We start from the raw sequence: 144,179 nt of genomic DNA on the forward strand, positions 1-144,179 counted from the left end.
TATATGTTCTGAATGCCCGAATTGGGAATCTGTGTCAAAACTTTGTTCGGAATTATGTGATCCTTACTAGCTGGAAGTAAGGTAGATGGTGCATGAAGTTATTTCTAGGAGGTGGACACATACATACCAAGTTTATCTAAGTTCTGGGCATCTTTGAAATACCTATACAAACTTGTTCCTACATAGTAACTTGCAACTTTGAATGAGAATGTGCTTGCTTACAGCAACGTGCTATATGTTCTGAATGCCCGAATTGGGAATCTGTGTCAAAACTTTGTTAGGAATTATGTGATCCTTACTAGCTGGAAGTAAGGGAGATGGGGCATGAAGTTATTTCCAGGAGTTGGAGAAATACCAAGTTTAGCTCTGTTCTGGGCATCATTAAAATGCCTATACAAACTTGTTCCTACATAGTAACTTGCAACTTTGAATGAGAATGTGCTTGCTTACAGCAACGTGCTATATGTTCTGAATGCCCGAATTGGGAATCTGTGTCAAAACTTTGTTAGGAATTATGTGATCCTTACTAGCTGGAAGTAAGGGAGATGGGGCATGAAGTTATTTCTAGAGGCTGGACACATACCAAGTTTAGCTCAGTTTTGGGCATCTTTGAAATACCTATACAAACTTGTTCCTACATAGTAACTTGCAACTTTGAATGAGAATGTGCTTGCTTACAGCAACGTGCTATATGTTCTGAATGCCCGAATTGGGAATCTGTGTCAAATCTTTGTTAGGAGTTATGTGATCCTTACTAGCTGGAAGTAAGGGAGATGGGGCATGAAGTTATTTCTAGGAGTTGGAGACATACAACGTTTAGCTCAGTTCTGGGCATCTTTGAAATATCTATACAAACTTGTTCCTACATTGTAACTTGCCACTTTGAATGAGAATGTGCTTGCTTACAGCAACGTGCTATATGTTCTGAATGCCCGAATTGGGAATCTGTGTGAAAACTTTGTTCGGAATTATGTGATCCTTACTAGCTGGAAGTAAGGGAGATGGGGCATGAAGTTATTTCTAGGAGTTGGAGACATACAACGTTTAGCTCAGTTCTGGGCATCTTTGAAATACCTATACAAACTTGTTCCTACATAGTAACTTGCCACTTTCAATGAGAATGTGCTTGCTTACAGCAACGTGCTATATGTTCTGAATGCCTGAATTGGGAATCTGTGTCAAAACTTTGTTAGAAATTATGGGATCCTTACTAGCTGGAAGTAAGGGAGATGGGGCATGAAGTTATTTCTAGGAGTTGGAGACATACCAAGTTTAGGTCAGTTCTGGGGATCTTTGAAATACCTATACAAACTTGCTCCTACATAGTAACTTGCAACTTTGAATGAGAATGTGCTTGCTTACAGCAACGTGCTACATGTTCTGAATGCCCGAATTGGGAATCTGTGTCAAAACTTTGTTAGGAATTATGTGATCCTTACTAGCTGGAAGTAAGGGAGATGGGGCATGAAGTTATTTCTAGGAGTTGGAGAAATACCAAGTTTAGCTCAGTTCTGGGCATCTTTAAAATCCCTTACAAACATGTTCCTACATAGTAACTTGCAACTTTGAATGAGAATGTGCTTGCTTACAGCAACGTGCTATATGTTTTGAATGCCCGAATTGGGAATCTGTGTCAAAACTTTGTTAGGAATTATGTGATCCTTACTAGCTGGAAGTAAGGGAGATGGAGCATGAAGTTATTTCTAGAGGTTGGACACATACCAAGTTTAGCTCAGTCTGGGCATCTTTGAAATACCTATACAAACTTGTTCCCACATAGTAACTTGCAACTTTGAATGAGAATGTGCTTGCTTACAGCAACGTGCTATATGTTCTGAATGCCCGAATTGGGAATCTGTGTCAAAACTTTGTTAGGAATTATGTGATCCTTACTAGCTGGAAGTAAGGGAGATGGGGCATGAAGTGATTTCTAGAGGCTGGACACATACCAAGTTTAGCTCAGTTCTGGGCATCTTTGATATACCTATACAAACTTGTTCCTACATGGTAACTTGCCACTTTGAATGAGAATGTGCTTGCTTACAGCAACGTGCTATATGTTCTGAATGCCCGAATTGGGAATCTGTGTCAAAACTTTGATAGGAATTATGTGATCCTTACTAGCTGAAAGTAAGGGAAATGGAGCATGAAGTTATTTCTAGGAGTTGGAGACATACCAAGTTTATCTCAGTTCTGAGCATCTTTGAAATACCTATACAAACTTGTTCCTACATAGTAACTTGCAACTTTGAATGAGAATGTGCTTGCTTACAGCAACGTGTTATATGTTCTGAATGCCCGAATTGGGAATCTGTGTCAAAACTTTGTTAGAAATTATGTAATCCTTACTAGATGGAAGTAAGTGAGATGGGGCATGAAGTTATTTCTAGGAGTTGGAGAAATACAACGTTTAGCTCAGTTCTGGGCATCTTTGAAATACCTATACAAACTTGTTCCTACATAGTAACTTGCAACTTTGAATGAGAATGTGCTTGCTTACAGCAACGTGCTACATGTTCTGAATGCCCGAATTGGGAATCTGTGTCAAAACTTTGTTCGGAATTATGTGATCCTTACTAGCTGGAAGTAAGGGAGATGGGGCATGAAGTTATTTCTAGGAGTTGGACACATACAACGTTTAGCTCAGTTCCGGGCTTCTTTGAAATACCTATACAAACTTGTTCCTACATAGTAACTTGCAACTTTGAATGAGAATGTGCTTGCTTGCAGCAACGTGCTATATGTTCTGAATGCCCGAATTGGGAATCTGTGTCAAAACTTTGTTCGGAATTATGTGATAATTATTAGCTGCAAGTAAGGGAGATGGGGCATGAAGATGTTTCTAGGAGTTGGAGACATACCAAGTTTAGCTTAGTTCTGGGCATCTTTGAAATACCTATACAAACTTGTTCCTACATAGTAACTTGCCACTTTGAATGAGAATGTGCTTGCTTGCGGCCACGTGCTATATGTTCTGAATGCCCGAATTTGGAATCTGTGTCAAAATTTTCTTAGGAATTATGTGATCCTTACTAGATGGAAGTAAGTGAGATGGGGCATGAAGTTATTTGTAGGAGTTGGACACATATAACGTTTAGCTCAGTTCCGGGCATTTTTGAAATACCTATACAAACTTATTCCTACATAGTAACTTGCAACTTTGAATGAGAATGTGCTTGCTTACAGCAACGTGCTACATGTTCTGAATGCCCGAATTGGGAATCTCTGTCAAAACTTTGTTAGGAATTATGTGATCCTTACTAGCTGGAAGTAAGGGTGATGGGGCATGAAGTTATTTCTAGGAGTTGGACACATACCAAGTTTAGCTCAGTTCTGGGCATCTTTGAAATACCTATACAAACTTGTTCCTACATAGTAACTTGCCACTTTGAATGAGAATGTGCTTGCCTACAGCAACGTGCTATATGTTCTGAATGCCCGAATTGGGAATCTGTGTCAAATCATTGTTAGAAATTATGTGATCCTTACTAGACTGAAGTAAGGGTGATGGGGCATGAAGTTATTTCTAGGAGTTGGAGACATACAACGTTTAGCTCAGTTCTGGGCATCTTTGAAATACCTATACAAACTTGTTCCTACATAGTAACTTGCAACTTTGAATGAGAATGTGCTTGCTTACAGCAACGTGCTATATGTTCTGAATGCCCGAATTGGGAATCTGTGTCAAAACTTTGTTAGGAATTATGTGATCCTTACTAGCTGGAAGTAAGGGAGATGGGGCATGAAGTTATTTCTAGAGGCTGGACACATACCAAGTTTAGCTCAGTTCTGGGCATCTTTGATATACCTATACAAACTTGTTCCTACATGGTAACTTGCCACTTTGAATGAGAATGTGCTTGCTTACAGCAACGTGCTATATGTTCTGAATGCCCGAATTGGGAATCTGTGTCAAAACTTTGATAGGAATTATGTGATCCTTACTAGCTGAAAGTAAGGGAGATGGAGCATGAAGTTATTTCTAGGAGTTGGAGACATACCAAGTTTATCTCAGTTCTGAGCATCTTTGAAATACCTATACAAACTTGTTCCTACATAGTAACTTGCAACTTTGAATGAGAATGTGCTTGCTTACAGCAACGTGCTATATGTTCTGAATGCCCGAATTGGGAATCTGTGTCAAAACTTTGTTAGGAATTATGTGATCCTTACTAGCTGGAAGTAAGGGAGATGGGGCATGAAGTTATTTCTAGGAGTTGGACACATACCAAGTTTAGCTCAGTTCTGGGCATCTATGAAATACCTATACAAACTTGTTCCTACATGGTAACTTGCAACTTTGAATGAGAATGTGCTTGCCTACAGCAACGTGCTATATGTTCTGAATGCCCGAATTGGGAATCTGTGTCAAAACATTGTTAGAAATTATGTGATCCTTACTAGCCTGAAGCAAGGGAGATGGGGCATGAAGATATTTCTAGGAGTTGGAGACATACAACGTTTAGCTGAGTTCTGGGCATCTTTGAAATACCTGTACTAACTTGTTCCTACATAGTAACTTGCAAATTTGAATGAGAATGTGCTTGCTTACAGCAACGTGCTATATGTTCTGAATGCCCAAATTGGGAATCTGTGTCAAAACTTTGTTAGAAATTATGTGATCCTTAGTAGCTGGAAGTAAGGGAGATGGGGCATGAAGTTATTTCTAGGAGTTGGAGACATACAACGTTTAGCTCAGTTCTGGGCATCTTTGAAATACCTATACAAACTTGTTCCTACATAGTAACTTGCCACTTTGAATGAGAATGTGCTTGCTTACAGCAACGTGCTATATGTTCTGAATGCCCGAATTGGGAATCTCTGTCAAAGCTTTGTTAGGAATTATGTGATCCTTACTAGCTGGAAGTAAGGGAGATGGGGCATGATGTTATTTCTAGGAGTTGGAGACATACAACGTTTAGCTCAGTTCTGGGCATCTTTGAAATACCTATACAAACTTGTTCCTACATAGTAACTTGCCACTTTGAATGAGAATGTGCTTGCTTACAGCAACGTGCTATATGTTCTGAATGCCCGAATTGGGAATCTGTGTGAAAACTTTGTTCGGAATTATGTGATCCTTACTAGCTGGAAGTAAGGGAGATGGGGCATGAAGTTATTTCTAGGAGTTTACACATACCAAGTTTAGCTCAGTTCTGGGCATCTTTGAAATACCTATACAAACTTGTTCCTACATAGTAACTTGCAACTTTGAATGAGAATGTGCTTGCTTACAGCAACGTGCTATATGTTCTGAATGCCTGAATTGGGAATCTGTGTCAAAACTTTGTTAGAAATTATGTGATCCTTACTAGCTGGAAGTAAGGGAGATGGGGCATGAAGTTATTTCTAGGAGTTGGAGACAAACCAAGTTTAGCTCAGTTCTGGGCATCTTTGAAATACCTATACAAACTTGTTCCTACATAGTAACTTGCAAATTTGAATGAGAATGTGCTTGCTTACAGCAACGTGCTACATGTTCTGAATGCCCGAATTGGGAATCTGTGTCAAAACTTTGTTAGGAATTATGTGATCCTTACTAGCTGGAAGTAAGGGAGATGGGGCATGAAGTTATTTCCAGGAGTTGGAGAAATACCAAGTTTAGCTCTGTTCTGGGCATCATTAAAATGCCTATACAAACTTGTTCCTACATAGTAACTTGCAACTTTGAATGAGAATGTGCTTGCTTACAGCAACGTGCTATATGTTCTGAATGCCCGAATTGGGAATCTGTGTCAAAACTTTGTTAGGAATTATGTGATCCTTACTAGCTGGAAGTAAGGGAGATGGGGCATGAAGTTATTTCTAGAGGCTGGACACATACCAAGTTTAGCTCAGTTTTGGGCATCTTTGAAATACCTATACAAACTTGTTCCTACATAGTAACTTGCAACTTTGAATGAGAATGTGCTTGCTTACAGCAACGTGCTATATGTTCTGAATGCCCGAATTGGGAATCTGTGTCAAATCTTTGTTAGGAGTTATGTGATCCTTACTAGCTGGAAGTAAGGGAGATGGGGCATGAAGTTATTTCTAGGAGTTGGAGACATACAACGTTTAGCTCAGTTCTGGGCATCTTTGAAATATCTATACAAACTTGTTCCTACATTGTAACTTGCCACTTTGAATGAGAATGTGCTTGCTTACAGCAACGTGCTATATGTTCTGAATGCCCGAATTGGGAATCTGTGTGAAAACTTTGTTCGGAATTATGTGATCCTTACTAGCTGGAAGTAAGGGAGATGGGGCATGAAGTTATTTCTAGGAGTTGGAGACATACAACGTTTAGCTCAGTTCTGGGCATCTTTGAAATACCTATACAAACTTGTTCCTACATAGTAACTTGCCACTTTGAATGAGAATGTGCTTGCTTACAGCAACGTGCTATATGTTCTGAATGCCTGAATTGGGAATCTGTGTCAAAACTTTGTTAGAAATTATGGGATCCTTACTAGCTGGAAGTAAGGGAGATGGGGCATGAAGTTATTTCTAGGAGTTGGAGACATACCAAGTTTAGGTCAGTTCTGGGGATCTTTGAAATACCTATACAAACTTGCTCCTACATAGTAACTTGCAACTTTGAATGAGAATGTGCTTGCTTACAGCAACGTGCTACATGTTCTGAATGCCCGAATTGGGAATCTGTGTCAAAACTTTGTTAGGAATTATGTGATCCTTACTAGCTGGAAGTAAGGGAGATGGGGCATGAAGTTATTTCTAGGAGTTGGAGAAATACCAAGTTTAGCTCAGTTCTGGGCATCTTTAAAATCCCTTACAAACATGTTCCTACATAGTAACTTGCAACTTTGAATGAGAATGTGCTTGCTTACAGCAACGTGCTATATGTTTTGAATGCCCGAATTGGGAATCTGTGTCAAAACTTTGTTAGGAATTATGTGATCCTTACTAGCTGGAAGTAAGGGAGATGGAGCATGAAGTTATTTCTAGAGGTTGGACACATACCAAGTTTAGCTCAGTCTGGGCATCTTTGAAATACCTATACAAACTTGTTCCCACATAGTAACTTGCAACTTTGAATGAGAATGTGCTTGCTTACAGCAACGTGCTATATGTTCTGAATGCCCGAATTGGGAATCTGTGTCAAAACTTTGTTAGGAATTATGTGATCCTTACTAGCTGGAAGTAAGGGAGATGGGGCATGAAGTGATTTCTAGAGGCTGGACACATACCAAGTTTAGCTCAGTTCTGGGCATCTTTGATATACCTATACAAACTTGTTCCTACATGGTAACTTGCCACTTTGAATGAGAATGTGCTTGCTTACAGCAACGTGCTATATGTTCTGAATGCCCGAATTGGGAATCTGTGTCAAAACTTTGATAGGAATTATGTGATCCTTACTAGCTGAAAGTAAGGGAAATGGAGCATGAAGTTATTTCTAGGAGTTGGAGACATACCAAGTTTATCTCAGTTCTGAGCATCTTTGAAATACCTATACAAACTTGTTCCTACATAGTAACTTGCAACTTTGAATGAGAATGTGCTTGCTTACAGCAACGTGTTATATGTTCTGAATGCCCGAATTGGGAATCTGTGTCAAAACTTTGTTAGAAATTATGTAATCCTTACTAGATGGAAGTAAGTGAGATGGGGCATGAAGTTATTTCTAGGAGTTGGAGAAATACAACGTTTAGCTCAGTTCTGGGCATCTTTGAAATACCTATACAAACTTGTTCCTACATAGTAACTTGCAACTTTGAATGAGAATGTGCTTGCTTACAGCAACGTGCTACATGTTCTGAATGCCCGAATTGGGAATCTGTGTCAAAACTTTGTTCGGAATTATGTGATCCTTACTAGCTGGAAGTAAGGGAGATGGGGCATGAAGTTATTTCTAGGAGTTGGACACATACAACGTTTAGCTCAGTTCCGGGCTTCTTTGAAATACCTATACAAACTTGTTCCTACATAGTAACTTGCAACTTTGAATGAGAATGTGCTTGCTTGCAGCAACGTGCTATATGTTCTGAATGCCCGAATTGGGAATCTGTGTCAAAACTTTGTTCGGAATTATGTGATAATTATTAGCTGCAAGTAAGGGAGATGGGGCATGAAGATGTTTCTAGGAGTTGGAGACATACCAAGTTTAGCTTAGTTCTGGGCATCTTTGAAATACCTATACAAACTTGTTCCTACATAGTAACTTGCCACTTTGAATGAGAATGTGCTTGCTTGCGGCCACGTGCTATATGTTCTGAATGCCCGAATTTGGAATCTGTGTCAAAATTTTCTTAGGAATTATGTGATCCTTACTAGATGGAAGTAAGTGAGATGGGGCATGAAGTTATTTGTAGGAGTTGGACACATATAACGTTTAGCTCAGTTCCGGGCATTTTTGAAATACCTATACAAACTTATTCCTACATAGTAACTTGCAACTTTGAATGAGAATGTGCTTGCTTACAGCAACGTGCTACATGTTCTGAATGCCCGAATTGGGAATCTCTGTCAAAACTTTGTTAGGAATTATGTGATCCTTACTAGCTGGAAGTAAGGGAGATGGGGCAAGAAGTTATTTCTAGGAGTTGGAGAAATACCAAGCTTAGCTCAGTTCTGGGCATCTTTAAAATCCCTTACAAACTTGTTTCTACATAGTAACTTGCAACTTTGAATGAGAATGTGCTTGCTTACAGCAACGTGTTATATGTTCTGAATGCCCGAATTGGGAATCTGTGTCAAAACTTTGTTAGAAATTATGTAATCCTTACTAGATGGAAGTAAGGGAGATGGGGCATGAAGTTATTTCTAGGAGTTGGAGACATAAAACGTTTAGCTCAGTTCTGGGCATCTTTGAAATACCTATACAAACTTGTTCCTACATAGTAACTTGCAACTTTGAATGAGAATGTGCTTGCTTACAGCAACGTGCTACATGTTCTGAATGCCCGAATTGGGAATCTGTGTCAAAACTTTGTTAGGAATTATGTGATCCTTACTAGTTGGAAGTAAGGGAGATGGGGCATGAAGTTATTTCTAGGAGTTTGACACATACCAAGTTTAGCTCAGTTCTGGGCATCTTTGAAATACCTATACAAACTTGTTCCTACATAGTAACTTGCAACTTTGAATGAGAATGTGCTTGCTTACAGCAACGTGCTATATGTTCTGAATGCCCGAATTGGGAATCTGTGTCAAAACTTTGTTAGGAATTATGTGATCCTTACTAGCCTGAAGTAAGGGAGATGGGGCATGAAGATTTTTCTAGGAGTTGGAGACATACAACGTTTAGCTCAGTTCTGGGCATCTTGGAAATACCTATACAAACTTGTTCCTACATAGTAACTTGCAACTTTGAATGAGAATGTGCTTACTTACAGCAACGTGCTATATGTTCTGAATGCCCGAATTGGGAATCTGTGTCAAAACTTTGTTCGGAATTATGTGATCCTTACTAGCTGGAAGTAAGGTAGATGGTGCATGAAGTTATTTCTAGGAGGTGGACACATACATACCAAGTTTATCTAAGTTCTGGGCATCTTTGAAATACCTATACAAACTTGTTCCTACATAGTAACTTGCAACTTTGAATGAGAATGTGCTTGCTTACAGCAACGTGCTATATGTTCTGAATGCCCGAATTGGGAATCTGTGTCAAAACTTTGTTAGGAATTATGTGATCCTTACTAGCTGGAAGTAAGGGAGATGGGGCATGAAGTTATTTCTAGGAGTTGGACACATACCAAGTTTAGCTCAGTTCGGGGCATCTTTGAAATACCTATACAAACTTGTTCCTACATAGTAACTTGCCACTTTGAATGAGAATGTGCTTGCCTACAGCAACGTGCTATATGTTCTGAATGCCCGAAATGGGAATCTGTGTCAAAACATTGTTAGGAATTATGTGATCCTTACTAGCTGGAAGTAAGGGAGATGGGGCATGAAGTTATTTCTAGAGGCTGGACACATACCAAGTTTAGCTCTGTTCTGGGCATCTTTGATATACCTATACAAACTTGTTCCTACATGGTAACTTGCCACTTTGAATGAGAATGTGCTTGCTTACAGCAACGTGCTATATGTTCTGAATGCCCGAATTGGGAATCTGTGTCAAAACTTTGATAGGAATTATGTGATCCTTACTAGATGAAAGTAAGTGAGATGGAGCATGAAGTTATTTCTAGGAGTTGGAGACATACCAAGTTTATCTCAGTTCTGAGAATCTTTGAAATACCTATACAAACATGTTCCTACATAGTAACTTGCAACATTGAATGAGAATGTGCTTGCTTACAGCAACGTGCTACATGTTCTGAATGCCCGAATTGGGAATCTGTGTCAAAACTTTGTTAGGAATTATGTGATCCTTACTAGCTGGAAGTAAGGGAGATGGGGCATGAAGTTATTTCTAGGAGTTGGAGAAATACCAAGTTTAGCTCAGTTCTGGGCATCTTTAAAATCCCTTGCAAACTTGTTCCTAAATAGTAACTTGCAACTTTGAATGAGAATGTGCTTGCTTACAGCAACGTGCTATATGTTCTGAATGCCCGAATTGGGAATCTGTGTCAAAACTTTGTTAGGAATTATGTGATCCTTACTAGCCTGAAGTAAAGGAGATGGGGCATGAAGTTATTTCTAGGAGTTGGAGACATACAACGTTTAACTCAGTTCTGGGAATCTTTGAAATACCTATACAAACTTGTTCCTACATAGTAACTTGCAACTTTGAATGAGAATGTGCTTACTTACAGCAACGTGCTATATGTTCTGAATGCCCGAATTGGGAATCTGTGTCAAAACTTTGTTCGGAATTATGTGATCCTTACTAGCTGGAAGTAAGGGAGATGGGGCATGAAGTTATTTCTAGGAGGTGGACACATACATACCAAGTTTATCTAAGTTCTGGGCATCTTTGAAATACCTATACAAACTTGTTCCTACATAGTAACTTGCAACTTTGAATGAGAATGTGCTTGCTTACAACAACGTGCTATATGTTCTGAATGCCCGAATTAGGAATCTGTGTCAAAACTTTGTTAGGAATTATGTGATCCTTACTAGCTGGAAGTAAGGGAGATGGGGCATGAAGTTATTTCTAGGAGTTGGACACATACCAAGTTTAGCTCAGTTCTGGGCATCTTTGAAATATCTATACAAACTTGTTCATACATAGTAACTTGCCACTTTGAATGAGAATGTGCTTGCCTACAGCAACGTGCTATATGTTCTGAATGCCCGAATTGGGAATCTGTGTCAAAACTTTGTTAGGAATTATGTGATCCTTACTAGCTGGAAGTAAGGGAGATGGGGCATGAAGTTATTTCTAGGAGTTGGAGAAATACCAAGTTTAGCTCTGTTCTGGGCATCATTAAAATAACTATACAAACTTGTTCCTACATAGTAACTTGCAACTTTGAATGAGAACGTGCTTGCTTACAGCAACGTGCTATATGTTCTGAATGCCCGAATTGGGAATCTGTGTCAAAACTTTGTTAGGAATTATGTGATCCTTACTAGCTGGAAGTAAGGGAGATGGGGCATGAAGTTATTTCTAGAGGCTGGACACATACCAAGTTCAGCTCAGTTTTGGGCATCTTTGAAATACCTATACAAACTTGTTCCTACATAGTAACTTGCAACTTTGAATGAGAATGTGCTTGCTTACAGCAACGTGCTATATGTTCTGAATGCCCGAATTGGGAATCTGTGTCAAATCTTTGTTAGGAGTTATGTGATCCTTACTAGCTGGAAGTAAGTGAGATGGGGCATGAAGTTATTTCTAGGAGTTGGAGACATACAACATTTAGCTCAGTTCTGGGCATCTTTGAAATATCTATACAAACTTGTTCCTACATTGTAACTTGCCACTTTGAATGAGAATGTGCTTGCTTACAGCAACGTGCTATATGTTCTGAATGCCCGAATTGGGAATCTGTGTGAAAACTTTGTTCGGAATTATGTGATCCTTACTAGCTGGAAGTAAGGGAGATGGGGCATGAAGTTATTTCTAGGAGTTGGAGACATACAACGTTTAGCTCAGTTCTGGGCATCTTTGAAATACCTATACAAACTTGTTCCTACATAGTAACTTGCCACTTTGAATGAGAATGTGCTTGCTTACAGCAACGTGCTATATGTTCTGAATGCCTGAATTGGGAATCTGTGTCAAAACTTTGTTAGAAATTATGGGATCCTTACTAGCTGGAAGTAAGGGAGATGGGGCATGAAGTTATTTCTAGGAGTTGGAGACATACCAAGTTTAGGTCAGTTCTGGGGATCTTTGAAATACCTATACAAACTTGCTCCTACATAGTAACTTGCAACTTTGAATGAGAATGTGCTTGCTTACAGCAACGTGCTACATGTTCTGAATGCCCGAATTGGGAATCTGTGTCAAAACTTTGTTAGGAATTATGTGATCCTTACTAGCTAGAAGTAAGGGAGATGGGGCATGAAGTTATTTCTAGGAGTTGGACACATACCAAGTTTAGCTCAGTTCTGGGCGTCTTTAAAATACCTATACAAACTTGTTCCTACATAGTAAGTTGCAACTTTGAATGAGAATGTGCTTGCTTACAACAACGTGCTATATGTTCTGAATGCACGAAATGGGAATCTGTGTCAAACTTTGTTAGGAATTATGTAATCCTTACTAGCTGGAAGTAAGGGAGATGGGGCATGAAGTTATTTCTAGAGGTTGGACACATACCAAGTTTAGCTCAGTTCTGGGCATCTTTGAAATACCTATACAAACTTGTTCCTACATAGTAACTTGCAACTTTGAATGAGAATGTGCTTGCTTACAGCAACGTGCTATATGTTCTGAATGCCCGAATTGGGAATCTGTGTCAAAACTTTGTTAGGAATTATGTGATCCTTACTAGCTGGAAGTAAGGGAGATGGGGCAGGAAGTTATTTCTAGGAGTTGGAGACATACAACGTTTAGCTAAGTTCTGGGCATCTTTGAAATACCTATACAAACTTGTTCCTACATAGTAACTTGCCACTTTGAATGAGAATGTGCTTGCTTACAGCAACGTGCTATATGTTCTGAATGCCCGAATTGGGAATCTGTGTCAAAGCTTTGTTAGGAATTATGTGATCCTTACTAGCTGGAAGTAAGGGAGATGGGGCATGAAGTTATTTCTAGGAGTTGGAGACATACAACGTTTAGCTCAGTTCTGGGCATCTTTGAAATACCTATACAAACTTGTTCCTACATAGTAACTTGCCACTTTGAATGAGAATGTGCTTGCTTACAGCAACGTGCTATATGTTCTGAATGCCCGAATTTGGAATCTGTGTGAAAACTTTGTTCGGAATTATGTGATCCTTACTAGCTGCATGTAAGGGAGATGGGGCATGAAGTTATTTCTAGGAGTTTACACATACCAAGTTTAGCTCACTTCTGGCATCTTTGAAATACCTATACAAACTTGTTCCTACATAGTAACTTGCCACTTTGAATGAGAATGTGCTTGCTGACAGAAACGTGCTATATGTTCTGAATGCCCGAATTGGGAATCTGTGTCAAAACTTTGTTAGAAATTATGTGATCCTTACTAGCTGGAAGTAAGGGAGATGGGGCATGAAGTTATTTCTAGGAGTTGGAGACATACCAAGTTTAGCTCAGTTCTGGGCATCTTTGAAATACCTATACAAACTTGTTCCTACATAGTAAATTGCAACTTTGAATGAGAATGTGCTTGCTTACAGCAACGTGCTATATGTTCTGAATGCCCAAATTGGGAATCTGTGTCAAAACTTTGTTAGAAATTATGTGATCCTTAATAGATGGAAGTAAGGGAGATGGGGCATGAAGTTATTTCTAGGAGTTGGACACATACCAAGTTTAGCTCAGTTCTGGGAATCTTTGAAATACCTATACAAACTTGTTCCTACATAGTAACTTGCCACTTTGAATGAGACTGTGCTTGCTTACAGCAACGTGCTATATGTTCTGAATGCCCGAATTGGGAATCTGTGTCAAAACTTTGTTAGGAATTATGTGATCCTTACTAGCTGGAAGTAAGGGAGATGGGGCATGAAGTTATTTCTAGGAGTTGGACATATACCAAGTTTATCTCAGTTCTGGGCATCTTTGAAATACCTATACAAACTTGTTCCTACATAGTAACTTGCCACTTTGAATGAGAATGTGCTTGCTTACAGCAACGTGCTATATGTTCTGAATGCCCGAATTGGGAATCTGTGTGAAAACTTTGTTAGGAATTATGTGATCCTTACTAGCTGGAAGTAAGGGAGATGGGGCATGAAGTTATTTCTAGCAGTTGGAGACATACAACGTTTAGCCTAGTTCTGGGCATCTTTGAAATATCTATACAAACTTGTTCCTACATAGTAACTTGCCACTTTGAATGAGAATGTGCTTGCTTACAGCAACGTGCTATATGTTCTGAATGCCCGAATTGGGAATCTGTGTGAAAACTTTGTTCGGAATTATGTGATCCTTACTAGCTGGAAGTAAGGGAGATGGGGCATGAAGTTGTTTCTAGGAGTTGGACACATACCAAGTTTAGCTAAGTTCTGGGCATCTTTGAAATACCTATACAAACTTGTTCCTACATAGTAACTTGCAACTTTGAATGAGAATGTGCTTGCTTACAGCAACGTGCTACATGTTCTGAATGTCCGAATTGGGAATCTGTGTCAAAAATTTGTTAGGAATTATGTGATCCTTACTAGCTGGAAGTAAGGGAGATGGGGCATGAAGTTATTTCTAGGAGTTGGAGAAATACCAAGTTTAGCTCAGTTCTGGGCATCTTTAAAATCCCTTGCAAACTTGTTCCTACATAGTAACTTGCAACTTTGAATGAGAATGTGCTTGCTTACAGCAACGTGCTATATGTTCTGAATGCCCGAATTGGGAATCTGTGTCAAAACTTTGTTAGGAATTATGTGATCCTTACTAGCCTGAAGTAAAGGAGATGGGGCATGAAGTTATTTCTAGGAGTTGGAGACATACAACGTTTAACTCAGTTCTGGGCATCTTTGAAATACCTATACAAACTTGTTCCTACATAGTAACTTGCAACTTTGAATGAGAATGTGCTTACTTACAGCAACGTGCTATATGTTCTGAATGCCCGAATTGGGAATCTGTGTCAAAACTTTGTTCGGAATTATGTGATCCTTACTAGCTGGAAGTAAGGGAGATGGGGCATGAAGTTATTTCTAGGAGGTGGACACATACATACCAAGTTTATCTAAGTTCTGGGCATCTTTGAAATACCTATACAAACTTGTTCCTACATAGTAACTTGCAACTTTGAATGAGAATGTGCTTGCTTACAGCAACGTGCTATATGTTCTGAATGCCCGAATTAGGAATCTGTGTCAAAACTTTGTTAGGAATTATGTGATCCTTACTAGCTGGAAGTAAGGGAGATGGGGCATGAAGTTATTTCTAGGAGTTGGACACATACCAAGTTTAGCTCAGTTCTGGGCATCTTTGAAATACCTATACAAACTTGTTCATACATAGTAACTTGCCACTTTGAATGAGAATGTGCTTGCCTACAGCAACGTGCTATATGTTCTGAATGCCCGAATTGGGAATCTGTGTCAAATCATTGTTAGAAATTATGTGATCCTTACTAGACTGAAGTAAGGGAGATGGGGCATGAAGTTATTTCTAGGAGTTGGAGACATACAACGTTTAGCTCAGTTCTGGGCATCTTTGAAATACCTATACAAACTTGTTCCTACATAGTAACTTGCAACTTTGAATGAGAATGTGCTTGCTTACAGCAACGTGCTATATGTTCTGAATGCCCGAATTGGGAATCTGTGTCAAATCTTTGTTAGGAATTATGTGATCCTTACTAGCTGGAAGTAAGGGAGATGGGGCATGAAGTTATTTCTAGAGGCTGGACACATACCAAGTTTAGCTCGGTTCTGGGCATCTTTGATATACCTATACAAACTTGTTCCAACATGGTAACTTGCCACTTTGAATGAGAATGTGCTTGCTTACAGCAACGTGCTATATGTTCTGAATGCCCGAATTGGGAATCTGTGTCAAAACTTTGATAGGAATTATGTGATCCTTACTAGCTGCAAGTAAGGGAGATGGAGCATGAAGTTATTTCTAGGAGTTGGAGACATACCAAGTTTATCTCAGTTCTGAGCATCTTTGAAATACCTATACAAACTTGTTCCTACATAGTAACTTGCAACTTTGAATGAGAATGTGCTTGCTTACAGCAACGTGCTATATGTTCTGAATGCCCGAATTGGGAATCTGTGTCAAAACTTTGTTAGGAATTATGTGATCCTTACTAGCTGGAAGTAAGGGAGATGGGGCATGAAGTTATTTCTAGGAGTTGGACACATACCAAGTTTAGCTCAGTTCTGGGCATCTTTGAAATACCTATACAAACTTGTTCCTACATGGTAACTTGCAACTTTGAATGAGAATGTGCTTGCCTACAGCAACGTGCTATATGTTCTGAATGCCCGAATTGGGAATCTGTGTCAAAACATTGTTAGAAATTATGTGATCCTTACTAGCCTGAAGCAAGGGAGATGGGGCATGAAGATATTTCTAGGAGTTGGAGACATACAACGTTTAGCTCAGTTCTGGGCATCTTTGAAATACCTATACAAACTTGTTCCTTCATAGTAACTTGCCACTTTGAATGAGAATGTGCTTGCTTACAGCAACGTGCTACATGTTCTGAATGCCCGAATTGGGAATCTGTGTCAAAACTTTGTTAGGAATTATGTGATCCTTACTAGCTGGAAGTAAGGGAGATGGGGCATGAAGTTATTTCTAGGAGTTGGAGAAATACCAAGTTTAGCTCTGTTCTGGGCATCATTAAAATAACTATACAAACTTGTTCCTACATAGTAACTTGCAACTTTGAATGAGTACGTGCTTGCTTACAGCAACGTGCTATATGTTCTGAATGCCCGAATTGGGAATCTGTGTCAAAACTTTGTTAGGAATTATGTGATCCTTACTAGCTGGAAGTAAGGGAGATGGGGCATGAAGTTATTTCTAGAGGCTGGACACATACCAAGTTCAGCTCAGTTTTGGGCATCTTTGAAATACCTATACAAACTTGTTCCTACATAGTAACTTGCAACTTTGAATGAGAATGTGCTTGCTTACAGCAACGTGCTATATGTTCTGAATGCCCGAATTGGGAATCTGTGTCAAATCTTTGTTAGGAGTTATGTGATCCTTACTAGCTGGAAGTAAGTGAGATGGGGCATGAAGTTATTTCTAGGAGTTGGAGACATACAACGTTTAGCTCAGTTCTGGGCATCTTTGAAATATCTATACAAACTTGTTCCTACATTGTAACTTGCCACTTTGAATGAGAATGTGCTTGCTTACAGCAACGTGCTATATGTTCTGAATGCCCGAATTGGGAATCTGTGTCAAAACTTTGTTAGGAATTATGTGATCCTTACTAGCTGGAAGTAAGGGAGTTGGGGCATGAAGTTATTTCTAGGAGTTGGAGACATACCAAGTTTAGCTCAGTTGTGGGCATCTTTGAAATACCTATACAAACTTGTTCCTACATAGTAACTTGCAACTTTGAATGAGAATGTGTTTGCTTACAGCAACGTGCTATATGTTCTGAATGCCCGAATTGGGAATCTGTGTCAAAACATTGTTAGGAATTATGTGATCCTTACTAGCTGGAAGTAAGGGAGATGTGGCATGAAGTTATTTCTAGAGGTTGGACACATACCAAGTTTAGCTCAGTTCTGGGCATCTTTGAAATACCTATACAAACTTGTTCCTACATAGTAACTTGCAACTTTGAATGAGAATGTTCTTGCTTACAGCAACGTGATATATGTTCTGAATGCCCGAATTGGGAATCTGTGTCAAAACTTTGTTAGGAATTATGTGATCCTTACTAGCTGGAAGTAAGGGAGATGGGTCATGAAGTTATTTCTAGTAGTTGGAGACATACCAAGTTTAGCTCAGTTCTGGGCATCTTTGAAATACCTATACAAACTTGTTCCTACATAGTAACTTGCAACTTTGAATGAGAATGTGCTTGCTTACAGCAACGTGCTATATGTTCTGAATGACCGAATTGGGAATCTGTGTCAAAACTTTGTTAGGAATTATGTGATCCTTACTAGCTGGAAGTAAGGGAGATGGGGCATGAAGTTATTTCTAGGAGTTGGAGACATACCAAGTTTAGCTCAGTTCTGGGCATCTTTGAAATACCTATACAAACTTGTTCCTACTTAGTAACTTGCAACTTTGAATGAGAATGTGCTTGCTTACAGCAACGTGCTACATGTTCTGAATGCCCGAATTCGGAATCTGTGTCAAAAATTTCTTAGGAATTATGTGATCCTTACTAGCTGGAAGTAAGGGAGATGGGGCATGAAGTTATTTTTAGGTGTTGAGGACACACCAAGTTTAGCTCAGTTCTGGGCATCTTTGAAATACCTATACAAACTTGTTCCTGCACGGTAACATGCAACTCTGAATGAGAATGTGCTTGCTTACAGAAACGTGCTACATGTTCTGAATCCCCGAATTGGGAATCTGTGTCAAAACTTTCTTAGGAATTATGTGATCCTTACTAGCTGGAAGTAAGGGAGATGGGGCATGAAGTTATTTCTAGAGGTTGGACACATACCAAGTTTAGCTCAGTTCTGGGCATCTTTGAAATACCTATACAAACTTGTTCCTACGTAGTAACTCGAGCATTCAGAACATATACCACGTTGCTGTAAGCAAGCACATTCTCAAATTATGTGATCCTTACTAGCTGAAAGTAAGGGAGATGGGGCCTGAAGTTATTTCTAGGAGTTGGACACATACGAAGTTTAGCTCAGTTCTGGGCATCTTTGAAATACCTATACAAACTTGTTCCTACATAGTAACTTGCCACTTTGAATGAGAATGTGCTTGCTTACAGCAACGTGCTATATGTTCTGAATGCCCGAATTGGGAATCTGTGTCAAAACTTTCTTAGGAATTATGTGATCCTTACTAGATGGAAGTAAGTGAGATGGGGCATGAAGTTATTTGTAGGAGTTGGACACATACAACGTTTAGCTCAGTTCCGGGCATCTTTGAAATACCTATACAAACTTATTCCTACATAGTAACTTGCAACTTTGAGTGAGAATGTGCTTGCTTACAGCAACGTGCTACATATTCTGAATGCCCGAATTGGGAATCTGTGTCAAAACTTTGTTAGGAATTATGTGATCCTTACTAGCTGGAAGTAAGGGAGATGGGGCATGAAGTTATTTCTAGGAGTTGGAGAAATACCAAGTTTAGCTCAGTTCTGGGCATCTTTAAAATCCCTTACAAACTTGTTCCTACATAGTAACTTGCAACTTTGAATGAGAATGTGCTTGCTTACAGCAACGTGCTATATGTTCTGAATGCCCGAATAGGGAATCTGTGTCAAAACTTTGTTAGGAATTATGTGATCCTTACTAGCTGGAAGTAAGGGAGATGGAGCATGAAGATATTTCTAGAGGTTGGACACATACCAAGATTAGCTCAGTTCGGGGCATCTTTGAAATACCTATACAAACTTGTTCCTACATAGTAACTTGCAACTTTGAATGAGAATGTGCTTGCTTACAGCAACGTGCTATATGTTCTGAATGCCCGAATTGGGAATCTGTGTCAAAACTTTGTTCGGAATTATGTGATCCTTACTAGCTGGAAGTAAGGGAGATGGGGCATGAAGTTATTTCTAGAGGCTGGACACATACCAAGTTTAGCTCAGTTCTGGGCATCTTTGATATACCTATACAAACTTGTTCCTACATAGTAACTTGCCACTTTGAATGAGAATGGTCTTGCTTACAGCAACGTGCTATATGTTCTGAATTCCCGAATTGGGAATCTGTGTCAAAACTTTGATAGGAATTATGTGATCCTTACTAGCTGAAAGTAAGGGAGATGGAGCATGAAGTTATTTCTAGGAGTTGGAGACATACCAAGTTTATCTCAGTTCTGAGCATCTTTGAAATACCTATACAAACTTGTTCCTACATAGTAACTTGCAACTTTGAATGAGAATGTGCTTGCTTACAGCAACGTGTTATATGTTCTGAATGCCCGAATTGGGAATCTGTGTCAAAACTTTGTTAGAAATTATGTAATCCTTACTAGATGGAAGTAAGGGAGATGGGGCATGAAGTTATTTCTAGGAGTTGGAGACATACAACGTTTAGCTCAGTTCTGGGCATCTTTGAAATACCTATACAAACTTGTTCCTACATAGTAACTTGCAACTTTGAATGAGAATGTGCTTGCTTACAGCAACGTGCTACATGTTCTGAATGCCCGAATTGGGAATCTGTGTCAAAACTTTGTTAGGAATTATGTGATCCTTACTAGTTGGAAGTAAGGGAGATGGGGCATGAAGTTATTTCTAGGAGTTGGAGACATACCAAGTTTAGCTCAGTTCTGGGCATCTTTGAAATACCTATACAAACTTGTTCCTACATAGTAACTTGCCACTTTGAAGGAGAATGTGCTTGCTTACTGCAACGTGCTATATGTTCTGAATGCCCGAATTGGGAATCTGTGTCAAAACTTTGTTCGGAATTATGTGATCCTTACTAGCTGGAAGTAAGTGAGATGGGGCATGAAGTTTTTTCTAGGAGGTGGACACATACATACCAAGTTTATCTAAGATCTGGGCATCTTTGAAATACCTATACAAACTTGTTCCTACATAGTAACTTGCAACTTTGAATGAGAATGTGCTTGCTTACAGCAACGTGCTATATGTTCTGAATGCCCGAATTGGGAATCTGTGTCAAAACTTTGTTAGGAATTATGTGATCCTTACTAGCTGGAAGTAAGGGAGATGGGGCATGAAGTTATTTCTAGGAGTTGGACACATACCAAGTTTAGCTCAGTTCTGGGCATCTTTGAAATACCTATACAAACTTGTTCATACATAGTAACTTGCCACTTTAAATGAGAATGTGCTTGCTTGCAGCAACGTGCTATATGTTCTGAATGCCCGAATTGGGAATCTGTGTCAAAACTTTGTTCGTAATTATGTGATACTTATTAGCTGCAAGTAAGGGAGATGGGGCATGAAGATATTTCTAGGAGTTGGAGACATACCAAGTTTAGCTCAGTTCTGGGCATCTTTGAAATACCTATACAAACTTGTTCCTACATAGTAACTTGCCACTTTGAATGAGAATGTGCTTGCTTGCAGCCACGTGCTATATGATCTGAATGCCCGAATTGGGAATCTGTGTCAAAACTTTCTTAGGAATTATGTGATCCTTACTAGATGGAAGTAAATGAGATGGGGCATGAAGTTATTTGTAGGAGTTGGACACATACAACGTTTAGCTCAGTTCCGGGCATCTTTGAAATACCTATACAAACTTATTCCTACATAGTAACTTGCAACTTTGAATGAGAATGTGCTTGCTTACAGCAACGTGCTACATGTTCTGAATGCCCGAATTGGGAATCTGTGTCAAAACTTTGTTAGGAATTATGTGATCCTTACTAGCTGGAAGTAAGGGAGATGGGGCATGATGTTATTTCTAGGAGTTGGAGAAATACCAAGTTTAGCTCAGTTCAGGGTATCTTTAAAATCCCTTACAAACTTGTTCATAAATAGTAACTTGCAACTTTGAATGAGAATGTGCTTGCTTACAGCAACGTGCTATATGATCTGAATGCCCGAATTGGGAATCTGTGTTAAAACTTTGTTAGGAATTATGTGATCCTTACTAGCTGGAAGTAAGGGAGATTGGGCATGAAGTTATTTCTAGAGGCTGGACACATACCAAGTTTAGGTCAGTTCTGGGCATCTTTGATATACCTATACAAACTAGTTCCTACATGGTAACTTGCCACTTTGAATGAGTATGTGCTTGCTTACAGCAACGTGCTATATGTTCTGAATGCCCGAATTGGGAATCTGTGTCAAATCTTTGATAGGAATTATGTGATCCTTACTAGCTGAAAGTAAGGGAGATGGAGCATGAAGTTATTTCTAGGAGTTGGAGACATACCAAGTTTATCTCAGTTCTGAGCATCTTTGAAATACCTATACAAACTTGTTCCTACATAGTAACTTGCAACTTTGAATGAGAATGTGCTTGCTTACAGCAACGTGCTATATGTTCTGAATGCCCGAATTGGGAATCTGTGTCAAAACTTTGTTCGGAATTATGTGATCCTTACTAGCTGGAAGTAAGGGAGATGGGGCATGAAGTTATTTCTAGCAGTTGGACACATACAACGTTTAGCTCAGTTCCGGGCTTCTTTGAAATACCTATACAAACTTGTTCCTACATAGTAACTTGCAACTTTGAATGAGAATGTGCTTGCTTGCAGCAACGTGCTATATGTTCTGAATGCCCGAATTGGGAATCTGTGTCAAAACTTTGTTCGGAATTATGTGATACTTATTAGCTGCAAGTAAGGGAGATGGGGCATGAAGATATTTCTAGGAGTTGGAGACATACCAAGTTTAGCTCAGTTCTGGGCATCTTTGAAATACCTATACAAACTTGTTCCTACATAGTAACTTGCCACTTTGAATGAGAATGTGCTTGCTTGCAGCCACGTGCTATATGTTCTGAATGCCCGAATTGGGAATCTGTGTCAAAACTTTCTTAGGAATTATGTGATCCTTACTAGATGGAAGTAAATGAGATGGGGCATGAAGTTATTTGTAGGAGTTGGACACATACAACGTTTAGCTCAGTTCCGGGCATCTTTGAAATACCTATACAAACCTATTCTTACATAGTAACTTGCCACTTTGAATGAGAATGTGCTTGCTTACAGCAACGTGCTATATGTTCTGAATGCCCGAATTGGGAATCTGTGTCAAAACTTTGTTAGGAATTATGTGATCCTTACTAGCCTGAAGTAAGGGAGATGGGGCATGAAGTTATTTCTAGGAGTTGGAGACATACAACGTTTAGCTCAGTTCTGGGCATCTTGGAAATACCTATAGAAACTTGTTCCTACATAGTAACTTGCAACTTTGAATGAGAATGTGCTTACTTACAGCAACGTGCTATATGTTCTGAATGCCCGAATTGGGAATCTGTGTCAAAACTTTGTTCGGAATTATGTGATCCTTACTAGCTGGAAGTAAGGGAGATGGGGCATGAAGTTATTTCTAGGAGGTGGACACATACATACCCAGTTTATCTAACTTCTGGGCATCTTTGAAATACCTATACAAACTTGTTCCTACATAGTAACTTGCAACTTTGAATGAGAATGTGCTTGCTTACAGCAACGTGCTATATGTTCTGAATGCCCGAATTGGGAATCTGTGTCAAAACTTTGTTAGGAATTATGTGATCCTTACTAGCTGGAAGTAAGGGAGATGGGGCATGAAGTTATTTCTAGGAGTTGGACACATACCAAGTTTAGCTCAGTTCTGGGCATCTTTGAAATACCTATACAAACATGTTCCTACATAGTAACTTGCAACTTTGAATGAGAATGTGCTTGCCTACAGCAACGTGCTATATGTTCTGAATGCCCGAATTGGGAATCTGTGTAAAAACTTTGTTAGAAATTATGTGATCCTTACTAGCCTGAAGTAAGGGAGATGGGGCATGAAGTTATTTCTAGGAGTTGGAGACATACAACGTTTAGCTCAGTTCTGGGCATCTTTGAAATACCTATACAAACTTGTTCCTACATAGTTACTTGCAACTTTGAATGAGAATGTGCTTGCTTACAGCAACGTGCTATATGTTCTGAATGCCCGAATTGGGAATCTGTGTCAAATCTTACTTCGGAATTATGTGATCCTTACTAGCTGGAAGTAAGGGAGATGGGGCATGAAGTTATTTCTAGGAGTTGGACACATACAACGTTTAGCTCAGTTCCGGGCTTCTTTGAAATACCTATACAAACTTGTTCCTTCATAGAAACCTGCAACTTTGAATGAGATTGTGCTTGCTTGCAGCAACGTGCTATATGTTCTGAATGCCCGAATTGGGAATCTGTGTCAAAACTTTGTTCGGAATTATGTGATACTTATTAGCTGCAAGTAAGGGAGATGGGGCATGAAGATATTTCTAGGAGTTGGAGACATACCAAGTTTAGCTCAGTTCTGGGCATCTTTGAAATACCTATACAAACTTGTTCCTACATAGTAACTGGCCACTTTGAATGAGAATGTGCTTGCTTGCAGCCACGTGCTATATGTTCTGAATGCCCGAATTGGGAATCTGTGTCAAAACTTTCTTAGGAATTATGTGATCCTTACTAGATGGAAGTAAGTGAGATGGGGCATGAAGTTATTTGTAGGAGTTGGACACATACAACGTTTAGATCAGTTCCTGGCATCTTTGAAATACCTATACAAACTTATTCCTACATAGTAACTTGCAACTTTGAATGAGAATGTGCTTGCTTACAGCAACGTGCTACATGTTCTGAATGCCCTAATTGGGAATCTGTGTCAAAACTTTGTTAGGAATTATGTGATCCTTACTAGCTGGAAGTAAGGGAGATGGGGCATGAAGTTATTTCTAGGAGTTGGAGAAATACCAAGTTTAGCTCAGTTCTGGGCATCTTTAAAATCCCTTACAAACATGTTCCTACATAGTAACTTGCAACTTTGAATGAGAATGTGCTTGCTTACAGCAACGTGCTATATGTTCTGAATGCCCGAATTGGGAATCTGTGTCAAAACTTTGTTAGGAATTATGTGATCCTTACTAGCTAGAAGTAAGGGAGATGGAGCATGAAGTTATTTCTAGAGGTTGGACACATACCAAGTTTAGCTCAGTCTGGGCATCTTTGAAACACCTATACAAACTTGTTCCTACATAGTAACTTGCAACTTTGAATGAGAATGTGCTTGCTTACAGCAACGTGCTATATGTTCTGAATGCCCGAATTGGGAATCTGTGTCAAAACTTTGTTAGGAATTATGTGATCCTTACTAGCTGGAAGTAAGGGAGATGGGGCATGAAGTGATTTCTAGAGGCTGGACACATACCAAGTTTAGCTCAGTTCTGGGCATCTTTGATATACCTATACAAACTTGTTCCTACATGGTAACTTGCCACTTTGAATGAGAATGTGCTTGCTTACAGCAACGTGCTATATGTTCTGAATGCCCGAATTGGGAATCTGTGTCAAAACTTTGATAGGAATTATGTGATCCTTACTAGCTGAAAGTAAGGGAGATGGAGCATGAAGTTATTTCTAGGAGTTGGAGACATACCAAGTTTATCTCAGTTCTGAGCATCTTTGAAATACCTATACAAACTTGTTCCTACATAGTAACTTGCAACTTTGAATGAGAATGTGCTTGCTTACAGCAACGTGTTATATGTTCTGAATGCCCGAATTGGGAATCTGTGTCAAAACTTTGTTAGAAATTATGTAATCCTTACTAGATGGAAGTAAGTGAGATGGGGCATGAAGTTATTTCTAGGAGTTGGAGACATACAACGTTTAGCTCAGTTCTGGGCATCTTTGAAATACCTATACAAACTTGTTCCTACATAGTAACTTGCAACTTTGAATGAGAATGTGCTTGCTTACAGCAACGTGCTACATGTTCTGAATGCCCGAATTGGGAATCTGTGTCAAAACTTTGTTCGGAATTATGTGATCCTTACTAGCTGGAAGTAAGGGAGATGGGGCATGAAGTTATTTCTAGGAGTTGGACACATACAACGTTTAGCTCAGTTCCGGGCTTCTTTGAAATACCTATACAAACTTGTTCCTACATAGTAACTTGCAACTTTGAATGAGAATGTGCTTGCTTGCAGCAACGTGCTATATGTTCTGAATGCCCGAATTGGGAATCTGTGTCAAAACTTTGTTCGGAATTATGTGATAATTATTAGCTGCAAGTAAGGGAGATGGGGCATGAAGATGTTTCTAGGAGTTGGAGACATACCAAGTTTAGCTTACTTCTGGGCATCTTTGAAATACCTATACAAACTTGTTCCTACATAGTAACTTGCCACTTTGAATGAGAATGTGCTTGCTTGCAGCCACGTGCTATATGTTCTGAATGCCCGAATTGGGAATCTGTGTCAAAATTTTCTTAGGAATTATGTGATCCTTACTAGATGGAAGTAAGTGAGAAGGGGCATGAAGATATTTGTAGGAGTTGGACACATATAACGTTTAGCTCAGTTCCGGGCATTTTTGAAATACCTATACAAACTTATTCCTACATAGTAACTTGCAACTTTGAATGAGAATGTGCTTGCTTACAGCAACGTGCTACATGTTCTGAATGCCCGAATTGGGAATCTGTGTCAAAACTTTGTTAGGAATTATGTGATCCTTACTAGCTGGAAGTAAGGGAGATGGGGCAAGAAGTTATTTCTAGGAGTTGGAGAAATACCAAGTTTAGCTCAGTTCTGGGCATCTTTAAAATCCCTTACAAACTTGTTCCTACATAGTAACTTGCAACTTTGAATGAGAATGTGCTTGCTTACAGCAACGTGTTATATGTTCTGAATGCCCGAATTGTGAATCTGTGTCAAAACTTTGTTAGAAATTATGTAATCCTTACTAGATGGAAGTAAGGGAGATGGGGCATGAAGTTATTTCTAGGAGTTGGAGACATACAACGTTTAGCTCAGTTCTGGGCATCTTTGAAATACCTATACAAACTTGTTCCTACATAGTAACTTGCAACTTTGAATGAGAATGTGCTTGCTTACAGCAACGTGCTACATGTTCTGAATGCCCGAATTGGGAATCTGTGTCAAAACTTTGTTAGGAATTATGTGATCCTTACTAGTTGGAAGTAAGGGAGATGGGGCATGAAGTTATTTCTAGGAGTTTGACACATACCAAGTTTAGCTCAGTCTGGGCATCTTTGAAATACCTATACAAACTTGTTCCTACATAGTAACTTGCCACTTTGAATGAGAATGTGCTTGCTTACAGCAACGTGCTATATGTTCTGAATGCCCGAATTGGGAATCTGTGTCAAAACTTTGTTAGGAATTATGTGATCCTTACTATCTGGAATTAAGGGAGATGGGGCATGAAGTGATTTCTAGAGGCTGGACACATACCAAGTTTAGCTCAGTTCTGGGCATCTTTGATATACCTATACAAAATTGTTCCTACATGGTAACTTGCCACTTTGAATGAGAATGTGCTTGCTTACAGCAACGTGCTATATGTTCTGAATGCCCGAATTGGGAATCTGTGTCAAAACTTTGATAGGAATTATGTGATCCTTACTAGCTGAAAGTAAGGGAGATGGAGCATGAAGTTATTTCTAGGAGTTGGAGACATACCAAGTTTATCTCAGTTCTGAGCATCTTTGAAATACCTATACAAACTTGTTCCTACATAGTAACTTGCAACTTTGAATGAGAATGTGCTTGCTTACAGCAACGTGTTATATGTTCTGAATGCCCGAATTGGGAATCTGTGTCAAAACTTTGTTAGAAATTATGTAATCCTTACTAGATGGAAGTAAGGGAGATGGGGCATGAAGTTATTTCTAGGAGTTGGAGACATACAACGTTTAGCTCAGTTCTGGGCATCTTTGAAATACCTATACAAACTTGTTCCTACATAGTAACTTGCAACTTTGAATGAGAATGTGCTTGCTTACAGCAACGTGCTACATGTTCTGAATGCCCGAATTGGGAATCTGTGTCAAAACTTTGTTCGGAATTATGTGATCCTTAGTAGCTGGAAGTAAGGGAGATGGGGCATGAAGTTATTTCTAGGAGTTGGACACATACAACGTTTAGCTCAGTTCCGGGCTTCTTTGAAATACCTATACAAACTTGTTCCTACATAGTAACTTGCAACTTTCAATGAGAATGTGCTTGCTTGCAGCAACGTGCTATATGTTCTGAATGCCCGAATTGGGAATCTGTGTCAAAACTTTGTTCGGAATTATGTGATAATTATTAGCTGCAAGTAAGGGAGATGGGGCATGAAGATGTTTCTAGGAGTTGGAGACATACCAAGTTTAGCTTACTTCTGGGCATCTTTGAAATACCTATACAAACTTGTTCCTACATAGTAACTTGCCACTTTGAATGAGAATGTGCTTGCTTGCAGCCACGTGCTATATGTTCTGAATGCCCGAATTGGGAATCTGTGTCAAAATTTTCTTAGGAATTATGTGATCCTTACTAGATGGAAGTAAGTGAGATGGGGCATGAAGATATTTGTAGGAGTTGGACACATATAACGTTTAGCTCAGTTCCGGGCATTTTTGAAATACCTATACAAACTTATTCCTACATAGTATCTTGCAACTTTGAATGAGAATGTGCTTGCTTACAGCAACGTGCTACATGTTCTGAATGCCCGAATTGGGAATCTGTGTCAAAACTTTGTTAGGAATTATGTGATCCTTACTAGCTGGAAGTAAGGGAGATGGGGCAAGAAGTTATTTCTAGGAGTTGGAGAAATACCAAGTTTAGCTCAGTTCTGGGCATCTTTAAAATCCCTTACAAACTTGTTCCTACATAGTAACTTGCAACTTTGAATGAGAATGTGCTTGCTTACAGCAACGTGTTATATGTTCTGAATGCCCGAATTGTGAATCTGTGTCAAAACTTTGTTAGAAATTATGTAATCCTTACTAGATGGAAGTAAGGGAGATGGGGCATGAAGTTATTTCTAGGAGTTGGAGACATACAACGTTTAGCTCAGTTCTGGGCATCTTTGAAATACCTATACAAACTTGTTCCTACATAGTAACTTGCAACTTTGAATGAGAATGTGCTTGCTTACAGCAACGTGCTACATGTTCTGAATGCCCGAATTGGGAATCTGTGTCAAAACTTTGTTAGGAATTATGTGATCCTTACTAGTTGGAAGTAAGGGAGATGGGGCATGAAGTTATTTCTAGGAGTTTGACACATACCAAGTTTAGCTCAGTTCTGGGCATCTTTGAAATACCTATACAAACTTGTTCCTACATAGTAACTTGCAACTTTGAATGAGAATGTGCTTGCTTACAGCAACGTGCTATATGTTCTGTATGCCCGAATTGGGAATCTGTGTCAAAACTTTGTTAGGAATTATGTGATCCTTACTAGCCTGAAGTAAGGTTGATGGGGCATGAAGATTTATCTAGGAGTTGGAGACATACAACGTTTAGCTCAGTTCTGGGCATCTTGGAAATACCTATACAAACTTGTTCCTACATAGTAACTTGCAACTTTGAATGAGAATGTGCTTGCTTACAGCAACGTGCTACATGTTCTGAATGCCCGAATTGGGAATCTGTGTCAAAACTTTGTTCGGAATTATGTGATCCTTACTAGCTGGAAGTAAGGGAGATGGGGCATGAAGTTATTTCTAGGAGTTGGACACATACAACGTTTAGCTCAGTTCCGGGCTTCTTTGAAATACCTATACAAACTTGTTCCTACATAGTAACTTGCAACTTTGAATGAGAATGTGCTTGCTTGCAGCAACGTGCTATATGTTCTGAATGCCCGAATTGGGAATCTGTGTCAAAACTTTGTTCGGAATTATGTGATAATTATTAGCTGCAAGTAAGGGAGATGGGGCATGAAGATGTTTCTAGGAGTTGGAGACATACCAAGTTTAGCTTAGTTCTGGGCATCTTTGAAATACCTATACAAACTTGTTCCTACATAGTAACTTGCAACTTTGAATGAGAATGTGCTTGCTTACAGCAACGTGTTATATGTTCTGAATGCCCGAATTGTGAATCTGTGTCAAAACTTTGTTAGAAATTATGTAATCCTTACTAGATGGAAGTAAGGGAGATGGGGCATGAAGTTATTTCTAGGAGTTGGAGACATACAACGTTTAGCTCAGTTCTGGGCATCTTTGAAATACCTATACAAACTTGTTCCTACATAGTAACTTGCAACTTTGAATGAGAATGTGCTTGCTTACAGCAACGTGCTACATGTTCTGAATGCCCGAATTGGGAATCTGTGTCAAAACTTTGTTAGGAATTATGTGATCCTTACTAGTTGGAAGTAAGGGAGATGGGGCATGAAGTTATTTCTAGGAGTTTGACACATACCAAGTTTAGCTCAGTCTGGGCATCTTTGAAATACCTATACAAACTTGTTCCTACATAGTAACTTGCCACTTTGAATGAGAATGTGCTTGCTTACAGCAACGTGCTATATGTTCTGAATGCCCGAATTGGGAATCTGTGTCAAAACTTTGTTAGGAATTATGTGATCCTTACTATCTGGAATTAAGGGAGATGGGGCATGAAGTGATTTCTAGAGGCTGGACACATACCAAGTTTAGCTCAGTTCTGGGCATCTTTGATATACCTATACAAAATTGTTCCTACATGGTAACTTGCCACTTTGAATGAGAATGTGCTTGCTTACAGCAACGTGCTATATGTTCTGAATGCCCGAATTGGGAATCTGTGTCAAAACTTTGATAGGAATTATGTGATCCTTACTAGCTGAAAGTAAGGGAGATGGAGCATGAAGTTATTTCTAGGAGTTGGAGACATACCAAGTTTATCTCAGTTCTGAGCATCTTTGAAATACCTATACAAACTTGTTCCTACATAGTAACTTGCAACTTTGAATGAGAATGTGCTTGCTTACAGCAACGTGTTATATGTTCTGAATGCCCGAATTGGGAATCTGTGTCAAAACTTTGTTAGAAATTATGTAATCCTTACTAGATGGAAGTAAGGGAGATGGGGCATGAAGTTATTTCTAGGAGTTGGAGACATACAACGTTTAGCTCAGTTCTGGGCATCTTTGAAATACCTATACAAACTTGTTCCTACATAGTAACTTGCAACTTTGAATGAGAATGTGCTTGCTTACAGCAACGTGCTACATGTTCTGAATGCCCGAATTGGGAATCTGTGTCAAAACTTTGTTCGGAATTATGTGATCCTTAGTAGCTGGAAGTAAGGGAGATGGGGCATGAAGTTATTTCTAGGAGTTGGACACATACAACGTTTAGCTCAGTTCCGGGCTTCTTTGAAATACCTATACAAACTTGTTCCTACATAGTAACTTGCAACTTTCAATGAGAATGTGCTTGCTTGCAGCAACGTGCTATATGTTCTGAATGCCCGAATTGGGAATCTGTGTCAAAACTTTGTTCGGAATTATGTGATAATTATTAGCTGCAAGTAAGGGAGATGGGGCATGAAGATGTTTCTAGGAGTTGGAGACATACCAAGTTTAGCTTACTTCTGGGCATCTTTGAAATACCTATACAAACTTGTTCCTACATAGTAACTTGCCACTTTGAATGAGAATGTGCTTGCTTGCAGCCACGTGCTATATGTTCTGAATGCCCGAATTGGGAATCTGTGTCAAAATTTTCTTAGGAATTATGTGATCCTTACTAGATGGAAGTAAGTGAGATGGGGCATGAAGATATTTGTAGGAGTTGGACACATATAACGTTTAGCTCAGTTCCGGGCATTTTTGAAATACCTATACAAACTTATTCCTACATAGTAACTTGCAACTTTGAATGAGAATGTGCTTGCTTACAGCAACGTGCTACATGTTCTGAATGCCCGAATTGGGAATCTGTGTCAAAACTTTGTTAGGAATTATGTGATCCTTACTAGCTGGAAGTAAGGGAGATGGGGCAAGAAGTTATTTCTAGGAGTTGGAGAAATACCAAGTTTAGCTCAGTTCTGGGCATCTTTAAAATCCCTTACAAACTTGTTCCTACATAGTAACTTGCAACTTTGAATGAGAATGTGCTTGCTTACAGCAACGTGTTATATGTTCTGAATGCCCGAATTGTGAATCTGTGTCAAAACTTTGTTAGAAATTATGTAATCCTTACTAGATGGAAGTAAGGGAGATGGGGCATGAAGTTATTTCTAGGAGTTGGAGACATACAACGTTTAGCTCAGTTCTGGGCATCTTTGAAATACCTATACAAACTTGTTCCTACATAGTAACTTGCAACTTTGAATGAGAATGTGCTTGCTTACAGCAACGTGCTACATGTTCTGAATGCCCGAATTGGGAATCTGTGTCAAAACTTTGTTAGGAATTATGTGATCCTTACTAGTTGGAAGTAAGGGAGATGGGGCATGAAGTTATTTCTAGGAGTTTGACACATACCAAGTTTAGCTCAGTTCTGGGCATCTTTGAAATACCTATACAAACTTGTTCCTACATAGTAACTTGCAACTTTGAATGAGAATGTGCTTGCTTACAGCAACGTGCTATATGTTCTGTATGCCCGAATTGGGAATCTGTGTCAAAACTTTGTTAGGAATTATGTGATCCTTACTAGCCTGAAGTAAGGTTGATGGGGCATGAAGATTTATCTAGGAGTTGGAGACATACAACGTTTAGCTCAGTTCTGGGCATCTTGGAAATACCTATACAAACTTGTTCCTACATAGTAACTTGCAACTTTGAATGAGAATGTGCTTGCTTACAGCAACGTGCTACATGTTCTGAATGCCCGAATTGGGAATCTGTGTCAAAACTTTGTTCGGAATTATGTGATCCTTACTAGCTGGAAGTAAGGGAGATGGGGCATGAAGTTATTTCTAGGAGTTGGACACATACAACGTTTAGCTCAGTTCCGGGCTTCTTTGAAATACCTATACAAACTTGTTCCTACATAGTAACTTGCAACTTTGAATGAGAATGTGCTTGCTTGCAGCAACGTGCTATATGTTCTGAATGCCCGAATTGGGAATCTGTGTCAAAACTTTGTTCGGAATTATGTGATAATTATTAGCTGCAAGTAAGGGAGATGGGGCATGAAGATGTTTCTAGGAGTTGGAGACATACCAAGTTTAGCTTAGTTCTGGGCATCTTTGAAATACCTATACAAACTTGTTCCTACATAGTAACTTGCCACTTTCAATGAGAATGTGCTTGCTTGCAGCCACGTGCTATATGTTCTGAATGCCCGAATTGGGAATCTGTGTCAAAATTTTCTTAGGAATTATGTGATCCTTACTAGATGGAAGTAAGTGAGATGGGGCATGAAGATATTTGTAGGAGTTGGACACATATAACGTTTAGCTCAGTTCCGGGCATTTTTGAAATACCTATACAAACTTATTCCTACATAGTAACTTGCAACTTTGAATGAGAATGTGCGTGCTTACAGCAACGTGCTACATGTTCTGAATGCCCGAATTGGGAATCTGTGTCAAAACTTTGTTAGGAATTATGTGATCCTTACTAGCTGGAAGTAAGGGAGATGGGGCAAGAAGTTATTTCTAGGAGTTGGAGAAATACCAAGTTTAGCTCAGTTCTGGGCATCTTTAAAATCCCTTACAAACTTGTTCCTACATAGTAACTTGCAACTTTGAATGAGAATGTGCTTGCTTACAGCAACGTGTTATATGTTCTGAATGCCCGAATTGGGAATCTGTGTCAAAACTTTGTTAGAAATTATGTAATCCTTACTAGATGGAAGTAAGGGAGATGGGGCATGAAGTTATTTCTAGGAGTTGGAGACATACAACGTTTAGCTCAGTTCTGGGCATCTTTGAAATACCTATACAAACTTGTTCCTACATAGTAACTTGCAACTTTGAATGAGAATGTGCTTGCTTACAGCAACGTGCTACATGTTCTGAATGCCCGAATTGGGAATCTGTGTCAAAACTTTGTTAGAAATTATGTGATCCTTACTAGTTGGAAGTAAGGGAGATGGGGCATGAAGTTATTTCTAGGAGTTTGACACATACCAAGTTTAGCTCAGTTCTGGGCATCTTTGAAATACCTATACAAACTTGTTCCTACATAGTAACTTGCAACTTTGAATGAGAATGTGCTTGCTTACAGCAACGTGCTATATGTTCTGTATGCCCGAATTGGGAATCTGTGTCAAAACTTTGTTAGGAATTATGTGATCCTTACTAGCCTGAAGTAAGGGAGATGGGGCATGAAGATTTTTCTAGGAGTTGGAGACATACAACGTTTAGCTCAGTTCTGGGCATCTTGGAAATACCTATACAAACTTGTTCCTACATAGTAACTTGCAACTTTGAATGAGAATGCGCTTACTTACAGCAACGTGCTATATGTTCTGAATGCCCGAAATGGGAATCTGTGTCAAAACTTTGTTAGGAATTATGTGATCCTTACTAGCTGGAAGTAAGGGAGATGGGGCATGAAGTTATTTCTAGAGGCTGGACACATACCAAGTTTAGCTCAGTTCTGGGCATCTTTGATATACCTATACAAACTTGTTCCTACATGGTAACTTGCCACTTTGAATGAGAATGTGCTTGCTTACAGCAACGTGCTATATGTTCTGAATGCCCGAATTGGGAATCTGTGTCAAAACTTTGATAGGAATTATGTGATCCTTACTAGATGAAAGTAAGGGAGATGGAGCATGAAGTTATTTCTAGGAGTTGGAGACATACCAAGTTTATCTCAGTTCTGAGAATCTTTGAAATACCTATACAAACATGTTCCTACATAGTAACTTGCAACATTGAATGAGAATGTGCTTGCTTACAGCAACGTGCTATATGTTCTGAATGCCCGAATTGGAAATCTGTGTCAAAACTTTGTTAGGAATTATGTGATCCTTACTAGGTGGAAGTAAGGGAGATGGGGCATGAAGTTATTTCTAGGAGTTGGACTCATACCAAGTTTAGCTCAGTTCTGGGCATCTTTGAAATACCTATACAAACTTGTTCCTACATAGTAACTTGCAACTTTGAATGAGAATGTGCTTGCTTACAGCAACGTGCTATATGTTCTGAATGCCCGAATTGGGAATCTGTGTCAAAACATTGTTAGAAATTATGTGATCCTTACTAGCCTGAAGTAAGGGAGATGGGGCATGAAGTTATTTCTAGGAGTTGGAGACATACAACGTTTAGCTCAGTTCTGGGCATCTTTGAAATACCTATACAAACTTGTTCCTACATAGTAACTTGCAACTTTGAATGAGAATGTGCTTGCTTACAGCAACGTGCTACATGTTCTGAATGCCCGAATTGGGAATCTGTGTCAAAACTTTGTTAGGAATTATGTGATCCTTACTAGCTGGAAGTAAGGGAGATGGGGCAAGAAGTTATTTCTAGGAGTTGGAGAAATACCAAGTTTAGCTCAGTTCTGGGCATCTTTAAAATCCCTTACAAACTTGTTCCTACATAGTAACTTGCAACTTTGAATGAGAATGTGCTTGCTTACAGCAACGTGTTATATGTTCTGAATGCCCGAATTGTGAATCTGTGTCAAAACTTTGTTAGAAATTATGTAATCCTTACTAGATGGAAGTAAGGGAGATGGGGCATGAAGTTATTTCTAGGAGTTGGAGACATACAACGTTTAGCTCAGTTCTGGGCATCTTTGAAATACCTATACAAACTTGTTCCTACATAGTAACTTGCAACTTTGAATGAGAATGTGCTTGCTTACAGCAACGTGCTACATGTTCTGAATGCCCGAATTGGGAATCTGTGTCAAAACTTTGTTAGGAATTATGTGATCCTTACTAGTTGGAAGTAAGGGAGATGGGGCATGAAGTTATTTCTTGGAGTTTGACACATACCAAGTTTAGCTCAGTTCTGGGCATCTTTGAAATACCTATACAAACTTGTTCCTACATAGTAACTTGCAACTTTGAATGAGAATGTGCTTGCTTACAGCAACGTGCTATATGTTCTGTATGCCCGAATTGGGAATCTGTGTCAAAACTTTGTTAGGAATTATGTGATCCTTACTAGCCTGAAGTAAGGTTGATGGGGCATGAAGATTTTTCTAGGAGTTTGAGACATACAACGTTTAGCTCAGTTCTGGGCATCTTGGAAATACCTATACAAACTTGTTCCTACATAGTAACTTGCAACTTTGAATGAGAATGTGCTTGCTTACAGCAACGTGCTACATGTTCTGAATGCCCGAATTGGGAATCTGTGTCAAAACTTTGTTCGGAATTATGTGATCCTTACTAGCTGGAAGTAAGGGAGATGGGGCATGAAGTTATTTCTAGGAGTTGGACACATACAACGTTTAGCTCAGTTCCGGGCTTCTTTGAAATACCTATACAAACTTGTTCCTACATAGTAACTTGCAACTTTGAATGAGAATGTGCTTGCTTGCAGCAACGTGCTATATGTTCTGAATGCCCGAATTGGGAATCTGTGTCAAAACTTTGTTCGGAATTATGTGATAATTATTAGCTGCAAGTAAGGGAGATGGGGCATGAAGATGTTTCTAGGAGTTGGAGACATACCAAGTTTAGCTTAGTTCTGGGCATCTTTGAAATACCTATACAAACTTGTTCCTACATAGTAACTTGCCACTTTGAATGAGAATGTGCTTGCTTGCAGCCACGTGCTATATGTTCTGAATGCCCGAATTGGGAATCTGTGTCAAAATTTTCTTAGGAATTATGTGATCCTTACTAGATGGAAGTAAGTGAGATGGGGCATGAAGATATTTGTAGGAGTTGGACACATATAACGTTTAGCTCAGTTCCGGGCATTTTTGAAATACCTATACAAACTTATTCCTACATAGTAACTTGCAACTTTGAATGAGAATGTGCGTGCTTACAGCAACGTGCTACATGTTCTGAATGCCCGAATTGGGAATCTGTGTCAAAACTTTGTTAGGAATTATGTGATCCTTACTAGCTGGAAGTAAGGGAGATGGGGCAAGAAGTTATTTCTAGGAGTTGGAGAAATACCAAGTTTAGCTCAGTTCTGGGCATCTTTAAAATCCCTTACAAACTTGTTCCTACATAGTAACTTGCAACTTTGAATGAGAATGTGCTTGCTTACAGCAACGTGTTATATGTTCTGAATGCCCGAATTGGGAATCTGTGTCAAAACTTTGTTAGAAATTATGTAATCCTTACTAGATGGAAGTAAGGGAGATGGGGCATGAAGTTATTTCTAGGAGTTGGAGACATACAACGTTTAGCTCAGTTCTGGGCATCTTTGAAATACCTATACAAACTTGTTCCTACATAGTAACTTGCAACTTTGAATGAGAATGTGCTTGCTTACAGCAACGTGCTACATGTTCTGAATGCCCGAATTGGGAATATGTGTCAAAACTTTGTTAGAAATTATGTGATCCTTACTAGTTGGAAGTAAGGGAGATGGGGCATGAAGTTATTTCTAGGAGTTTGACACATACCAAGTTTAGCTCAGTTCTGGGCATCTTTGAAATACCTATACAAACTTGTTCCTACATAGTAACTTGCAACTTTGAATGAGAATGTGCTTGCTTACAGCAACGTGCTATATGTTCTGTATGCCCGAATTGGGAATCTGTGTCAAAACTTTGTTAGGAATTATGTGATCCTTACTAGCCTGAAGTAAGGGAGATGGGGCATGAAGATTTTTCTAGGAGTTGGAGACATACAACGTTTAGCTCAGTTCTGGGCATCTTGGAAATACCTATACAAACTTGTTCCTACATAGTAACTTGCAACTTTGAATGAGAATGTGCTTACTTACAGCAACGTGCTATATGTTCTGAATGCCCGAATTGGGAATCTGTGTCAAAACTTTGTTCGGAATTATGTGATCCTTACTAGCTGGAAGTAAGGTAGATGGGGCATGAAGTTATTTCTAGGAGGTGGACACATACATACCAAGTTTATCTAAGTTCTGGGCATCTTTGAAATACCTATACAAACTTGTTCCTACATAGTAACTTGCAACTTTGAATGAGAATGTGCTTGCTTACAGCAACGTGCTATATGTTCTGAATGCCCGAATTGGGAATCTGTGTCAAAACTTTGTTAGGAATTATGTGATCCTTACTAGCTGGAAGTAAGGGAGATGGGGCATGAAGTTATTTCTAGGAGTTGGACACATACCAAGTTTAGCTCAGTTCTGGGCATCTTTGAAATACCTATACAAACTTGTTCCTACATAGTAACTTGCCACTTTGAATGAGAATGTGCTTGCCTACAGCAACGTGCTATATGTTCTGAATGCCCGAAATGGGAATCTGTGTCAAAACTTTGTTAGGAATTATGTGATCCTTACTAGCTGGAAGTAAGGGAGATGGGGCATGAAGTTATTTCTAGAGGCTGGACACATACCAAGTTTAGCTCAGTTCTGGGCATCTTTGATATACCTATACAAACTTGTTCCTACATGGTAACTTGCCACTTTGAATGAGAATGTGCTTGCTTACAGCAACGTGCTATATGTTCTGAATGCCCGAATTGGGAATCTGTGTCAAAACTTTGATAGGAATTATGTGATCCTTACTAGATGAAAGTAAGGGAGATGGAGCATGAAGTTATTTCTAGGAGTTGGAGACATACCAAGTTTATCTCAGTTCTGAGAATCTTTGAAATACCTATACAAACATGTTCCTACATAGTAACTTGCAACATTGAATGAGAATGTGCTTGCTTACAGCAACGTGCTATATGTTCTGAATGCCCGAATTGGAAATCTGTGTCAAAACTTTGTTAGGAATTATGTGATCCTTACTAGGTGGAAGTAAGGGAGATGGGGCATGAAGTTATTTCTAGGAGTTGGACTCATACCAAGTTTAGCTCAGTTCTGGGCATCTTTGAAATACCTATACAAACTTGTTCCTACATAGTAACTTGCAACTTTGAATGAGAATGTGCTTGCTTACAGCAACGTGCTATATGTTCTGAATGCCCGAATTGGGAATCTGTGTCAAAACATTGTTAGAAATTATGTGATCCTTACTAGCCTGAAGTAAGGGAGATGGGGCATGAAGTTATTTCTAGGAGTTGGAGACATACAACGTTTAGCTCAGTTCTGGGCATCTTTGAAATACCTATACAAACTTGTTCCTACATAGTAACTTGCAACTTTGAATGAGAATGTGCTTGCTTACAGCAACGTGCTACATGTTCTGAATGCCCGAATTGGGAATCTGTGTCAAAACTTTGTTAGGAATTATGTGATCCTTACTAGCTGGAAGTAAGGGAGATGGGGCAAGAAGTTATTTCTAGGAGTTGGAGAAATACCAAGTTTAGCTCAGTTCTGGGCATCTTTAAAATCCCTTACAAACTTGTTCCTACATAGTAACTTGCAACTTTGAATGAGAATGTGCTTGCTTACAGCAACGTGTTATATGTTCTGAATGCCCGAATTGTGAATCTGTGTCAAAACTTTGTTAGAAATTATGTAATCCTTACTAGATGGAAGTAAGGGAGATGGGGCATGAAGTTATTTCTAGGAGTTGGAGACATACAACGTTTAGCTCAGTTCTGGGCATCTTTGAAATACCTATACAAACTTGTTCCTACATAGTAACTTGCAACTTTGAATGAGAATGTGCTTGCTTACAGCAACGTGCTACATGTTCTGAATGCCCGAATTGGGAATCTGTGTCAAAACTTTGTTAGGAATTATGTGATCCTTACTAGTTGGAAGTAAGGGAGATGGGGCATGAAGTTATTTCTTGGAGTTTGACACATACCAAGTTTAGCTCAGTTCTGGGCATCTTTGAAATACCTATACAAACTTGTTCCTACATAGTAACTTGCAAGTTTGAATGAGAATGTGCTTGCTTACAGCAACGTGCTATATGTTCTGTATGCCCGAATTGGGAATCTGTGTCAAAACTTTGTTAGGAATTATGTGATCCTTACTAGCCTGAAGTAAGGTTGATGGGGCATGAAGATTTTTCTAGGAGTTGGAGACATACAACGTTTAGCTCAGTTCTGGGCATCTTGGAAATACCTATACAAACTTGTTCCTACATAGTAACTTGCAACTTTGAATGAGAATGTGCTTGCTTACAGCAACGTGCTACATGTTCTGAATGCCCGAATTGGGAATCTGTGTCAAAACTTTGTTCGGAATTATGTGATCCTTACTAGCTGGAAGTAAGGGAGATGGGGCATGAAGTTATTTCTAGGAGTTGGACACATACAACGTTTAGCTCAGTTCCGGGCTTCTTTGAAATACCTATACAAACTTGTTCCTACATAGTAACTTGCAACTTTGAATGAGAATGTGCTTGCTTGCAGCAACGTGCTATATGTTCTGAATGCCCGAATTGGGAATCTGTGTCAAAACTTTGTTCGGAATTATGTGATAATTATTAGCTGCAAGTAAGGGAGATGGGGCATGAAGATGTTTCTAGGAGTTGGAGACATACCAAGTTTAGCTTAGTTCTGGGCATCTTTGAAATACCTATACAAACTTGTTCCTACATAGTAACTTGCCACTTTGAATGAGAATGTGCTTGCTTGCAGCCACGTGCTATATGTTCTGAATGCCCGAATTGGGAATCTGTGTCAAAATTTTCTTAGGAATTATGTGATCCTTACTAGATGGAAGTAAGTGAGATGGGGCATGAAGATATTTGTAGGAGTTGGACACATATAACGTTTAGCTCAGTTCCGGGCATTTTTGAAATACCTATACAAACTTATTCCTACATAGTAACTTGCAACTTTGAATGAGAATGTGCGTGCTTACAGCAACGTGCTACATGTTCTGAATGCCCGAATTGGGAATCTGTGTCAAAACTTTGTTAGGAATTATGTGATCCTTACTAGCTGGAAGTAAGGGAGATGGGGCAAGAAGTTATTTCTAGGAGTTGGAGAAATACCAAGTTTAGCTCAGTTCTGGGCATCTTTAAAATCCCTTACAAACTTGTTCCTACATAGTAACTTGCAACTTTGAATGAGAATGTGCTTGCTTACAGCAACGTGTTATATGTTCTGAATGCCCGAATTGGGAATCTGTGTCAAAACTTTGTTAGAAATTATGTAATCCTTACTAGATGGAAGTAAGGGAGATGGGGCATGAAGTTATTTCTAGGAGTTGGAGACATACAACGTTTAGCTCAGTTCTGGGCATCTTTGAAATACCTATACAAACTTGTTCCTACATAGTAACTTGCAACTTTGAATGAGAATGTGCTTGCTTACAGCAACGTGCTACATGTTCTGAATGCCCGAATTGGGAATATGTGTCAAAACTTTGTTAGAAATTATGTGATCCTTACTAGTTGGAAGTAAGGGAGATGGGGCATGAAGTTATTTCTAGGAGTTTGACACATACCAAGTTTAGCTCAGTTCTGGGCATCTTTGAAATACCTATACAAACTTGTTCCTACATAGTAACTTGCAACTTTGAATGAGAATGTGCTTGCTTACAGCAACGTGCTATATGTTCTGTATGCCCGAATTGGGAATCTGTGTCAAAACTTTGTTAGGAATTATGTGATCCTTACTAGCCTGAAGTAAGGGAGATGGGGCATGAAGATTTTTCTAGGAGTTGGAGACATACAACGTTTAGCTCAGTTCTGGGCATCTTGGAAATACCTATACAAACTTGTTCCTACATAGTAACTTGCAACTTTGAATGAGAATGTGCTTACTTACAGCAACGTGCTATATGTTCTGAATGCCCGAATTGGGAATCTGTGTCAAAACTTTGTTCGGAATTATGTGATCCTTACTAGCTGGAAGTAAGGTAGATGGGGCATGAAGTTATTTCTAGGAGGTGGACACATACATACCAAGTTTATCTAAGTTCTGGGCATCTTTGAAATACCTATACAAACTTGTTCCTACATAGTAACTTGCAACTTTGAATGAGAATGTGCTTGCTTACAGCAACGTGCTATATGTTCTGAATGCCCGAATTGGGAATCTGTGTCAAAACTTTGTTAGGAATTATGTGATCCTTACTAGCTGGAAGTAAGGGAGATGGGGCATGAAGTTATTTCTAGGAGTTGGACACATACCAAGTTTAGCTCAGTTCTGGGCATCTTTGAAATACCTATACAAACTTGTTCCTACATAGTAACTTGCCACTTTGAATGAGAATGTGCTTGCCTACAGCAACGTGCTATATGTTCTGAATGCCCGAAATGGGAATCTGTGTCAAATCTTTGTTAGGAATTATGTGATCCTTACTAGCTGGAAGTAAGGGAGATGGGGCATGAAGTTATTTCTAGAGGCTGGACACATACCAAGTTTAGCTCAGTTCTGAGCATCTTTGATATACCTATACAAACTTGTTCCTACATGGTAACTTGCCACTTTGAATGAGAATGTGCTTGCTTACAGCAACGTGCTATATGTTCTGAATGCCCGAATTGGGAATCTGTGTCAAAACTTTGATAGGAATTATGTGATCCTTACTAGATGAAAGTAAGGGAGATGGAGCATGAAGTTATTTCTAGGAGTTGGAGACATACCAAGTTTATCTCAGTTCTGAGAATCTTTGAAATACCTATACAAACATGTTCCTACATAGTAACTTGCAACATTGAATGAGAATGTGCTTGCTTACAGCAACGTGCTATATGTTCTGAATGCCCGAATTGGAAATCTGTGTCAAAACTTTGTTAGGAATTATGTGATCCTTACTAGGTGGAAGTAAGGGAGATGGGGCATGAAGTTATTTCTAGGAGTTGGACTCATACCAAGTTTAGCTCAGTTCTGGGCATCTTTGAAATACCTATACAAACTTGTTCCTACATAGTAACTTGCAACTTTGAATGAGAATGTGCTTGCTTACAGCAACGTGCTATATGTTCTGAATGCCCGAATTGGGAATCTGTGTCAAAACATTGTTAGAAATTATGTGATCCTTACTAGCCTGAAGTAAGGGAGATGGGGCATGAAGTTATTTCTTGGAGTTGGAGACATACAACGTTTAGCTCAGTTCTGGGCATCTTTGAAATACCTATACAAACTTGTTCCTACATAGTAACTTGCCACTTTGAATGAGAATGTGCTTGCTTGCAGCCACGTGCTATATGTTCTGAATGCCCGAATTGGGAATCTGTGTCAAAACTTTCTTAGGAATTATGTGATCCTTACTAGATGGAAGTAAGTGAGATGGGGCATGAAGTTATTTGTAGGAGTTGGACACATACAACGTTTAGCTCAGTTCCGGGCATCTTTGTAATACCTATACAAACTTATTCCTACATAGTAACTTGCAACTTTGAATGAGAATGTGCTTTCTTACAGCAACGTGCTACATGTTCTGTATGCCCGAATTGGGAATCTGTGTCAAAACTTTGTTAGGAATTATGTGATCCTTACTAGCTGGAAGTAAGGGAGATGGGGCATGAAGTTATTTCTAAGAGTTGGAGAAATACCAAGTTTAGCTCAGTTCTGGGCATCTTTAAAACCCCTTACAAACTTGTTCCTACATAGTAACTTGCAACTTTGAATGAGAATGTGCTTGCTTACAGCAACGTGCTATATGTTCTGAATGCCCGAATTGGGACTCTGTGTCAAAGCTTTGTTAGGAATTATGTGATCCTTACTAGCCTGAAGTAAGGGAGATGGGGCATGAAGTTATTTCTAGGAGTTGGAGACATACAACGTTTAGCTCAGTTCTGGGCATCTTGGAAATACCTATACAAACTTGTTCCTACATAGTAACTTGCAACTTTGAATTAGAATGTGCTTACTTACAGCAACGTGCTGTATGTTCTGAATGCCCGAATTGGGAATCTGTGTCAAAACTTTGTTCGGAATTATGTGATCCTTACTAGCTGGAAGTAAGGGAGATGGGGCATGAAGTTATTTCTAGGAGGTGGACACATACATACCAAGTTTATCTAAGTTCTGGGCATCTTTGAAATACCTATACAAACTTGTTCCTACATAGTAACTTGCAACTTTGAATGAGAATGTGCTTGCTTACAGCAACGTGCTATATGTTCTGAATGCCCGAATTAGGAATCTGTGTCAAAACTTTGTTAGGAATTATGTGATCCTTACTAGCTGGAAGTAAGGGTGATGGGGCATGAAGATATTTCTAGGAGTTGGACACATACCAAGTTTAGCTCAGTTCTGGGCATCTTTGAAATACCTATACAAACTTGTTCCTACATAGTAACTTGCCACTTTGAATGAGAATGTGCTTGCCTACAGCAACGTGCTATATGTTCTGAATGCCCGAATTGGGAATCTGTGTCAAATCATTGTTAGAAATTATGTGATCCTTACTAGACTGAAGTAAGGGAGATGGGGCATGAAGTTATTTCTAGGAGTTGGAGACATACAACGTTTAGCTCAGTTCTGGGCATCTTTGAAATACCTATACAAACTTGTTCCTACATAGTAACTTGCAACTTTGAATGAGAATGTGCTTGCTTACAGCAACGTGCTATATGTTCTGAATGCCCGAATTGGGAATCTGTGTCAAAACTTTGTTAGGAATTATGTGATCCTTACTAGCTGGAAGTAAGGGAGATGGGGCATGAAGTTATTTCTAGAGGCTGGACACATACCAAGTTTAGCTCAGTTCTGGGCATCTTTGATATACCTATACAAACTTGTTCCTACATAGTAACTTGCAACTTTGAATGAGAATGTGCTTGCTTACAGCAACGTGCTATATGTTCTGAATGCCTGAATTGGGAATCTGTGTCAAAACTTTGTTAGAAATTATGTGATCCTTACTAGCTGGAAGTAAGGGAGATGGGGCATGAAGTTATTTCTAGGAGTTGGAGAAATACCAAGTTTAGCTCTGTTCTGGGCATCATTAAAATGCCTATACAAACTTCTTCCTACATAGTAACTTGCAACTTTGAATGAGAATGTGCTTGCTTACAGCAACGTGCTATATGTTCTGAATGCCCGAATTGGGAATCTGTGTCAAAACTTTGTTAGGAATTATGTGATCCTTACTAGCTGGAAGTAAGGGAGATGGGGCATGAAGTTATTTCTAGAGGCTGGACACATACCAAGTTTAGCTCAGTTTTGGGCATCTTTGAAATACCTATACAAACTTGTTCCTACATAGTAACTTGCAACTTTGAATGAGAATGTGCTTGCTTACAGCAACGTGCTATATGTTCTGAATGCCCGAATTGGGAATCTGTGTCAAATCTTTGTTAGGAGTTATGTGATCCTTACTAGCTGGAAGTAAGGGACATGGGGCATGAAGTTATTTCTAGGAGTTGGAGACATACAACGTTTAGCTCAGTTCTGGGCATCTTTGAAATACCTATACAAACTTGTTCCTACATAGTAACTTGCCACTTTGAATGAGAATGTGCTTGCTTACAGCAACGTGCTATATGTTCTGAATGCCTGAATTGGGAATCTGTGTCAAAACTTTGTTAGAAATTATGGGATCCTTACTAGCTGGAAGTAAGGGAGATGGGGCATGAAGATATTTCTAGGAGATGGAGACATACCAAGTTTAGGTCAGTTCTGGGGATCTTTGAAATACCTATACAAACTTGCTCCTACATAGTAACTTGCAACTTTGAATGAGAATGTGCTTGCTTACAGCAACGTGCTACATGTTCTGATTGCCCGAATTGGGAATCTGTGTCAAAACTTTGTTAGGAATTATGTGATCCTTACTAGCTGGAAGTAAGGGAGATGGGGCATGAAGTTATTTCTAGGAGTTGGAGAAATACCAAGTTTAGCTCAGTTCTGGGCATCTTTAAAATCCCTTACAAACATGTTCCTACATAGTAACTTGCAACTTTGAATGAGAATGTGCTTGCTTACAGCAACGTGCTATATGTTTTGAATGCCCGAATTGGGAATCTGTGTCAAAACTTTGTTAGGAATTATGTGATCCTTACTAGCTGGAAGTAAGGGAGATGGAGCATGAAGTTATTTCTAGAGGTTGGACACATACCAAGTTTAGCTCAGTCTGGGCATCTTTGAAATACCTATACAAACTTGTTCCCACATAGTAACTTGCAACTTTGAATGAGAATGTGCTTGCTTACAGCAACGTGCTATATGTTCTGAATGCCCGAATTGGGAATCTGTGTCAAAACTTTGTTAGGAATTATGTGATCCTTACTAGCTGGAAGTAAGGGAGATGGGGCATGAAGTGATTTCTAGAGGCTGGACACATACCAAGTTTAGCTCAGTTCTGGGCATCTTTGATATGCCTATACAAACTTGTTCCTACATGGTAACTTGCCACTTTGAATGAGAATGTGCTTGCTTACAGCAACGTGCTATATGTTCTGAATGCCCGAATTGGGAATCTGTGTCAAAACTTTGTTAGAAATTATGTAATCCTTACTAGATGGAAGTAAGTGAGATGGGGCATGAAGTTATTTCTAGGAGTTGGAGACATACAACGTTTAGCTCAGTTCTGGGCATCTTTGAAATACCTATACAAACTTGTTCCTACATAGTAACTTGCAACTTTGAATGAGAATGTGCTTGCTTACAGCAACGTGCTACATGTTCTGAATGCCCGAATTGGGAATCTGTGTCAAACTTTGTTCGGAATTATGTGATCCTTACTAGCTGGAAGTAAGGGAGATGGGGCATGAAGTTATTTCTAGGAGTTGGACACATACAACGTTTAGCTCAGTTCCGGGCTTCTTTGAAATACCTATACAAACTTGTTCCTACATAGTAACTTGCAACTTTGAATGAGAATGTGCTTGCTTGCAGCAACGTGCTATGTGTTCTGAATGCCCGAATTGGGAATCTGTGTCAAAACTTTGTTCGGAATTATGTGATAATTATTAGCTGCAAGTAAGGGAGATGGGGCATGAAGATGTTTCTAGGAGTTGGAGACATACCAAGTTTAGCTTAGTTCTGGGCATCTTTGAAATACCTATACAAACTTGTTCCTACATAGTAACTTGCCACTTTGAATGAAAATGTGCTTGCTTGCGGCCACGTGCTATATGTTCTGAATGCCCGAATTGGGAATCTGTGTCAAAATTTTCTTAGGAATTATGTGATCCTTACTAGATGGAAGTAAGTGAGATGGGGCATGAAGTTATTTGTAGGAGTTGGACACATATAACGTTTAGCTCAGTTCCGGGCATTTTTGAAATACCTATACAAACTTATTCCTACATAGTAACTTGCAACTTTGAATGAGAATGTGCTTGCTTACAGCAACGTGCTACATGTTCTGAATGCCCGAATTGGGAATCTGTGTCAAAACTTTGTTAGGAATTATGTGATCCTTACTAGCTGGAAGTAAGGGAGATGGGGCAAGAAGTTATTTCTAGGAGTTGGAGAAATACCAAGCTTAGCTCAGTTCTGGGCATCTTTAAAATCCCTTACAAACTTGTTCCTACATAGTAACTTGCAACTTTGAATGAGAATGTGCTTGCTTACAGCAACGTGTTATATGTTCTGAATGCCCGAATTGGGAATCTGTGTCAAAACTTTGTTAGAAATTATGTAATCCTTACTAGATGGAAGTAAGGGAGATGGGGCATGAAGTTATTTCTAGGAGTTGGAGACATACAACGTTTAGCTCAGTTCTGGGCATCTTTGAAATACCTATACAAAATTGTTCCTACATAGTAACTTGCAACTTTGAATGAGAATGTGCTTGCTTACAGCAACGTGCTACATGTTCTGAATGCCCGAATTGGGAATCTGTGTCAAAACATTGTTAGGAATTATGTGATCCTTACTAGTTGGAAGTAAGGGAGATGGGGCATGAAGTTTTTTCTAGGAGTTTGACACCTACCAAGTTTAGCTCAGTTCTGGGCATCTTTGAAATACCTATACAAACTTGTTCCTACATAGTTACTTGCAACTTTGAATGAGAATGCGCTTGCTTACAGCAACGTGCTATATGTTCTGAATGCCCGAATTGGGAATCTGTGTCAAAACTTTGTTAGGAATTATGTGATCCTTACTAGCCTGAAGTAAGGGAGATGGGGCATGAAGATTTTTCTAGGAGTTGGAGACATACAACGTTTAGCTCAGTTCTGGGCATCTTGGAAATACCTATACAAACTTGTTCCTACATAGTAACTTGCAACTTTGAATGAGAATGTGCTTACTTACAGCAACGTGCTATATGTTCTGAATGCCCGAATTGGGAATCTGTGTCAAAACTTTGTTAGGAATTATGTGATCCTTACTAGCTGGAAGTAAGGGTGATGGGGCATGAAGTTATTTCTAGGAGTTGGACACATAGCAAGTTTAGCTCAGTTCTGGGCATCTTTGAAATACCTATACAAACTTGTTCCTACATAGTAACTTGCCACTTTGAATGACAATGTGCTTGCCTACAGCAACGTGCTATATGTTCTGAATGCCCGAATTGGGAATCTGTGTCAAATCATTGTTAGAAATTATGTGATCCTTACTAGACTGAAGTAAGGGTGATGGGGCATGAAGTTATTTCTAGGAGTTGGAGACATACAACGTTTAGCTCAGTTCTGGGCATCTTTGAAATACCTATACAAACTTGTTCCTACATAGTAACTTGCAACTTTGAATGAGAATGTGCTTGCTTACAGCAACGTGCTATATGTTCTGAATGCCCGAATTGGGAATCTGTGTCAAATCTTTGTTAGGAATTATGTGATCCTTACTAGCTGGAAGTAAGGGAGATGGGGCATGAAGTTATTTCTAGAGGCTGGACACATACCAAGTTTAGCTCAGTTCTGGGCATCTTTGATATACCTATACAAACTTGTTCCTACATGGTAACTTGCCACTTTGAATGAGAATGTGCTTGCTTACAGCAACGTGCTATATGTTCTGAATGCCCGAATTGGGAATCTGTGTCAAAACTTTGATAGGAATTATGTGATCCTTACTAGCTGAAAGTAAGGGAGATGGAGCATGAAGTTATTTCTAGGAGTTGGAGACATACCAAGTTTATCTCAGTTCTGAGCATCTTTGAAATACCTATACAAACTTGTTCCTACATAGTAACTTGCAACTTTGAATGAGAATGTGCTTGCTTACAGCAACGTGCTATATGTTCTGAATGCCCGAATTGGGAATCTGTGTCAAAACTTTGTTAGGAATTATGTGATCCTTACTAGCTGGAAGTAAGGGAGATGGGGCATGAAGTTATTTCTAGGAGTTGGACACATACCAAGTTTAGCTCAGTTCTGGGCATCTATGAAATACCTATACAAACTTGTTCCTACATGGTAACTTGCAACTTTGAATGAGAATGTGCTTGCCTACAGCAACGTGCTATATGTTCTGAATGCCCGAATTGGGAATCTGTGTCAAAACATTGTTAGAAATTATGTGATCCTTACTAGCCTGAAGCAAGGGAGATGGGGCATGAAGATATTTCTAGGAGTTGGAGACATACAACGTTTAGCTCAGTTCTGGGCATCTTTGAAATACCTATACAAACTTGTTCCTTCATAGTAACTTGCCACTTTGAATGAGAATGTGCTTGCTTACAGCAACGTGCTATATGTTCTGAATGCCCGAATTGGGAATCTGTGTGAAAACTTTGATCGGAATTATGTGATCTTTACTAGCTGGAAGTAAGGGAGATGGGGCATGAAGTTATTTCTAGGAGTTGGAGACATACAACGTTTAGCTCAGTTCTGGGCATCTTTGAAATACCTGTACTAACTTGTTCCTACATAGTAACTTGCAAATTTGAATGAGAATGTGCTTGCTTACAGCAACGTGCTATATGTTCTGAATGCCCAAATTGGGAATCTGTGTCAAAACTTTGTTAGAAATTATGTGATCCTTAGTAGCTGGAAGTAAGGGAGATGGGGCATGAAGTTATTTCTAGGAGTTGGAGACATACAACGTTTAGCTCAGTTCTGGGCATCTTTGAAATACCTATACAAACTTGTTCCTACATAGTAACTTGCCACTTTGAATGAGAATGTGCTTGCTTACAGCAACGTGCTATATGTTCTGAATGCCCGAATTGGGAATCTCTGTCAAAGCTTTGTTAGGAATTATGTGATCCTTACTAGCTGGAAGTAAGGGAGATGGGGCATGATGTTATTTCTAGGAGTTGGAGACATACAACGTTTAGCTCAGTTCTGGGCATCTTTGAAATACCTATACAAACTTGTTCCTACATAGTAACTTGCCACTTTGAATGAGAATGTGCTTGCTTACAGCAACGTGCTATATGTTCTGAATGCCCGAATTGGGAATCTGTGTGAAAACTTTGTTCGGAATTATGTGATCCTTACTAGCTGGAAGTAAGGGAGATGGGGCATGAAGTTATTTCTAGGAGTTTACACATACCAAGTTTAGCTCAGTTCTGGGCATCTTTGAAATACCTATACAAACTTGTTCCTACATAGTAACTTGCAACTTTGAATGAGAATGTGCTTGCTTACAGCAACGTGCTATATGTTCTGAATGCCTGAATTGGGAATCTGTGTCAAAACTTTGTTAGAAATTATGTGATCCTTACTAGCTGGAAGTAAGGGAGATGGGGCATGAAGTTATTTCTAGGAGTTGGAGACAAACCAAGTTTAGCTCAGTTCTGGGCATCTTTGAAATACCTATACAAACTTGTTCCTACATAGTAACTTGCAAATTTGAATGAGAATGTGCTTGCTTACAGCAACGTGCTACATGTTCTGAATGCCCGAATTGGGAATCTGTGTCAAAACTTTGTTAGGAATTATGTGATCCTTACTAGCTGGAAGTAAGGGAGATGGGGCATGAAGTTATTTCTAGGAGTTGGAGAAATACCAAGTTTAGCTCTGTTCTGGGCATCATTAAAATGCCTATACAAACTTGTTCCTACATAGTAACTTGCAACTTTGAATGAGAATGTGCTTGCTTACAGCAACGTGCTATATGTTCTGAATGCCCGAATTGGGAATCTGTGTCAAAACCTTGTTAGGAATTATGTGATCCTTACTAGCTGGAAGTAAGGGAGATGGGGCATGAAGTTATTTCTAGAGGCTGGACACATACCAAGTTTAGCTCAGTTTTGGGCATCTTTGAAATACCTATACAAACTTGTTCCTACATAGTAACTTGCAACTTTGAATGAGAATGTGCTTGCTTACAGCAACGTGCTATATGTTCTGAATGCCCGAATTGGGAATCTGTGTCAAATCTTTGTTAGGAGTTATGTGATCCTTACTAGCTGGAAGTAAGGGAGATGGGGCATGAAGTGATTTCTAGAGGCTGGACACATACCAAGTTTAGCTCAGTTCTGGGCATCTTTGATATACCTATACAAACTTGTTCCTACATGGTAACTTGCCACTTTGAATGAGAATGTGCTTGCTTACAGCAACGTGCTATATGTTCTGAATGCCCGAATTGGGAATCTGTGTCAAAACTTTGATAGGAATTATGTGATCCTTACTAGCTGAAAGTAAGGGAAATGGAGCATGAAGTTATTTCTAGGAGTTGGAGACATACCAAGTTCATCTCAGTTCTGAGCATCTTTAAAATACCTATACAAACTTGTTCCTACATAGTAACTTGCAACTTTGAATGAGAATGTGCTTGCTTACAGCAACGTGTTATATGTTCTGAATGCCCGAATTGGGAATCTGTGTCAAAACTTTGTTAGAAATTATGTAATCCTTACTAGATGGAAGTAAGTGAGATGGGGCATGAAGTTATTTCTAGGAGTTGGGGAAATACAACGTTTAGCTCAGTTCTGGGCATCTTTGAAATACCTATACAAACTTGTTCCTACATAGTAACTTGCAACTTTGAATGAGAATGTGCTTGCTTACAGCAACGTGCTACATGTTCTGAATGCCCGAATTGGGAATCTGTGTAAAACTTTGTTCGGAATTATGTGATCCTTACTAGCTGGAAGTAAGGGAGATGGGGCATGAAGTTATTTCTAGGAGTTGGACACATACAACGTTTAGCTCAGTTCCGGGCTTCTTTGAAATACCTATACAAACTTGTTCCTACATAGTAACTTGCAACTTTGAATGAGAATGTGCTTGCTTGCAGCAACGTGCTATATGTTCTGAATGCCCGAATTGGGAATCTGTGTCAAAACTTTGTTCGGAATTATGTGATAATTATTAGCTGCAAGTAAGGGAGATGGGGCATGAAGATGTTTCTAGGAGTTGGAGACATACCAAGTTTAGCTTAGTTCTGGGCATCTTTGAAATACCTATACAAACTTGTTCCTACATAGTAACTTGCCACTTTGAATGAGAATGTGCTTGCTTGCGGCCACGTGCTATATGTTCTGAATGCCCGAATTTGGAATCTGTGTCAAAATTTTCTTAGGAATTATGTGATCCTTACTAGATGGAAGTAAGTGAGATGGGGCATGAAGTTATTTGTAGGAGTTGGACACATATAACGTTTAGCTCAGTTCCGGGCATTTTTGAAATACCTATACAAACTTATTCCTACATAGTAACTTGCAACTTTGAATGAGAATGTGCTTGCTTACAGCAACGTGCTACATGTTCTGAATGCCCGAATTGGGAATCTCTGTCAAAACTTTGTTAGGAATTATGTGATCCTTACTAGCTGGAAGTAAGGGAGATGGGGCAAGAAGTTATTTCTAGGAGTTGGAGAAATACCAAGCTTAGCTCAGTTCTGGGCATCTTTAAAATCCCTTACAAACTTGTTCCTACATAGTAACTTGCAACTTTGAATGAGAATGTGCTTGCTTACAGCAACGTGTTATATGTTCTGAATGCCCGAATTGGGAATCTGTGTCAAAACTTTGTTAGAAATTATGTAATCCTTACTAGATGGAAGTAAGGGAGATGGGGCATGAAGTTATTTCTAGGAGTTGGAGACATAAAACGTTTAGCTCAGTTCTGGGCATCTTTGAAATACCTATACAAACTTGTTCCTACATAGTAACTTGCAACTTTGAATGAGAATGTGCTTGCTTACAGCAACGTGCTACATGTTCTGAATGCCCGAATTGGGAATCTGTGTCAAAACTTTGTTAGGAATTATGTGATCCTTACTAGTTGGAAGTAATGGAGATGGGGCATGAAGTTATTTCTAGGAGTTTGACACATACCAAGTTTAGCTCAGTTCTGGGCATCTTTGAAATACCTATACAAACTTGTTCCTACATAGTAACTTGCAACTTTGAATGAGAATGTGCTTGCTTACAGCAACGTGCTATATGTTCTGAATGCCCGAATTGGGAATCTGTGTCAAAACTTTGTTAGGAATTATGTGATCCTTACTAGCCTGAAGTAAGGGAGATGGGGCATGAAGATTTTTCTAGGAGTTGGAGACATACAACGTTTAGCTCAGTTCTGGGCATCTTGGAAATACCTATACAAACTTGTTCCTACATAGTAACTTGCAACTTTGAATGAGAATGTGCTTACTTAAAGCAACGTGCTATATGTTCTGAATGCCCGAATTGGGAATCTGTGTCAAAACTTTGTTCGGAATTATGTGATCCTTACTAGCTGGAAGTAAGGTAGATGGTGCATGAAGTTATTTCTAGGAGGTGGACACATACATACCAAGTTTATCTAAGTTCTGGGCATCTTTGAAATACCTATACAAACTTGTTCCTACATAGTAACTTGCAACTTTGAATGAGAATGTGCTTGCTTACAGCAACGTGCTATATGTTCTGAATGCCCGAATTGGGAATCTGTGTCAAAACTTTGTTAGGAATTATGTGATCCTTACTAGCTGGAAGTAAGGGAGATGGGGCATGAAGTTATTTCTAGGAGTTGGACACATACCAAGTTTAGCTCAGTTCGGGGCATCTTTGAAATACCTATACAAACTTGTTCCTACATAGTAACTTGCCACTTTGAATGAGAATGTGCTTGCCTACAGTAACGTGCTATATGTTCTGAATGCCCGAAATGGGAATCTGTGTCAAAACATTGTTAGGAATTATGTGATCCTTACTAGCTGGAAGTAAGGGAGATGGGGCATGAAGTTATTTCTAGAGGCTGGACACATACCAAGTTTAGCTCTGTTCTGGGCATCTTTGATATACCTATACAAACTTGTTCCTACATGGTAACTTGCCACTTTGAATGAGAATGTGCTTGCTTACAGCAACGTGCTATATGTTCTGAATGCCCGAATTGGGAATCTGTGTCAAAACTTTGATAGGAATTATGTGATCCTTACTAGATGAAAGTAAGTGAGATGGAGCATGAAGTTATTTCTAGGAGTTGGAGACATACCAAGTTTATCTCAGTTCTGAGAATCTTTGAAATACCTATACAAACATGTTCCTACATAGTAACTTGCAACATTGAATGAGACTGTGCTTGCTTACAGCAACGTGCTACATGTTCTGAATGCCCGAATTGGGAATCTGTGTCAAAACTTTGTTAGGAATTATGTGATCCTTTCTAGCTGGAAGTAAGGGAGATGGGGCATGAAGTTATTTCTAGGAGTTGGAGAAATACCAAGTTTAGCTCAGTTCTGGGCATCTTTAAAATCCCTTGCAAACTTGTTCCTAAATAGTAACTTGCAACTTTGAATGAGAATGTGCTTGCTTACAGCAACGTGCTATATGTTCTGAATGCCCGAATTGGGAATCTGTGTCAAAACTTTGTTAGGAATTATGTGATCCTTACTAGCCTGAAGTAAAGGAGATGGGGCATGAAGTTATTTCTAGGAGTTGGAGACATACAACGTTTAACTCAGTTCTGGGCATCTTTGAAATACCTATACAAACTTGTTCCTACATAGTAACTTGCAACTTTGAATGAGAATGTGCTTACTTACAGCAACGTGCTATATGTTCTGAATGCCCGAATTGGGAATCTGTGTCAAAACTTTGTTCGGAATTATGTGATCCTTACTAGCTGGAAGTAAGGGAGATGGGGCATGAAGTTATTTCTAGGAGGTGGACACATACATACCAAGTTTATCTAAGTTCTGGGCATCTTTGAAATACCTATACAAACTTGTTCCTACATAGTAACTTGCAACTTTGAATGAGAATGTGCTTGCTTACAACAACGTGCTATATGTTCTGAATGCCCGAATTAGGAATCTGTGTCAAAACTTTGTTAGGAATTATGTGATCCTTACTAGCTGGAAGTAAGGGAGATGGGGCATGAAGTTATTTCTAGGAGTTGGACACATACCAAGTTTAGCTCAGTTCTGGGCATCTTTGAAATATCTATACAAACTTGTTCATACATAGTAACTTGCCACTTTGAATGAGAATGTGCTTGCCTACAGCAACGTGCTATATGTTCTGAATGCCCGAATTGGGAATCTGTGTCAAAACTTTGTTAGGAATTATGTGATCCTTACTAGCTGGAAGTAAGGGAGATGGGGCATGAAGTTATTTCTAGGAGTTGGAGAAATACCAAGTTTAGCTCTGTTCTGGGCATCATTAAAATAACTATACAAACTTGTTCCTACATAGTAACTTGCAACTTTGAATGAGAACGTGCTTGCTTACAGCAACGTGCTATATGTTCTGAATGCCCGAATTGGGAATCTGTGTCAAAACTTTGTTAGGAATTATGTGATCCTTACTAGCTGGAAGTAAGGGAGATGGGGCATGAAGTTATTTCTAGAGGCTGGACACATACCAAGTTCAGCTCAGTTTTGGGCATCTTTGAAATACCTATACAAACTTGTTCCTACATAGTAACTTGCAACTTTGAATGAGAATGTGCTTGCTTACAGCAACGTGCTATATGTTCTGAATGCCCGAATTGGGAATCTGTTTCAAATCTTTGTTAGGAGTTATGTGATCCTTACTAGCTGGAAGTAAGTGAGATGGGGCATGAAGTTATTTCTAGGAGTTGGAGACATACAACGTTTAGCTCAGTTCTGGGCATCTTTGAAATATCTATACAAACTTGTTCCTACATTGTAACTTGCCACTTTGAATGAGAATGTGCTTGCTTACAGCAACGTGCTATATGTTCTGAATGCCCGAATTGGGAATCTGTGTGAAAACTTTGTTCGGAATTATGTGATCCTTACTAGCTGGAAGTAAGGGAGATGGGGCATGAAGTTATTTCTAGGAGTTGGAGACATACAACGTTTAGCTCAGTTCTGGGCATCTTTGAAATACCTATACAAACTTGTTCCTACATAGTAACTTGCCACTTTGAATGAGAATGTGCTTGCTTACAGCAACGTGCTATATGTTCTGAATGCCTGAATTGGGAATCTGTGTCAAAACTTTGTTAGAAATTATGGGATCCTTACTAGCTGGAAGTAAGGGAGATGGGGCATGAAGTTATTTCTAGGAGTTGGAGACATACCAAGTTTAGGTCAGTTCTGGGGATCTTTGAAATACCTATACAAATTTGCTCCTACATAGTAACTTGCACCTTTGAATGAGAATGTGCTTGCTTACAGCAACGTGCTACATGTTCTGAATGCCCGAATTGGGAATCTGTGTCAAAACTTTGTTAGGAATTATGTGATCCTTACTAGCTAGAAGTAAGGGAGATGGGGCATGAAGTTATTTCTAGGAGTTGGACACATACCAAGTTTAGCTCAGTTCTGGGCGTCTTTAAAATACCTATACAAACTTGTTCCTACATAGTAAGTTGCAACTTTGAATGAGAATGTGCTTGCTTACAACAACGTGCTATATGTTCTGAATGCACGAAATGGGAATCTGTGTCAAAACTTTGTTAGGAATTATGTAATCCTTACTAGCTGGAAGTAAGGGAGATGGGGCATGAAGTTATTTCTAGAGGTTGGACACATATCAAGTTTAGCTCAGTTCTGGCCATCTTTGAAATACCTATACAAACTTGTTCCTACATAGTAACTTGCAACTTTGAATGAGAATGTGCTTGCTTACAGCAACGTGCTATATGTTCTGAATGCCCGAATTGGGAATCTGTGTCAAAACTTTGTTAGGAATTATGTGATCCTTACTAGCTGGAAGTAAGGGAGATGCGGCAGGAAGTTATTTCTAGGAGTTGGAGACATACAACGTTTAGCTAAGTTCTGGGCATCTTTGAAATACCTATACAAACTTGTTCCTACATAGTAACTTGCCACTTTGAATGAGAATGTGCTTGCTTACAGCAACGTGCTATATGTTCTGAATGCCCGAATTGGGAATCTGTGTCAAAGCTTTGTTAGGAATTATGTGATCCTTACTAGCTGGAAGTAAGGGAGATGGGGCATGAAGTTATTTCTAGGAGTTGGAGACATACAACGTTTAGCTCAGTTCTGGGCATCTTTGAAATACCTATACAAACTTGTTCCTACATAGTAACTTGCCACTTTGAATGAGAATGTGCTTGCTTACAGCAACGTGCTATATGTTCTGAATGCCCGAATTTGGAATCTGTGTGAAAACTTTGTTCGGAATTATGTGATCCTTACTAGCTGCATGTAAGGGAGATGGGGCATGAAGTTATTTCTAGGAGTTTACACATACCAAGTTTAGCTCACTTCTGGCATCTTTGAAATACCTATACAAACTTGTTCCTACATAGTAACTTGCCACTTTGAATGAGAATGTGCTTGCTGACAGCAACGTGCTATATGTTCTGAATGCCCGAATTGGGAATCTGTGTCAAAACTTTGTTAGAAATTATGTGATCCTTACTAGCTGGAAGTAAGGGAGATGGGGCATGAAGTTATTTCTAGGAGTTGGAGACATACCAAGTTTAGCTCAGTTCTGGGCATCTTTGAAATACCTATACAAACTTGTTCCTACATAGTAAATTGCAACTTTGAATGAGAATGTGCTTGCTTACAGCAACGTGCTATATGTTCTGAATGCCCAAATTGGGAATCTGTGTCAAAACTTTGTTAGAAATTATGTGATCCTTAATAGATGGAAGTAAGGGAGATGGGGCATGAAGTTATTTCTAGGAGTTGGAGACATACAACGTTTAGCTCAGTTCTGGGCATCTTTGAAATACCTATACAAACTTGTTCCTACATAGTAACTTGCAACTTTGAATGAGAATGTGCTTGCTTACAGCAACGTGCTACATGATCTGAATGTCCGAATTGGGAATCTGTGTCAAATCTTTGTTAGGAATTATGTGATCCTTACTAGCTGGAAGTAAGGGAGATGGGGCATGAAGTTATTTCTAGGAGTTGGACACATACCAAGTTTAGCTCAGTTCTGGGAATCTTTGAAATACCTATACAAACTTGTTCCTACATAGTAACTTGCCACTTTGAATGAGACTGTGCTTGCTTACAGCAACGTGCTATATGTTCTGAATGCCCGAATTGGGAATCTGTGTCAAAACTTTGTTAGGAATTATGTGATCCTTACTAGCTGGAAGTAAGGGAGATGGGGCATGAAGTTATTTCTAGGAGTTGGACATATACCAAGTTTATCTCAGTTCTGGGCATCTTTGAAATACCTATACAAACTTGTTCCTACATAGTAACTTGCCACTTTGAATGAGAATGTGCTTGCTTACAGCAACGTGCTATATGTTCTGAATGCCCGAATTGGGAATCTGTGTGAAAACTTTGTTAGGAATTATGTGATCCTTACTAGCTGGAAGTAAGGGAGATGGGGCATGAAGTTATTTCTAGCAGTTGGAGACATACAACGTTTAGCCTAGTTCTGGGCATCTTTGAAATATCTATACAAACTTGTTCCTACATAGTAACTTGCCACTTTGAATGAGAATGTGCTTGCTTACAGCAACGTGCTATATGTTCTGAATGCCCGAATTGGGAATCTGTGTGAAAACTTTGTTCGGAATTATGTGATCCTTACTAGCTGGAAGTAAGGGAGATGGGGCATGAAGTTGTTTCTAGGAGTTGGACACATACCAAGTTTAGCTAAGTTCTGGGCATCTTTGAAATACCTATACAAACTTGTTCCTACATAGTAACTTGCAACTTTGAATGAGAATGTGCTTGCTTACAGCAACGTGCTACATGTTCTGAATGTCCGAATTGGGAATCTGTGTCAAAAATTTGTTAGGAATTATGTGATCCTTACTAGCTGGAAGTAAGGGAGATGGGGCATGAAGTTATTTCTAGGAGTTGGAGAAATACCAAGTTTAGCTCAGTTCTGGGCATCTTTAAAATCCCTTGCAAACTTGTTCCTACATAGTAACTTGCAACTTTGAATGAGAATGTGCTTGCTTACAGCAACGTGCTATATGTTCTGAATGCCCGAATTGGGAATCTGTGTCAAAACTTTGTTAGGAATTATGTGATCCTTACTAGCCTGAAGTAAAGGAGATGGGGCATGAAGTTGTTTCTAGGAGTTGGAGACATACAACGTTTAACTCAGTTCTGGGCATCTTTGAAATACCTATACAAACTTGTTCCTACATAGTAACTTGCAACTTTGAATGAGAATGTGCTTACTTACAGCAACGTGCTATATGTTCTGAATGCCCGAATTGGGAATCTGTGTCAAAACTTTGTTCGGAATTATGTGATCCTTACTAGCTGGAAGTAAGGGAGATGGGGCATGAAGTTATTTCTAGGAGGTGGACACATACATACCAAGTTTATCTAAGTTCTGGGCATCTTTGAAATACCTATACAAACTTGTTCCTACATAGTAACTTGCAACTTTGAATGAGAATGTGCTTGCTTACAGCAACGTGCTATATGTTCTGAATGCCCGAATTAGGAATCTGTGTCAAAACTTTGTTAGGAATTATGTGATCCTTACTAGCTGGAAGTAAGGGAGATGGGGCATGAAGTTATTTCTAGGAGTTGGACACATACCAAGTTTAGCTCAGTTCTGGGCATCTTTGAAATACCTATACAAACTTGTTCATACATAGTAACTTGCCACTTTGAATGAGAATGTGCTTGCCTACAGCAACGTGCTATATGTTCTGAATGCCCGAATTGGGAATCTGTGTCAAATCATTGTTAGAAATTATGTGATCCTTACTAGACTGAAGTAAGGGAGATCTGGCATGAAGTTATTTCTAGGAGTTGGAGACATACAACGTTTAGCTCAGTTCTGGGCATCTTTGAAATACCTATACAAACTTGTTCCTTCATAGTAACTTGCCACTTTGAATGAGAATGTGCTTGCTTACAGCAACGTGCTACATGTTCTGAATGCCCGAATTGGGAATCTGTGTCAAAACTTTGTTAGGAATTATGTGATCCTTACTAGCTGGAAGTAAGGGAGATGGGGCATGAAGTTATTTCTAGGAGTTGGAGAAATACCAAGTTTAGCTCTGTTCTGGGCATCATTAAAATAACTATACAAACTTGTTCCTACATAGTAACTTGCAACTTTGAATGAGAACGTGCTTGCTTACAGCAACGTGCTATATGTTCTGAATGCCCGAATTGGGAATCTGTGTCAAAACTTTGTTAGGAATTATGTGATCCTTACTAGCTGGAAGTAAGGGAGATGGGGCATGAAGTTATTTCTAGAGGCTGGACACATACCAAGTTCAGCTCAGTTTTGGGCATCTTTGAAATACCTATACAAACTTGTTCCTACATAGTAACTTGCAACTTTGAATGAGAATGTGCTTGCTTACAGCAACGTGCTATATGTTCTGAATGCCCGAATTGGGAATCTGTGTCAAATCTTTGTTAGGAGTTATGTGATCCTTACTAGCTGGAAGTAAGTGAGATGGGGCATGAAGTTATTTCTAGGAGTTGGAGACATACAACGTTTAGCTCAGTTCTGGGCATCTTTGAAATATCTATACAAACTTGTTCCTACATTGTAACTTGCCACTTTGAATGAGAATGTGCTTGCTTACAGCAACGTGCTATATGTTCTGAATGCCCGAATTGGGAATCTGTGTGAAAACTTTGTTCGGAATTATGTGATCCTTACTAGCTGGAAGTAAGGGAGATGGGGCATGAAGTTATTTCTAGGAGTTGGAGACATACAACGTTTAGCTCAGTTCTGGGCATCTTTGAAATACCTATACAAACTTGTTCCTACATAGTAACTTGCCACTTTGAATGAGAATGTGCTTGCTTACAGCAACGTGCTATATGTTCTGAATGCCTGAATTGGGAATCTGTGTCAAAACTTTGTTAGAAATTATGGGATCCTTACTAGCTGGAAGTAAGGGAGATGGGGCATGAAGTTATTTCTAGGAGTTGGAGACATACCAAGTTTAGGTCAGTTCTGGGGATCTTTGAAATACCTATACAAACTTGCTCCTACATAGTAACTTGCAACTTTGAATGAGAATGTGCTTGCTTACAGCAACGTGCTACATGTTCTGAATGCCCGAATTGGGAATCTGTGTCAAAACTTTGTTAGGAATTATGTGATCCTTACTAGCTAGAAGTAAGGGAGATGGGGCATGAAGTTATTTCTAGGAGTTGGACACATACCAAGTTTAGCTCAGTTCTGGGCGTCTTTAAAATACCTATACAAACTTGTTCCTACATAGTAAGTTGCAACTTTGAATGAGAATGTGCTTGCTTACAACAACGTGCTATATGTTCTGAATGCACGAAATGGGAATCTGTGTCAAAACTTTGTTAGGAATTATGTAATCCTTACTAGCTGGAAGTAAGGGAGATGGGGCATGAAGTTATTTCTAGAGGTTGGACACATACCAAGTTTAGCTCAGTTCTGGGCATCTTTGAAATACCTATACAAACTTGTTCCTACATAGTAACTTGCAACTTTGAATGAGAATGTGCTTGCTTACAGCAACGTGCTATATGTTCTGAATGCCCGAATTGGGAATCTGTGTCAAAACTTTGTTAGGAATTATGTGATCCTTACTAGCTGGAAGTAAGGGAGATGGGGCAGGAAGTTATTTCTAGGAGTTGGAGACATACAACGTTTAGCTAAGTTCTGGGCATCTTTGAAATACCTATACAAACTTGTTCCTACATAGTAACTTGCCACTTTGAATGAGAATGTGCTTGCTTACAGCAACGTGCTATATGTTCTGAATGCCCGAATTGGGAATCTGTGTCAAAGCTTTGTTAGGAATTATGTGATCCTTACTAGCTGGAAGTAAGGGAGATGGGGCATGAAGTTATTTCTAGGAGTTGGAGACATACAACGTTTAGCTCAGTTCTGGGCATCTTTGAAATACCTATACAAACTTGTTCCTACATAGTAACTTGCCACTTTGAATGAGAATGTGCTTGCTTACAGCAACGTGCTATATGTTCTGAATGTCCGAATTTGGAATCTGTGTGAAAACTTTGTTCGGAATTATGTGATCCTTACTAGCTGCATGTAAGGGAGATGGGGCATGAAGTTATTTCTAGGAGTTTACACATACCAAGTTTAGCTCACTTCTGGGCATCTTTGAAATACCTATACAAACTTGTTCCTACATAGTAACTTGCCACTTTGAATGAGAATGTGCTTGCTGACAGCAACGTGCTATATGTTCTGAATGCCCGAATTGGGAATCTGTGTCAAAACTTTGTTAGAAATTATGTGATCCTTACTAGCTGGAAGTAAGGGAGATGGGGCATGAAGTTATTTCTAGGAGTTGGAGACATACCAAGTTTAGCTCAGTTCTGGGCATCTTTGAAATACCTATACAAACTTGTTCCTACATAGTAAATTGCAACTTTGAATGAGAATGTGCTTGCTTACAGCAACGTGCTATATGTTCTGAATGCCCAAATTGGGAATCTGTGTCAAAACTTTGTTAGAAATTATGTGATCCTTAATAGATGGAAGTAAGGGAGATCGGGCATGAAGTTATTTCTAGGAGTTGGAGACATACAACGTTTAGCTCAGTTCTGGGCATCTTTGAAATACCTATACAAACTTGTTCCTACATAGTAACTTGCAACTTTGAATGAGAATGTGCTTGCTTACAGCAACGTGCTACATGATCTGAATGTCCGAATTGGGAATCTGTGTCAAAACTTTGTTAGGAATTATGTGATCCTTACTAGCTGGAAGTAAGGGAGATGGGGCATGAAGTTATTTCTAGGAGTTGGACACATACCAAGTTTAGCTCAGTTCTGGGAATCTTTGAAATACCTATACAAACTTGTTCCTACATAGTAACTTGCCACTTTGAATGAGACTGTGCTTGCTTACAGCAACATGCTATATGTTCTGAATGCCCGAATTGGGAATCTGTGTCAAAACTTTGTTAGGAATTATGTGATCCTTACTAGCTGGAAGTAAGGGAGATGGGGCATGAAGTTATTTCTAGGAGTTGGACATATACCAAGTTTATCTCAGTTCTGGGCATCTTTGAAATACCTATACAAACTTGTTCCTACATAGTAACTTGCCACTTTGAATGAGAATGTGCTTGCTTACAGCAACGTGCTATATGTTCTGAATGCCCGAATTGGGAATCTGTGTGAAAACTTTGTTAGGAATTATGTGATCCTTACTAGCTGGAAGTAAGGGAGATGGGGCATGAAGTTATTTCTAGCAGTTGGAGACATACAACGTTTAGCCTAGTTCTGGGCATCTTTGAAATATCTATACAAACTTGTTCCTACATAGTAACTTGCCACTTTGAATGAGAATGTGCTTGCTTACAGCAACGTGCTATATGTTCTGAATGCCCGAATTGGGAATCTGTGTGAAAACTTTGTTCGGAATTATGTGATCCTTACTAGCTGGAAGTAAGGGAGATGGGGCATGAAGTTGTTTCTAGGAGTTGGACACATACCAAGTTTAGCTAAGTTCTGGGCATCTTTGAAATACCTATACAAACTTGTTCCTACATAGTAACTTGCAACTTTGAATGAGAATGTGCTTGCTTACAGCAACGTGCTACATGTTCTGAATGTCCGAATTGGGAATCTGTGTCAAAAATTTGTTAGGAATTATGTGATCCTTACTAGCTGGAAGTAAGGGAGATGGGGCATGAAGTTATTTCTAGGAGTTGGAGAAATACCAAGTTTAGCTCAGTTCTGGGCATCTTTAAAATCCCTTGCAAACTTGTTCCTACATAGTAACTTGCAACTTTGAATGAGAATGTGCTTGCTTACAGCAACGTGCTATATGTTCTGAATGCCCGAATTGGGAATCTGTGTCAAAACTTTGTTAGGAATTATGTGATCCTTACTAGCCTGAAGTAAAGGAGATGGGGCATGAAGTTATTTCTAGGAGTTGGAGACATACAACGTTTAACTCAGTTCTGGGCATCTTTGAAATACCTATACAAACTTGTTCCTACATAGTAACTTGCAACTTTGAATGAGAATGTGCTTACTTACAGCAACGTGCTATATGTTCTGAATGCCCGAATTGGGAATCTGTGTCAAAACTTTGTTCGGAATTATGTGATCCTTACTAGCTGGAAGTAAGGGAGATGGGGCATGAAGTTATTTCTAGGAGGTGGACACATACCAAGTTTAGCTCAGTTCTGGGCATCTTTGAAATACCTATACAAACTTGTTCATACATAGTAACTTGCCACTTTGAATGAGAATGTGCTTGCCTACAGCAACGTGCTATATGTTCTGAATGCCCGAATTGGGAATCTGTGTCAAATCATTGTTAGAAATTATGTGATCCTTACTAGCCTGAAGTAAGGGAGATGGGGCATGAAGTTATTTCTAGGAGTTGGAGACATACAACGTTTAGCTCAGTTCTGGGCATCTTTGAAATACCTATACAAACTTGTTCCTACATAGTAACTTGCAACTTTGAATGAGAATGTGCTTGCTTACAGCAACGTGCTATATGTTCTGAATGCCCGAATTGGGAATCTGTGTCAAAACTTTGTTAGGAATTATGTGATCCTTACTAGCTGGAAGTAAGGGAGATGGGGCATGAAGTTATTTCTAGAGGCTGGACACATACCAAGTTTAGCTCAGTTCTGGGCATCTTTGATATACCTATACAAACTTGTTCCAACATGGTAACTTGCCACTTTGAATGAGAATGTGCTTGCTTACAGCAACGTGCTATATGTTCTGAATGCCCGAATTGGGAATCTGTGTCAAAACTTTGATAGGAATTATGTGATCCTTACTAGCTGAAAGTAAGGGAGATGGAGCATGAAGTTATTTCTAGGAGTTGGAGACATACCAAGTTTATCTCAGTTCTGAGCATCTTTGAAATACCTATACAAACTTGTTCCTACATAGTGACTTGCAACTTTGAATGAGAATGTGCTTGCTTACAGCAACGTGCTATATGTTCTGAATGCCCGAATTGGGAATCTGTGTGAAAACTTTGTTCGGAATTATGTGATCCTTACTAGCTGGAAGTAAGGGAGATGGGACATGAAGTTATTTCTAGGAGTTGGACACATACCAAGTTTAGCTCAGTTCTGGGCATCTTTGAAATACCTATACAAACTTGTTCCTACATAGTAACTTGCCACTTTGAATGAGAATGTGCTTGCTTACAGCAACGTGCTATATGTTCTGAATGCCTGAATTGGGAATCTGTGTCAATACTTTGTTAGAAATTATGGGATCCTTACTAGCTGGAAGTAAGGGAGATGGGGCATGAAGTTATTTCTAGGAGTTGGAGACATACCAAGTTTAGGTCAGTTCTGGGGATCTTTGAAATACCTATACAAACTTGCTCCTACATAGTAACTTGCAACTTTGAATGAGAATGTGCTTGCTTACAGCAACGTGCTACATGTTCTGAATGTCCGAATTGGGAATCTGTGTCAAAACTTTGTTAGGAATTATGTGATCCTTACTAGCTAGAAGTAAGGGAGATGGGGCATGAAGTTATTTCTAGGAGTTGGACACATACCAAGTTTAGCTCAGTTCTGGGCGTCTTTAAAATACCTATACAAACTTGTTCCTACATAGTAACTTGCAACTTTGAATGAGAATGTGCTTGCTTACAACAACGTGCTATATGTTCTGAATGCACGAAATGGGAATCTGTGTCAAAACTTTGTTAGGAATTATGTAATCCTTACTAGCTGGAAGTAAGGGAGATGGGGCATGAAGTTATTTCTAGAGGTTGGACACATACCAAGTTTAGCTCAGTTCTGGGCATCTTTGAAATACCTATACAAACTTGTTCCTACATAGTAACTTGCAACTTTGAATGAGAATGTGCTTGCTTACAGCAACGTGCTATATGTTCTGAATGCCCGAATTGGGAATCTGTGTCAAAACTTTGTTAGGAATTATGTGATCCTTACTAGCTGGAAGTAAGGGAGATGGGGCAGGAAGTTATTTCTAGGAGTTGGAGACATACAACGTTTAGCTAAGTTCTGGGCATCTTTGAAATACCTATACAAACTTGTTCCTACATAGTAACTTGCCACTTTGAATGAGAATGTGCTTGCTTACAGCAACGTGCTATATGTTCTGAATGCCCGAATTGGGAATCTGTGTCAAAGCTTTGTTAGGAATTATGTGATCCTTACTAGCTGGAAGTAAGGGAGATGGGGCATGAAGTTATTTCTAGGAGTTGGAGACATACAACGTTTAGCTCAGTTCTGGGCATCTTTGAAATACCTATACAAACTTGTTCCTACATAGTAACTTGCAACTTTGAATGAGAATGTGCTTGCTTACAGCAACGTGCTATATGTTCTGAATGCCCGAATTTGGAATCTGTGTGAAAACTTTGTTCGGAATTATGTGATCCTTACTAGCTGCATGTAAGGGAGATGGGGCATGAAGTTATTTCTAGGAGTTTACACATACCAAGTTTAGCTCAGTTCTGGGCATCTTTGAAATACCTATACAAACTTGTTCCTACATAGTAACTTGCCACTTTGAATGAGAATGTGCTTGCTGACAGCAACGTGCTATATGTTCTGAATGCCCGAATTGGGAATCTGTGTCAAAACTTTGTTCGGAATTATGTGATCCTTACTAGCTGGAAGTAAGGGAGATGGGGCATGAAGTTATTTCTAGGAGTTGGAGACATACCAAGTTTAGCTCAGTTCTGGGCATCTTTGAAATACCTATACAAACTTGTTCCTACATAGTAACCTGCCACTTTGAATGAGAATGTGCTTGCTTACAGCAACGTGCTATATGTTCTGAATGCCCGAAATGTGAATCTGTGTGAAAACTTTGTTCGGAATTATGTGATCCTTACTAGCTGGAAGTAAGGGATATAGGGCATGAAGTTATTTCTAGGAGTTGGACACATACCAAGTTTAGCCCAGTTATGGGCATCTTTGAAATACCTATACAAACTTGTTCCTACATAGTAACTTGCAACTTTGAATGAGAATGTGCTTGCTTACAGCAACGTGCTATATGTTCTGAATGCCCCAATTGGGAATCTGTGTCAAAACTGTGTTAGGAATTATGTGATCCTTACTAGCTGGAAGTAAGGGAGATGGGGCATGAAGTTATTTCTAGGAGTTGGAGACATACCAAGTTTAGCTCAGTTCTGGGCATCTTTGAAATACCTATACTAACTTGTTCCTACATAGTAACTTGCAACTTTGAATGAGAATGTGCTTGCTTACAGCAACGTGCTATATCTTCTGAATGCCCCAATTGGGAATCTGTGTCAAAACTTTGTTACAAATTATGTGATCCTTACTAGCCTGAAGTAAGGGAGATGGGGCATGAAGTTATTTCTAGGAGTTGGAGACATACAACGTTTAGCTCAGTTCTGGGCATCTTTGAAATACCCATACAAACTTGTTCCTACATAGTAACTTGCCACTTTGAATGAGAATGTGCTTGCTTGCAGCAACGTGCTATATGTTCTGAATGCCCGAATTGGGAATCTGTGTCAAAACTTTGTTCGGAATTATGTGATCCTTACAAGCTGGAAGTAAGGGAGATGGGGCATGAAGTTATTTCTAGGAGTTGGAGACATATCAAGTTTAGCTCAGTTCTGGGCATCTTTGAAATACCTATACAAACTTGTTCCTACATAGTAACTTGCAACTTTGAATGAGAATGTGCTTGCTTACAGCAACGTGCTACATGTTCTGAATGCCCGAATTGGGAATCTGTGTCAAAACTTTGTTAGGAATTATGTGATCCTTACTATTTGGAAGTAAGGGAGATGGGGCATGAAGTTATTTCAAGGAGTAGGAGAAATACCAAGTTTAGCTCAGTTCTGGGCATCATTTTTATACCTATACAAACTTGTTCCTACATAGTAACTTGCAACTTTGAATGAGAATGTGCTTGCTTACAGCAACGTGCTATATGTTCTGAATTCCCGAATTGGGAATCTGTGTCAAAACTTTGTTAGGAATTATGTGATCCTTACTAGCTGGAAGTAAGGGAGATGGGGCATGAAGTTATTTCTAGAGGTTGGACACATACCAAGTTTAGCTCAGTTCTGGGCATCTTTGAAATACCTATACAAACTTGTTCCTACATAGTAACTTGCCACTTTGAATGAGAATGTGCTTGCTTACAGCAACGTGCTAATATGTTCTGAATGCCCGAATTGGGAATCTGTGTCAAAACTTTGTTCGGAATTATGTGATCCTTATTAGCTGGAAGTAAGGGAGATGGGGCATGAAGTTATTTCTGGGAGTTGGACAATACCAAGTTTAGCTCAGTTCTGGGCATCTTTGAAATACCTATACAAACTTGTTCCTACATAGTAACTTGCAACTTTGAATGAGAATGTGCTTGCTTACAGCAACGTGTTATATGTTCTGAATGCCCGAATTGGGAATCTGTGTCAAAACTTTGTTCGGAATTATGTGATCCTTATTAGCTGGAAGTAAGGGAGATGGGGCCTGAAGTTATTTCTGGGAGTTGGACACATACCAAGTTTAGCTCAGTTCTGGGCATCTTTGAAATACCTATACAAACTTGTTCCTACATAATAACTTGCAATTTTGAATGAGAATGTGCTTGCTTACAGCAACGTGCTATATGTTCTGAATGCCCGAATTGGGAATATGTGTCAAAACTTTGTTAGGAATTTTGTGATCCTTACTAGCTGGAAGTAAGGGAGATGGGGCATGAAGTTATTTCTAGGAGTTGGAGACATAAAACGTTTAGCTCAGTTCTGGGCATCTTTGAAATACCTATACAAACTTGTTCCTACATAGTAACTTGCAACTTTGAATGAGAATGTGCTTGCTTACAGCAACGTGCTACATGTTCTGAATGCCCGAATTGGGAATCTGTGTCAAAAATTTGTTTGGAATTATGTGATCCTTACTAGTTGGAAGTAAGGGAGATGGGGCATGAAGATATTTCTAGGAGTTGGAGAAATACCAAGTTTAGCTCAGTTCTGGGCATCTTTGAAATACCTATACAAACTTGTTCCTACATAGTAACTTGCAACTTTGAATGAGAATGTGCTTGCTTACAGCAACGTGCTATATGTTCTGAATTCCCGAATTGGGAATCTGTGTCAAAACTTTGTTTGGAATTATGTGATCCTTCTAGCTGGAAGTAAGGGAGATGGGGCATGAAGTTATTTCTAGGAGTTGGACACATACCAAGTTTAGCCCAGTTCTGGGCATCTTTGAAATACCTATACAAACTTGTTCCTACATAGTAACTTGCAACTTTGAATGAGAATGTGCTTGCTTACAGCAACGTGCTATATGTTCTGAATGCCCGAATTGGGAATCTGTGTGAAAACTTTGTTAGGAATTATGTGATCCTTACTAGCTGGAAGTAAGGGAGATGGGGCATGAAGTTATTTCTAGGAGTTGGAGACATAAAACGTTTAGCTCAGTTCTGGGCATCTTAGAAATACCTAAACTAACTTGTTCCTACATAGTAACTTGCCACTTTGAATGAGAATGTGCTTGCTTACAGCAACGTGCTATATGATCTGAATGCCCGAATTGGGAATCTGTGTCAAAACTTTGTTAGGAATTATGTGATCCTTACTAGCTGGAAGTAAGGGAGATGGGGCATGAAGTTATTTCTAGGAGTTGGAGACATACAATGTTTAGCTCAGTTCTGGGCATCTTTGAAATACCTATACAAACTTGTTCCTAAATAGTAACTTGCCACTTTGAATGAGAATGTGCCTGCTTACAGCAACGTGCTATATGTTCTGAATGCCCGAATTGGGAATCTGTGTCAAAACTTTGTTTGGAATTATGTGATCCTTACTAGCCTGAAGTAAGGGAGATGGGGCATGAAGTTATTTCTAGGAGTTGGAGACATACAACGTTTAGCTCAGTTCTGGGCATCTTTGAAATACCTATACAAACTTGTTCCTACATAGTAACCTGCCACTTTGAATGAGAATGTGCTTGCTTACAGCAACGTGCTATATGTTCTGAATGCCCGAATTGGGAATCTGTGTGAAAACTTTGTTCGGAATTATGTGATCCTTACTAGCTGGAAGTAAGGGAGATAGGGCATGAAGTTATTTCTAGGAGTTGGACACATACCAAGTTTAGCCCAGTTATGGGCATCTTTGAAATACCTATACAAACTTGTTCCTACATAGTAACTTGCAACTTTGAATGAGAATGTGCTTGCTTACAGCAACGTGCTATATGTTCTGAATGCCCCAATTGGGAATCTGTGTCAAAACTGTGTTAGGAATTATGTGATCCTTACTAGCTGGAAGTAAGGGAGATGTGGCATGAAGTTATTTCTAGGAGTTGGAGACATACCAAGTTTAGCTCAGTTCTGGGCATCTTTGAAATACCTATACTAACTTGTTCCTACATAGTAACTTGCAACTTTGAATGAGAATGTGCTTGCTTACAGCAACGTGCTATATCTTCTGAATGCCCCAATTGGGAATCTGTGTCAAAACTTTGTTACAAATTATGTGATCCTTACTAGCCTGAAGTAAGGGAGATGGGGCATGAAGGTATTTCTAGGAGTTGGAGACATACAACGTTTAGCTCAGTTCTAGGCATCTTTGAAATACCCATACAAACTTGTTCCTACATAGTATCTTGCCACTTTGAATGAGAATGTGCTTGCTTGCAGCAACGTGCTATATGTTCTGAATGCCCGAATTGGGAATCTGTGTCAAAACTTTGTTCGGAATTATGTGATCCTTACTAGCTGGAAGTAAGGGAGATGGGGCATGAAGTTATTTCTAGGAGTTGGAGACATATCAAGTTTAGCTCAGTTCTGGGCATCTTTGAAATACCTATACAAACTTGTTCCTACATAGTAACTTGCAACTTTGAATGAGAATGTGCTTGCTTACAGCAACGTGCTACATGTTCTGAATGCCCGAATTGGGAATCTGTGTCAAAACTTTGTTAGGAATTATGTGATCCTTACTATTTGGAAGTAAGGGAGATGGGGCATGAAGTTATTTCAAGGAGTAGGAGAAATACCAAGTTTAGCTCAGTTCTGGGCATCATTTTTATACCTATACAAACTTGTTCCTACATAGTAACTTGCAACTTTGAATGAGAATGTGCTTGCTTACAGCAACGTGCTATATGTTCTGAATTCCCGAATTGGGAATCTGTGTCAAAACTTTGTTAGGAATTATGTGATCCTTACTAGCTGGAAGTAAGGGAGATGGGGCATGAAGTTATTTCTAGAGGTTGGACACATACCAAGTTTAGCTCAGTTCTGGGCATCTTTGAAATACCTATACAAACTTGTTCCTACATAGTAACTTGCCACTTTGAATGAGAATGTGCTTGCTTACAGCAACGTGCTAATATGTTCTGAATGCCCGAATTGGGAATCTGTGTCAAAAGTTTGTTCGGAATTATGTGATCCTTATTAGCTGGAAGTAAGGGAGATGGGGCATGAAGTTATTTCTGGGAGTTGGACAATACCAAGTTTAGCTCAGTTCTGGGCATCTTTGAAATACCTATACAAACTTGTTCCTACATAGTAACTTGCAACTTTGAATGAGAATGTGCTTGCTTACAGCAACGTGCTATATGTTCTGAATGCCCGAATTGGGAATCTGTGTCAAAACTTTGTTCGGAATTATGTGATCCTTATTAGCTGGAAGTAAGGGAGATGGGGCCTGAAGTTATTTCTGGGAGTTGGACACATACCAAGTTTAGCTCAGTTCTGGGCATCTTTGAAATACCTATACAAACTTGTTCCTACATAATAACTTGCAATTTTGAATGAGAATGTGCTTGCTTACAGCAACGTGCTATATGTTCTGAATGCCCGAATTGGGAATATGTGTCAAAACTTTGTTAGGAATTATGTGATCCTTACTAGCTGGAAGTAAGGGAGATGGGGCATGAAGTTATTTCTAGGAGTTGGAGACATAAAACGTTTAGCTCAGTTCTGGGCATCTTTGAAATACCTAAACTAACTTGTTCCTACATAGTAACTTGCCACTTTGAATGAGAATGTGCTTGCTTACAGCAACGTGCTACATGTTCTGAATGCCCGAATTGGGAATCTGTGTCAAAAATTTGTTTGGAATTATGTGATCCTTACTAGTTGGAAGTAAGGGAGATGGGGCATGAAGTTATTTCTAGGAGTTGGAGAAATACCAAGTTTAGCTCAGTTCTGGGCATCTTTGAAATACCTATACAAACTTGTTCCTACATAGTAACTTGCAACTTTGAATGAGAATGTGCTTGCTTACAGCAACGTGCTATATGTTCTGAATTCCCGAATTGGGAATCTGTGTCAAAACTTTGTTTGGAATTATGTGATCCTTCTAGCTGGAAGTAAGGGAGATGGGGCATGAAGTTATTTCTAGGAGTTGGACACATACCAAGTTTAGCCCAGTTCTGGGCATCTTTGAAATACCTATACAAACTTGTTCCTACATAGTAACCTGCCACTTTGAATGAGAATGTGCTTGCTTACAGCAACGTGCTATATGTTCTGAATGCCCGAAATGTGAATCTGTGTGAAAACTTTGTTCGGAATTATGTGATCCTTACTAGCTGGAAGTAAGGGAGATAGGGCATGAAGTTATTTCTAGGAGTTGGACACATACCAAGTTTAGCCCAGTTCTGGGCATCTTTGAAATACCTATACAAACTTGTTCCTACATAGTAACTTGCAACTTTGAATGAGAATGTGCTTGCTTACAGCAACGTGCTATATGTTCTGAATGCCCGAATTGGGAATCTGTGTCAAAACTGTGTTAGGAATTATGTGATCCTTACTAGCTGGAAGTAAGGGAGATGGGGCATAAAGTTATTTCTAGGAGTTGGAGACATACCAAGTTTAGCTCAGTTCTGGGCATCTTTGAAATACCTATACAAACTTGTTCCTACATAGTAACTTGCCACTTTGAATGAGAATGTGCTTGCTTACAGCAACGTGCTATATGTTCTGAATGCCCGAATTGGGAATCTGTGTCAAAACTTTGTTAGAAATTATGTGATCCTTACTAGCCTGAAGTAAGGGAGATGGGGCATGAAGTTATTTCTAGGAGTTGGAGACAGACAACGTTTAGCTCAGTTCTGGGCATCTTTGAAATACCCATACAAACTTGTTCCTACATAGTAACTTGCAACTTTGAATGAGAATGTGCTTGCTTGCAGCAACGTGCTATATGTTCTGAATGCCCGAATTGGGAATCTGTGTCAAAACTTTGTTCGGAATTATGTGATCCTTAATAGCTGGAAGTAAGGGAGATGGGGCATGAAGTTATTTCTAGGAGTTGGAGACATATCAAGTTTAGCTCAGGTCTGGGCATCTTTGAAATACCTATACAAACTTGTTCCTACATAGTAACTTGCAACTTTGAATGAGAATGTGCTTGCTTACAGCAACGTGCTACATGTTCTGAATGCCCGAATTGGGAATCTGTGTCAAAACTTTGTTAGGAATTATGTGATCCTTACTATTTGGAAGTAAGGGAGATGGGGCATGAAGTTATTTCTAGGAGTTGGAGAAATACCAAGTTTAGCTCAGTTCTGGGCATCATTTTAATACCTATACAAACTTGTTCCTACATAGTAACTTGCAACTTTGAATGAGAATGTGCTTGCTTACAGCAACGTGCTATATGTTCTGAATTCCCGAATTGGGAATCTGTGTCAAAACTTTGTTAGGAATTATGTGATCCTCACTAGCTGGAAGTAAGGGAGATGGGGCATGAAGTTATTTCTAGAGGTTGGACACATACCAAGTTTAGCTCAGTTCTGGGCATCTTTGAAATATCTATACAAACTTGTTCCTACATAGTAACTTGCCACTTTGAATGAGAATGTGCTTGCTTACAGCAACGTGCTATATGTTCTGAATGCCCGAATTGGGAATCTGTGTCAAAACTTTGTTCGGAATTATGTGATCCTTACTAGCCTGAAGTAAGGGAGATGGGGCATGAAGTTATTTCTAGGAGTTGGAGACATACAACGTTTAGCTCGTTTATGGGCATCTTTGAAATACCTATACAAACTTGTTCCTACATAGTAACTTGCCACTTTGAATGAGAATGTGCTTGCTTACAGCAACGTGCTATATGTTCTGAATGCCCGAAATGTGAATCTGTGTGAAAACTTTGTTCGGAATTATGTGATCCTTACTAGCTGGAAGTAAGGGAGATGGGGCATGAAGTTATTTCTAGGAGTTGGACACATACCAAGTTTAGCTCAGTTCTGGGCATCTGTGAAATACCTATACAAACTTGTTCCTACATAGTAACCTGCCACTTTGAATGAGAATGTGCTTGCTTACAGCAACGTGCTATATGTTCTGAATGCCCGAATTGGGAATCTGTGTCAAAACTTTGTTCGGAATTATGTGATCCTTATTAGCTGGAAGTAAGGGAGATGGGGCCTGAAGTTATTTCTGGGAGTTGGACACATACCAAGTTTAGCTCAGTTCTGGGCATCTTTGAAATACCTATACAAACTTGTTCCTACATAATAACTTGCAATTTTGAATGAGAATGTGCTTGCTTACAGCAACGTGCTATATGTTCTGAATGCCCGAATTGGGAATATGTGTCAAAACTTTGTTAGGAATTATGTGATCCTTACTAGCTGGAAGTAAGGGAGATGGGGCATGAAGTTATTTCTAGGAGTTGGAGACATAAAACGTTTAGCTCAGTTCTGAGCATCTTTGAAATACCTAAACTAACTTGTTCCTACATAGTAACTTGCCACTTTGAATGAGAATGTGCTTGCTTACAGCAACGTGCTACATGTTCTGAATGCCCGAATTGGGAATCTGTGTCAAAAATTTGTTTGGAATTATGTGATCCTTACTAGTTGGAAGTAAGGGAGATGGGGCATGAAGTTATTTCTAGGAGTTGGAGAAATACCAAGTTTAGCTCAGTTCTGGGCATCTTTGAAATACCTATACAAACTTGTTCCTACATAGTAACTTGCAACTTTGAATGAGAATGTGCTTGCTTACAGCAACGTGCTATATGTTCTGAATTCCCGAATTGGGAATCTGTGTCAAAACTTTGTTTGGAATTATGTGATCCTTCTAGCTGGAAGTAAGGGAGATGGGGCATGAAGTTATTTCTAGGAGTTGGACACATACCAAGTTTAGCCCAGTTCTGGGCATCTTTGAAATACCTATACAAACTTGTTCCTACATTGTAACCTGCCACTTTGAATGAGAATGTGCTTGCTTACAGCAACGTGCTATATGTTCTGAATGCCCGAAATGTGAATCTGTGTGAAAACTTTGTTCGGAATTATGTGATCCTTACTAGCTGGAAGTAAGGGAGATAGGGCATGAAGTTATTTCTAGGAGTTGGACACATACCAAGTTTAGCCCAGTTCTGGGCATCTTTGAAATACCTATACAAACTTGTTCCTACATAGTAACTTGCAACTTTGAATGAGAATGTGCTTGCTTACAGCAACGTGCTATATGTTCTGAATGCCCGAATTGGGAATCTGTGTCAAAACTGTGTTAGGAATTATGTGATCCTTACTAGCTGGAAGTAAGGGAGATGGGGCATAAAGTTATTTCTAGGAGTTGGAGACATACCAAGTTTAGCTCAGTTCTGGGCATCTTTGAAATACCTATACTAACTTGTTCCTACATAGTAACTTGCCACTTTGAATGAGAATGTGCTTGCTTACAGCAACGTGCTATATGTTCTGAATGCCCGAATTGGGAATCTGTGTCAAAACTTTGTTAGAAATTATGTGATCCTTACTAGCCTGAAGTAAGGGAGATGGGGCATGAAGTTATTTCTAGGAGTTGGACACATACCAAGTTTAGCTCAGTTCTGGGCATCTTTGAAATACCCATACAAACTTGTTCCTACATAGTAACTTGCAACTTTGAATGAGAATGTGCTTGCTTGCAGCAACGTGCTATATGTTCTGAATGCCCGAATTGGGAATCTGTGTCAAAACTTTGTTCGGAATTATGTGATCCTTAATAGCTGGAAGTAAGGGAGATGGGGCATGAAGTTATTTCTAGGAGTTGGAGACATATCAAGTTTAGCTCAGGTCTGGGCATCTTTGAAATACCTATACAAACTTGTTCCTACATAGTAACTTGCAACTTTGAATGAGAATGTGCTTGCTTACAGCAACGTGCTACATGTTCTGAATGCCCGAATTGGGAATCTGTGTCAAAACTTTGTTAGGAATTATGTGATCCTTACTATTTGGAAGTAAGGGAGATGGGGCATGAAGTTATTTCTAGGAGTTGGAGAAATACCAAGTTTAGCTCAGTTCTGGGCATCATTTTAATACCTATACAAACTTGTTCCTACATAGTAACTTGCAACTTTGAATGAGAATGTGCTTGCTTACAGCAACGTGCTATATGTTCTGAATTCCCGAATTGGGAATCTGTGTCAAAACTTTGTTAGGAATTATGTGATCCTCACTAGCTGGAAGTAAGGGAGATGGGGCATGAAGTTATTTCTAGAGGTTGGACACATACCAAGTTTAGCTCAGTTCTGGGCATCTTTGAAATATCTATACAAACTTGTTCCTACATAGTAACTTGCCACTTTGAATGAGAATGTGCTTGCTTACAGCAACGTGCTATATGTTCTGAATGCCCGAATTGGGAATCTGTGTCAAAACTTTGTTCGGAATTATGTGATCCTTACTAGCCTGAAGTAAGGGAGATGGGGCATGAAGTTATTTCTAGGAGTTGGAGACATACAACGTTTAGCTCGTTTATGGGCATCTTTGAAATACCTATACAAACTTGTTCCTACATAGTAACTTGCCACTTTGAATGAGAATGTGCTTGCTTACAGCAACGTGCTATATGTTCTGAATGCCCGAAATGTGAATCTGTGTGAAAACTTTGTTCGGAATTATGTGATCCTTACTAGCTGGAAGTAAGGGAGATGGGGCATGAAGTTATTTCTAGGAGTTGGACACATACCAAGTTTAGCCCAGTTCTGGGCATCTTTGAAATACCTATACAAACTTGTTCCTACATAGTAACTTGCCACTTTGAATGAGAATGTGCTTGCTTACAGCAACGTGCTATATGTTCTGAATGCCCGAATTGGGAATCTGTGTCAAAACTTTGTTCGGAATTATGTGATCCTTATTAGCTGGAAGTAAGGGAGATGGGGCCTGAAGTTATTTCTGGGAGTTGGACACATACCAAGTTTAGCTCAGTTCTGGGCATCTTTGAAATACCTATACAAACTTGTTCCTACATAATAACTTGCAATTTTGAATGAGAATGTGCTTGCTTACAGCAACGTGCTATATGTTCTGAATGCCCGAATTGGGAATATGTGTCAAAACTTTGTTAGGAATTATGTGATCCTTACTAGCTGGAAGTAAGGGAGATGGGGCATGAAGTTATTTCTAGGAGTTGGAGACATAAAACGTTTAGCTCAGTTCTGAGCATCTTTGAAATACCTAAACTAACTTGTTCCTACATAGTAACTTGCCACTTTGAATGAGAATGTGCTTGCTTACAGCAACGTGCTACATGTTCTGAATGCCCGAATTGGGAATCTGTGTCAAAAATTTGTTTGGAATTATGTGATCCTTACTAGTTGGAAGTAAGGGAGATGGGGCATGAAGTTATTTCTAGGAGTTGGAGAAATACCAAGTTTAGCTCAGTTCTGGGCATCTTTGAAATACCTATACAAACTTGTTCCTACATAGTAACTTGTAACTTTGAATGAGAATGTGCTTGCTTACAGCAACGTGCTATATGTTCTGAATTCCCGAATTGGGAATCTGTGTCAAAACTTTGTTTGGAATTATGTGATCCTTCTAGCTGGAAGTAAGGGAGATGGGGCATGAAGTTATTTCTAGGAGTTGGACACATACCAAGTTTAGCCCAGTTCTGGGCATCTTTGAAATACCTATACAAACTTGTTCCTACATAGTAACCTGCCACTTTGAATGAGAATGTGCTTGCTTACAGCAACGTGCTATATGTTCTGAATGCCCGAAATGTGAATCTGTGTGAAAACTTTGTTCGGAATTATGTGATCCTTACTAGCTGGAAGTAAGGGAGATAGGGCATGAAGTTATTTCTAGGAGTTGGACACATACCAAGTTTAGCCCAGTTCTGGGCATCTTTGAAATACCTATACAAACTTGTTCCTACATAGTAACTTGCAACTTTGAATGAGAATGTGCTTGCTTACAGCAACGTGCTATATGTTCTGAATGCCCGAATTGGGAATCTGTGTCAAAACTGTGTTAGGAATTATGTGATCCTTACTAGCTGGAAGTAAGGGAGATGGGGCATAAAGTTATTTCTAGGAGTTGGAGACATACCAAGTTTAGCTCAGTTCTGGGCATCTTTGAAATACCTATACTAACTTGTTCCTACATAGTAACTTGCAACTTTGAATGAGAATGTGCTTGCTTACAGCAACGTGCTATATGTTCTGAATGCCCGAATTGGGAATCTGTGTCAAAACTTTGTTAGAAATTATGTGATCCTTACTAGCCTGAAGTAAGGGAGATGGGGCATGAAGTTATTTCTAGGAGTTGGAGACAGACAACGTTTAGCTCAGTTCTGGGCATCTTTGAAATACCCATACAAACTTGTTCCTACATAGTAACTTGCAACTTTGAATGAGAATGTGCTTGCTTGCAGCAACGTGCTATATGTTCTGAATGCCCGAATTGGGAATCTGTGTCAAAACTTTGTTCGGAATTATGTGATCCTTAATAGCTGGAAGTAAGGGAGATGGGGCATGAAGTTATTTCTAGGAGTTGGAGACATATCAAGTTTAGCTCAGTTCTGGGCATCTTTGAAATACCTATACAAACTTGTTCCTACATAGTAACTTGCAACTTTGAATGAGAATGTGCTTGCTTATAGCAACGTGCTACATGTTCTGAATGCCCGAATTGGGAATCTGTGTCAAAACTTTGTTAGGAATTATGTGATCCTTACTATTTGGAAGTAAGGGAGATGGGGCATGAAGTTATTTCTAGGAGTTGGAGAAATACCAAGTTTAGCTCAGTTCTGGGCATCATTTTAATACCTATACAAACTTGTTCCTACATAGTAACTTGCAACTTTGAATGAGAATGTGCTTGCTTACAGCAACGTGCTATATGTTCTGAATTCCCGAATTGGGAATCTGTGTCAAAACTTTGTTAGGAATTATGTGATCCTCACTAGCTGGAAGTAAGGGAGATGGGGCATGAAGTTATTTCTAGAGGTTGGACACATACCAAGTTTAGCTCAGTTCTGGGCATCTTTGAAATATCTATACAAACTTGTTCCTACATAGTAACTTGCCACTTTGAATGAGAATGTGCTTGCTTACAGCAACGTGCTATATGTTCTGAATGCCCGAATTGGGAATCTGTGTCAAAACTTTGTTCGGAATTATGTGATCCTTACTAGCCTGAAGTAAGGGAGATGGGGCATGAAGTTATTTCTAGGAGTTGGAGACATACAACGTTTAGCTCGTTTATGGGCATCTTTGAAATACCTATACAAACTTGTTCCTACATAGTAACTTGCCACTTTGAATGAGAATGTGCTTGCTTACAGCAACGTGCTATATGTTCTGAATGCCCGAAATGTGAATCTGTGTGAAAACTTTGTTCGGAATTATGTGATCCTTACTAGCTGGAAGTAAGGGAGATGGGGCATGAAGTTATTTCTAGGAGTTGGACACATACCAAGTTTAGCCCAGTTCTGGGCATCTTTGAAATACCTATACAAACTTGTTCCTACATAGTAACTTGCCACTTTGAATGAGAATGTGCTTGCTTACAGCAACGTGCTATATGTTCTGAATGCCCGAATTGGGAATCTGTGTCAAAACTTTGTTCGGAATTATGTGATCCTTATTAGCTGGAAGTAAGGGAGATGGGGCCTGAAGTTATTTCTGGGAGTTGGACACATACCAAGTTTAGCTCAGTTCTGGGCATCTTTGAAATACCTATACAAACTTGTTCCTACATAATAACTTGCAATTTTGAATGAGAATGTGCTTGCTTACAGCAACGTGCTATATGTTCTGAATGCCCGAATTGGGAATATGTGTCAAAACTTTGTTAGGAATTATGTGATCCTTACTAGCTGGAAGTAAGGGAGATGGGGCATGAAGTTATTTCTAGGAGTTGGAGACATAAAACGTTTAGCTCAGTTCTGAGCATCTTTGAAATACCTAAACTAACTTGTTCCTACATAGTAACTTGCCACTTTGAATGAGAATGTGCTTGCTTACAGCAACGTGCTACATGTTCTGAATGCCCGAATTGGGAATCTGTGTCAAAAATTTGTTTGGAATTATGTGATCCTTACTAGTTGGAAGTAAGGGAGATGGGGCATGAAGTTATTTCTAGGAGTTGGAGAAATACCAAGTTTAGCTCAGTTCTGGGCATCTTTGAAATACCTATACTAACTTGTTCCTACATAGTAACTTGCAACTTTGAATGAGAATGTGCTTGCTTACAGCAACGTGCTATATCTTCTGAATGCCCCAATTGGGAATCTGTGTCAAAACTTTGTTACAAATTATGTGATCCTTACTAGCCTGAAGTAAGGGAGATGGGGCATGAAGTTATTTCTAGGAGTTGGAGACATACAACGTTTAGCTCAGTTCTGGGCATCTTTGAAATACCCATACAAACTTGTTCCTACATAGTAACTTGCCACTTTGAATGAGAATGTGCTTGCTTGCAGCAACGTGCTATATGTTCTGAATGCCCGAATTGGGAATCTGTGTCAAAACTTTGTTCGGAATTATGTGATCCTTACTAGCTGGAAGTAAGGGAGATGGGGCATGAAGTTATTTCTAGGAGTTGGAGACATATCAAGTTTAGCTCAGTTCTGGGCATCTTTGAAATACCTATACAAACTTGTTCCTACATAGTAACTTGCAACTTTGAATGAGAATGTGCTTGCTTACAGCAACGTGCTACATGTTCTGAATGCCCGAATTGGGAATCTGTGTCAAAACTTTGTTAGGAATTATGTGATCCTTACTATTTGGAAGTAAGGGAGATGGGGCATGAAGTTATTTCAAGGAGTAGGAGAAATACCAAGTTTAGCTCAGTTCTGGGCATCATTTTTATACCTATACAAACTTGTTCCTACATAGTAACTTGCAACTTTAAATGAGAATGTGCTTGCTTACAGCAACGTGCTATATGTTCTGAATTCCCGAATTGGGAATCTGTGTCAAAACTTTGTTAGGAATTATGTGATCCTTACTAGCTGGAAGTAAGGGAGATGGGGCATGAAGTTATTTCTAGAGGTTGGACACATACCAAGTTTAGCTCAGTTCTGGGCATCTTTGAAATATCTATACAAACTTGTTCCTACATAGTAACTTGCCACTTTGAATGAGAATGTGCTTGCTTACAGCAACGTGCTAATATGTTCTGAATGCCCGAATTGGGAATCTGTGTCAAAACTTTGTTCGGAATTATGTGATCCTTATTAGCTGGAAGTAAGGGAGATGGGGCATGAAGTTATTTCTGGGAGTTGGACAATACCAAGTTTAGCTCAGTTCTGGGCATCTTTGAAATACCTATACAAACTTGTTCCTACATAGTAACTTGCAACTTTGAATGAGAATGTGCTTGCTTACAGCAACGTGTTATATGTTCTGAATGCCCGAATTGGGAATCTGTGTCAAAACTTTGTTCGGAATTATGTGATCCTTATTAGCTGGAAGTAAGGGAGATGGGGCCTGAAGTTATTTCTGGGAGTTGGACACATACCAAGTTTAGCTCAGTTCTGGGCATCTTTGAAATACCTATACAAACTTGTTCCTACATAATAACTTGCAATTTTGAATGAGAATGTGCTTGCTTACAGCAACGTGCTATATGTTCTGAATGCCCGAATTGGGAATATGTGTCAAAACTTTGTTAGGAATTTTGTGATCCTTACTAGCTGGAAGTAAGGGAGATGGGGCATGAAGTTATTTCTAGGAGTTGGAGACATAAAACGTTTAGCTCAGTTCTGGGCATCTTTGAAATACCTATACAAACTTGTTCCTACATAGTAACTTGCAACTTTGAATGAGAATGTGCTTGCTTACAGCAACGTGCTACATGTTCTGAATGCCCGAATTGGGAATCTGTGTCAAAAATTTGTTTGGAATTATGTGATCCTTACTAGTTGGAAGTAAGGGAGATGGGGCATGAAGATATTTCTAGGAGTTGGAGAAATACCAAGTTTAGCTCAGTTCTGGGCATCTTTGAAATACCTATACAAACTTGTTCCTACATAGTAACTTGCAACTTTGAATGAGAATGTGCTTGCTTACAGCAACGTGCTATATGTTCTGAATTCCCGAATTGGGAATCTGTGTCAAAACTTTGTTTGGAATTATGTGATCCTTCTAGCTGGAAGTAAGGGAGATGGGGCATGAAGTTATTTCTAGGAGTTGGACACATACCAAGTTTAGCCCAGTTCTGGGCATCTTTGAAATACCTATACAAACTTGTTCCTACATAGTAACTTGCAACTTTGAATGAGAATGTGCTTGCTTACAGCAACGTGCTATATGTTCTGAATGCCCGAATTGGGAATCTGTGTCAAAACTTTGTTAGGAATTATGTGATCCTTACTAGCTGGAAGTAAGGGAGATGGGGCATGAAGTTATTTCTAGGAGTTGGAGACATAAAACGTTTAGCTCAGTTCTGGGCATCTTAGAAATACCTAAACTAACTTGTTCCTACATAGTAACTTGCCACTTTGAATGAGAATGTGCTTGCTTACAGCAACGTGCTATATGTTCTGAATTCCCGAATTGGGAATCTGTGTCAAAACTTTGTTAGGAATTATGTGATCCTTACTAGCTGGAAGTAAGGGAGATGGGGCATGAAGTTATTTCTAGGAGTTGGAGACATACAATGTTTAGCTCAGTTCTGGGCATCTTTGAAATACCTATACAAACTTGTTCCTAAATAGTAACTTGCCACTTTGAATGAGAATGTGCCTGCTTACAGCAACGTGCTATATGTTCTGAATGCCCGAATTGGGAATCTGTGTCAAAACTTTGTTTGGAATTATGTGATCCTTACTAGCCTGAAGTAAGGGAGATGGGGCATGAAGTTATTTCTAGGAGTTGGAGACATACAACGTTTAGCTCAGTTCTGGGCATCTTTGAAATACCTATACAAACTTGTTCCTACATAGTAACCTGCCACTTTGAATGAGAATGTGCTTGCTTACAGCAACGTGCTATATGTTCTGAATGCCCGAATTGGGAATCTGTGTGAAAACTTTGTTCGGAATTATGTGATCCTTACTAGCTGGAAGTAAGGGAGATAGGGCATGAAGTTATTTCTAGGAGTTGGACACATACCAAGTTTAGCCCAGTTATGGGCATCTTTGAAATACCTATACAAACTTGTTCCTACATAGTAACTTGCAACTTTGAATGAGAATGTGCTTGCTTACAGCAACGTGCTATATGTTCTGAATGCCCCAATTGGGAATCTGTGTCAAAACTGTGTTAGGAATTATGTGATCCTTACTAGCTGGAAGTAAGGGAGATGTGGCATGAAGTTATTTCTAGGAGTTGGAGACATACCAAGTTTAGCTCAGTTCTGGGCATCTTTGAAATACCTATACTAACTTGTTCCTACATAGTAACTTGCAACTTTGAATGAGAATGTGCTTGCTTACAGCAACGTGCTATATCTTCTGAATGCCCCAATTGGGAATCTGTGTCAAAACTTTGTTACAAATTATGTGATCCTTACTAGCCTGAAGTAAGGGAGATGGGGCATGAAGTTATTTCTAGGAGTTGGAGACATACAACGTTTAGCTCAGTTCTAGGCATCTTTGAAATACCTATACAAACTTGTTCCTACATAGTAACTTGCCACTTTGAATGAGAATGTGCTTGCTTGCAGCAACGTGCTATATGTTCTGAATGCCCGAATTGGGAATCTGTGTCAAAACTTTGTTCGGAATTATGTGATCCTTACTAGCTGGAAGTAAGGGAGATGGGGCATGAAGTTATTTCTAGGAGTTGGAGACATATCAAGTTTAGCTCAGTTCTGGGCATCTTTGAAATACCTATACAAACTTGTTCCTACATAGTAACTTGCAACTTTGAATGAGAATGTGCTTGCTTACAGCAACGTGCTACATGTTCTGAATGCCCGAATTGGGAATCTGTGTCAAAACTTTGTTAGGAATTATGTGATCCTTACTATTTGGAAGTAAGGGAGATGGGGCATGAAGTTATTTCAAGGAGTAGGAGAAATACCAAGTTTAGCTCAGTTCTGGGCATCATTTTTATACCTATACAAACTTGTTCCTACATAGTAACTTGCAACTTTGAATGAGAATGTGCTTGCTTACAGCAACGTGCTATATGTTCTGAATTCCCGAATTGGGAATCTGTGTCAAAACTTTGTTAGGAATTATGTGATCCTTACTAGCTGGAAGTAAGGGAGATGGGGCATGAAGTTATTTCTAGAGGTTGGACACATACCAAGTTTAGCTCAGTTTGGGGCATCTTTGAAATACCTATACAAACTTGTTCCTACATAGTAACTTGCCACTTTGAATGAGAATGTGCTTGCTTACAGCAACGTGCTAATATGTTCTGAATGCCCGAATTGGGAATCTGTGTCAAAAGTTTGTTCGGAATTATGTGATCCTTATTAGCTGGAAGTAAGGGAGATGGGGCATGAAGTTATTTCTGGGAGTTGGACAATACCAAGTTTAGCTCAGTTCTGGGCATCTTTGAAATACCTATACAAACTTGTTCCTACATAGTAACTTGCAACTTTGAATGAGAATGTGCTTGCTTACAGCAACGTGCTATATGTTCTGAATGCCCGAATTGGGAATCTGTGTCAAAACTTTGTTCGGAATTATGTGATCCTTATTAGCTGGAAGTAAGGGAGATGGGGCCTGAAGTTATTTCTGGGAGTTGGACACATACCAAGTTTAGCTCAGTTCTGGGCATCTTTGAAATACCTATACAAACTTGTTCCTACATAATAACTTGCAATTTTGAATGAGAATGTGCTTGCTTACAGCAACGTGCTATATGTTCTGAATGCCCGAATTGGGAATATGTGTCAAAACTTTGTTAGGAATTATGTGATCCTTACTAGCTGGAAGTAAGGGAGATGGGGCATGAAGTTATTTCTAGGAGTTGGAGACATAAAACGTTTAGCTCAGTTCTGGGCATCTTTGAAATACCTAAACTAACTTGTTCCTACATAGTAACTTGCCACTTTGAATGAGAATGTGCTTGCTTACAGCAACGTGCTACATGTTCTGAATGCCCGAATTGGGAATCTGTGTCAAAAATTTGTTTGGAATTATGTGATCCTTACTAGTTGGAAGTAAGGGAGATGGGGCATGAAGTTATTTCTAGGAGTTGGAGAAATACCAAGTTTAGCTCAGTTCTGGGCATCTTTGAAATACCTATACAAACTTGTTCCTACATAGTAACTTGCAACTTTGAATGAGAATGTGCTTGCTTACAGCAACGTGCTATATGTTCTGAATTCCCGAATTGGGAATCTGTGTCAAAACTTTGTTTGGAATTATGTGATCCTTCTAGCTGGAAGTAAGGGAGATGGGGCATGAAGTTATTTCTAGGAGTTGGACACATACCAAGTTTAGCCCAGTTCTGGGCATCTTTGAAATACCTATACAAACTTGTTCCTACATAGTAACCTGCCACTTTGAATGAGAATGTGCTTGCTTACAGCAACGTGCTATATGTTCTGAATGCCCGAAATGTGAATCTGTGTGAAAACTTTGTTCGGAATTATGTGATCCTTACTAGCTGGAAGTAAGGGAGATAGGGCATGAAGTTATTTCTAGGAGTTGGACACATACCAAGTTTAGCCCAGTTCTGGGCATCTTTGAAATACCTATACAAACTTGTTCCTACATAGTAACTTGCAACTTTGAATGAGAATGTGCTTGCTTACAGCAACGTGCTATATGTTCTGAATGCCCGAATTGGGAATCTGTGTCAAAACTGTGTTAGGAATTATGTGATCCTTACTAGCTGGAAGTAAGGGAGATGGGGCATAAAGTTATTTCTAGGAGTTGGAGACATACCAAGTTTAGCTCAGTTCTGGGCATCTTTGAAATACCTATACTAACTTGTTCCTACATAGTAACTTGCAACTTTGAATGAGAATGTGCTTGCTTACAGCAACGTGCTATATGTTCTGAATGCCCGAATTGGGAATCTGTGTCAAAACTTTGTTAGAAATTATGTGATCCTTACTAGCCTGAAGTAAGGGAGATGGGGCATGAAGTTATTTCTAGGAGTTGGAGACAGACAACGTTTAGCTCAGTTCTGGGCATCTTTGAAATACCCATACAAACTTGTTCCTACATAGTAACTTGCAACTTTGAATGAGAATGTGCTTGCTTGCAGCAACGTGCTATATGTTCTGAATGCCCGAATTGGGAATCTGTGTCAAAACTTTGTTCGGAATTATGTGATCCTTAATAGCTGGAAGTAAGGGAGATGGGGCATGAAGTTATTTCTAGGAGTTGGAGACATATCAAGTTTAGCTCAGGTCTGGGCATCTTTGAAATACCTATACAAACTTGTTCCTACATAGTAACTTGCAACTTTGAATGAGAATGTGCTTGCTTACAGCAACGTGCTACATGTTCTGAATGCCCGAATTGGGAATCTGTGTCAAAACTTTGTTAGGAATTATGTGATCCTTACTATTTGGAAGTAAGGGAGATGGGGCATGAAGTTATTTCTAGGAGTTGGAGAAATACCAAGTTTAGCTCAGTTCTGGGCATCATTTTAATACCTATACAAACTTGTTCCTACATAGTAACTTGCAACTTTGAATGAGAATGTGCTTGCTTACAGCAACGTGCTATATGTTCTGAATTCCCGAATTGGGAATCTGTGTCAAAACTTTGTTAGGAATTATGTGATCCTCACTAGCTGGAAGTAAGGGAGATGGGGCATGAAGTTATTTCTAGAGGTTGGACACATACCAAGTTTAGCTCAGTTCTGGGCATCTTTGAAATATCTATACAAACTTGTTCCTACATAGTAACTTGCCACTTTGAATGAGAATGTGCTTGCTTACAGCAACGTGCTATATGTTCTGAATGCCCGAATTGGGAATCTGTGTCAAAACTTTGTTCGGAATTATGTGATCCTTACTAGCCTGAAGTAAGGGAGATGGGGCATGAAGTTATTTCTAGGAGTTGGAGACATACAACGTTTAGCTCGTTTATGGGCATCTTTGAAATACCTATACAAACTTGTTCCTACATAGTAACTTGCCACTTTGAATGAGAATGTGCTTGCTTACAGCAACGTGCTATATGTTCTGAATGCCCGAAATGTGAATCTGTGTGAAAACTTTGTTCGGAATTATGTGATCCTTACTAGCTGGAAGTAAGGGAGATGGGGCATGAAGTTATTTCTAGGAGTTGGACACATACCAAGTTTAGCCCAGTTCTGGGCATCTTTGAAATACCTATACAAACTTGTTCCTACATAGTAACTTGCCACTTTGAATGAGAATGTGCTTGCTTACAGCAACGTGCTATATGTTCTGAATGCCCGAATTGGGAATCTGTGTCAAAACTTTGTTCGGAATTATGTGATCCTTATTAGCTGGAAGTAAGGGAGATGGGGCCTGAAGTTATTTCTGGGAGTTGGACACATACCAAGTTTAGCTCAGTTCTGGGCATCTTTGAAATACCTATACAAACTTGTTCCTACATAATAACTTGCAATTTTGAATGAGAATGTGCTTGCTTACAGCAACGTGCTATATGTTCTGAATGCCCGAATTGGGAATATGTGTCAAAACTTTGTTAGGAATTATGTGATCCTTACTAGCTGGAAGTAAGGGAGATGGGGCATGAAGTTATTTCTAGGAGTTGGAGACATAAAACGTTTAGCTCAGTTCTGAGCATCTTTGAAATACCTAAACTAACTTGTTCCTACATAGTAACTTGCCACTTTGAATGAGAATGTGCTTGCTTACAGCAACGTGCTACATGTTCTGAATGCCCGAATTGGGAATCTGTGTCAAAAATTTGTTTGGAATTATGTGATCCTTACTAGTTGGAAGTAAGGGAGATGGGGCATGAAGTTATTTCTAGGAGTTGGAGAAATACCAAGTTTAGCTCAGTTCTGGGCATCTTTGAAATACCTATACAAACTTGTTCCTACATAGTAACTTGTAACTTTGAATGAGAATGTGCTTGCTTACAGCAACGTGCTATATGTTCTGAATTCCCGAATTGGGAATCTGTGTCAAAACTTTGTTTGGAATTATGTGATCCTTCTAGCTGGAAGTAAGGGAGATGGGGCATGAAGTTATTTCTAGGAGTTGGACACATACCAAGTTTAGCCCAGTTCTGGGCATCTTTGAAATACCTATACAAACTTGTTCCTACATAGTAACCTGCCACTTTGAATGAGAATGTGCTTGCTTACAGCAACGTGCTATATGTTCTGAATGCCCGAAATGTGAATCTGTGTGAAAACTTTGTTCGGAATTATGTGATCCTTACTAGCTGGAAGTAAGGGAGATAGGGCATGAAGTTATTTCTAGGAGTTGGACACATACCAAGTTTAGCCCAGTTCTGGGCATCTTTGAAATACCTATACAAACTTGTTCCTACATAGTAACTTGCAACTTTGAATGAGAATGTGCTTGCTTACAGCAACGTGCTATATGTTCTGAATGCCCGAATTGGGAATCTGTGTCAAAACTGTGTTAGGAATTATGTGATCCTTACTAGCTGGAAGTAAGGGAGATGGGGCATAAAGTTATTTCTAGGAGTTGGAGACATACCAAGTTTAGCTCAGTTCTGGGCATCTTTGAAATACCTATACTAACTTGTTCCTACATAGTAACTTGCAACTTTGAATGAGAATGTGCTTGCTTACAGCAACGTGCTATATGTTCTGAATGCCCGAATTGGGAATCTGTGTCAAAACTTTGTTAGAAATTATGTGATCCTTACTAGCCTGAAGTAAGGGAGATGGGGCATGAAGTTATTTCTAGGAGTTGGAGACAGACAACGTTTAGCTCAGTTCTGGGCATCTTTGAAATACCCATACAAACTTGTTCCTACATAGTAACTTGCAACTTTGAATGAGAATGTGCTTGCTTGCAGCAACGTGCTATATGTTCTGAATGCCCGAATTGGGAATCTGTGTCAAAACTTTGTTCGGAATTATGTGATCCTTAATAGCTGGAAGTAAGGGAGATGGGGCATGAAGTTATTTCTAGGAGTTGGAGACATATCAAGTTTAGCTCAGGTCTGGGCATCTTTGAAATACCTATACAAACTTGTTCCTACATAGTAACTTGCAACTTTGAATGAGAATGTGCTTGCTTACAGCAACGTGCTACATGTTCTGAATGCCCGAATTGGGAATCTGTGTCAAAACTTTGTTAGGAATTATGTGATCCTTACTATTTGGAAGTAAGGGAGATGGGGCATGAAGTTATTTCTAGGAGTTGGAGAAATACCAAGTTTAGCTCAGTTCTGGGCATCATTTTAATACCTATACAAACTTGTTCCTACATAGTAACTTGCAACTTTGAATGAGAATGTGCTTGCTTACAGCAACGTGCTATATGTTCTGAATTCCCGAATTGGGAATCTGTGTCAAAACTTTGTTAGGAATTATGTGATCCTCACTAGCTGGAAGTAAGGGAGATGGGGCATGAAGTTATTTCTAGAGGTTGGACACATACCAAGTTTAGCTCAGTTCTGGGCATCTTTGAAATATCTATACAAACTTGTTCCTACATAGTAACTTGCCACTTTGAATGAGAATGTGCTTGCTTACAGCAACGTGCTATATGTTCTGAATGCCCGAATTGGGAATCTGTGTCAAAACTTTGTTCGGAATTATGTGATCCTTACTAGCCTGAAGTAAGGGAGATGGGGCATGAAGTTATTTCTAGGAGTTGGAGACATACAACGTTTAGCTCGTTTATGGGCATCTTTGAAATACCTATACAAACTTGTTCCTACATAGTAACTTGCCACTTTGAATGAGAATGTGCTTGCTTACAGCAACGTGCTATATGTTCTGAATGCCCGAAATGTGAATCTGTGTGAAAACTTTGTTCGGAATTATGTGATCCTTACTAGCTGGAAGTAAGGGAGATGGGGCATGAAGTTATTTCTAGGAGTTGGACACATACCAAGTTTAGCTCAGTTCTGGGCATCTTTGAAATACCTAAACTAACTTGTTCCTACATAGTAACTTGCCACTTTGAATGAGAATGTGCTTGCTTACAGCAACGTGCTATATGATCTGAATGCCCGAATTGGGAATCTGTGTCAAAACTTTGTTAGGAATTATGTGATCCTTACTAGCTGGAAGTAAGGGAGATGGGGCATGAAGTTATTTCTAGGAGTTGGAGACATACAACGTTTAGCTCAGTTCTGGGCATCTTTGAAATACCTATACAAACTTGTTCCTACATAGTAACTTGCCACTTTGAATGAGAATGTGCTTGCTTACAGCAACGTGCTATATGTTCTGAATGCCCGAATTGGGAATCTGTGTCAAAACTTTGTTTGGAATTATGTGATCCTTACTAGCCTGAAGTAAGGGAGATGGGGCATGAAGTTATTTCTAGGAGTTGGAGACATACAACGTTTAGCTCAGTTATGGGCATCTTTGAAATACCTATACAAACTTGTTCCTACATAGTAACTTGCCACTTTGAATGAGAATGTGCTTGCTTACAGCAACGTGCTATATGTTCTGAATGCCCGAAATGTGAATCTGTGTGAAAACTTTGTTCGGAATTATGTGATCCTTACTAGCTGGAAGTAAGGGAGATGGGGCATGAAGTTATTTCTAGGAGTTGGACACATACCAAGTTTAGCCCAGTACTGGGCATCTTTGAAATACCTATACAAACTTGTTCCTACATAGTAACTAGCAACTTTCAATGAGAATGTGCTTGCTTACAGCAACGTGCTATATGTTCTGAATGCCCGAATTGGGAATCTGTGTCAAAACTGTGTTAGGAATTATGTGATCCTTACTAGCTGGAAGTAAGGGAGATGGGGCATGAAGTTATTTCTAGGAGTTGGAGACATAAAACGTTTAGCTCAGTTCTTGGCATCTTTGAAATACCTAACTAACTTGTTCCTACATAGTAACTTGCCACTTTGAATGAGAATGTGCTTGCTTACAGCAACGTGCTATATGATCTGAATGCCCGAATTGGGAATCTGTGTCAAAACTTTGTTAGGAATTATGTGATCCTTACTAGCTGGAAGTAAGGGAGATGGGGCATGAAGTTATTTCTAGGAGTTGGAGACATACAACGTTTAGCTCAGTTCTGGGCATCTTTGAAATACCTATACAAACTTGTTCCTACATAGTAACTTGCCACTTTGAATGAGAATGTGCTTGCTTGCAGCAACGTGCTATATGTCCTGAATGCCCGAATTGGGAATCTGTGTCAAAACTTTGTTCGGAATTATGTGATCCTTACTAGCTGGAAGTAAGGGAGATGGGGCATGAAGTTATTTCTAGGAGTTGGACACATACCAAGTTTAGCTCAGTTCTGGGCATCTTTGAAATACCTAAACTAACTTGTTCCTACATAGTAACTTGCCACTTTGAATGAGAATGTGCTTGCTTACAGCAACGTGCTATATGATCTGAATGCCCGAATTGGGAATCTGTTTCAAAACTTTGTTAGGAATTATGTGATCCTTACTAGCTGGAAGTAAGGGAGATGGGGCATGAAGTTATTACTAGGAGTTGGAGACATACAACGTTTAGCTCAGTTCTGGGCATCTTTGAAATACCTAAACAAACTTGCTCCTACATAGTAACTTGCCACTTTGAATGAGAATGTGCTTGCTTACAGCAACGTGCTATATGTTCTGAATGCCCGAATTGGGAATCTGTGTCAAAACTTTGTTAGGAATTATGTGATTCTTACTAGCTGGAAGTAAGGGAGATGGGGCATGAAGTTATTTCTAGGAGTTGGAGACATACATCGTTTAGCTCAGTTCTGGGCATCTTTGAAATACCTATACAAACTGGTTCCAACATAGTAACTTGCCACTTTGAATGAGAATGTGCTTGCTTACAGCAACGTGCTATATGTTCTGAATGCCCGAAATGTGAATCTGTGTGAAAACTTTGTTCGGAATTATGTGATACTTACAAGCTGGAAGTAAGGGAGATGGGGCATGAAGTTATTTCTAGGAGTTGGACACATACCAAGTTTAGCCCAGTTCTGGGCATCTTTGAAATACCTATACAAACTTGTTCCTACGTAGTAACTTGCAACTTTGAATGAGAATGTGCTTGCTTACAGCAACGTGCTATATGTTCTGAATGCCCGAATTGGGAATCTGTGTCAAAACTTTGTTAGGAATTATGTGATCCTTACTAGCTGGAAGTAAGGGAGATGCGGCATGAAGTTCTTTCTAGGAGTTGGAGACATAAAACCTTTAGCTCAGTTCTGGGCATCTTTGAAATACCTAAACTAACTTGTTCCTACATAGTAACTTGCCACTTTGAATGAGAATGTGCTTGCTTACAGCAACGTGCTATATGATCTGAATGCCCGAATTGGGAATCTGTGTCAAAACTTTGTTTGGAATTATGTGATCCTTACTAGCTGGAAGTAAGGGAGATAGGGCATGAAGTTATTTCTAGGAGTTGGAGACATACAACGTTTAGCTCAGTTCTGGGCATCTTTGAAATACCTATACAAACTTGTTGCTACATAGTAACTTGCCACTTTGAATGAGAATGTGCTTGCTTGCAGCAACGTGCTATATGTTCTGAATGCCCGAATTGGGAATCTGTGTCAAAACTTTGTTCGGAATTATGTGATCCTTACTAGCTGGAAGTAAGGGAGATGGGGCATGAAGTTATTTCTAGGAGTTGGACACATACCAAGTTTAGCTCAGTTCTGGGCATCTTTGAAATACCTAAACTAACTTGTTCCTACATAGTAACTTGCTACTTTGAATGAGAATGTGCTTGCTTACAGCAACGTGCTATATGATCTGAATGCCCGAATTGGGAATCTGTGTCAAAACTTTGTTAGGAATTATGTGATCCTTACTAGCTGGAAGTAAGGGAGATGGGGCATAAAGTTATTACTAGGAGTTGGAGACATACAACGTTTAGCTCAGTTCTGGGCATCTTTGAAATACCTATACAAACTTGTTCCTACATAGTAACTTGCCACTTTGAATGAGAATGTGCTTGCTTACAGCAAAGTGCTATATGTTCTGAATGTCCGAATTGGGAATCTGTGTCAAAACTTTGTTAGGAATTATGTGATTCTTACTAGCTGGAAGTAAGGGAGATGGGGCATGAAGTTATTTCTAGGAGTTGGAGACATACAACGTTTAGCTCAGTTCTGGGCATCTTTGAAATACCTATACAAACTGGTTCCTACATAGTAACTTGCCACTTTGTATGAGAATGTGCTTGCTTACAGCACCGTGCTATATGTTCTGAATGCCCGAAATGGGAATCTGTGTGGAAATTTTGTTCGGAATTATGTTATCCTTACTAAATGGAAGTAAGGGAGATGGGGCATGAAGTTATTTCTAGGAGTTGGACACATACCAAGTTTAGCTCAGTTCTGGGCATCTGTGAAATACCTATACAAACTTGATCCTTCATAGTAACCTGCCACTTTGAATGAGAATGTGCTTGCTTACAGCAACGTGCTATATGTTTTGAATGCCTGAATTGGGAATCTGTGTCAAAACTTTGTTCGGAATTATGTGATCCTTACTAGCTGGAAGTAAGGGAGATGGGGCATGAAGTTATTTCTAGGAGTTGGAGACATACAACGTTTAGCTCAGTTCTGGGCATCTTTGAAATACCTATACAAACTTGTTCCTACATAGTAACTTGCCACTTTGAATGAGAATGTGCTTGCTTACAGCAACGTGCTATATGTTCTGAATGCCCGAATTGGGAATCTGTGTCAAAACTTTGTTTGGAATTATGTGATCCTTACTAGCTGGAAGTAAGGGAGATGGGGCATGAAGTTATTTCTAGGAGTTGGACACATACCAAGTTTAGCCCAGTTCTGGGCATCTTTGAAATACCTCAACTAACTTGTTCCTACATAGTAACTTGCAACTTTGAATGAGAATGTGCTTGCTTACAGCAACGTGCTATATGTTCTGAATGCCCGAATTGGGAATCTGTGTCAAAACTTTGTTAGGAATTATGTGATCCTTACTAGCTGGAAGTAAGGGAGATGGGGCATGAAGTTATTTCTAGGAGTTGGAGACATAAAATGTTTAGCTCAGTTCTGGGCATCTTTGAAATACCTAAACTAACTTGTTCCTACATAGTAACTTGCCACTTTGAATGAGAATGTGCTTGCTTACAGCAACGTGCTATATGATCTGAATGCCCGAATTGGGAATCTGTGTCAAAACTTTGTTAGGAATTATGTGATCCTTACCAGCTGGAAGTAAGGGAGATGGGGCATGAAGTTATTTCTAGGAGTTGGAGACATACAACGTTTAGCTCAGTTCTGGGCATCTTTGAAATACCTATACAAACTTGTTTCTACATAGTAACTTGCCACTTTGAATGAGAATGTGCTTGCTTGCAGCAACGTGCTATATGTTCTGAATGCCCGAATTGGGAATCTGTGTCAAAACTTTGTTCGGAATTATGTGATCCTTAGTAGCTGGAAGTAAGGGAGATGGGGCATGAACTTATTTCTAGGAGTTGGACACATACCAAGTTTAGCTCAGTTCTGGGCATCTTTGAAATACCTAAACTAACTTGTTCCTACATAGTAACTTGCAACTTTGAATGAGAATGTGCTTGCTTACAGCAACGTGCTATATGATCTGAATGCCCGAATTGGGAATCTGTGTCAAAACTTTGTTAGGAATTATGTGATCCTTACTAGCTGGAAGTAAGGGAGATGGGGCATGAAGTTATTACTAGGAGTTGGAGACATACAACGTTTAGCTCAGTTCTGGGCATCTTTGAAATACCTATACAAACTTGTTCCTACATAGTAACTTGCCACTTTGAATGAGAATGTGCTTGCTTACAGCAACGTGCTATATGTTCTGAATGCCCGAATTGGGAATCTGTGTCAAAACTTTGTTAGGAATTATGTGATTCTTACTAGCTGGAAGTAAGGGAGATGGGGCATGAAGTTATTTCTAGGAGTTGGAGACATACATCGTTTAGCTCAGTTCTGGGCATCTTTGAAATACCTATACAAACTTGTTCCTACATAGTAACTTGCCACTTTGAATGAGAATGTGCTTGCTTACAGCAACGTGCTATATGTTCTGAATGCCCGAAATGTGAATCTGTGTGAAAACTTTGTTCGGAATTATGTGATCCTTACTAGCTGGAAGTAAGGGAGATGGGGCATGAAGTTATTTCTAGGAGTTGGACACATACCAAGTTTAGCCCAGTTCTGGGCATCTTTGAAATACCTATACAAACTTGTTCCTACATAGTAACTTGCAACTTTGAATGAGAATGTGCTTGCTTACAGCAACGTGCTATATGTTCTGAATGCCCGAATTGGGAATCTGTGTCAAAACTTTGTTAGGAATTATGTGATCCTTACTAGCTGGAAGTAAGGGAGATGGGGCATGAAGTTATTTCTAGGAGTTGGACACATACCAAGTTTAGCTCAGTTCTGGGCATCTGTGAAATACCTATACAAACTTGTTCCTACATAGTAACCTGCCACTTTGAATGAGAATGTGCTTGCTTACAGCAACGTGCTATATGTTTTGAATGCCTGAATTGGGAATCTGTGTCAAAACTTTGTTCGGAGTTATGTGATCCTTACTAGCTGGAAGTAAGGGAGATGGGGCATGAAGTTATTTCTATGAGTTGGAGACATACAACGTTTAGCTCAGTTCTGGACATCTTTGAAATACCTATACAAACTTGTTCCTACATAGTAACTTGCCACTTTGAATGAGAATGTGCTTGCTTACAGCAACGTGCTATATGTTCTGAATGCCCGAATTGGGAATCTGTGTCAAAACTTTGTTTGGAATTATGTGATCCTTACTAGCTGGAAGTAAGGGAGATGGGGCATGAAGTTATTTCTAGGAGTTGGACACATACCAAGTTTAGCCCAGTTCTGGGCATCTTTGAAATACCTATACAAACTTGTTCCTACATAGTAACTTGCAACTTTGAATGAGAATGTGCTTGCTTACAGCAACGTGCTATATGTTCTGAATGCCCGAATTGGGAATCTGTGTCAAAACTTTGTTAGGAATTATGTGATCCTTACTAGCTGGAAGTAAGGGAGATGGGGCATGAAGTTATTTCTAGGAGTTGGAGACATACAACTTTTAGCTCAGTTCTGGGCATCTTTGAAATACCTATACAAACTTGTTCCTACATAGTAACTTGCCACTTTGAATGAGAATGTGTTTGCTTACAGCAACGTGCTATATGTTCTGAATGCCCGAATTGGGAATCTGAGTCAAAACTTTGTTTGGAATTATGTGATCCTTACTAGCCTGAAGTAAGGGGGATGGGGCATGAAGTTATTTCTAGGAGTTGGAGACATACAACGTTTAGCTCAGTTCTGGGCATCTTTGAAATACCTATACAAACTTGTTCCTACATAGTAACTTGCCACTCTGAATGAGAATGTGCTTGCTTACAGCAACGTGCTATATGTTCTGAATGCCCGAAATGTGAATCAGTGTGAAAACTTTGTTCGGAATTATGTGATCCTTACTAGCTGGAAGTAAGGGACATTGGGCATGAAGTTATTTCTAGGAGTTGGACACATACCAAGTTTAGCCCAGTTCTGGGCATCTTTGAAATACCTATACAAACTTGTTCCTACATAGTAACTTGCAACTTTGAATGAGAATGTGCTTGCTTACAGCAACGTGCTATATGATCTGAATGCCCGAATTGGGAATCTGTGTCAAAACTTTGTTAGGAATTATGTGATCCTTACCTGCTGGAAGTAAGGGAGATGGGGCATGAAGTTATTTCTAGGAGTTGGAGACATACAACGTTTAGCTCAGTTCTGGGCATCTTTGAAATACCTATACAAACTTGTTCCTAAATAGTAACTTGCCACTTTGAATGAGAATGTGCTTGCTTGCAGCAACGTGCTATATGTTCTGAATGCCCGAATTGGGAATCTGCGTCAAAACTTTGTTCGGAATTATGTGATCCTTACTAGCTGGAAGTAAGGGAGATGGGGCATGAAGTTATTTCCAGGAGTTGGACACATACCAAGTTTAGCTCAGTTCTGGGCATCTTTGAAATACCTATACAAACTTGTTCCTACATAGTAACTTGCAACTTTGAATGAGAATGTGCTTGCTTACAGCAACGTGCTATATGTTCTGAATGCCCGAATTGGGAATCTGTGTCAAAACTTTGTTAGGAATTATGTGATCCTTACTAGCTGGAAGTAAGGGAGATGGGGCATGAAGTTATTTCTAGGAGTTGGACACATACCAAGTTTAGCTCAGTTCTGGGCATCTTTGAAATACCTAAACTAACTTGTTCCTACATAGTAACTTGCCACTTTGAATGAGAATGTGCTTGCTTACAGCAACGTGCTATATGATCTGAATGCCCGAATGGGGAATCTGTGTCAAATCTTTGTTAGGAATTATGTGATCCTTACTAGCTGGAAGTAAGGGAGATGGGGCATGAAGTTATTACTAGGAGTTGGAGACATACAACGTTTAGCTCAGTTCTGGGCATCTTTGAAATACCTATACAAACTTGTTCCTACATAGTAACCTGCCACTTTGAATGAGAATGTGCTTGCTTACAGCAACGTGCTATATGTTTTTAATGCCTGAATTGGGAATCTGTGTCAAAAATTTGTTAGAAATTATGTGATCCTTACTAGCTGGAAGTAAGGGAGATGGGGCATGAAGTTATTTCTAGGAGTAGGACACATACCAAGTTTAGCTCAGTTCTGGGCATCTTTGAAATACCTATACAAACTTGTTCCTACATAGTAACTTGCAACTTTGAATGAGAATGTGCTTGCTTACAGCAACGTGCTATATGTTCTGAATGCCCGAATTGGGAATCTGTGTCAAAACTTTGTTAGGAATTATGTGATCCTTACTAGCTGGAAGTAAGGGAGATGGGGCATGAAGTTATTTGTAGGAGTTGGAGACATAAAACGTTTAGCTCAGTTCTGAGCATCTTTGAAATACCTAAACTAACTTGTTCCTACATAGTAACTTGCCACTTTGAATGAGAATGTGCTTGCTTACAGCAACGTGCTATATGTTTTGAATGCCCGAATTGGGAATCTGTGTCAAAACTTTGTTAGGAATTATGTGATCCTTACTAGCTGGAAGTAAGGGAGATGGGGCATGAAGTTATTTCTAGGAGTTGGACACATACCAAGTTTAGCTCAGTTCTGGGCATCTGTGAAATACCTATACAAACTTGTTCCTACATAGTAACCTGCCACTTTGAATGAGAATGTGCTTGCTTACAGCAACGTGCTATATGTTTTGAATGCCCGAATTGGGAATCTGTGTCAAAACTTTGATAGGAATTATGTGATCCTTACTAGCTGGAAGTAAGGGAGACGGGGCATGAAGTTATTTCTAGAGATTGGACACATACCAAGTTTAGCTCAGTTCTGGGCATCTTTGAAATACCTATACAAACTTGTTCCTACATAGTAACTTGCCACTTTGAATGAGAATGTGCTTGCTTACAGCAACGTGCTATATGTTCTGAATGCCCGAATTGGGAATCTGTGTCAAAACTTTGTTCGGAATTATGTGATCCTTATTAGCTGGAAGTAAGGGAGACGGGGCCTGAAGTTATTTCTGGGAGTTGGACACATACCAAGTTTAGCTCAGTTCTGGGCATCTTTGAAATACCTATACAAACTTGTTCCTACATAGTAACTTGCAACTTTGAATGAGAATGTGCTTGCTTACAGCAACGTGCTATATGTTCTGAATGCCCGAATTGGGAATCTGTGTCAAAACTTTGTCTGGAATTATGTGATCCTTACTAGCTGGAAGTAAGGGAGACGGGGCATGAAGTTATTTCTAGAGGTTGGACACATACCAAGTTTAGCTCAGTTCTGGGCATCTTTGAAATACCTATACAAACTTGTTCCTACATAGTAACTTGCCACTTTGAATGAGAATGTGCTTGCTTACAGCAACGTGCTATATGTTCTGAATGTCCGAATTGGGAATCTGTGTCAAAACTTTGTTCGGAATTATGTGATCCTTATTAGCTGGAAGTAAGGGAGATGGGGCCTGAAGTTATTTCTGGGAGTTGGACACATACCAAGTTTAGCTCAGTTCTGGGCATCTTTGAAATACCTATACAAACTTGTTCCTACATAGTAACTTGCCACTTTGAATGAGAATGTGCTTGCTTACAGCAACGTGCTATATGTTCTGAATGCCCGAATTGGGAATCTGTGTCAAAACTTTGTTAGGAATTATGTGATCCTTACTAGCTGGAAGTAAGGGAGACGGGGCATGAAGTTATTTCTAGAGGTTGGACACATACCAAGTTTAGCTCAGTTCTGGGCATCTTTGAAATACCTATACAAACTTGTTCCTACATAGTAACTTGCCACTTTGAATGAGAATGTGCTTGCTTACAGCAACGTGCTATATGTTCTGAATGCCCGAATTGGGAATCTGTGTCAAAACTTTGTTCGGAATTATGTGATCCTTATTAGCTGGAAGTAAGGGAGATGGGGCCTGAAGTTATTTCTGGGAGTTGGATACATACCAAGTTTAGCTCAGTTCTGGGCATCTTTGAAATACCTATACAAACTTGTTCCTACATAGTAACTTGCAACTTTGAATGAGAATGTGCTTGCTTACAGCAACGTGCTATATGTTCTGAATGCCCGAATTGGGAATCTGTGTCAAAACTTTGTTAGGAATTATGTGATCCTTACTAGCTGGAAGTAAGGGAGATGGGGCATGAAGTTATTTCTAGGAGTTGGAGACATAAAACGTTTAGCTCAGTTCTGGGCATCTTTGAAATACCTAAACTAACTTGTTCCTACATAGTAACTTGCCACTTTGAATGAGAATGTGCTTGCTTACAGCAACGTGCTATATGATCTGAATACCCGAATTGGGAATCTGTGTCAAAACTTTGTTAGGAATTATGTGATCCTTACTAGCTGGAAGTAAGGGAGATGGGGCATGAAGTTATTTCTAGGAGTTGGAGACATACAACGTTTAGCTCAGTTCTGGGCATCTTTGAAATACCTATACAAACTTGTTCCTACATAGTAACGTGCCACTTTGAATGAGAATGTGCTTGCTTACAGCAACGTGCTATATGTTCTGAATGCCCGAATTGGGAATCTGTGTCAAAACTTTGTTTGGAATTATGTGATCCTTACTAGCCTGAAGTAAGGGAGATTGGGCATGAAGTTATTTCTAGGAGTTGGAGACATACAACGTTTAGCTCAGTTCTGGGCATCTTTGAAATACCTATACAAACTTGTTCCTACATAGTAACTTGCCACTTTGAATGAGAATGTGCTTGCTTGCAGCAACGTGCTATATGTTCAGAATACCCGAATTGGGAATCTGTGTCAAAACTTTGTTCGGAATTATGTGATCCTTATTAGCTGGAAGTAAGGGAGATGGGGCATGAAGTTATTTCTGGTTGTTGGACACATACCAAGTTTAGCTCAGTTCTGGGCATCTTTGAAATACCTATACAAACTTGTTCCTACATAGTAACTTGCAACTTTGAATGAGAATGTGCTTGCTTGCAGCAACGTGCTATATGTTCTGAATGCCCGAATTTGGAATCTGTGTCAAAACTTTGTTCGGAATTATGTGATCCTTATTAGCTGGAAGTAAGGGAGATGGGGCATGAAGTTATTTCTGTGAGTTGGACACATACCAAGTTTAGCTCAGTCCTGGGCATCTTTGAAATTCCTATACAAACTTGTTCCTACATAGTAACTTGCAACTTTGAATGAGAATGTGCTTGCTTACAGCAACGTGCTATATGTTCTGAATGCCCGAATTGGGAATCTGTGTCAAAACTTTGTTAGGAATTATGTGATCCTTACTAGCTGGAAGTAAGGGAGATGGGGCATGAAGTTATTTCTAGGAGTTGGAGACATAAAACGTTTAGCTCAGTTCTGGGCATCTTTGAAATACCTAAACTAACTTGTTCCTACATAGTAACTTGCCACTTTGAATGAGAATGTGCTTGCTTACAGCAACGTGCTATATGTTCTGAATGCCCGAATTGGGAATCTGTGTCAAAACTTTGTTAGAAATTATGTGATCCTTATTAGCCTGAAGTCAGGGAGATGGGGCATGAAGTTATTTCTAGGAGTTGGAGACATACCAAGTTAAGCTCAGTTCTGGGCATCTTTGAAATACCTATACAAACTTGTTCCTACATAGTAACTTGCAACTTTGAATGAGAATGTGCTTGCTTACAGCAACGTGCTATATGTTCTGAATGCCCGAATTGGGAATCTGTGTCAAAACTTTGTTAGGAATTATGTGATCCTTGCTAGCTGGAAGTAAGGGAGATGGGGCATGAAGTTATTTCTAGGAGTTGGACACATACCAAGTTTAGCTCAGTTCTGGGTATCTTTGAAATACCTATATAAACTTGTTCCTACATAGTAACTTGCCACTTTGAATGAGAATGTGCTTGCTTACAGCAACGTGCTATATGTTGTGAATGCCCGAATTGGGAATCTGTGTCAAAACTTTGTTAGAAATTATGTGATCCTTACTAGCTGGAAGTAAGGGAGATGGGGCATGAAGTTATTTCTAGGAGTTGGAGACATACAACGTTTAGCTCAGTTCTGGGCATCTTTGAAATACCTATACAAACTTGTTCCTACATAGTAACTTGCCACTTTGAATGAGAATTTGCTTGCTTACAGCAACGTGCTATATGTTCTGAATGCCCGAATTGGGAATCTGTGTCCAAACTTTGTTAGAAATTATGTGATCCTTACTAGCTGGATGTAAGTGAGATGGGGCATGAAGTTATTTCTAGGAGTTGGACACATACCAAGTTTAGCTCAGTTCTGGGCATTTTGGAAATACCTATACAAACTTGTTCCTACATAGTAACTTGCCACTTTGAATGAGAATGTGCTTGCTTACAGCAACGTGCTATATGTTCTGAATGCCCGAATTTGGAATCTGTCTCAAAACTTTGTTAGAAATTATGTGATCCTTACTAGATGGATTTAAGGGAGAAGGGGGATGAAGTTATTTCCAGGAGTTGGAGACATAACAAGGTTAGCTGAATTCTGGGCATCTTTGAAATACCTATACAAACTTGTTCCTACATAGTAACTTGCCACTTTGAATGAGAATGTGCTTGCTTACAGCAACGTGCTATATGTTCTGAATGCCCGAATTGGGAATCTGTGTCAAAACTTTGTTAGGAATTATGTGATCCTTACTAGCTGGAAGTAAGGGAGATGGGGCATGAAGTTATTTCTAGGAGTTGGAGACATACCAAGTTTAGCTCAGTTCTGGGCATCTTTGAAATACCTATACAAACTTGTTCCTACATAGTAACTTGCAACTTCAATGAGAATGTGCTTGCTTACAGCAACGTGCTATATGTTCTGAATGCCCGAATTGGGAATCTGTGTCAAAACTTTGTTAGGAATTATGTGATCCTTACTAGCTGGAAGTAAGGGAGATGGGGCATGAAGTTATTTCTAGGAGTTGGACACATACCAACTTTAGCTCAGTTCCGGGCATCTTTGAAATACCTATACAAACTTGTTCCTACATAGTAACTTGCAACTTTGAATGAGAATGTGCTTGCTTACAGCAACGTGCTTTATGTTCTGAATGCCCGAATTGGGAATCTGTGTCAAACTTTGTTAGGAATTATGTGATCATTACTAGCTGGAAGTAAGGGAGATCGGGCATGAAGTTATTTCTAGAGGTTGGACACATACCAAGTTTAGCTCAGTTCTGGGCATCTTTGAAATACCTATACAAACTTGTTCCTACATAGTAACTTGCCACTTTGAATGAGAATGTGCTTGCTTACAGCAACGTGCTATATGTTCTGAATGCCCGAATTGGGAATCTGTGTCAAAAGTTTGTTAGGAATTATGTGATCCTTACTAGCTGGAAGTAAGGGAGATGGGGCATGAAGTTATTTCTAGGAGTTGGAGACATACCAAGTTTAGCTCAGTTCTGGGCATCTTTGAAATACCTATACAAACTTGTTCCTACATAGTAACTTGCAACTTTGAATGATAATGTGCTTGCTTACAGCAACGTGCTACATGTTCTGAATGCCCGAATTGGGAATCTGTGTCAAAACTTTGTCTGGAATTATGTGATCCTTACTAGCTGGAAGTAAGGGAGATGGGGCATGAAGTTATTTCTAGCAGTTGGAGAAATACCAAGTTTAGCTCTGTTCTGGGCCTCTTTAAAATACCTATACAAACTTGTTCCTACATAGTAACTTGCCACTTTGAATGAGAATGTGCTTGCTTACAGCAACGTGCTATATGTTCTGAATGCCCGAATTGGGAATCTGTGTCAAAACTTTGTTAGGAATTTTGTGATCCTTACTAGCTGGATGTAAGTGAGATGGGGCATGAAGTTATTTCTAGAGGCTGGACACATACCAAGTTTAGCTCAGTTCTGGGCATCTTTGAAATACCTATACAAACTTGTTCCTACATAGTAACTTGCATCTTTGAATGAGAATGTGCTTGCTTACAGCAACGTGCTATATGTTCTGAATACCCGAATTGGGAATCTGTGTCAAAACTTTGTTAGGAATTATGTGATCCTTACTAGCTGGAAGTAAGGGAGATGGGGCATGAAGTTATTTCTAGAGGCTGGACACATACCAAGTTTAGCTCAGTTCTGGGCATTTTTGAAATACCTATACAAACTTGTTCCTACATAGTAACTTGCCACTTTGAATGAGAATGTGCTTGCTTACAGCAACGTGCTATATGTTCTGAATGCCCGAATTGGGAATCTGTGTCAAAACTTTGTTAGAAATTATGTGATCCTTACTAGATGGATTTAAGGGAGATGGGGGATGAAGTTATTTCCAGGAGTTGGAGACATACCAAGGTTAGCTCAGTTCTGGGCATCTTTGAAATACCTATACAAACTTGTTCCTACATAGTAACTTGCCACTTTGAATGAGAATGTGCTTGCTTACAGCAACGTGCTATATGTTCTGAATGCCCGAATTGGGAATCTGTGTCAAAACTTTGTTAGGAATTATGTGATCCATACTAGCTGGAAGTAAGGGAGATGGGGCATGAAGTTATTTCTAGGAGTTTGACACATACCAAGTTTAACTCAGTTCTGGGCATCTTTGAAATACCTATACAAATTTGTTCCTACATAGTAACTTGCAACTTCAATGAGAATGTGCTTGCTTACAGCAACGTGCTATATGTTCTGAATGACCGAATTGGGAATCTGTGTCAAAAGTTTGTTAGGGATTATGTGATCCTTACTAGCTGGAAGTAAGGGAGATGGGGCATGAAGTTATTTCTAGGAGTTGGACACATACCAAGTTTAGCCCAGTTCTGGGCATCTTTGAAATACCTATATAAACTTGTTCCTACATAGTAACTTGCCACTTTGAATGAGAATGTGCTTGCTTACAGCAACGTGCTATATGGTCTGAATGCCCGAATTGGGAATGTGTGTCAAAACTTTGTTAGGAATTATGTGATCCTTACTAGCTGGAAGTAAGGGAGATGGGGCATGAAGTTATTTCTAGGAGTTGGACACATACCAACTTTAGCTCAGTTCCGGGCATCTTTGAAATACCTATACAAACTTGTTCCTACATAGTAACTTGCAACTTTGAATGAGAATGTGCTTGCTTACAGCAACGTGCTTTATGTTCTGAATGCCCGAATTGGGAATCTGTGTCAAACTTTGTTAGGAATTATGTGATCATTACTAGCTGGAAGTAAGGGAGATGGGGCATGAAGTTATTTCTAGAGGTTGGACACATACCAAGTTTAGCTCAGTTCTGGGCATCTTTGAAATACCTATACAAACTTGTTCCTACATAGTAACTTGCCACTTTGAATGAGAATGTGCTTGCTTACAGCAACGTGCTATATGTTCTGAATGCCCGAATTGGGAATCTGTGTCAAAAGTTTGTTAGGAATTATGTGATCCTTACTAGCTGGAAGTAAGGGAGATGGGGCATGAAGTTATTTCTATGAGTTGGAGACATACCAAGTTTAGCTCAGTTCTGGGCATCTTTGAAATACCTATACAAACTTGTTCCTACATAGTAACTTGAAACTTTGAATGATAATGTGCCTGCTTACAGCAACGTGCTACATGTTCTGAATGCCCGAATTGGGAATCTGTGTCAAAAATTTGTCTGGAATTATGTGATCCTTACTAGCTGGAAGTAAGGGAGATGGGGCATGAAGTTATTTCTAGAGGCTGGACACATACCAAGTTTAGCTCAGTTCTGGGCATTTTTGAAATACCTATACAAACTTGTTCCTACATAGTAACTTGCCACTTTGAATGAGAATGTGCTTGCTTACAGCAACGTGCTATATGTTCTGAATGCCCGAATTGGGAATCTGTGTCAAAACTTTGTTAGGAATTTTGTGATCCTTACTAGCTGGATGTAAGTGAGATGGGGCATGAAGTTATTTCTAGAGGCTGGACACATACCAAGTTTAGCTCAGTTCTGGGCATCTTTGAAATACCTATACAAACTTGTTCCTACATAGTAACTTGCATCTTTGAATGAGAATGTGCTTGCTTACAGCAACGTGCTATATGTTCTGAATGCCCGAATTGGGAATCTGTGTCAAAACTTTGTTAGGAATTATGTGATCCTTACTAGCTGGAAGTAAGGGAGATGGGGCATGAAGTTATTTCTAGAGGCTGGACACATACCAAGTTTAGCTCAGTTCTGGGCATTTTTGAAATACCTATACAAACTTGTTCCTACATAGTAACTTGCCACTTTGAATGAGAATGTGCTTGCTTACAGCAACGTGCTATATGTTCTGAATGCCCGAATTGGGAATCTGTGTCAAAACTTTGTTAGGAATTATGTGATCCTTACTAGCTGGAAGTAAGGGAGATGGGGCATGAAGTCATTTCTAGAGGCTGGACACATACAAAGATTAGCTCAGTTCTGGGCATCTTTGAAATACCTATACAAACTTGTTCCTACATAGTAACTTGCCACATTGAATGAGAATGTGCTTGCTTACAGCAACGTGCTATATGTTCTGAATGCCCGAATTGGGAATCTGTGTCAAAACTTTGTTAGGAATTATGTGATCCTTACTAGCTGAAAGTAAGGGAGATTGGGCATGAAGTTATTTGTAGGAGTTGGAGACATACCAAGTTCATCTCAGTTCTGGGCACTTTGAAATACCTATACAAACTTGTTCCTACATAGTAAATTGCAACTTTGAATGAGAATGTGCTTGCTTACAGCAACGTGGTACATGTTCTGAATGCCCGATTTGGGAATCTGTGTCAAAACTTTGTTAGAAATTATGTGATCCTTACTAGCTGGAAGTAAGGAAGATGGGGCATGAAGTTATTTCTAGAGGTTGGACACATACCAAGTTTAGCTCAGTTCTGGGCATCTTTGAAATACCTATACAAACTTGTTCCTACATAGTAACTTGCAACTAAGAATGAGAATGTGCTTGCTAACAGCAACGTGCTATATGTTCTGAATGCCCGAATTGGGAATCTGTGTCAAAACTTTTTTAGAAATTATGTGATCCTTACTAGATGGAAGTAAGGGAGATGGGGCATGAAGTTATTTCTTGGAGTTGGAGACATACAACGTTTAGCTCAGTTCTGGGCATCTTTGAAATACCTATACAAACTTGTTCCTACATAGTAACTTGCAACTTTGAATGAGAATGTGCTTCCTTACAGCAACGTGCTATATGTTCTGAATGCCCGAATTGGGAATCTGTGTCAAAACTTTGTTAGAAACTATGTGATCCTTACTAGCCTGAAGTAAGGGAGATGGGGCATGAAGATATTTCTAGGAGTTGGAGACATACAACGTTTAGCTCAGTTCTGGGCATCTTAGAAATACCTATACAAACCTGTTCCTACATAGTAACTTGCCACTTTGAATGAGAATGTTGTTACTTACAGCAACGTGCTATATGTTCTGAATGCCCGAATTGGGAATCTGTGTCAAAACTTTGTTAGGAATTATGTGATCCTTACTAGCTGGAAGTAAGGGAGATGGGGCATGAAGTTATTTCTAGGAGTTGGACACATACCAAGTTTAGCTCAGTTCTGGGAATCTTTGAAATACCTATACAAACTTGTTCCTACGTAGTAACTTGCATCTTTGAATGAGAATGTGCTTGCTTACAGCAACGTGCTATATGTTCTGAATGCCCGAATTGGGAATCTGTGTCAAAACTTTGTTAGGAATTATGTGATCCTTACTAGCTGGAAGTAAGGGAGATGGGGCATGGTGTTATTTCTAGAGGCTGGACACATACCAAGTTTAGCTCAGTTCTGGGTATTTTTGAAATACCTATACAAACTTGTTCCTACATAGTAACTTGCCACTTTGAATGAGAATGTGCTTGCTTACAGCAACGTGCTATATGTTCTGAATGCCCGAATTGGGAATCTGTGTCAAAACTTTTTTAGAAATTATGTGATCCTTACTAGATGGATTTAAGGGAGATGGGGGATGAAGTTATTTCCAGGAGTTGGAGACATACCAAGGTTAGCTCAGTTCTGGACATCTTTGAAATACCTATACAAACTTGTTCCTACATAGTAACTTGCCACTTTGAATGAGAATGTGCTTGCTTACAGCAACGTGCTATATGTTCTGAATGCCCGAATTGGGAATCTGTGTCAAAACTTTGTTAGGAATTATGTGATCCTTACTAGCTGGAAGTAAGGGAGATGGGGCATGAAGTTACTTCTAGGAGTTTGACACATACCAAGTTTAACTCAGTTCTGGGCATCTTTGAAATACCTATACAAACATGTTCCTACATAGTAACTTGCAACTTCAATGATAATGTGCTTGCTTACAGCAACGTGCTATATGTTCTGAATGCCCGAATTGGGAATCTGTGTCAAAACTTTGTTAGGAATTATGTGATCCTTACTAGCTGGATGTAAGTGAGATGGGGCATGAAGTTATTTCTAGAGGCTGGACACATACCAAGTTTAGCTCAGTTCTGGGCATCTTTGAAATACCTATACAAACTTGTTCCTACATAGTAACTTGCATCTTTGAATGAGAATGTGCTTGCTTACAGCAACGTGCTATATGTTCTGAATGCCCGAATTGGGATTCTGTGTCAACACTTTGTTAGGAATTATGTGATCCTTACTAGCCTGAAGTAAGGGAGATGGGGCATGAAGTTATTTCTAGAGGTTGGACATATACCAAGTTTAGCTCAGTTCTGGGCATCTTTGAAATACCTATACAAACTTGTTACTACATAGTAACTTGCCACTTTGAATGAGAATGTGCTTGCTTACAGCAACGTGCTATATGTTCTGAATGCCCGAATTGGGATTCTGTGTCAACACTTTGTTAGGAATTATGTGATCCTTACTAGCATGAAGTAAGGGAGACGGGGCATGAAGTTATTTCTAGGAGTTGGAGACATACAACGTTTAGCTCAGTTCTGGGCATCTTTGAAATACCTATACAAACTTGTTCCTACATAGTAACTTGCAACTTTGAATGAGAATGTGCTTGCTTACAGCAACGTGCTATATGTTCTGATTGCCCGAATTGGGAATCTGTGTCAAAACTTTGTTAGGAATTATGTGATCCTTACTAGCTGGAAGTAAGGGAGATGGGGCATGAAGTTATTTCTAGAGGCTGGACACATACCAAGTTTAGCTCAGTTCTGGGCATCTTTGAAATACCTATACAAACTTGTTCCTACATAGTAACTTGCCACTTTGAATGAGAATGTGCTTGCTTACAGCAACGTGCTACATGTTCTGAATGCCCGAATTGGGAATCTGTGTCAAAACTTTGTTAGAAATTTTGTAATCCTTAATAGATGGAAGAAAGGGAGATGGGGCATGAAGTTATTTCTAGGAGTTGGAGACATACAACGTTTAGCTCAGTTCTGGGCATCTTTGAAATACCTATACAAACTTGTTCCTACATAGTAACTTGCAACTTTGAATGAGAATGTCCTTGCTTAGAGCAACGTGCTATATGTTCTGAATGCCCGAATTGGGAATCTGTGTCAAAACTTTGTTCGGAATTATGTGATCCTTACTAGCTGGAAGTAAGGGAGATGGGGCATGAAGTTATTTCTAGGAGTTGGAGACATACCAAGTTTAGCTCAGTTCTGGGCATCTTTGAAATACCTATACAAACTTGTTCCTACATAGTAACTTGCAACATTGAATGAGAATGTGCTTGCTTACAGCAACGTGCTATATGTTCTGAATGCCCGAATTTGGAATCTGTGTCAAAACTTTGTTAGGACTTATGTGATCCTTACTAGCCTGAAGTAAGGGAGATGGGGCATGAAGTTATTTCTAGAGGTTGGACATATACCAAGTTTAGCTCAGTTCTGGGCATCTTTGAAATACCTATACAAACTTGTTACTACATAGTAACTTGCAACTTTCAATGAGAATGTGCTTGCTTACAGCAACGTGCTATATGTTCTGAATGCCCGAATTGGGATTCTGTGTCAAAACTTTGTTCGGAATTATGTGATCCTTACTAGCAGGAAGTAAGGGAGACGGGGCATGAAGTTATTTCTAGGAGTTGGAGACATACAACGTTTAGCTCAGTTCTGGGCATCTTTGAAATACCTATACAAACTTGTTCCTACATAGTAACTTGCCACATTGAAGGAGAATGTGCTTGCTTACAGCAACGTGCTATATGTTCTGAATGCCCGAATTGGGAATCTGTGTCAAAACTTTGTTAGGAATTATGTGATCCTTACTAGCTGAAAGTAAGGGAGATGGGGCATGAAGTTATTTGTAGGAGTTGGAGACATACCAAGTTCATCTCAGTTCTGGGCACTTTGAAATACCTATACAAACTTGTTCCTACATAGTAACTTGCAACTTTGAATGAGAATGTGCTTGCTTACAGCAACGTGCTACATGTTCTGAATGCCCGAATTGGGAATCTGTGTCAAAACTTTGTTAGAAATTATGTGATCCTTACTAGCTGGAAGTAAGGAAGATGGGGCATGAAGTTATTTCTAGAGGTTGGACACATACCAAGTTTAGCTCAGTTCTGGGCATCTTTGAAATACCTATACAAACTTGTTCCTACATAGTAACTTGCAACTAAGAATGAGAATGTGCTTGCTAACAGCAACGTGCTATATGTTCTGAATGCCCGAATTGGGAATCTGTGTCAAAACTTTTTTAGAAATTATGTGATCCTTACTAGATGGAAGTAAGGGAGATGGGGCATGTAGTTATTTCTTGGAGTTGGAGACATACAACGTTTAGCTCAGTTCTGGGCATCTTTGAAATACCTATACAAACTTGTTCCTACATAGTAACTTGCAACTTTGAATGAGAATGTGCTTCCTTACAGCAACGTGCTATATGTTCTGAATGCCCGAATTGGGAATCTGTGTCAAAACTTTGTTAGAAACTATGTGATCCTTACTAGCCTGAAGTAAGGGAGATGGGGCATGAAGTTATTTCTAGGAGTTGGAGACATACAACGTTTAGCTCAGTTCTGGGCATCTTAGAAATACCTATACAAACCTGTTCCTACATAGTAACTTGCCACTTTGAATGAGAATGTTGTTACTTACAGCAACGTGCTATATGTTCTGAATGCCCGAATTGGGAATCTGTGTCAAAACTTTGTTAGGAATTATGTGATCCTTACTAGCTGGAAGTAAGGGAGATGGGGCATGAAGTTATTTCTAGGAGTTGGACACATACCAAGTTTAGCTCAGTTCTGGGAATCTTTGAAATACCTATACAAACTTGTTCCTACATAGTATCTTGCCACTTTGAATGAGAATGTGCTTGCTTACAGCAACGTGCTATATGTTCTGAATGCCCGAATTGGGAATCTGTGTCAAAACTTTGTTAGGAATTATGTGATCCTTACTAGCTGGACTTAAGGGAGATGGGGCATGAAGTTATTTCTAGGAGTTGGAGAAATACCAAGTTTAGCTCTGTTCTGGGCATCTTTAAAATACCTATACAAACTTGTTCCTACATAGGTACTTGCAACTTTGAATGAGAATGTGCTTGCTTACAGCAACGTGCTATATGTTCTGAATGCCCGAATTGGGAATCTGTGTCAAAACTTTGTTAGGAATTATGTGATCCTTACTAGCCTGAAGTAAGAGAGATGGGGCATGAGGTTATTTCTAGGAGTTGGAGACATACCAAGTTTAGCTCAGTTATGGGCATCTTTGAAATACCTATACAAACTTGTTCCTACATAGTAACTTGCCACTTTGAATGAGAATGTTCTTACTTACAGCAACGTGCTATATGTTCTGAATGCCCGAATTGGGAATCTGTGTCAAAACTTTTTTAGGAATTATGTGATCCTTACTTGCTGGAAGTAAGGGAGATGGGGCATGAAGTTATTTCTAGGAGTTGGACACATACCAAGTTTAGCTCAGTTCTGGGAATCTTTGAAATACCTATACAAACTTGTCCCTACATAGTAACTTGCCACTTTGAATGAGACTGTGCTTGCTTACAGCAACGTGCTATATGTTCTGAATGCCCGAATTGGGAATCTGTGTCAAAACTTTGTTAGGAATTATGTGATCCTTACTTGCTGGAAGTAAGGGAGATGGGGCATGAAGTTATTTCTAGGAGTTGGACACATACCAAGTTTAGCTCAGTTCTGGGAATCTTTGAAATACCTATACAAACTTGTCCCTACATAGTAACTTGCCACTTTGAATGAGACTGTGCTTGCTTACAGCAACGTGCTATATGTTCTGAATGCCCGAATTGGGAATCTGTGTCAAAACTTTGTTAGGAAATATGTGATCCTTACTAGCTGGAAGTAAGGGAGATGGGGCATGAAGTTATTTCTAGGAGTTGGAGACATACCCAGTTTAGCTCAGTTCTGGGCATCTTTGAAATACCTATACAAACTTGTTCCTACATAGTAACTTGCATCTTTGAATGAGAATGTGCTTGCTTACAGCAACGTGCTATATGTTCTGAATGCACGAATTGGGAATCTGTGTCAAAACTTTGTTAGGAATTATGTGATCCTTACTAGCTGGAAGTAAGGGAGATGGGGCATGATGTTATTTCTTGGAGTTGGACACATACCAAGTTTAGCTCAGTTCTGGGCATCTTTGAAATACCTATACAAACTTGTTCCTACATAGTAAATTGCAACTTTAATGAGAATGGGCTTGCTTACAGCAACGTGCTATATGTTCTGAATGCCCGAATTGGGAATCTGTGTCAAAACATTGTTAGGAATTATGTGATCCTTACTAGATGGAGGTAAGGGAGATGGGGCATGAAGTTATTTCTAGGAGTTGGAGACATACCAAGTTTAGCTCTGTTGTGGGCATCTTTGAAATACCTATACAAACTTGTTCCTACATAGTAACTTGCAACTTTGAATGAGAATGTGGTTGCTTACAGCAACGTGCTACATGTTCTGAATGTCCGAATTGGGAATCTGTGTCAAAACTTTGTTAGGAATTATGTGATCCTTACTAGCTGGAAGTAAGGGAGATGGGGCATGAAGTTATTTCTAGGAGTTGGAGACATACCAAGTTTAGCTCAGTTCTGGGCATCTTTGAAATACCTATACTAACTTGTTCCTACATAGTAACTTGCAACTTTAAATGAGAATGTGCTGTCTTACAGCAAGGTGCTATATGTTCTGAATGCCCGAATTGGGAATCTGTGTCAAAACTTTCTTAGGAATTATGTGATCCTTATTAGCTGGAATTAAGGGAGATGGGGCATGAAGTTATTTCTAGGAGTTGGACACATACCAAGTTTAGCTCAGTTCTGGGCATCTTTGAAATACCTATACAAACTTGTACCTACATAGTAACTTACAACTTTGAATGAGAATGTGCTTGCTTACAGCAACGTGCTATATGTTCTGAATGCCCGAATTGGGAATCTGTGTCAAAACTTTGTTAGGAATTATGTGATCCTTAGTAGCTGGAAGTAAGGGAGATGGGGCATGAAGTTATTTCTAGGAGTTGGACACATACAACGTTTAGCTCAGTTCTGGGCATCTTTGAAATACCTATACAAACTTGTTCCTACATAGTAACTTGCAACTTTGAATGAGAATGTGCTTGCTTACAGCAACGTGCTACATGTTCTGAATGTCCGAATTTGGAATCTGTGTCAAAACTTTGTTAGGAATTATGTGATCCTTACTAGTAGGAAGTAAGGAGGAGGGGGCATGAAGATATATCTAGGAGTTGGAGACATACCAAGTTTAGCTCAGTTCTGGGCATCTTTGAAATACCTATACAAACTTGTTCCTACATAGTAACTTGCAACTTTGAATGAGAATGTGCTTGCTGACAGCAACGTGCTCTATGTTCTGAATGCCCTAATTGGGAATCTGTGTCAAAACTTTGTTCGGAATTATGTGATCCTTACTAGCTGGAAGTAAGGGACATGGGGCATGAAGTTATTTCTAGGAGTTGGAGACATACCAAGTTTAGCTCAGTTCTGGGCATCTTTGAAATACCTATACAAACTTGTTCCTACATAGTAACTTGCAACTTTGAATGAGAATGTGCTTGCTTACAGCAACGTGCTATATGTTCTGAATGCCCGAATTGGGAATCTGTGTCAAAACTTTGTTAGAAATTATGTGATCCTTACTAGATGGAAGTAAGGGAGATGGGGCATGAAGTTATTTCTAGGAGTTGGACACATACAACGTTTAGCTCAGTTCTGGGCATCTTTGAAATACCTATACAAACTTGTTCCTACATAGTAACTTGCAACTTTGAATGAGAATGTGCTTGCTTACAGCAACGTGCTATATGTTCTGAACGCCCGAATTGGGAATCTGTGTCAAAACTTTGTTAGAAATTATGTGATCCTTACTAGATGGAAGTAAGGGAGATGGGGCATGAAGTTATTTCTAGGAGTTGGACACACACAACGTTTAGTTCAGTTCTGGGCATCTTTGAAATACCTATACAAACTTGTTCCTACATAGTAACTTGCAACTTTGAATGAGAATGTGCTTCCTTACAGCAACGTGCTATATGTTCTGAATTCCCGAATTGGGAATCTGTGTCAAAACTTTGTTAGAAATTATGTGATCCTTACTAGCCTGAAGTAAGGGAGATGGGGAATGAAGCTATTTCTAGGAGTTGGAGACATACAACGTTTAGCTCAGTTCTGGGCATCTTTGAAATACCTATACAAACTTGTTCCTACATAGTAACTTGCCACTTTGAATGAGAATGTGCTTGCTTACAGCAACGTGCTATATGTTCTGAATGCCCGAATTGGGAATCTGTGTCAAAACTTTGTTAGAAATTATGTGATCCTTACTAGCTGGAAGTAAGGGAGATGGGGCATGAAGTTATTTCTAGGAGTGGGACACATACCAAGTTTAGCCCAGTTCTGGGCATCTTTGAAATACCTATACAAACTTGTTCCTACATAGTAACTTGCAACTTTGAATGAGAATGTGCTTGCTTACAGCAACGTGCTATATGTTCTGAATGCCCGAATTGGGAATCTGTGTCAAAACTTTCTTAGGAATTATGTGATCCTTACTAGCTGGAAGTAAGGGACATGGGGCATGAAGTTATTTCTAGGAGTTGGAGACATACCAAGTTTAGCTCAGTTCTGGGCATCTTTGAAATACCTATACAAACTTGTTCCTACATAGTAACTTGCAACTTTGAATGAGAATGTGCTTGCTTACAGCAACGTGCTATATGTTCTGAATGCCCGAATTGGGAATCTGTGTCAAAACTTTGTTAGAAATTATGTGATCCTTACTAGCTGGAAGTAAGGGAGATGGGGCATGAATTTATTTCTAGGAGTTGGACACATACAACGTTTAGCTCAGTTCTGGGCATCTTTGAAATACCTATACAAACTTGTTCCTACATAGTAACTTGCAACTTTGAATGAGAATGTGCTTGCTTACAGCAACGTGTTACATGTTCTGAGTGTCCGAATTGGGAATCTGTGTCAAAACTTTTTTAGGAATTATGTGATCCTTACTTGCTGGAAGTAAGGGAGATGGGGCATGAAGTTATTTCTAGGAGTTGGACACATACCAAGTTTAGCTCAGTTCTGGGAATCTTTGAAATACCTATACAAACTTGTCCCTACATAGTAACTTGCCACTTTGAATGAGACTGTGCTTGCTTACAGCAACGTGCTATATGTTCTGAATGCCCGAATTGGGAATCTGTGTCAAAACTTTGTTAGGAATTATGTGATCCTTACTTGCTGGAAGTAAGGGAGATGGGGCATGAAGTTATTTCTAGGAGTTGGACACATACCAAGTTTAGCTCAGTTCTGGGAATCTTTGAAATACCTATACAAACTTGTCCCTACATAGTAACTTGCCACTTTGAATGAGACTGTGCTTGCTTACAGCAACGTGCTATATGTTCTGAATGCCCGAATTGGGAATCTGTGTCAAAACTTTGTTAGGAAATATGTGATCCTTACTAGCTGGAAGTAAGGGAGATGGGGCATGAAGTTATTTCTAGGAGTTGGAGACATACCCAGTTTAGCTCAGTTCTGGGCATCTTTGAAATACCTATACAAACTTGTTCCTACATAGTAACTTGCATCTTTGAATGAGAATGTGCTTGCTTACAGCAACGTGCTATATGTTCTGAATGCACGAATTGGGAATCTGTGTCAAAACTTTGTTAGGAATTATGTGATCCTTACTAGCTGGAAGTAAGGGAGATGGGGCATGAAGTTATTTCTTGGAGTTGGACACATACCAAGTTTAGCTCAGTTCTGGGCATCTTTGAAATACCTATACAAACTTGTTCCTACATAGTAAATTGCAACTTTAATGAGAATGGGCTTGCTTACAGCAACGTGCTATATGTTCTGAATGCCCGAATTGGGAATCTGTGTCAAAACTTTGTTAGGAATTATGTGATCCTTACTAGATGGAGGTAAGGGAGATGGGGCATGAAGTTATTTCTAGGAGTTGGAGACATACCAAGTTTAGCTCTGTTGTGGGCATCTTTGAAATACCTATACAAACTTGTTCCTACATAGTAACTTGCAACTTTGAATGAGAATGTGGTTGCTTACAGCAACGTGCTACATGTTCTGAATGTCCGAATTGGGAATCTGTGTCAAAACTTTGTTAGGAATTATGTGATCCTTACTAGCTGGAAGTAAGGGAGATGGGGCATGAAGTTATTTCTAGGAGTTGGAGACATACAACGTTTAGCTCAGTTCTGGGCATCTTTGAAATACCTATACTAACTTGTTCCTACATAGTAACTTGCAACTTTAAATGAGAATGTGCTGTCTTACAGCAAGGTGCTATATGTTCTGAATGCCCGAATTGGGAATCTGTGTCAAAACTTTCTTAGGAATTATGTGATCCTTATTAGCTGGAATTAAGGGAGATGGGGCATGAAGTTATTTCTAGGAGTTGGACACATACCAAGTTTAGCTCAGTTCTGGGCATCTTTGAAATACCTATACAAACTTGTACCTACATAGTAACTTACAACTTTGAATGAGAATGTGCTTGCTTACAGCAACGTGCTATATGTTCTGAATGCCCGAATTGGGAATCTGTGTCAAAACTTTGTTAGGAATTATGTGATCCTTAGTAGCTGGAAGTAAGGGAGATGGGGCATGAAGTTATTTCTAGGAGTTGGACACATACAACGTTTAGCTCAGTTCTGGGCATCTTTGAAATACCTATACAAACTTGTTCCTACATAGTAACTTGCAACTTTGAATGAGAATGTGCTTGCTTACAGCAACGTGCTACATGTTCTGAATGTCCGAATTTGGAATCTGTGTCAAAACTTTGTTAGGAATTATGTGATCCTTACTAGTAGGAAGTAAGGAGGAGGGGGCATGAAGATATATCTAGGAGTTGGAGACATACCAAGTTTAGCTCAGTTCTGGGCATCTTTGAAATACCTATACAAACTTGTTCCTACATAGTAACTTGCAACTTTGAATGAGAATGTGCTTGCTGACAGCAACGTGCTATATGTTCTGAATGCCCTAATTGGGAATCTGTGTCAAAACTTTGTTCGGAATTATGTGATCCTTACTAGCTGGAAGTAAGGGACATGGGGCATGAAGTTATTTCTAGGAGTTGGAGACATACCAAGTTTAGCTCAGTTCTGGGCATCTTTGAAATACCTATACAAACTTGTTCCTACATAGTAACTTGCAACTTTGAATGAGAATGTGCTTGCTTACAGCAACGTGCTATATGTTCTGAATGCCCGAATTGGGAATCTGTGTCAAAACTTTGTTAGAAATTATGTGATCCTTACTAGATGGAAGTAAGGGAGATGGGGCATGAAGTTATTTCTAGGAGTTGGACACATACAACGTTTAGCTCAGTTCTGGGCATCTTTGAAATACCTATACAAACTTGTTCCTACATAGTAACTTGCAACTTTGAATGAGAATGTGCTTGCTTACAGCAACGTGCTATATGTTCTGAACGCCCGAATTGGGAATCTGTGTCAAAACTTTGTTAGAAATTATGTGATCCTTACTAGATGGAAGTAAGGGAGATGGGGCATGAAGTTATTTCTAGGAGTTGGACACACACAACGTTTAGTTCAGTTCTGGGCATCTTTGAAATACCTATACAAACTTGTTCCTACATAGTAACTTGCAACTTTGAATGAGAATGTGCTTCCTTACAGCAACGTGCTATATGTTCTGAATTCCCGAATTGGGAATCTGTGTCAAAACTTTGTTAGAAATTATGTGATCCTTACTAGCCTGAAGTAAGGGAGATGGGGAATGAAGCTATTTCTAGGAGTTGGAGACATACAACGTTTAGCTCAGTTCTGGGCATCTTTGAAATACCTATACACACTTGTTCCTACATAGTAACTTGCCACTTTGAATGAGAATGTGCTTGCTTACAGCAACGTGCTATATGTTCTGAATGCCCGAATTGGGAATCTGTGTCAAAACTTTGTTAGAAATTATGTGATCCTTACTAGCTGGAAGTAAGGGAGATGGGGCATGAAGTTATTTCTAGGAGTGGGACACATACCAAGTTTAGCCCAGTTCTGGGCATCTTTGAAATACCTATACAAACTTGTTCCTACATAGTAACTTGCAACTTTGAATGAGAATGTGCTTGCTTACAGCAACGTGCTATATGTTCTGAATGCCCGAATTGGGAATCTGTGTCAAAACTTTCTTAGGAATTATGTGATCCTTACTAGCTGGAAGTAAGGGACATGGGGCATGAAGTTATTTCTAGGAGTTGGAGACATACCAAGTTTAGCTCAGTTCTGGGCATCTTTGAAATACCTATACAAACTTGTTCCTACATAGTAACTTGCAACTTTGAATGAGAATGTGCTTGCTTACAGCAACGTGCTATATGTTCTGAATGCCCGAATTGGGAATCTGTGTCAAAACTTTGTTAGAAATTATGTGATCCTTACTAGCTGGAAGTAAGGGAGATGGGGCATGAATTTATTTCTAGGAGTTGGACACATACAACGTTTAGCTCAGTTCTGGGCATCTTTGAAATACCTATACAAACTTGTTCCTACATAGTAACTTGCAACTTTGAATGAGAATGTGCTTGCTTACAGCAACGTGTTACATGTTCTGAGTGTCCGAATTTGGAATCTGTGTCAAAACTTTGTTAGGAATTATGTGATCCTTACTAGTAGGAAGTAAGGGAGATGGGGCATGAAGTTATATCTAGGAGTTGGAGACATACCAAGTTTAGCTCAGTTCTGGGCATCTTTGAAATACCTATACAAACTTGTTCCTACATAGTAACTTGCAACTTTGAATGAGAATGTGCTTGCTTACAGCAACCTGCTCTATGTTCTGAATGCCCGAATTGGGAATCTGTGTCAAAACTTTGTTCGGAATTATGTGATCCTTACTAGCTGGAAGTAATTGAGATGGGGCATGAAGTTATTTCTAGGAGTTGGAGACATACCAAGTTTAGCTCAGTTCTGGGCATCTTTGAAATACCTATACAAACTTGTTCCTACATAGTAACTTGCAACTTTGAATGAGAATGTGCTTGCTTACAGCAACGTGCTATATGTTCTGAATCGCCGAATTGGGAATCTGTGTCAAAACTTTGTTAGAAATTATGTGATCCTTACTAGATGGAAGTAAGGGAGATGAGGCATGAAGTTATTTCTAGGAGTTGGACACATACAACGTTTACCTCAGTTCTGGGCATCTTTGAAATACCTATACAAACTTGTTCCTACATAGTAACTTGCAACTTTGAATGAGAATGTGCTTGCTTACAGCAACGTGCTATATGTTCTGAATGCCCGAATTGGGAATCTGTGTCAAAACTTTGTTAGAAATTATGTGATACTTACTAGCCTGAAGTAAGGGAGATGGGGCATGAAGTTATTTCTAGGAGTTGGACACATACCAAGTTTAGCCCAGTTCTGGGCATCTTTGAAATACCTATACAAACTTGTTCCTACATAGTATCTTGCAACTTTGAATGAGAATGTGCTTGCTTACAGCAACGTGCTATATGTTCTGAATGCCCGAATTGGGAATCTGTGTCAAAACTTTCTTAGGAATTATGTGATCCTTACTAGCTGGAAGTAAGGGAGATGGGGCATGAAGTTATATCTAGGAGTTGGAGACATACCAAGTTTAGCTCAGTTCTGGGCATCTTTGAAATACCTATACAAACTTGTTCCTACATAGTAACTTGCAACTTTGAATGAGAATGTGCTTGCTTACAGCAACGTGCTCTATGTTCTGAATGCCCGAATTGGGAATCTGTGTCAAAACTTTGTTCGGAATTATGTGATCCTTACTAGCTGGAAGTAAGGGAGATGGGGCATGAAGTTATTTCTAGGAGTTGGAGACATACCAAGTTTAGCTCAGTTCTGGGCATCTTTGAAATACCTATACAAACTTGTTCCTACATAGTAACTTGCAACTTTGAATGAGAATGTGCTTGCTTACAGCAACGTGCTATATGTTCTGAATCGCCGAATTGGGAATCTGTGTCAAAACTTTGTTAGAAATTATGTGATCCTTACTAGATGGAAGTAAGGGAGATGAGGCATGAAGCTATTTCTAGGAGTTGGACACATACAACGTTTACCTCAGTTCTGGGCATCTTTGAAATACCTATACAAACTTGTTCCTACATAGTAACTTGCAACTTTGAATGAGAATGTGCTTGCTTACAGCAACGTGCTATATGTTCTGAATGCCCGAATTGGGAATCTGTGTCAAAACTTTGTTAGAAATTATGTGATCCTTACTAGCCTGAAGTAAGGGAGATGGGGCATGAAGTTATTTCTAGGAGTTGGAGACATACAACGTTTAGCTCAGTTCTGGGCATCTTTGAAATACCTATACAAAGTTGTTCCTACATAGTAACTTGCAACTTTGAATGAGAATGTGCTTGCTTACAGCAACGTGCTATATGTTCTGACAGCCCGAATTGGGAATCTGTGTCAAAACTTTGTTAGGAATTTTGTGATCCTTACTAGCTGGAAGTAAGGGAGATGGGGCATGAAGTTATTTCTAGGAGTTGGACATATACCAAGTTTATCTCAGTTCTGGTCATCTTTGAAATACCGATACAAACTTGTTCCTACATAGTACCTTCAACTTTGAATGAGAATGTGCTTGCTTACAGCAACGTGCTATATGTTCTGAATGCCCGAATTGGGAATCTGTGTCAAAACTTTCTTAGGAATTATGTGATCCTTACTAGCTGGAAGTAAGGGAGATGGGGCATGAAGTTATTTCTAGGAGTTGGACACATACCAAGTTTAGCTCAGTTCTGGGCATCGTTGAAATACCTATACAAACTTGTTCCTACATAGTAACTTGTCACTTTGAATGAGAATGTGCTTGCTGACAGCAACGTGCTATATGTTCTGACTGCCCGAATTGGGAATCTGTGTCAAAACATTGTTAGGAATTATGTGATCCTTACTAGCTGGAAGTAAGGGAGATGGGGCATGAAGTTATTTCTAGGAGTTGGACACATACCAAGTTTAGCTCAGTTCTGGGCATCTTTGAAATACCTATACAAACTTGTTCCTACATAGTAACTTGCAACTTTGAATGAGAATGTGCTTGCTTACAGCAACGTGCTATATGTTCTGAATGCCCGAATTGGGAATCTGTGTCAAAACTTTGTTAGGAATTATGTGATCCTTACTAGCTGGAAGTAAGGGAGATGGGGCATGAAGTTATTCCTAGAGGTTGGACACATACCAAGTTTAGCTCAGTTCTGGGCATCTTTGAAATACCTATACAAACTTGTTCCTACATAGTAACATGCAACTTTGAATGAGAATGTGCTTGCTTACAGCAATGTGCTATATGATCTGAATGCCCGAATTGGGAATCTGTGTCAAAACTTTGTTAGGAATTATGTCATCCTTACTAGCTGGAAGTAAGGGAGATGGGGCATGAAGTTATTTCTAGAGGCTGGACACATACCAAGTTTAGCTCCGTTCTGGGCATCTTTGAAATACCTATACAAACTTGTTCCTACATAGTAACTTGCAACTTTGAATGAGAATGTGCTTGCTTACAGCAACATGCTATATGTTCTGAATGCCCGAATTGGGAATCTGTGTCAAAACTTTGTTAGGAATTATGTGATTCTTACTAGCTGGAAGTAAGGGAGATGGGGCATGAAGTTATTTCTAGAGGCTGGACACATACCAAGTTTAGCTCCGTTCTGGGCATCTTTGAAATACCTATACAAACTTGTTCCTACATAGTAACTTGCCACTTTGAATGAGAATGTGCTTGTTTACAGCAACGTGCTACATGTTCTGAATGCCCGAATTGGGAATCTGTGTCAAAACTTTGTTAGGAATTATGTGATCCTTAATAGCTGGAAGTAAGGGAGATGGGGCATGAAGTTATTTCTAGAAGTTGGAGACATACAACGTTTAGCTCAGTTCTGGGCATCTTTGAAATACCTATACAAACTTGTTCCTACATAGTAACTTGCAACTTTGAATGAGAATGTGCTTGCTTACAGCAACGTGCTATATGTTCTGAATGCCCGAATTGGGAATCGGTGTCCAAACTTTGTTAGGAATTATGTGATCCTTACTAGCTGGAAGTAAGGGAGATGGGGCATGAAGTTATTTCTAGGAGTTGGAGACATACAACGTTTAGCTCAGTTCTGGGCATCTTTGAAATACCTATACAAACTTGTTCCTACACAGTAACTTGCAACTTTGAATGAGAATGTGCTTCCTTACAGCAACATGCTATATGTTCTGAATGCCCGAATTGGGAATCTGTGTCAAAACTTTGTTAGAAATTATGTGATCCTTACTAGCCTGAAGTAAGGGAGATGGGGCATGAAGTTATTTCTAGGAGTTGGAGACATACAACGTTTAGCTTCATTCTGTGCATCTTTGAAATACCTATACAAACTTGTTCCTACATAGTAACTTGCAACTTTGAATGAGAATGTGCTTGCTTGCAGCAACGTACTATATGTTCTGAATGCCCGAATTGGGAATCTGCGTCAAAACTTTGTTCGGAATTATGTGATCCTTATTAGCTGGAAGTAAGGGAGATGGGGCATGAAGTTATTTCTAGGAGTTGGAGACATACAAAGTTTAGCTCAGTTCTGGGCATCTTTGAAATACCTAAACTAACTTGTTCCTACATAGTAACTTGCCACTTTGAATGAGAATGTGCTTGCTTACAGCAACGTGCTATATCTTCTGAATGCCCGAATTGGGAATCTGTGTCAAAACTTTGTTCCGAATTATGTGATCCTTACTAAATGGAGGTAAGGGAGATGGGGCATGAAGTTATTTCTAGGAGTTGGAGACATACTAAGTTTAGCTCTGTTGTGGGCATCTTTGAAATACCTATACAAACTTGTTCCTACATAGTAACTTGCAACTTTGAATGAGAATGTGCTTGCTTACAGCAACGTGCTATATGTTCTGAATGCCCGAATTGGGAATCTGTGTCAAAACTTTGTTAGGAATTATGTGATCCTTACTAGCTGGAAGTAAGGGAGATGGGGCATGAAGTTATTTCTAGGAGTTGGAGACATACCAAGTTTAGCTCTGTTGTGGGCATCTTTGAAATACCTATACAAACTTGTTCCTACATAGTAACTTGCCACTTTGAATGAGAATGTGCTTGCTTACAGCAACGTGCTATATGTTCTTACTGCCCGAATTGGGAATCTGTGTCAAAACTTTGTTAGGAATTATTTGATCATTACTAGCTGGAAGTAAGGGAGATGGGGCATGAAGTTATCTCTAGAGGTTGGACACATACCAAGTTTAGCTCAGTTCTGGGCATCTTTGAAATACCTATACAAACTTGTTCCTACATAGTAACATGCAACTTTGAATGAGAATGTGCTTGCTTACAGCAATGTGCTATATGATCTGAATGCCCGAATTGGGAATCTGTGTCAAAACTTTGTTAGGAATTATGTCATCCTTACTAGCTGGAAGTAAGGGAGATGGGGCATGAAGTTATTTCTAGAGGCTGGACACATACCAAGTTTAGCTCCGTTCTGGGCATCTTTGAAATACCTATACAAACTTGTTCCTACATAGTAACTTGCAACTTTGAATGAGAATGTGCTTGCTTACAGCAACATGCTATATGTTCTGAATGCCCGAATTGGGAATCTGTGTCAAAACTTTGTTAGGAATTATGTGATCCTTACTAGCTGGAAGTAAGGGAGATGGGGCATGAAGTTATTTCTAGAGGCTGGACACATACCAAGTTTAGCTCCGTTCTGGGCATCTTTGAAATACCTAAACTAACTTGTTCCTACATAGTAACTTGCCACTTTGAATGAGAATGTGCTTGCTTACAGCAACGTGCTACATGTTCTGAATGCCCGAATTGGGAATCTGTGTCAAAACTTTGTTAGGAATTATGTGATCCTTAATAGCTGGAAGTAAGGGAGATGGGGCATGAAGTTATTTCTAGGAGTTGGAGACATACAACGTTTAGCTCAGTTCTGGGCATCTTTGAAATACCTATACAAACTTGTTCCTACATAGTAACATGCAACTTTGAATGAGAATGTGCTTGCTTACAGCAATGTGCTATATGATCTGAATGCCCGAATTGGGAATCTGTGTCAAAACTTTGTTAGGAATTATGTCATCCTTACTAGCTGGAAGTAAGGGAGATGGGGCATGAAGTTATTTCTAGAGGCTGGACACATACCAAGTTTAGCTCCGTTCTGGGCATCTTTGAAATACCTATACAAACTTGTTCCTACATAGTAACTTGCAACTTTGAATGAGAATGTGCTTGCTTACAGCAACGTGCTATATGTTCTGAATGCCCGAATTGGGAATCTGTGTCAAAACTTTGTTAGGAATTATGTGATCCTTACTAGCTGGAAGTAAGGGAGATGGGGCATGAAGTTATTTCTAGAGGCTGGACACATACCAAGTTTAGCTCCGTTCTGGGCATCTTTGAAATACCTAAACTAACTTGTTCCTACATAGTAACTTGCCACTTTGAATGAGAATGTGCTTGCTTACAGCAACGTGCTACATGTTCTGAATGCCCGAATTGGGAATCTGTGTCAAAGCTTTGTTAGGAATTATGTGATCCTTAATAGCTGGAAGTAAGGGAGATGGGGCATGAAGTTATTTCTAGGAGTTGGAGACATACAACGTTTAGCTCAGTTCTGGGCATCTTTGAAATACCTATACAAACTTGTTCCTACATAGTAACTTGCAACTTTGAATGAGAATGTGCTTGCTTACAGCAACGTGCTATATGTTCTGAATGCCCGAATTGGGAATCGGTGTCCAAACTTTGTTAGGAATTATGTGATCCTTACTAGCTGGAAGTAAGGGAGATGGGGCATGAAGTTATTTCTAGGAGTTGGACACATACCAAGTTTAGCCCAGTTCTGGGCATCTTTGAAATACCTATACAAACTTGTTCCTACATAGTAACTTGCAACTTTGAATGAGAATGTGCTTGCTTACAGCAACGTGCTATATGTTCTGAATGCCTGAATTGGGAATCTGTGTCAAAACTTTCTTAGGAATTATGTGATCCTTACTAGCTGGAAGTAAGGGAGATGGGGCATGAAGTTATTTCTAGGAGTTGGACATATACCAAGTTTATCTCAGTTCTGGTCATCTTTGAAATACCGATAGTAACTTGTTCCTACATAGTAACTTGCCACTTTGAATGAGAATGTGCTTGCTTACAGCAACGTGCTATATGTTCTGAATGCCCGAAATGTGAATCTGTGTGAAAACTTTGTTCGGAATTATGTGATCCTTACTAGCTGGAAGTAAGGGAGATGGGGCATGAAGTTATTTCTAGGAGTTGGAGACATACAACGTTTAGATCCGTTCTGTGCATCTTTGAAATACCTATACAAACTTGTTCCTACATAGTAACTTGCAACTTTGAATGAGAATGTACTTGCTTGCAGCAACGTGCTATATGTTCTGAAAGCCCGAATTGGGAATCTGTGTCAAAACTTTGTTCGGAATTATGTGATCCTTATTAGCTGGAAGTAAGGGAGATGGGGCATGAAGTTATTTCTAGGAGTTGGAGACATACAACGTTTAGCTCAGTTCTGGGCATCTTTGAAATACCTAAACTAACTTGTTCCTACATAGTAACTTGCCACTTTGAATGAGAATGTGCTTGCTTACAGCAACGTGCTATATCTTCTGAATGCCCGAATTGGGAATCTGTGTCAAAACTTTGTTAGGAATTATGTGATCCTTACTAGCTGGAAGTAAGGGAGATGGCGCATGAAGTTATTTCCAGGAGTTTGAGACATACAACGTTTAGCTCAGTTCTGGGCATCTCTGAAATACCTATACAAACTTGTTCCTACATAGTAACTTGCCACTTTGAATGAGAATGTGCTTGCTTACAGCAACGTGCTATATGTTCTGAATGCCCGAATTGGGAATCTGTGTCAAAACTTTGTTAGGAATTATGTGATCCTTACTAGCTGGAAGTAAGGGAGATGGGGCATGAAGTTATTTCTAGGAGTTGGAGACATACAACGTTTAGCTCAGTTCTGGACATCTTGGAAATACCTATACAAACTTGTTCCTACATAGTAACTTGCCACTTTGAATGAGAATGTGCTTGCTTACAGCAACGTGCTATATGTTCTGAATGCCCGAATTTGGAATCTGTGTCAAAACTTTGTTCGGAATTATGTGATCCTTACTAAATGTAGGTAAGGGAGATGAGGCATGAATTTATTTCTAGGAGAAGGACACATACCAAGTTTAGCTCAGTTCTGGGCATCTTTGAAATACCTATACAAACTTGTTCCTACATAGTAACTTGCAACTTTGAATGAGAATGTGCTTGCTTACAGCAGCGTGCTATATGTTTTGAATGCCTGAAATAGGAATCTGTGTCAAAACTTTGTTAGAAATTATGTGATCCTTACTAGCTGGAAGTAAGGGAGATGGGGCATGAAGTTATTTCTAGGAGTTGGAGACATACCATGTTTAGCTCAGTTCTGGGCATCTTTGAAATACCTATACAAACTTGTTCCTACAGAGTAACTTGCAACTTTGAATGAGAATGTGCTTGCTTACAGCAACGTGCTATATGTTCTGAATGCCCGAATTGGGAATCTGTGTCAAAACTTTGTTAGGAATTATGTGATCCTTACTAGCTGGAAGTAAGGGAGATGGGGCATGAAGTTATTTCTAGGAGTTGGAGAAATACCAAGTTTAGCTCAGTTCTGGGCATCTTTGAAATACCTATACAAACTTGTTCCTACATAGTAACTTGCAACTTTGAATGAGAATGTGCTTGCTTACAGCAACGTGCTATATGTTCTGAATGCCCGAATTGGGAATCTGTGTCAAAACTTTGTTAGGAATTATGTGATCCTTACTAGCTGGAAGTAAGGGAGATGGGGCATGAAGTTATTTCTAGGAGTTGGAGACATACCAAGTTTAGCTCATTTCTGGGCATCTTTGAAATACCTATACTAACTTGTTCCTACATAGTAACTTGCAACTTTAAATGAGAATGTGCTTGCCTACAGCAACGTGCTATATGTTCTGAATGCGCCAATTGGGAATCTGTGTCAAAACTTTGTTAGAAATTATGTGATCCTTACTAGCCTTAAGTAAGGGAGATGGGGCATGAAGTTATTTCTAGGAGTTGGAGACATACAACGTTTAGCTCTGTTCTGTGCATCTTTGAAATACCTATACAAACTTGTTCCTACATAGTAACTTGCAACTTTGAATGAGAATGTGCTTGCTTGCAGCAACGTGCTATATGTTCTGAATGCCCGAATTGGGAATCTGTGTCAAAACTTTGTTCGGAATTATGTGATCCTTATTAGCTGGAAGTAAGGGAGATGGGGCATGAAGTTATTTCTAGGAGTTGGAGACATACAACGTTTAGCTCAGTTCTGGGCATCTTTGAAATACCTAAACTAACTTGTTCCTACATAGTAACTTGCCACTTTGAATGAGAATGTGCTTGCTTACAGCAACGTGCTATATCTTCTGAATGCCCGAATTGGGAATCTGTGTCAAAACTTTGTTAGGAATTATGTGATCCTTACTAGCTGGAAGTAAGGGAGATGGCGCATGAAGTTATTTCTAGGAGTTGGAGACATACAACGTTTAGCTCAGTTCTGGGCATCTTTGAAATACCTATACAAACTTGTTCCTACATAATAACTTGCCACTTTGAATGAGAATGTGCTTGCTTACAGCAACGTGCTATATGTTCTGAATGCCCGAATTGGGAATCTGTGTCAAAACTTTGTTAGGAATTATGTGATCCTTACTAGCTGGATTTAAGGGAGATGGGGCATGAAGTTATTTCTAGGAGTTGGAGACATACAACGTTTAGCTCAGTTCTGGGCATCTTTGAAATACCTAAACTAACTTGTTCCTACATAGTAACTTGCCACTTTGAATGAGAATGTGCTTGCTTACAGCAACGTGCTATATCTTCTGAATGCCCGAATTGGGAATCTGTGTCAAAACTTTGTTAGGAATTATGTGATCCTTACTAGCTGGAAGTAAGGGAGATGGCGCATGAAGTTATTTCTAGGAGTTGGAGACATACAACGTGTAGCTCAGTTCTGGGCATCTTTGAAATACCTATACAAACTTGTTCCTACATAATAACTTGCCACTTTGAATGAGAATGTGCTTGCTTACAGCAACGTGCTATATGTTCTGAATGCCCGAATTGGGAATCTGTGTCAAAACTTTGTTAGGAATTATGTGATCCTTACTAGCTGGAAGTAAGGGAGATGGGGCATGAAGTTATTTCTAGGAGTTGGAGACATACAACGTTTAGCTCAGTTCTGGACATCTTGGAAATACCTATACAAACTTGTTCCTACATAGTAACTTGCCACTTTGAATGAGAATGTGCTTGCTTACAGCAACGTGCTATATGTTCTGAATGCCCGAATTTGGAATCTGTGTCAAAACTTTGTTCGGAATTATGTGATCCTTACTAAATGTAGGTAAGGGAGATGAGGCATGAAGTTATTTCTAGGAGAAGGACACATACCAAGTTTAGCTCAGTTCTGGGCATCTTTGAAATACCTATACAAACTTGTTCCTACATAGTAACTTGCCACTTTGAATGAGAATGTGCTTGCTTACAGCAACGTGCTATATGTTTTGAATGCCTGAAATAGGAATCTGTGTCAAAACTTTGTTAGAAATTATGTGATCCTTACTAGCTGGAAGTAAGGGAGATGGGGCATGAAGTTATTTCTAGGAGTTGGAGACATACCATGTTTAGCTCAGTTCTGGGCATCTTTGAAATACCTATACAAACTTGTTCCTACATAGTAACTTGCAACTTTGAATGAGAATGTGCTTGCTTACAGCAACGTGCTATATGTTCTGAATGCCCGAATTTGGAATCTGTGTCAAAACTTTGTTCGGAATTATGTGATCCTTACTAAATGTAGGTAAGGGAGATGAGGCATGAAGTTATTTCTAGGAGAAGGACACATACCAAGTTTAGCTCAGTTCTGGGCATCTTTGAAATACCTATATAAACTTGTTCCTACATAGTAACTTGCAACTTTGAATGAGAATGTGCTTGCTTACAGCAACGTGCTCTATGTTCTGAATGCCCGAATGGGGAATCTGTGTCAAAACTTTGTTAGGAATTATGTGATCCTTACTAGCTGGAAGTAAGGGAGATGGGGCATGAAGTTAATTCTAGGAGTTGGACACATACCAACTTTAGCCCAGTTCAGGGCATCTTTGAAATACCTATACAAACTTGTTCCTACATAGTAACTTGCCACTTTGAATGAGAATGTTCTTACGTACAGCAACGTGCTATAAGTTCTGAATGCCCGAATTGGGAATCTGTGTCAAAACTTTGTTAGGAATTATGTGATCCTTACTAACTGGAAGTAAGGGAGATGGGGCATGAAGTTATTTCTAGGAGTTGGACACATACCAAGTTTAGCTCAGTTCTGGGCATCTTTGAAATACCTATACAAACTTGTTCCTACATAGTAACTTTCCACTTTGAATGAGAATGTGCTTGCTTACAGCAACGTGCTATATGTTCTGAATGCCCGAATTGGGAATCTGTGTCAAAAGTTTGTTAGGAATTATGTGATCCTTACTAGCTGGAAGTAAGGGAGATGGGGCATGAAGTTATTTCTAGGAGTTGGACACATACCAAGTTTAGCTCAGTTCTGGGCATCTTTGAAATACCTATATAAACTTGTTCCTACATAGTAACTTGCAACTTTGAATGAGAATGTGCTTGCTTACAGCAACGTGCTCTATGTTCTGAATGCCCGAATGGGGAATCTGTGTCAAAACTTTGTTAGGAATTATGTGATCCTTACTAGCTGGAAGTAAGGGAGATGGGGCATGAAGTTATTTCTAGGAGTTGGACACATACCAACTTTAGCCCAGTTCAGGGCATCTTTGAAATACCTATACAAACTTGTTCCTACATAGTAACTTGCCACTTTGAATGAGAATGTTCTTACGTACAGCAACGTGCTATATGTTCTGAATGCCCGAATTGGGAATCTGTGTCAAAACTTTGTTAGGAATTATGTGATCCTTACTAGCTGGAAGTAAGGGAGATGGGGCATGAAGTTATTTCTAGGAGTTGGACACATATCAAGTTTAGCTCAGTTCTGGGCATCTTTGAAATACCTATACAAACTTGTTCCTACATAGTAACTTGCCACTTTGAATGATAATGTGCTTGCTTACAGCAACGTGCTATATGTTCTTACTGCCCGAATTGGGAATCTGTGTCAAATCTTTGTTACGAATTATGTGATCATTACTAGCTGGAAGTAAGGGAGATGGGGCATGAAGTTATTTCTAGGAGTTGGAGACATACCATGTTTAGCTCAGTTCTGGGCATCTTTGAAATACCTATACAAACTTGTTCCTACATAGTAACTTGCAACTTTGAATGAGAATGTGCTTGCTTACAGCAACGTGCTATATGTTCTGAATGCCCGAATTGGGAATCTGTGTCAAAACTTTGTTAGGAATTATGTGATCCTTACTAGCTGGAAGTAAGGGAGATGGGGCATGAAGTTATTTCTAGGAGTTGGAGAAATACCAAGTTTAGCTCAGTTCTGGGCATCTTTGAAATACCTATACAAACTTGTTCCTACATAGTAACTTGCAACTTTGAATGAGAATGTGCTTGCTTACAGCAACGTGCTATATGTTCTGAATGCCCGAATTGGGAATCTGTGTCAAAACTTTGTTAGGAATTATGTGATCCTTATTAGCTGGAAGTAAGGGAGATGGGGCATGAAGTTATTTCTAGGAGTTGGAGACATACAACGTTTAGCTCAGTTCTGGGCATCTTTGAAATACCTAAACTAACTTGTTCCTACATAGTAACTTGCCACTTTGAATGAGAATGTGCTTGCTTACAGCAACGTGCTATATCTTCTGAATGCCCGAATTGGGAATCTGTGTCAAAACTTTGTTAGGAATTATGTGATCCTTACTAGCTGGAAGTAAGGCAGATGGCGCATGAAGTTATTTCTAGGAGTTGGAGACATACAACGTTTAGCTCAGTTCTGGGCATCTTTGAAATACCTATACAAACTTGTTCCTACATAATAACTTGCCACTTTGAATGAGAATGTGCTTGCTTACAGCAACGTGCTATATGTTCTGAATGCCCGAATTGGGAATCTGTGTCAAAACTTTGTTAGGAATTATGTGATCCTTACTAGCTGGAAGTAAGGGAGATGGGGCATGAAGTTATTTCTAGGAGTTGGACACATACCAAGTTTAGCTCAGTTCTGGGCATCTTTGAAATACCTAAACTAACTTGTTCCTACATAGTAACTTGCCACTTTGAATGAGAATGTGCTTGCTTACAGCAACGTGCTATATCTTCTGAATGCCCGAATTGGGAATCTGTGTCAAAACTTTGTTAGGAATTATGTGATCCTTACTAGCTGGAAGTAAGGGAGATGGCGCATGAAGTTATTTCTAGGAGTTGGAGACATACAACGTTTAGCTCAGTTCTGGGCATCTTTGAAATACCTATACAAACTTGTTCCTACATAATAACTTGCCACTTTGAATGAGAATGTGCTTGCTTACAGCAACGTGCTATATGTTCTGAATGCCCGAATTGGGAATCTGTGTCAAAACTTTGTTAGGAATTATGTGATCCTTACTAGCTGGAAGTAAGGGAGATGGGGCATGAAGTTATTTCTAGGAGTTGGAGACATACAACGTTTAGCTCAGTTCTGGACATCTTGGAAATACCTATACAAACTTGTTCCTACATAGTAACTTGCCACTTTGAATGAGAATGTGCTTGCTTACAGCAACGTGCTATATGTTCTGAATGCCCGAATTTGGAATCTGTGTCAAAACTTTGTTCGGAATTATGTGATCCTTACTAAATGTAGGTAAGGGAGATGAGGCATGAAGTTATTTCTAGGAGAAGGACACATACCAAGTTTAGCTCAGTTCTGGGCATCTTTGAAATACCTATACAAACTTGTTCCTACATAGTAACTTGCCACTTTGAATGAGAATGTGCTTGCTTACAGCAACGTGCTATATGTTTTGAATGCCTGAAATAGGAATCTGTGTCAAAACTTTGTTAGAAATTATGTGATCCTTACTAGCTGGAAGTAAGGGAGATGGGGCATGAAGTTATTTCTAGGAGTTGGAGACATACCATGTTTAGCTCAGTTCTGGGCATCTTTGAAATACCTATACAAACTTGTTCCTACATAGTAACTTGCAACTTTGAATGAGAATGTGCTTGCTTACAGCAACGTGCTATATGTTCTGAATGCCCGAATTGGGAATCTGTGTCAAAACTTTGTTAGGAATTATGTGATCCTTACTAGCTGGAAGTAAGGGAGATGGGGCATGAAGTTATTTCTAGGAGTTGGAGAAATACCAAGTTTAGCTCAGTTCTGGGCATCTTTGAAATACCTATACAAACTTGTTCCTACATAGTAACTTGCAACTTTGAATGAGAATGTGCTTGCTTACAGCAACGTGCTATATGTTCTGAATGCCCGAATTGGGAATCTGTGTCAAAACTTTGTTCGGAATTATGTGATCCTTATTAGCTGGAAGTAAGGGAGATGGGGCATGAAGTTATTTCTAGGAGTTGGAGACATACAACGTTTAGCTCAGTTCTGGGCATCTTTGAAATACCTAAACTAACTTGTTCCTACATAGTAACTTGCCACTTTGAATGAGAATGTGCTTGCTTACAGCAACGTGCTATATGTTCTGAATGCCCGAATTGGGAATCTGTGTCAAAACTTTGTTAGGAATTATGTGATCCTTACTAGCTGGATGTAAGGGAGATGGGGCATGAAGTTATTTCTAGGAGTTGGAGACATACAACGTTTAGCTCAGTTCTGGACATCTTGGAAATACCTATACAAACTTGTTCCTACATAGTAACTTGCCACTTTGAATGAGAATGTGCTTGCTTACAGCAACGTGCTATATGTTCTGAATGCCCGAATTTGGAATCTGTGTCAAAACTTTGTTCGGAATTATGTGATCCTTACTAAATGTAGGTAAGGGAGATGAGGCATGAAGTTATTTCTAGGAGAAGGACACATACCAAGTTTAGCTCAGTTCTGGGCATCTTTGAAATACCTATACAAACTTGTTCCTACATAGTAACTTGCCACTTTGAATGAGAATGTGCTTGCTTACAGCAACGTGCTATATGTTTTGAATGCCTGAAATAGGAATCTGTGTCAAAACTTTGTTAGAAATTATGTGATCCTTACTAGCTGGAAGTAAGGGAGATGGGGCATGACGTTATTTCTAGGAGTTGGAGACATACCATGTTTAGCTCAGTTCTGGGCATCTTTGAAATACCTATACAAACTTGTTCCTACATAGTAACTTGCAACTTTGAATGAGAATGTGCTTGCTTACAGCAACGTGCTATATGTTCTGAATGCCCGAATTGGGAATCTGTGTCAAAACTTTGTTAGGAATTATGTGATCCTTACTAGCTGGAAGTAAGGGAGATGGGGCATGAAGTTATTTCTAGGAGTTGGAGAAATACCAAGTTTAGCTCAGTTCTGAGCATCTTTGAAATACCTATACAAACTTGTTCCTACATAGTAACTTGCAACTTTGAATGAGAATGTGCTTGCTTACAGCAACGTGCTATATGTTCTGAATGCCCGAATTGGGAATCTGTGTCAAATCTTTGTTAGGAATTATGTGATCCTTACTAGCTGGAAGTAAGGGAGATGGGGCATGAAGTTATTTCTAGGAGTTGGAGAAATACCAAGTTTAGCTCAGTTCTGGGCATCTTTGAAATACCTCTACAAACTTGTTCCTACATAGTAACTTGCCACTTTGAATGAGAATGTGCTTGCTTACAGCAACGTGCTATATGTTCTTACTGCCCGAATTGGGAATCTGTGTCAAAACTTTGTTACGAATTATGTGATCATTACTAGCTGGAAGTAAGGGAGATGGGGCATGAAGTTATTTCTAGGAGTTGGACATATACCAAGTTTATCTCAGTTCTGGGCATCTTTGAAATACCGATACAAACTTGTTCCTACATAGTAACTTGCAACTTTGAATGAGAATGTGCTTGCTTACAGCAACGTGCTATATGTTCTGAATGCCCGAATTGGGAATCTGTGTCAAAACTTTGTTAGGAATTATGTGATCCTTACTAACTGGAAGTAAGGGAGATGGGGCATGAAGTTATTTCTAGGAGTTGGACACATACCAAGTTTAGCTCAGTTCTGGGCATCTTTGAAATACCTATACAAACTTGTTCCTACATAGTAACTTTCCACTTTGAATGAGAATGTGCTTGCTTACAGCAACGTGCTATATGTTCTGAATGCCCGAATTGGGAATCTGTGTCAAAAGTTTGTTAGGAATTATGTGATCCTTACTAGCTGGAAGTAAGGGAGATGGGGCATGAAGTTATTTCTAGGAGTTGGACACATACCAAGTTTAGCTCAGTTCTGGGCATCTTTGAAATACCTATATAAACTTGTTCCTACATAGTAAATTGCAACTTTGAATGAGAATGTGCTTGCTTACAGCAACGTGCTCTATGTTCTGAATGCCCGAATGGGGAATCTGTGTCAAAACTTTCTTAGGAATTATGTGATCCTTACTAGCTGGAAGTAAGGGAGATGGGGCATGAAGTTATTTCTAGGAGTTGGACACATACCAAGTTTAGCTCAGTTCTGGGCATCTTTGAAATACCTATACAAACTTGTTCCTACATAGTAACTTGCCACTTTGAATGAGAATGTTCTTACGTACAGCAACGTGCTATATGTTCTGAATGCCCGAATTGGGAATCTGTGTCAAAACTTTGTTAGGAATTATGTGATCCTTACTAACTGGAAGTAAGGGAGATGGGGCATGAAGTTATTTCTAGGAGTTGGACACATACCAAGTTTAGCTCAGTTCTGGGCATCTTTGAAATACCTATACAAACTTGTTCCTACATAGTAACTTTCCACTTTGAATGAGAATGTGCTTGCTTACAGCAACGTGCTATATGTTCTGAATGCCCGAATTGGGAATCTGTGTCAAAAGTTTGTTAGGAATTATGTGATCCTTACTAGCTGGAAGTAAGGGAGATGGGGCATGAAGTTATTTCTAGGAGTTGGACACATACCAAGTTTAGCTCAGTTCTGGGCATCTTTGAAATACCTATATAAACTTGTTCCTACATAGTAACTTGCAACTTTGAATGAGAATGTGCTTGCTTACAGCAACGTGCTCTATGTTCTGAATGCCCGAATGGGGAATCTGTGTCAAAACTTTGTTAGGAATTATGTGATCCTTACTAGCTGGAAGTAAGGGAGATGGGGCATGAAGTTATTTCTAGGAGTTGGACACATACCAACTTTAGCCCAGTTCAGGGCATCTTTGAAATACCTATACAAACTTGTTCCTACATAGTAACTTGCCACTTTGAATGAGAATGTTCTTACGTACAGCAACGTGCTATATGTTCTGACTGCCCGAATTGGGAATCTGTGTCAAAACTTTGTTAGGAATTATGTGATCCTTACTAGCTGGAAGTAAGGGAGATGGGGCATGAAGTTATTTCTAGGAGTTGGACACATATCAAGTTTAGCTCAGTTCTGGGCATCTTTGAAATACCTATACAAACTTGTTCCTACATAGTAACTTGCCACTTTGAATGAGAATGTGCTTGCTTACCGCAACGTGCTATATGTTCTTACTGCCCGAATTGGGAATCTGTGTCAAATCTTTGTTACGAATTATGTGATCATTACTAGCTGGAAGTAAGGGAGATGGGGCATGAAGTTATTTCTAGGAGTTGGACATATACCAAGTTTATCTCAGTTCCGGGCATCTTTGAAATACCGATACAAACTTGTTCCTACATAGTAACTTGCAACATTGAATGAGAATGTGCTTGCTTACAGCAACGTGCTATATGTTCTGAATGCCGGAATTGGGAATCTGTGTCAAAACTTTGTTAGGAATTATGTGATCCTTACTAGCTGGAAGTAAGGGAGATGGGGCATGAAGTTATTTCTAGGAGTTGGACACATACCAAGTTTAGCTCAGTTCTGGGCATCTTTGAAATACCTATACAAACTTCTTCCTACATAGTAACTTGCAACTTTGAATGAGAATGTGCTTGCTTACAGCAACGTGCTATATGTTCTGAATGCTCCAATTGAGAATCTGTGTCAAAACTTTGTTAGGAATTATGTGATCCTTACTAGCTGGAAGTAAGGGAGATGGGGCATGAAGTTATTTCTAGGAGTTGGACACATACCAAGTTTAGCTCAGTTCTGGGCATCTTTGAAATACCGATACAAACTTGTTCCTACATAGTAACTTGCAACTTTGAATGAGAATGTGCTTGCTTACAGCAACGTGCTATATGTTCTGAATGCCCGAATGGGGAATCTGTGTCAAAACTTTGTTAGGAATTATGTGATCCTTACTAGCTGGAAGTAAGGGAGATGGGGCATGAAGTTAGGTCTAGGAGTTGGACACATACCAAGTTTAGCTCAGTTCTGGGCATCTTTGAAATACCTATACAAACTTGTTCCTACATAGTAACTTGCAACTTTGAATGAGAATGTGCTTCCTTACAGCAACGTGCTATATGTTCTGAATGCCCGAATTGGGAATCTGTGTCAAAACTTTGATAGGAATTATGTGATCCTTACTAGCCTGAAGTAAGGGAGATGGGGCATGTAGTTATTTCTAGGAGTTGGAGACATACAACGTTTAGCTCAGTTCTGGGCATCTTTGAAATACCTATACAAACTTGTTCCTACATAGTAACTTGCCACTTTGAATGAGAATGTTCTTACTTACAGCAACGTGCTATATGTTCTGAATGCCCGAATTGGGAATCTGTGTCAAAACTTTGTTAGGAATTATGTGATCCTTACTAGCTGGAAGTAAGGGAGATGGGGCATGAAGTTATTTCTAGGAGTTGGAGACATACTAAGTTTAGCTCTGTTGTGGGCATCTTTGAAATACCTATACAAACTTGTTCCTACATAGTAACTTGCAACTTTGAATGAGAATGTGCTTGCTTACAGCAACGTGCTATATGTTCTGAATGCCCCAATTGGGAATCTGTGTCAAAACTTTGTTAGGAATTATGTGATCCTTACTAGCTGGAAGTAAGGGAGATGGGGCATGAAGTTATTTCTAGGAGTTGGAGACATACCAAGTTTAGCTCTGTTGTGGGCATCTTTGAAATACCTATACAAACTTGTTCCTACATAGTAACTTGCCACTTTGAATGAGAATGTGCTTGCTTACAGCAACGTGCTATATGTTCTTACTGCCCGAATTGGGAATCTGTGTCAAAACTTTGTTAGGAATTATTTGATCATTACTAGCTGGAAGTAAGGGAGATGGGGCATGAAGTTATCTCTAGAGGTTGGACACATACCAAGTTTAGCTCAGTTCTGGGCATCTTTGAAATACCTATACAAACTTGTTCCTACATAGTAACATGCAACTTTGAATGAGAATGTGCTTGCTTACAGCAATGTGCTATATGATCTGAATGCCCGAATTGGGAATCTGTGTCAAAACTTTGTTAGGAATTATGTCATCCTTACTAGCTGGAAGTAAGGGAGATGGGGCATGAAGTTATTTCTAGAGGCTGGACACATACCAAGTTTAGCTCCGTTCTGGGCATCTTTGAAATACCTATACAAACTTGTTCCTACATAGTAACTTGCAACTTTGAATGAGAATGTGCTTGCTTACAGCAACATGCTATATGTTCTGAATGCCCGAATTGGGAATCTGTGTCAAAACTTTGTTAGGAATTATGTGATCCTTACTAGCTGGAAGTAAGGGAGATGGGGCATGAAGTTATTTCTAGAGGCTGGACACATACCAAGTTTAGCTCCGTTCTGGGCATCTTTGAAATACCTAAACTAACTTGTTCCTACATAGTAACTTGCCACTTTGAATGAGAATGTGCTTGCTTACAGCAACGTGCTACATGTTCTGAATGCCCGAATTGGGAATCTGTGTCAAAACTTTGTTAGGAATTATGTGATCCTTAATAGCTGGAAGTAAGGGAGATGGGGCATGAAGTTATTTCTAGGAGTTGGAGACATACAACGTTTAGCTCAGTTCTGGGCATCTTTGAAATACCTATACAAACTTGTTCCTACATAGTAACATGCAACTTTGAATGAGAATGTGCTTGCTTACAGCAATGTGCTATATGATCTGAATGCCCGAATTGGGAATCTGTGTCAAAACTTTGTTAGGAATTATGTCATCCTTACTAGCTGGAAGTAAGGGAGATGGGGCATGAAGTTATTTCTAGAGGCTGGACACATACCAAGTTTAGCTCCGTTCTGGGCATCTTTGAAATACCTATACAAACTTGTTCCTACATAGTAACTTGCAACTTTGAATGAGAATGTGCTTGCTTACAGCAACATGCTATATGTTCTGAATGCCCGAATTGGGAATCTGTGTCAAAACTTTGTTAGGAATTATGTGATCCTTACTAGCTGGAAGTAAGGGAGATGGGGCATGAAGTTATTTCTAGAGGCTGGACACATACCAAGTTTAGCTCCGTTCTGGGCATCTTTGAAATACCTAAACTAACTTGTTCCTACATAGTAACTTGCCACTTTGAATGAGAATGTGCTTGCTTACAGCAACGTGCTACATGTTCTGAATGCCCGAATTGGGAATCTGTGTCAAAACTTTGTTAGGAATTATGTGATCCTTAATAGCTGGAAGTAAGGGAGATGGGGCATGAAGTTATTTCTAGGAGTTGGAGACATACAACGTTTAGCTCAGTTCTGGGCATCTTTGAAATACCTATACTAACTTGTTCCTACATAGTAACTTGCAACTTTGAATGAGAATGTGCTTGCCTACAGCAACGTGCTATATGTTCTGAATGCGCCAATTGGGAATCTGTGTCAAAACTTTGTTAGAAATTATGTGATCCTTACTAGCCTTAAGTAAGGGAGATGGGGCATGAAGTTATTTCTAGGAGTTGGAGACATACAACGTTTAGCTCTGTTCTGTGCATCTTTGAAATACCTATACAAACTTGTTCCTACATAGTAACTTGCAACTTTGAATGAGAATGTGCTTGCTTGCAGCAACGTGCTATATGTTCTGAATGCCCGAATTGGGAATCTGTGTCAAAACTTTGTTCGGAATTATGTGATCCTTATTAGCTGGAAGTAAGGGAGATGGGGCATGAAGTTATTTCTAGGAGTTGGAGACATACAACGTTTAGCTCAGTTCTGGGCATCTTTGAAATACCTAAACTAACTTGTTCCTACATAGTAACTTGCCACTTTGAATGAGAATGTGCTTGCTTACAGCAACGTGCTATATCTTCTGAATGCCCGAATTGGGAATCTGTGTCAAAACTTTGTTAGGAATTATGTGATCCTTACTAGCTGGAAGTAAGGGAGATGGCGCATGAAGTTATTTCTAGGAGTTGGAGACATACAACGTTTAGCTCAGTTCTGGGCATCTTTGAAATACCTATACAAACTTGTTCCTACATAATAACTTGCCACTTTGAATGAGAATGTGCTTGCTTACAGCAACGTGCTATATGTTCTGAGTACCCGAATTGGGAATCTGTGTCAAAACATTGTTAGGAATTATGTGATCCTTACTAGCTGGAAGTAAGGGAGATGGGGCATGAAGTTATTTCTAGGAGTTGGAGACATACAACGTTTAGCTCAGTTCTGGACATCTTGGAAATACCTATACAAACTTGTTCCTACATAGTAACTTGCCACTTTGAATGAGAATGTGCTTGCTGACAGCAACGTGCTATATGTTCTGAATGCCCGAATTTGGAATCTGTGTCAAAACTTTGTTCGGAATTATGTGATCCTTACTAAATGTAGGTAAGGGAGATGAGGCATGAAGTTATTTCTAGGAGAAGGACACATACCAAGTTTAGCTCAGTTATGGGCATCTTTGAAATACCTATACAAACTTGTTCCTACATAGTAACTTGCCACTTTGAATGAGAATGTGCTTGCTTACAGCAACGTGCTATATGTTTTGAATGCCTGAAATAGGAATCTGTGTTAAAACTTTGTTAGAAATTATGTGATCCTTACTAGCTGGAAGTAAGGGAGATGGGGCATGAAGTTATTTCTAGGAGTTGGAGACATACCATGTTTAGCTCAGTTCTGGGCATCTTTGAAATACCTATACAAACTTGTTCCTACATAGTAACTTGCAACTTTGAATGAGAATGTGCTTGCTTACAGCAACGTGCTATATGTTCTGAATGCCCGAATTGGGAATCTGTGTCAAAACTTTGTTAGGAATTATGTGATCCTTACTAGCTGGAAGTAAGGGAGATGGGGCATGAAGTTATTTCTAGGAGTTGGAGAAATACCAAGTTTAGCTCAGTTCTGGGCATCTTTGAAATACCTATACAAACTTGTTCCTACATAGTAACTTGCAACTTTGAATGAGAATGTGCTTGCTTACAGCAACGTGCTATATGTTCTGAATGCCCGAATTGAGAATCTGTGTCAAAACTTTGTTCGGAATTATGTGATCCTTATTAGCTGGAAGTAAGGGAGATGGGGCATGAAGTTATTTCTAGGAGTTGGAGACATACAACGTTTAGCTCAGTTCTGGGCATCTTTGAAATACCTAAACTAACTTGTTCCTACATAGTAACTTGCAACTTTCAATGAGAATGTGCTTGCTTACAGCAACGTGCTATATGTTCTGAATGCCCGAATTAGGAATCTGTGTCAAAACTTTGTTAGGAATTATGTGATCCTTACTAGCTGGAAGTAAGGGAGATGGGGCATGAAGTTATTTCTAGGAGTTGGAGAAATACCAAGTTTAGTTCAGTTCTGGGCATCTTTGAAATACCTATACAAACTTGTTCCTACATAGTAACTTGCAACTTTGAATGAGAATGTGCTTGCTTACAGCAACGTGCTATATGTTCTGAATGCCCGAATTGGGAATCTGTGTCAAAACTTTGTTCGGAATTATGTGATCCTTATTAGCTGGAAGTAAGGGAGATGGGGCATGAAGTTATTTCTAGGAGTTGGAGACATACAACGTTTAGCTCAGTTCTGGGCATCTTTGAAATACCTAAACTAACTTGTTCCTACATAGTAACTTGCCACTTTGAATGAGAATGTGCTTGCTTACAGCAACGTGCTATATCTTCTGAATGCCCGAATTGGGAATCTGTGTCAAAACTTTGTTAGGAATTATGTGATCCTTACTAGCTGGATGTAAGGCAGATGGCGCATGAAGTTATTTCTAGGAGTTGGAGACATACAACGTTTAGCTCAGTTCTGGGCATCTTTGAAATACCTATACAAACTTGTTCCTACATAATAACTTGCCACTTTGAATGAGAATGTGCTTGCTTACAGCAACGTGCTATATGTTCGGAATGCCCGAATTGGGAATCTGTGTCAAAACTTTGTTAGGAATTATGTGATCCTTACTAGCTGGATTTAAGGGAGATGGGGCATGAAGTTATTTCTAGGAGTTGGAGACATACAACGTTTAGCTCAGTTCTGGGCATCTTTGAAATACCTAAACTAACTTGTTCCTACATAGTAACTTGCCACTTTGAATGAGAATGTGCTTGCTTACAGCAACGTGCTATATCTTCTGAATGCCCGAATTGGGAATCTGTGTCAAAACTTTGTTAGGAATTATGTGATCCTTACTAGCTGGAAGTAAGGGAGATGGGACATGAAGTTATTTCTAGGAGTTGGAGACATACAACGTTTAGCTCAGTTCTGGGCATCTTTGAAATACCTATACAAACTTGTTCCTACATAATAACTTGCCACTTTGAATGAGAATGTGCTTGCTTACAGCAACGTGCTATATGTTCTGAATGCCCGAATTGGGAATCTGTGTCAAAACTTTGTTAGGAATTATGTGATCCTTACTAGCTGGAAGTAAGGGAGATGGGGCATGAAGTTATTTCTAGGAGTTGGAGACATACAACGTTTAGCTCAGTTCTGGACATCTTGGAAATACCTATACAAACTTGTTCCTACATAGTAACTTGCCACTTTGAATGAGAATGTGCTTGCTTACAGCAACGTGCTATATGTTCTGAATGCCCGAATTTGGAATCTGTGTCAAAACTTTGTTCGGAATTATGTGATCCTTACTAAATGTAGGTAAGGGAAATGAGGCATGAAGTTATTTCTAGGAGAAGGACACATACCAAGTTTAGCTCAGTTCTGGGCATCTTTGAAATACCTATACAAACTTGTTCCTACATAGTAACTTGCCACTTTGAATGAGAATGTGCTTGCTTACAGCAACGTGCTATATGTTTTGAATGCCTGAAATAGGAATCTGTGTCAAAACTTTGTTAGAAATTATGTGATCCTTACTAGCTGGAAGTAAGGGAGATGGGGCATGAAGTTATTTCTAGGAGTTGGAGACATACCATGTTTAGCTCAGTTCTGGGCATCTTTGAAATACCTATACAAACTTGTTCCTACATAGTAACTTGCAACTTTGAATGAGAATGTGCTTGCTTACAGCAACGTGCTATATGTTCTGAATGCCCGAATTGGGAATCTGTGTCAAAACTTTGTTAGGAATTATGTGATCCTTACTAGCTGGAAGTAAGGGAGATGGGGCATGAAGTTATTTCTAGGAGTTGGAGAAATACCAAGTTTAGCTCAGTTCTGGGCATCTTTGAAATACCTATACAAACTTGTTCCTACATAGTAACTTGCAACTTTGAATGAGAATGTGCTTGCTTACAGCAACGTGCTATATGTTCTGAATGCCCGAATTGGGAATCTGTGTCAAAACTTTGTTCGGAATTATGTGATCCTTATTAGCTGGAAGTAAGGGAGATGGGGCATGAAGTTATTTCTAGGAGTTGGAGACATACAACGTTTAGCTCAGTTCTGGGCATCTTTGAAATACCTAAACTAACTTGTTCCTACATAGTAACTTGCCACTTTGAATGAGAATGTGCTTGCTTACAGCAACGTGCTATATCTTCTGAATGCCCGAATTGGGAATCTGTGTCAAAACTTTGTTAGGAATTATGTGATCCTTACTAGCTGGATGTAAGGCAGATGGCGCATGAAGTTATTTCTAGGAGTTGGAGACATACAACGTTTAGCTCAGTTCTGGGCATCTTTGAAATACCTATACAAACTTGTTCCTACATAATAACTTGCCACTTTGAATGAGAATGTGCTTGCTTACAGCAACGTGCTATATGTTCGGAATGCCCGAATTGGGAATCTGTGTCAAAACTTTTTTAGGAATTATGTGATCCTTACTAGCTGGATTTAAGGGAGATGGGGCATGAAGTTATTTCTAGGAGTTGGAGACATACAACGTTTAGCTCAGTTCTGGGCATCTTTGAAATACCTAAACTAACTTGTTCCTACATAGTAACTTGCCACTTTGAATGAGAATGTGCTTGCTTACAGCAACGTGCTATATCTTCTGAATGCCCGAATTGGGAATCTGTGTCAAAACTTTGTTAGGAATTATGTGATCCTTACTAGCTGGAAGTAAGGGAGATGGGACATGAAGTTATTTCTAGGAGTTGGAGACATACAACGTTTAGCTCAGTTCTGGGCATCTTTGAAATACCTATACAAACTTGTTCCTACATAATAACTTGCCACTTTGAATGAGAATGTGCTTGCTTACAGCAACGTGCTATATGTTCTGAATGCCCGAATTGGGAATCTGTGTCAAAACTTTGTTAGGAATTATGTGATCCTTACTAGCTGGAAGTAAGGGAGATGGGGCATGAAGTTATTTCTAGGAGTTGGAGACATACAACGTTTAGCTCAGTTCTGGACATCTTGGAAATACCTATACAAACTTGTTCCTACATAGTAACTTGCCACTTTGAATGAGAATGTGCTTGCTTACAGCAACGTGCTATATGTTCTGAATGCCCGAATTTGGAATCTGTGTCAAAACTTTGTTCGGAATTATGTGATCCTTACTAAATGTAGGTAAGGGAAATGAGGCATGAAGTTATTTCTAGGAGAAGGACACATACCAAGTTTAGCTCAGTTCTGGGCATCTTTGAAATACCTATACAAACTTGTTCCTACATAGTAACTTGCCACTTTGAATGAGAATGTGCTTGCTTACAGCAACGTGCTATATGTTTTGAATGCCTGAAATAGGAATCTGTGTCAAAACTTTGTTAGAAATTATGTGATCCTTACTAGCTGGAAGTAAGGGAGATGGGGCATGAAGTTATTTCTAGGAGTTGGAGACATACCATGTTTAGCTCAGTTCTGGGCATCTTTGAAATACCTATACAAACTTGTTCCTACATAGTAACTTGCAACTTTGAATGAGAATGTGCTTGCTTACAGCAACGTGCTATATGTTCTGAATGCCCGAATTGGGAATCTGTGTCAAAACTTTGTTAGGAATTATGTGATCCTTACTAGCTGGAAGTAAGGGAGATGGGGCATGAAGTTATTTCTAGGAGTTGGAGAAATACCAAGTTTAGCTCA

This window comes from Diceros bicornis, chromosome 41 (genome assembly GCF_020826845.1).
Source record: "Diceros bicornis minor isolate mBicDic1 chromosome 41, mDicBic1.mat.cur, whole genome shotgun sequence".
In the NCBI taxonomy this organism is placed as follows: Eukaryota; Metazoa; Chordata; class Mammalia; order Perissodactyla; family Rhinocerotidae; genus Diceros; species Diceros bicornis.